The sequence below is a fragment of the Marmota flaviventris genome, chromosome 11, assembly GCF_047511675.1.
Source record: "Marmota flaviventris isolate mMarFla1 chromosome 11, mMarFla1.hap1, whole genome shotgun sequence".
Classification (NCBI taxonomy): Eukaryota; Metazoa; Chordata; class Mammalia; order Rodentia; family Sciuridae; genus Marmota; species Marmota flaviventris.
The window spans coordinates 8304444-8441149 of record NC_092508.1 but is presented as its reverse complement, the minus strand read 5'-3'; the positions used below and the strand labels follow the sequence as shown (position 1 = coordinate 8441149).

The 136706-nt window shown below is 42.6% G+C and overlaps 1 protein-coding gene across 1 annotated transcript; it reads left to right on the top strand.

Moving 5' to 3' along the window:
• The first annotated feature begins 36125 nt into the window (after nt 1-36125).
• On the top strand, nt 36126-113555 carry Cab39 (calcium binding protein 39). The gene is made up of 9 exons (XM_027941711.2): nt 36126-36512; nt 64597-64753; nt 88553-88717; nt 90838-90956; nt 96141-96309; nt 103785-103844; nt 107693-107758; nt 110292-110435; nt 110968-113555. Exons 2-9 carry the CDS (start codon nt 64640-64642, stop codon nt 111154-111156), a joined length of 1026 nt encoding a protein of 341 aa, XP_027797512.1. The 5' UTR covers nt 36126-36512; nt 64597-64639; the 3' UTR covers nt 111157-113555.
• The last annotated feature ends 23151 nt before the right edge of the window (nt 113556-136706 follow it).

Here is a 136706-nt window from a genome sequence, read left to right as displayed (position 1 = left end):
AAGAGAAAGCCAATGACGATCAAAGATAAAGGATCTGCCAGTGAAGTAAGCGTGTTTTTAAATATCTACCACTGACTTCCCCTCTTACCCCACAGGCGGAGCTGGGTCAGCATGGCCAGTGCTAGCTACAAAGGATCCCAGGAAGTGTTTTAACTGAGCACATTGTGACCCCACTTAAGCCACAGTCCCATGGGTGAGGAAGAAGGGAAGCTAGACGTTGGGCAGATGCCCAGCACACTGGTCTCCACAGAGCTCAAGGGCAGGAGGGTAGATGGTACCTCAGAGCCCTGGCCAGGTGGGCCCAGGATGCCCCACCAGCAGCGAGGGCCAGGGCTGGCAGGCGAGTCCAGAGCCCTGTCAGTCAGCTCTCCTGCACTGGATAACAGACCTGAGGAAAACCATCTTAAAAGGAGGCCATTTTTATTTGGCACACAGTTTCGGAAGCTTCGGTCCCTGGTCGGTCGGCCAGGCTGCTTTGGGCTGTGAAGGGACAGGAGAGGAGAGAGGAGGAGGGGCTGGGGTCCTAACGTGGCCTTCTGAGGCTGACCCCGCAAGCCCAGCTCCCTCCTCTGGGCCCCTCCTTCTAAAGATTCTGCCACCTCCCAGCAGCCCCAGAGGCCGGTGACCAAGCCCTCAACACGTGACCTTTGGTGACCTTTAGGATCCAAACCATAAAAGAGCTGAGAGGGCAGCACCTGGGGCTGTGGGGCGGAGCCTGCAGGGAGGGGCAGGCGGTGGCCGAGAACTTTCCCCTCTGCTCACTCACACCCTCTGCTCAGGGCTCGGGTGAGGCCCTGCCTCACCTCCTGGGGGCCCAAGTCAGGCAGGGTGTGGAGGGGTCAGGCAGGGTGTGGAGGGACAGGGGACGGGAGACAGCCCCACCACTGCTCCTGGAGGGTGCCCCTCACTCTTCCAAAGGAGGACATGCAGCTGGGGGGGCCGGGCTGTGTGCTTCCAGCTCCCGCTGCCCCTCTCCACCTGGGGTCCGCAGGGCAGGGCCATGGTGGGCACCTGGGTCCAGAGCCTGTGGGCCAAAGCCAGAAGCCCGCCCTCCCCTGTCACCACGGTGAGGAGGAGCCCAAGGGCGGGCCTGGCAGCGGGCACGGTGTACCCTGCTCCCCTGGAATCTTCCACTGGGTGTCTAACAGGCCTCTTGAATTTAACACATCCAAACCTAAACTCTTGAATCCCCAAATGGGAACCTTGTCCTCTCAGCCAGCAGGAGCTTCCTCCTGCCCCATGCTCAGGCCAAAACCCTAAGAGTCCCCCTCTTCCCAGCCAGCCCATCATCTTCCTCAGACAAACCTTCAGAGTCTGACTCCTCGTCCTGCTTCCACAATGGCCACCCTGGTCCAGGTGTTTCGCCTGGACATTGGAAGAGCGACCTAGCTGGTCTCCCTCCTTGTGTGCTCGGCCTCAACACAGCAGCCCGAAGAGGCCAGCTCCTTCCTGGCTGAAGGAGTGTCTCCCAATTTTTGTGATGGCTCACAGGACCCCATGTGACTCCTGTCCAACTCAGAACCCTTCTAGCCACCAGCGAAGGGAACTCCTGCCTCAGGACACGGGGCCAACTCCTCACCCTGCAGACCTTGGCTGGCATCTATCCGAGGCTTTCTCTTACCTCCCTGTGTCCATAGCAGTGGCTCTCCTCCCGGTCACACCCCAACACTGCTGGCTTTCCATTCCCCACAGTAGGTGTCATCACCAGACCCAAGGGTTCTGAGCTCCTGGGGGAAGGACAGGTCCACTTTGTTCCCCGTTAGACCCTCAGGACCTAGAACTCTGCCTCAAGGACCCACCCACATGTACCGAATAAATGACTGAATGAATGAACAAATGAAGCATGAGAAGGTCTCGTGACCCCGAGGAGCCCACAGGACGGGGCAGAGGAACCTCGGTCTTACTAATCCTTAGCACACAATGACATGCCACGTGCCCTCTTAGAACACCCTGGGAGGCCCAGAGACACCCAGAGTGGAAACTTCCAACGGATGCACTGCCTGAGAAGGGCCCCCAGGGGGTCTCCAGCTGAGCCCTGGGGCTGCGCTGGGGAGGGGTTGGCCTTGCTGAAACAGGCTGCTCCTGGAGCCCCAGGCCACGGGAGAGTCGCTCAGACTTCTCCTGGGAGCCTGGCAGCCCTGTGCATCCGTCTCAGCTGGGTAATGGGGTAAATAACACTTTGATCATCGCCGTGAACCCTGAACTCAGACTGGCCTAACGTCCACTCCTTTCCACCTTGCTGGGGCCCCTCTTCCTCCACCAGAACCATGGGGGCTTACAGGCCCTCAGCACCTGGAAGGGCCCCAAGCTCTTGTACATCAAGGTCCACCTAGTTCCTTTGCTGTCCAGGCTCACTGGGGGTGGTTCCTCAGTGTCCCTGGTAACTTAGGGGGTCTCTGACAGTCCAGGTGCCCTGCCTTGTACCTCCTCTGGGGTCTCTGCTCACCTCCAGGGTGCTGAGGGGCACTGGAGTCCTTGGAGCTCAGGGTCAAGGCACTGTCTCCCTGGGGTGGGGTCCATGTTTTCCAGACCCATCTCCACGCCTCTCCCAGGACTGTGGTTATCAACACCTGGCTCAAAGGAACTGAGGGCAGGTGAGAATGCAAATACTCCAGGCCAAGCCAGGGCGTGGGAGGGGCCCTGTTCTAGTTTCCTGAGGTGCCCTGACAAAGTACCACACGCTGGACTGTGTCGGAGTTCTGGAGGTGACACGTCAGAATCAAGGCATCTGCAGGACCTGCTGCCTCTGAGGGAGCTGGGCAGGACCCCGGCCTCCCTCCCAGCTTCTAGAGGTTGGCCGGCCACCTTTGCTCTTCCTTGGCTTCCAGTCCCTGTCGTCACTGTCACCAGCCTTCTCCCCGTGCTGTGTCTCTGCCCACAGTTCCCCTTTTTTCAAGGACAGAAGTTAAGTCAGGGCCCTCCCTATTCCAGGCTGACCTCATCTTAACTGATTACATCTGCAATGACCCTATTTCCAAATAAGGTCACCTTCTGAGATAGTGGGGACCAGAAGCTCAGCCCAGTAGTTTAGAAGAGGACACAGTGCAGCCCACAATAGAGCCCATGAGCCTGGACAGGGAGCCCAGCTGGGGGACAGCCCCGACCTGCTGCAGGCCACTGTGCCATGCAGGACTCTGGAGCCTGCCTGGGGTCTCCTGGAGAAGGGGCTCTCATGCCAACATGGGGAGGGTCTCAGGAAACAGGATGACTCGTCACTCCCAATGGAGCCCCCACTTCAAATGTTTTGAGAGAAGTCAGAAATTCTGACTTTGTGTGAAATCTCCCAATTTTAAAATGTGCAATGAATTCAACAAACTTAAAAATCCTGTATGGCCCCACCTGAATGTGTCTAGGCTGGGAACAGCCAGTCTGTCATCAACAGAAGATAGACCCAAGAGAGGTCATTCTGGGTTCCGCTCCATTCACAAGAACCGGGTAGACAAAGCATGGCGTTGTGTTGAAGTGGGCGAGGACACGCAGGGGTATTCACAGTTCAGTGAATTTTGCTGCCGTGCCTACGGGATGCCTTCCACGGGGCAGGGCGGAGGGTAGGACTCTGCAGATAGTGGCCGTGACAGCTCATTACAAGGCCCTGCTTCACTCACAGCTTTTCAGGTCGACTTCCTGGGCCCCTGCTGCAGACAGGGAGGCTTCATGGCCAGGGGTGACGTTGACAAATTGTCTTCTAGTTGGTGACCCAGGAGAAAGGACCCTGGATGGAGGATGATGAGAAGGCGGAGAGTACCAGGCAGGGTATTTGACTTAATCTGCTTTCTGCTGCTATAACAGAATACCTGAGACTCAGGTATTTATAGAAAGAAGAGGTTTATTTGGGTTCATGATTCTGGAGGATGGGGTGTCCAAAAACATGGCACTGGCGGCATCTGCTTGCTTTCTGGGGTAGGACTTGTGCTACTTCAGCTCATGGTGGAAAGCAGAAGAGCAAGTGGGCACACGTGGAAGAGGCAAGACGCCACAGCCTATGTATCCACCTGCACTAATCCCATCCCACCAGGGAGAGGGAGGAAGGCCTTCCTCCTCCTGATGAGCTGATCACCCCTTAAAGGCCCACAGCCTCTCAACACCCGAAGATTGGGGACCAACCCTGCACATGAGTTTGGGAGGGACAAACCGCGCAGCATTCTTGGAGAAAGAGCAAACTGTGATGTCCAGTATGGGGACAGACACTGAAGCCTGTACCTGGCCCCCTGACTGCCAGCACCACCGGCTGGGACAGCTCTCTTTCACCCCCCCCTCCAACTGCACAGTGTGCCTACCCCTGCTCCTTCCCCGCACAGACCAGCTCTGGCACTTTCTAAGCTAAGACTAGCTTCTTAGGCAACATTTTTTGAGAAGGGAGAGAACCGGGGATTGAACCAGGGGTGCTCTGCCCCCAAGCTGCATCTCTTGCCCTTTTTATTTTGTAATTTGAGACAAGTTGTCACCCAGTTGCTGAGGCTGTCCTCCAACTTTCGATCCTCCTACCCCAGCTTCCAGATCATAGGTGTCACCACCACACCCTGTTTCTCAGCAACCTGAAAGTCTCCAGGACAGCACCCACTCTGAGGTTTTGCTGCTGTGACTAACAAAGGGAATTTCCGGCAGGGTAGGAAAGGGGCTGGCCCAGGACAAGATGGGGGAAGACAGTCTTTCCCGTTGCTCCCCCCACCCTGCACCTGGAAGCGGCCTCTGCCCACCAGCTGGCCTTGCTCCCACTCTGCTGGGGCCTGCAGCCTCCCTCCCAGGAAGCCATGCCCTGCAGAGCTGAAGGGGAAAGAGGAAGCCCAAGAGGAGATGGTGTCCTGAAGATGGGTCCCGAAGGAGAGGGCAAGAGCAGGGGCTCCTGCTTCCCTCCGGCCAGGCACTGCAGGGCGGGGAAACCAGGTCCCTGCTGGGAGCTGCACCCGTCCTGGCCTGGCCCTGAGTGCCCTGTCCTGCCTGCCGTGACCTGGGCAGAGCACGTTCCTGCACACACGCGTGCTTTCTGAAACCCGAGGAGGCAAAAGGAGTGAGGGAGAGGCTCATGCAGCCCAGGCCAGCTGGTCGGGCTAATTTTAGGTTTTTCACAGCCTGTCCGAGGCTCTCTAATCTCCTTCATCCCGGAAAATGCACGTGGATCCACTCATCAGTGTCTTCACTCAGGGGGTCCCCTGCCTCGACCCCCCAAAACGTACCTCCCTCTGTTCAATTTGAATCTCTTTACCCTGCCCAGCCCAGCCCTCCCAGGAAACCTGCCCTGACCACCACCTCACAAACAGAGTTCTCCTTCCCCGGCCCAGGGGGCAACTGAGGTCAGAAGCCACAGAGAAGCCCTGTGTCCCCACCCCTGGCACAGTGCTAGGCCCAAAATAAGCACTAAGGGAGTATGGGTGGGATGAATGAATGGAGACGCACTGTATCACGGGCCCTGGGTGCTACGTGGAGGTGAAGTCTAAAGTTAGCAAATACTGTAAGGTCAAAAGAGCTCAGAGCTGAAGCCACCCTTGAAACGCCACCAGGAAGCAGCTCAGCAGAACTAACGCGGATTCTCTCAACAAGCCCAGGACAACCGTATTCCTCCACCAGACCTCCTGCCTCCCTGGACCCCCAGCCTGCAGAGAGGGACCTGGTCCGCTGTCCCATGCCCCCAGCCCTCTGTCCAAGGGACTGACAGGTGCTTGCCCTCAGAAACTCTCGAGGCTATTGCAAGAGACCCCCACGAGAACCCTCATCCAGAAGTCTTGAGTGTAAGAGGCCCTTCACCCCTCCGGCCTCCTCCAGGGCTGCCCCTCGGTTGCTCTGCCAGCTAGGACAGCGTGGAGTGCAACCTCCGAAGTCCAGAGAGCTGAGGATGAAGTCAGTGAGAGGTAGTGGGCACCCCAAAGCAGACAGCAGAAACTGGGGGCCCTTAGTGGGCAGCCGGAAGGCTCAGGTTCCCCTCAATGTGGAGGGGGAAGAGCATCAGGTCCAGGCATAGAGGGGAAGTGCCCTAAGCTGAGGCCAGAAAGACCAGCCAGGGTGGGCTGCCTCCTCCTCAGGCCCGTTTCCCCCCCCCCCCCCACCCCACAGCTCAATCAGTTTTCCCCACCTTTTTATTTAACATATAAAAATGGAAAGAAGAGAACGACACTCGCAATTGTATTCAGCAACGGTTAGTAGTTTGCTTTGTTTTCTATCTAGCTCCATGGATATCTTAAGAGTGAGCTGTAGAAATCATGACTTATCAACCCCAAATAGTTCAGCTGCAAATCCGAGAATCATCCATTCTCCTATATAACCCACAAAACCAAGTTTAATGGGTATCTAAATATTTTTTAAAAACTTGTAAGTAATGGGTTTTGTTTTTTTTTCTAAATAAAGAAGTTTTACATGACTAGAAAAATATATGGGAGGGTCAGGGATTGCAGAGGAAAACCATACCAAACCAAACCTAGATTTGTTCTGAAAAACTTCTAAATTGGGTTCTCATCACAGAAAAACAAGTGAGCTTTCAGCTCGGCCAGACATCTCCTGAGGGTGCATATTAACGGCGAATCTGCAAGTCGCACATTCACACTCTCCACAGTGATGCTTTGTATACCTGGGGCTATTCTATAAATGCAGGATTATCACACAGTAGGCACTTAATAAATCCAAATGCAAACTTTGCCTCTGGGGCAGTAGAAAGTCTGTCTACAAAGCCCGCCATCTGGGCCTGCTTGGGACTGCCTGGCTCAGCCTGGATCTGCCCTAACTCAGAATGACTGTAGCTACCCATAAGATAATCCCTCTGGGCCTATCAGGCCCCAGCTCTAGCTCCTCTGAGAAGATCTCCTTAGCCCATCCTCCTGGCTTTCCTTCTTTTATAAATCCCTCATTTATTTGGGGCCAGTGTATTAATCTATTTTCTGATGCTAAAATGAAATATCTGAGACTAGGTACTTTATAAGGAAAAGAGGTTTATTTAACTCACAGTTTTGAAGGTCTAAGAGCAGAGCAGCAGCTTCTGCCTGGCTACTATGAGGGCCTTCAGGCTACATCACAACATGGTGGAAGGCATCAAGGTGGGAGCACTTGCCAGAGGCCGAGAGTAATCAGAAGTCAGTGGCAAGAAATGAAGCAAGAGGGATTTGAGAGCCAGACTTACCCTTTTTGAGACAAGTCACTCTCACTGGAACTAACCAGGGTTCCATGGGAACTAACCAGGATTCTATGGGAACTAACCAGGATCCCATGGGAATCCAGGAGAACTACATTAACACCTTGCAACTTCCAGTGACCATCTCCCACCAGGCTCCACCTCTTGAAGATTCCACCATATCCCACATCATCATTGCCACACTGGGGACCCAGCTTTCCAGCATGTGACCCTTTGGAGGCCACACTAAGCCATTTCCAGACCAGAGTAGCCACTGTCATAACTTAGCTCCTGCGTTGTCCTCTGGGTCCCCCATAGGTGTCTCTCATTCTCCTAACCACAGAGCTCACAGCAGAATGAGATGCTTGGCTCCAGCCTGTTGAAGATCCAGATCTTCTCAGAATCCCCAACTTTCGCGTGCTGGGTACTAAGCTAAGCACTTTTCAAACACAATCTCACTCAATAATCACAGATCCCCAGGATGTGAGTACTCGTGTGACCCCTGACTCAGAAGAGGAAACTGAGGCTCAGAGAGATCCCCTGCAGTCACACAAGTAGGGAATAGCAGAGGCTTGAACTGGATGTCCAGAAGCCAAGACCCAGGTTTGAACCCTCTTGGGTGCCCCACGTGGTCTGTGGGGCAAAGGAGGCCTGTGCAGGTTCCCATGCCAACTGGGGTGGTGAGGGTCAGGGAGAAGATGATGAAGGTCCCTCTGCACCCATCGGGTGGTGTCAGCATTGCTAGGGTTCTGCTGTTCCCTCTACGACCTTTGTGTCCTCCTGCAGAGAGTCCCACAGAGCAAGGGATTCTATTTTCTCCTCTAGCCCTCTCCTTGGATTTCACCCAACAGGTGCCCCATAAATACTCAGTGAGCCCCAGCAGGTCTGAAGAAATGTAATTTATTTCTCCTTCGTCCGTCCCACTGTGCAAACACCCAGATGGCAGAGTCTGGGGATGCCACCATTTGCATCCGTTGACCTTTCTGCAGCCAACCCGGGAGCAACTGCGCTGACACTGACGGAGAGAGCCCTTGGCTGCTCAGGTGGTGGTATCCTGACATCCCCGCAGTGTCTCCTGGGGGGACATTTTTTCCACAGCAGGTGACAGAGTGAGATACCCCACATTCTTCCATAATATGTGGGACAGCTGCGTGGGTTACAGGGGAGGCCAGGAATGGCAAGGGAATGCTGGAACTTGAGACCGGGAAAGAAAGCGAAGGCTGCCCTCAACCCATCACTTCATCTGAACGTTCTCTACCCAGAAAATACAAAAGAAGGAAGCAAAAAGGGGATCTCGGTTCTTTTCCTCAAACAACCAAAGGAAAGTCTTTTTCCTTTTTGCAAGATCTTTGTGATTGTACATGAGGAACGGATGAGTAGAAAAGTGTGAAAAATACTAATGAGAAGTTGAACTTCCACCTTCATCTCTGCACCACGAGCCTGGGGAAATTTTAGGGATTTGTTACAGATGTTGAATTAAGGGGGACAAAACCCGGGTGCTATTCAGCTCCTCTGGAGGAATAAAGAGGCTTGCAGGCAGGTCATAGACTAGATCACTTTACCCAGCCCCCTAGGTCAGCCTCTCTCCGTCCCACGTTCAAACAAGAGCAGAGCTGGCCTCTCCAGCCCAGGAAACAGCAAGAAGCCAGGCAGAGAGAGCAGAGGGAAAGCAAGGCAGCCCGCGCAGGTCAGAGGGTGTGTGTGGCAGATAGGACCTAAACCAGAGCAAGGGGGCAGGGGACCCTCCTGCCCTCACCCCACCCTGCCCCACCCCTACTCCAGCCTCAGGGCAAGGCTGCCTAGAGACTTCTCTGCGTGCCTGGCTTGCAGCCCCTGTCACCACATCTAGGTTAAGAAGGACACTTCCCATGGCTGAGCTCAGGGGTGTGAGGTCCCCCACTGCACATTGTCAGGGCCACAGAGTGGATTCTGAGGGCCCAGTAGCAGCAGAGTTCAATGTCACCTCCCTTACCCTTACTCTGCTGGTCCTGGGGGAAAGGTGGCACTTTGGCAGAGGGACCTAGAAACCTCTGAAAACAAAAGCAACCTAGACCCTGGCCCTTCCAGCATCATAAGACCTTCGCTGAGGAACGGGGACTGTTCCAGGTGAGGACTGGTGGCAGGAGGGACTCTGGCGAAAGGTAGTGGTGGCACTCAAGGTCGAGGTTCAACACTGAGGCTCAGAATGCCTGTGGACGGACCCAGGTCCCCAGGGACTGGCCTTCAGGGACTGCAGCAGTCACACCTCAGGAAGGCAGGGCAGGCACCTCTGCAGACTGTGCCAACACAGAGCAGCCAGGGCACCCTCCCAACAGAGAACAAGCAGCCCTTCCCCACGCGGCTTCCTGTGGGGACACAGGAGCCAAGGCAGCCAAAGAAGCAGCTGAAGTTAAGTCTCCACCCACTCGTTGTCCCCTAGAATTTGCAATGCTGTTCCATCTACAGCGCTTGTCACGGGTCCTGTCCCTGATTGGCCTGCTGCTAACCAAGATCCTAAGCCTCTCTCCTATTCCAGAGTGAGTCCCCAAATGCCACCTAGGTTCTGCCATCCAGTGTGATTGACTGAAGAGTGGCTTGACTGTCCAGTGGAAGGAAGAGGACACTGTATACCATGGCCTCCCTCCATGGCTGAGTCCTACACTAAGCGCCCAAACAGGCCAGGGGCTGTGTCTGCCCAGTTACCGCTGCCCCTGCCCACTGAAACTGCACCACACCCTGAGGCCTTGCTGCGCTGGGGGCAGAAGCCAGGACCAGCAGGATGCTCCTTCTAAGCACCCACCTGGTGTGCTCTTTCCCCGGCCCACCTGGATTCACCTGGCTGATCCTCAGGGATGGGGCTGAAGACTCTGGCTTTAGGAAGCCATCTCTACCCTCCAACGAGGGCTGAACTTCTCCAGTGCCTTGTACAGACCTGGCTCCTTGTATTTCATTCTTTCATTCAACAAATACTTTAATGCCCACGATGCACCTGCCCACAGATGCAGCTGTGAACAAGAGAGACCAAGAAAAGAAAAAAAGCCCTATTTTTATGGAATTTACATCCTAAAGCGTGTAGGAGGGAGACCAATGATAAATGAAATAAAAGACTTGGAATTTCACACTCAAATGTCTGAGAAGACAAGCAAGGCAGCCAAGGGGGTGAGACCTGACGGATGATGGGGAGACCGTTTGGGGGTGTGCTCCTAGGGGACAGGTGTGCAACTGTGTCTCTCTTTGGGCCTCCAGACTTAACAAAGTGGCCTACAGAGCAGTCCTCATTACAGAGCTCCACTTGCCCTGTTAGAGTTCAGGAGTCCCTTGGGTGTCTGCACCCACCCTTCTCCAGAGCACCCAGCCTATCACCAAGGAGTGGGGGCCAAGAAAGCTAAACCAGAACTTCAACAGACTCCCACCACAACTGCCCAAGCAGCTCAGGCTTCTTAAAACTGACTCTGAGGGACAAGCCACTGTCATCCGTAGGGCCTTGAGTCCTGCAGAAGTCCACCGCAGACAAAGAGTCCATGCACAGAGTCCTGATCTCCAACAAGCACATGAATTGCACTGCAGCCTTGGTGACAGGTGTGCCAAAAGACATCTCAGCCCAGACAGTCACCTAGGAGCCACAGTCCACCCAAGAAGGCCAGTTCTGGGCTCGGGCAGGAGGGGTCAGCGTAGTGCTGCTTCCTGAAAGTGTTTTCAAGTTTCATTTTTTGATCATTATATTAGAGATAGGAATCATAGTTCAGTCAGGCAACTTAGTGTCCCAGAAGATCCCTCCCTTACACCCACTCCCCATCTGTCTGGGGTACACCCTGACCCAAGCTGGGCCAGCCACTTCTTCCTGGGCATGGAGTCCCAGGAGTGCAGTTGGATGGTGACAGGGAGTGGATGTCATCACCACTGCAGAACAAATCTCCCTGCCAGTCAAGGAGAGAGAGCAGCTGGTGCACAGAGGGGCTGCGATGCTGAGGCCCAGAGACAGAGACAGAGAGAGAGACCCATATACATAGACCCTCACCTAGAACAGTGCTGTCTCCTAGCACACACCAAAGCCACCAAATCCCCCAAAATGTTGCAAAGTAGACTTTATCCCACAAAATCCCCCCCCCCCCCCCCCCGTCAAAAAAAATGGTCCCTTCAGCTTATGCCTGAGAACACTCCATCTAAGGAGGCTCAGTCCAGGCCCTGTCAACTTTCACTTCCCTTTTTCTCATCCGTGCACAGAAACTTCCCCTGCCTTTTTCCTGCAGCCAAAAATAAAAGCCACCATGTTCCAAATGGATGCAGCCATAACTTTCCTTGCTGTAAAAGTTGCCACTTGAAATGTATCTCCCAGGGGGACCTCCTCAGGCCAAAATCACTCCGGGTCTCCTGTCTCTGTAAAATACTAGTATCTGCCCACAGCAGGTTGGTGACCTTTTGAATTGGTTACCTTCTGTTGTATAACAAATGTTTTGGTCAGCTTTTTGCAGCTGTGACAAAAAAAAAACTGACAAGAACCACATACGAGGAGGAAAAGCTTATTTGGGGTCATCGTTTCGGAGGGCTCAGTCCATAGGCAGCTGACTCCATGATTCTGGGCCTGAGGTAAGGCAGCACCTCATGGAGAAGGCATGGAGGAGAAGAGCAGCTCAGGACATGGCACTCAGGAAGCAGAGAGCTCTGTTCCCCAGGGACAAAATACATACCCCAAAGGCACGCCCCCAGTGTCCGGCCTGCTCCAAACACACCCTACCTGCCTTCAATTACCTGCCAGTTAATCCACATCCGTGGATTAATACACCAATCAGGTGTATTTCATGATCTTCTCTTTTCACCTCTGGATGTTCTTGCATCGTCTCCCACATGAACTTTTGTGGGACACCACATATTCAAACCATAACGACAAATCACCCCAAAATTTAGCAACTTGAAGCAACACACGGTTTTTATCTCACAATCTCTGTGGGTCAGAAGACCACACCGAGCTTAGCTGGTCTGTGGCTCCAGGGTCTTTCACAAGAACTGGAACCAAGGTGTCTGCTGGGGCTGAGAGTCATCTGAAGACAGCTGAAAAGGAGCCACACCCACGTCTGTCACACGGTTGTTGACCCGGCTGTTGGACCGAGGACCCCAGTTCTTTGTCACATAGCCCTCTAGCCCTTGCTTTATCAGAGTAAGCATGTGAGAAGAGCCAGAGAGAGAATGCAGATAAGCTGAAAGTCGCTCTTAACAACCATTTTCTTCTGCTATAACGACAAGTTCTGAGGAAACACATTATTTCCTCCCAGCAGATACACTAAGGCTACCATTTGTCCTGCAAATACAACCTCAAAGTAACCTAGAATCTAAATGGCAAGAGAAACAGTTTAGCCCATGATGTACCGAGCAAAGTATCAGTCCTTAGTCACAAGTGTTAGGGGGATTACAGCCGATGCATTGGCCTGAGAGGCAGCCATTCCACAGACACTTTTCCATTCCTACCGTGGGCCTGACATTGTTTTAAGTGCTGGGAATGCATGAGAAGGAGGAATTCAATCAACAAATATTTATTGAGCACCTATCATATAGAAAGAGCTGGAAGCTCTTGGTCAGTACATGAGTAGACAAAAATAGCCCAGTATCAACAGGGCTCACCCTAGACTGATAGCAACAGAAGTCATGCAGAGCTGAGTTGGTGCCTTGTAAAGGGCCTTCATGTTATCCCGCTTGAACCGCAGACGCAGACACTCCCAGTGTTATGATCACGGTATGCTATGATTTGATATGAGGTCAGGGGAGCCCCCAGGGCACAGCAAGTCAGAGATGCGTGGGCTTCATCCTTACTTCCTTCCACAAATGGTTCTCAGACCCGAGTGTCCCTAGAGTCTCTGCAGCTCTCGTGAAAACGCCGAGTGCTGGGCCTGGTCCCAGAGGCTTGGACCAGGGACACCTGCACTTTCAAAAGCACCCAGATGATTCTAAAAACACCTACAGAATCAAAACCACTTGGCCAACATTCATCTGTTTAGTTGAATAAAAAAAAAAATAGTGCAAAAGAAGGGGGTGGATGGGGATTTCAACATGGAGGAATGGAAACCCAGAAAGCCAGAAATCCCCAAATCTCTTAGATGATGGGGGCTCAATTTGGCTTAAACACCTTTATTAAATGCATCAGTTAGGATGCTTCTAGTTGTGAACAACAGAAAACTTTCCCCAAACTGGCTCCACACAAGCAGATGCATCCTGACTCCAAGAGTCTTCTGCTCCACCTACTGCACAAGGGACAGAGACGCCCACACATGGTTCCTATCCTCAAGGACGTCCAGAAGAGGGCACGTGGCTCGCCTGAGGACACCAGGCAGGGAAAGCTTCCTGGCAGAGGTGACGCCCTGTGGGAACCAAGCCTGAGTCAGGAGGAGGCGGAGAGGAAAGGAGCAGAGGCGGGTTCAGGCCGAGTGGGTCAGAACTCAGAGTCATGAGGCCCCAAAGCACATCCTGTGGATCTGGGGTGACTAGACAGGAGCAAGACGGAGACCGGAGGGAGAGAAGAGCAATGGGCTGAGCACAGAGGCCCATGGAGCAAGACCCTGGGCCTCCATCAAAATGTCTCGTAAGAACTTGCTGAAAGGTAGGAAGTGCCAGGTGAGAGGCTGTCTTGGAAGCCAAGGAAATAGAATGAGAGTGCGGCAGCCAAGTCGCACGCAACGGAGAGGCCCAAGAAGATAAGCTGTGAAATGTATCCAGTGGGCTTGATAATCTGGAAGTCACTGGAGACTTTGGAAAATAGTTACACTGGCCCAGAAGGGACAGACCAAGTGCCATGTGGTGGGGAGTGATTGACTGGTGAGGGATGGAATTACCCAGTGAAGATGGCTCTCTTAATAATGTCAGGGCAAAAGGAAAGGAAAGAGAGAGAATAAGAGGACTGTTCAGCATCAAAGGAAGGTGTTTCACGGGGGAGACCTGAGCGTGTATATAGATAAAGGTTAAGAGGGGACAGAGTCCAGAATAGCCTTCCAATTCCAAAAGAATACCACCCTCTTGCAGTCACCTCTTACGACAATAAGGGAGAATCAGAGCTTGGATCAGAAATGGGCTCTTTGTTGTCAGTAGTTCAGGAATGGAGCAGCTCTAGACGATGATGAGGTCCAACCTTTGGATGTGATATGGTTCTGAAGTGGAGCAAAGGTAAGGGTGCCTAGGATTGAGAAGCTCAAACAAATGTGAGCTGCAAGCAACAGAAATATGGCTACAGGGTTTGAAATGAGGTAAACATAAGAAGCCCAGAAGTAGACAGACACTGGTGATAATTCTATAGCTTTTTTGTCTTGTTTGGCTTGGTTGTTTTCTACCTTTTAAAAGTTTCTTCCTGCTATCCACGTCCTCATGGTTGAGAAATGGCTGCCGCTCTCTAGTCATCACATCTGCAGTCAAGGAAAAAAGAAGGAAGAGAGGTGATGCCAGCTGTTCAGGTCCCCCCGTAACAGAAAAGCAAAAGTCTTTCTAGGAAACACTCCTCCCCACCCCAGCAGAGTCCTCCTAGGACTCAAGAGAATCCACACACTTGGCCCTTCCTGGAAGCGAGAGAACCAGGAATACGTCTGCCATGGGAGAGGAAGTCCCCACCTGGAGCTGGGCACACTGCTGCATGGGGCCAAGTCAGAGTCCTCGTAGGAAGGCAGGAGTGGGCTGTGGGTATTTGTGAGGCAAAGGTGAGCTCTGCTGCAGTGCGTCCTCTGTGGGAATGAAATCTTGACCTGCCCCAGATGTTTGAGACTCGTGCTGGTGAGGGACAAGGACAACTGTTGGGCCCAGTTGAGGGCAGGGCTAGAAACAAGAGTAGAGTTGACCAGTCATGGTTCGTGGATCCAAAATATTAAAAAACATAAAAAATAAAGTTGTAGTGTCCATTGAACGTGTCCAGGGTTTTCTTCTTGCCAGTGTTCCTAACTATGCAGCGTGACGACTGTTTGCCCAGCACTGCCATTGTGGAGGGGCTATAAGTCATCTAGGGGTGATTTAAAGTGCAGGAGGATTGCAAAGGTTAGATGCAACACTACACCTTCTTCTTTCACGACTTGAGCATCCAATCCCCTCAGAGACCCAGGGATGACGGTGATGGGGAGGAAGTGCGGGTAGGGTCCTTGGATTCCAGGCCCTAGTTTGCTCTGTGCTCAGGGGGGAGCCCTGAGCAAATTTTGAGCAGGTGAGTGACAGGTAGAGCTGTGTGCAGGGGGTGGAAGGCGGCCTTGCTCCCACTGAAAGGACAGGTGGGGACCACAGCAGCAGTTTGAGTGGGGCAAAGGCTGCTCTGCCCTGGCACCCACTTAAAGTCCCTAGGAACTCCAGAAATGTGGACTGGGCTCCCCAGGCTGCTGTTACCCCGCTCCACTTGTCAGAGTAAAGCCTGGGCTCGTGGATCCCTAGGACAGGGGACTCAGGTCGGAGTGGCCTTCCACAGGTCCCAATGTCCCTCTGCCCGCAGGCCCCTTCCTATGCCCTATGGTCCTCACCAGGGTCCTCTGATTTGACGCTGGTCCCCTGCCCAGCTGTCCTCTGGCTCATCCACGGGGCGGGTTCTGCCTCCAATGCTGCATGAGGACTTCCCAGGCCTCCCGCTCCCTCCCCAGGGTCCTGGAGCTGGATAGGGCAACCGTGCTCCTCGGCTTGTTGCTGTGACCAAAATTCCTGATGAGAGCAATGCAGAGAAACAAGAGCAACGACTTAGAGGAGGAAGAGTTCACTCTGGCTCACTGTTCCAGAAGCTTGATCCGCGGTCAGTCGACTCCAGGGCTCTGGACCCAAGGGGAGGCCGCACATATGGCGGAAGGGGGTGGTGGAGAGCTGCTCACTCATGGCAACCAGGAGGCAGAGACAGAGGTGAAGTGGCCACAGGGAAGAGGCGCCCTTCCAGGGCACCCCCCCAGGTGTCCCCCTCCTCCAGCCACACCCACCGGCTGGTTCATTCAAACTAGGAAGGACTGACTGGGTTCCAGCTCTCAGAGTCCAGCCATCTCACCTCTGAATATTCCTGCATGAACCCAGGAGCTCTGGACACCTCATATCCAAACCATAACAGCAACAGAGGGACACACCAGGGCCACGGCACTGCCAAAGTGGTTGATGTACAGTTGCAAGAGGCTGAGGAAGGGGAGGGAAAAACTGGCTTCCCTTGTCAAACCTGGGTGACACTCCAGTAGCCTATGACAGCCCAGTAGGCAACGGTGGCATTCCACATGTGACCTCAATGTCAGATCAGTCAGACAGTAAGTGGAGAGCCCTTCCTGATGCACTCCTCCTGACTCTCTGCCCTTTGTCCATTCATGTCTTGCACCCTCTCACCACAGGGCCTTTGCTCATGCTGTCAGCTCACCTGGCATGCTTCTTCCCACTGTTCTCTAAATTAATTCCTCCTCTTCCTTTGAATCCTGGCTTGCATATCACTTCTCCACAGATGTCCTTCTTAGCTTTTTGCCTGTTTAGTTCATTTCCTGGTCTCTCTCATAAGAATTAATGACTGTTCATTAGTTAAGGTAGTTGTATGAATTATTGAGTCAAACCCCTAAGCTCTCAGTAGCAAGCACGTTGGAGGCTTATTTCTCCTTAAATCACATCTCAACATAGTTGTGAAGCCCCCCCACCCTTATCTTGCAGCAATGCCATCTGGAACACACATGGCCCCCAAGGTCACCAAAGCAGGCAGTAGAAGGTTGCAAGAGATGTGGGTTCTTAACACCTATCCTGGAGACACATCACACCACTCAATGTCCTTAGCCAGAGTTGATCACATGGTCCTGACCCAAAGTGTAAATGGGTGGGAAATGTGGGGGATACACAATGTTCAGGGAGGCCCTACCTGTCACGGAGCCTCTTACCACAGTTGTCATTTATTTATGGGTGTCATTGATGACATCCATGTCTCTCACCAGGCTCTGTATCTGAGGACAGGAACAGTGTGTGGTGGCTCACGGCTGCTCCTCGGGGCCCAGCATGTCACATGTCCAGCAAATATTCTTTAAATCACCAAATGGACAAATGGAGGAGACGGCAAGGGGCTCGCACCGGGACTTCACTTCCAGAGACACAAAGCATCACTTCAGAGGGGAACAGAGTTTCCAAGACTAAGGGGTGAGTCTGAGTGAGGGGTCGGTGGCAGCTAATTTTAACAGGGAGGAGCCAAGATCCAACAAGGAGAGGCAGGAGATTTTCCCAGAAGGACCAAGATCCCTAAATCAGCTTTCATTAAGCCACTGGCCAGGGCCAAGAAGTGGAGAAGCAAAGAAGTGACATGGAGACAGGAGGAAGGCTCCGCAGCCCCCCCACACCCACTGCTTCCCCCCTGACCAGACCATGCCAAACCCCTGCAGCCTCAGCAAAAGGGACGTCTCTATAATTAGGCTCCTCCGAGAGGGGAAGCAGTCCCAGGCTGCTGTGGCTCTGGTGGCAGCCTGGGTGATTCAAACTGAATGAGTTTTCCAGGACAGGTGGCTTGAAAAGACCCAGATGGTGGTGGGTGGGGTGGGGAGGCCTTGAGCCTCTGGCATGGCAGGGGAGGGGGCGAATCTCAAGGTGGTCTGCCCTGAGCTCTGTGGTTCTGGCCACCCTGCCCAGCTTCGGCGAGCCTCGGCTTCCTCATCTGTAAAGTCCTTCATCACAATTTTTCTTCACCTTTTTATATTGCTGAGACCAGCCTGCAGTTAGCCCTCCATGACCGCTTCCAGCACACGCAGTAGGGCTTTTCCTTTAAGGTGACATAAAGCAATGGAGAGTTTTGCAGCCCCAATTTGTTAGATCCCATGAAACAGTTCCCTTTTGTCTTCGGACCAGAAATAACAAAGGTGGAAGGGCTCTACAGGACCCACTCACAGAAGAGTCCCCAAAAAACAAATTGCTGTTTCAACCTTAGTACTTCAAGACATAAACGCGATCTTCAAGGTCATTATAAATTGGTTTCTACCCTCAGTGTCTGTGCAGCTGTCATTTCAGGCCTAGGAGGTGCCCTGGTAAGATTTGGACAAAGTATACTGAGTTGGCAGGTGGGGCTGGAATGAAGGCCAGAAGATGGAGGAGAGAGAGTGAGAAAGAGACAGATAGACAGACAGACAGAAGGGACAATTAAAGATGGAATGCGTATCATTGCCCCACTGGAGCCTTAACAGTGGTGATGAAATGTCAGAGATGTGGGTTCAGCGCCTGGGAAAAGGGGAAGTGGGCCCCGGGGAAGTAGTCCCGCCTCCTGGATGACTCAGCTAAGGGCAGGAACATCATCCAGAGGAAAAAATACTCCTTAGCCTCAAAAACCAGAGAATTGATAAACCATGAATGCTGATTTCTGTAAAGCTGAAGTCATAAATACAAATTTTTTTCTTTTTAATTGGAAAGATAGGGACTATTGTTCAGGGCAAAACACCCTATTGATTTTTAAAGGGAGATGCAGGAGGGCTGGAATAATGCCCAATATATCTTGGGGCTTAGAATGCGGCCCCTCCCTCCATGACTGCATCTCCCCAGCCGCCACCTTGAGTGATTGGCTCCATTTGGATTGTACCAGTGTTGTTAAAATTCTGATAGTATATGTACTTGGGCTTAACGTTGGAAAATTTCATTTGCCTTTTGAAATGCTTTTTATTAACAAATTTTTTTTTCATTACATTACTTGGTGGAGTGGGGTAATCTTTAAAGTAAAATCAAAGGCTGATCTATATTGATCGAGAGAAGTTCTGCAGGATGTTAAACGTTTATGGTTTTGCAGGGCCCAATTATAAGAATCAGGAAGGGCATTGAAAACATCAAGATAAATAAGCTTGTGCAGAAATTCTGGAAGTAGTGACTCAGGACACTCATTATTTTAGGGGAAGGGAAATATCAATGAATTACTTTAGGAGTAGAATTACCAATTGTTATGTTATCTTTGTGATAAAATAAATCAAATATGAAAATGATCAGTTTTGTTTATGATTCAGCATAAGATTGTGTACCTGTGGTCAATTCTGCTAAAACAAAGTATAAAGTTGTATGCCAGATTTATATTCAGAAAATACAGATGATATAAAAATCTAGGACTGATTTTTTTTAATCATAAGACAGCTTGGCAAACAGCCACATGTTTATAAATATTTTCTATGATGTAATCTGTCCTTTAATTCAATCAAGATGTCTTTAGAGATGACTTTTGTTAAGGCAGTCAGTGATGGAACTTAATTGGAAAGGCTGAGTTAGAAATGGAGTTGTTTTAATGTAATATTAACTAGAAACATTCCATGGTAATTAATTCCAGGATTAATTTGCTCGGTAATTTTTACCAGGGACATGCAATGATTATTGGTGAATTCATTGAGATCTTATGTTTTTGAGGTGCTTATTCAACTCATAATCTTGCCTTGCGATCTGGGGTGGTTCGTGGTGTGATCACGCTAAAATAGTCCTGGGCCAATGGACACCAGAGATGAATTTAGATATAGAAATAGACTACGAACACATTTAGTGAAGCTGTTACATTGTTGGTGCTTTATCCATCGTGAAAGTACTTTTTATCTCTTATTCTGTAACTTGTTTGCTAAATAGTCAGTCCCTACCCCTGGGCTGGTTCCAGAAAAGGCTGGAATTGTATTTCAGTGATCCTGGGGTGGCTAGTAGAATGTGCAGTGGATGTGGAATTGGTACGGCTGAGTGCACTGGGGTTTGCCCAAGCCGCACTGTCATTGTGACTGTACACGTGGGTCCTCAGCCTGGATAAAATCAAGTTCAGTTTGATGGATTTAATCTAGGCCATCTCCTGCACACTTTAGGTACCTTATGTACCATTATGTACCGTTCCTCAGACGCTGTGACAATACAAATAATATCTTCTGCATTGGTCCCAAAATAGCTGGATATATTGCAGCTCCTTCTCAGGGCCCTGCTAGCAAGCGAAGCCAGGTGCCAAGTTCATCAGCTGCATCCTCCCTGCAGCAGTCCAGGCGTGAGTCAGGGCATGCTGTGGCCCAGACCATGCCTGGACTAGAAAGAGCCTGTCTTCTGCACCATTCCAGGAGGGTCTGAACAATCCCTCTGGAAGCAGAGGGACTGAACCACAGTGGCTGGCAGCTTCCCCGGGCTCTCTTCCACTGCAGCAGAATCATGAGAAGGCTGGATTCCAGCCACAACTGCTGTGTGGGTGTGTGGGCCTGGTGCCTCCACCCCATTCTCTGCAGGACCCTGACCCTTGGGTCCTTCTTTTTCTTCTAGAACACGAGCCAGTGCTTGCAGATGTCACTTATCACCCTTTGTGGGGGGGAGTCTGGTGTGCCTGTAGTTGGGCTCGTCCTACCTGGAAGACTCAACTCATTTTTTTTCCCCAATAGGGAATAAATTTGGTGGAACATGCTGGTTAAAAAAGCTCTACCTCGTCTTGCCTTCCTGATGAGCCCTGATGGCGCTGCCTGGGGTGGGTCGGTGGGTGTCCTGTGTGAATGCTCCAGGCCACCTCTTGCTGCACCTTCCTCCCATGGATACACATTGTGCTCACTCATGCACACTTATTCATCTACATGCACCCCCTACACCAAACAACCCCCAACACACATTCTCACCATAGGCACAAACCATGCCAATGGGCAGACCTTCCCGCTGGGTAAACATCCAAGGCAACCACAGCTTCCCAGATGCTCCTCCCCAGACCTAAGAATGATGTTATTCACCAGGAATCAAAACCCTCCACCCTAACACCCAGAGCAGAAAGAACCTGGGCACTTGCAGATAACTGTGACCTTTGTCACAACAGATCACAGGATATCCGGTAAACCTCTGAACTCGGGGCCACACCATATGGACAGACACATAGCACAGCTGAGTGCCTGCTCTGAGGTGCCCCACTGTTGCCAAGAGCTCACCACAGGACTCCTCGACTGCTACCTGTAGCCTCAGCAGGGCACTGGGTTCCTAATGGCCCTCTGACTGGAAGTCTGGTGTCATCTTTACTTAGACACATGGTCGTAGAGTTACAGCCAGCACCATCCTAGGCAGGCATCCTCCATCCCGGCTCTACCAGCAGCACAGCTTGATGATGACACATTCCTTTTGAAGTTCAGGTCTTTCATCCAGGATAGTCTAGAAGAAATGTCTTCTGGGGAGTTAGCTGGTACTTGATCCTGCCCATCAGGGGCTGATGTCTTTGTAAAGAAAGAAAACTGGGAACTTCAGCTAAAGTAGAACTGCTTCGAATGGAGTGGAGGGGTCACTAAGACAAGAAAGGACATTTGGAAGGGGAACTAGGATCCAACTATGTAAATACTTGTAGCCATCATTTTTTCTCACCAGAGCCCAAACCTTGCCTTAGTTGCCCTAGTCAGGGCCATCACAGTAAACGACCGCTACTCATTCTGAACATTTTCAACCACAGAATTAACTTGAAGAATCCAGCTTATAAATAAAGCTGGACTTTCTGAAAGCAAATAGTTCAGGAATGGGCCTGTAGGCCAAGAAGACGACCTTTCAGATGTGCTGGGCCCAATTATTTGGTGATACCGAGGCCTGAACCATCCCACATGGATTCACAGGTGTGCCTCTCCAAGGTCCCCTGGGACAAAGGCAAAGCCATTCTTGATGGATGTCCAGACCCACCGTGATTCCTTGGGCTAGTCTTTATCACATGTGTTGGCCAGTGTCCCCTCCCCTAAATATCCGAATATAAAAATCCCCTAAATATTCAGAATATTGAGGTTGATGTGACCAGGTATCTTAAGTCAAGTGGCAAGCCCCACATCAAATCCTCTGGTTCCCGTAGGTATTCAAACACACACTTCTCCCTCACCACCTTGACAATGGACCTGTACCCCCAAATAAGCAAAAACTCCTAGGAACCAGGAATCTGATCTGCTTTGCCCTCATTCAAGCCCACCCTACCTCAGCTTCCCATAGCTGCCTGACTTGGAAGCCTCCCAATCATGTTTATGGCCACCGCGTTGCTAGTGGACTTTTGTTCTTCTGCCTGTTTTCCAAAGAATCCAGTTCGGTTCAAAGCAACTTCCAGCACATGAATGACATTCAAATGGGCTTTAAGGTGTGGAGAGATGAATTCAGTGGAACTCACAGCACAGGGCCTTGAGGGATGACCCCTGTAGCTTGAGACAACTCTAAGAGACAGAAGAACTTGGCCTTGGCCACTTAGAGTAAGCTCTTGACTTTTGATGATTGAAATTTTCAAACAACCAAGTTCTAGGCACTAGAGTTTAACCACTTGGCTAAACTCTTGTCATATGAGCCCAAACAAGAGGAGTCACTCTTGGTTACCCTAACTTGAGAAAGATCCTCCATTTTGAATATATATATATAGCTAACCTCTGTCAGAACCCAGCAGCATAAATGTCTATTAGTCACAGACTGTGCCTATGTTCAACAGCCCCTGGACAAGGTCCTACACCTATTCTGTAGAACTACCAAAGTTCAGGGAACAGAGGAAGCTAGTTCTGTCACCATAACCCCTCCATCACGTTCTCTGGAAGAAATTCAGGACACAAATACAAATTCTTCCAGGATCTTGACCCAAAAGAACCCAGATTTCATGTCTGAGGTTCAGGTGTGGCCCATGAAGATGCTGAAGGTTCCTTGGCCCATTTCTGATGCCAGATGCTTCTGAAAACCTGGAACCTCTCATGGCCATGGCCCCTTGGGATGCTGGTGTTCTGGGTGACCTCATCAAGACAATGCCCACCCTCTCATCAAGACAATGATAAATGGTAGTGGCACAGCCCCATCTCCAGCCACCACAGCCCTACTCATCAAGGTTGTGTTCCAACTCCACTGACTATCAGTTCACAGCCCAATTCTGGAGGCATAGTTCAAAGCCTAATTATGCCAACACATCTTTCTACCGTTCATTTTTGTTAAAATGATAAATGATCCAGATCCCAGAGGTATATTGCCATAGCTCTACACAGTGCTGATTTTTAGCCAGAACCCATTCTGTTCAGTAGGCTCCTGTGATGTCCAAGCTATTAAATATTTTTAATATCATCCCTGGTATCACAGACTAGGGTCAGCATGACCTTTTCCCCTACCTTGCCTCTAGCCAGTTTTCCTGCTTTGTCATTCTTTATATGACCTGGAACACATTTTACACAGTAAGTACAGATTCTCAAACACTGTGAAACACCTCCTATGGGCACTGTGCTAGATTTCAGACACCACAGAGAATACCCAAGGGCTCTAGGAATCCTCAGGGGTTTCCTGATAATCACTGACTCCTGCAAGCTGGCCCCAGACATGCTTATTTCACCAGGGGAAATGGATATCAGACACCTCAGTGGACAACTTGCTACGGATGCCTGGAGCCCTCAGACAACCAGAGAGATTATTACAAAGTTAGGTATAGGGGTGCACACCGTTAATCTCAGCTACTTGAGAGACTGAGGCAGGAGAACTGCAAGTCCAGCCTGGGCTACTTAGCAAGACCCTGTCTCAAAAATAAAAAATAAAGAACTGGGGGTATAGCTCAGTGGTACAGGGCTTGCTGTTTTAGGCAGGTTTGTCATAGAAGAACAATGTAGAAGAGGAAAATTTTGTTTCAAGCTCACAGTTTCTGAGGTCTCAGTCCATGGATGGCCAACTCCATTATTATGGGCCTACGGTGAAGCCGAACATCATGCAGGAAGGGCTTGGCAGAGGAAAGCAGCTCAGGACAGGGCAAGAAGGAAGCAGAGAGAGGACTCTGTTCACCAGGGGCACCCCAGTGACCCACCTTCTCCAGGCACACCCTACAGCCCCACAGTTCCCACCCGAGGGTTAATCCACTGATTAGGTTAGGTTACGACTCTCATAATCATTTCACCTCTGAAAATTTTTGTATTGTCTCACAGTTGAGCTTTTGGGTACACCACATATCTAAAACAACATGAGGCCCCAGGAACAGCAAAAAAAGAAAAGAAAGAAAGAAAGAAAAGAGAGAGAGAGAATTAATGAATTAATCCTATTAGAATGGCAATGTCATCTGAATCTCCTGGCTCTTCTCCTAACGTGCCCTTGTGAAATCAGGAAGGTCATTTTCTGATCCTTGTAAAGTTGCAGAGACTCCCATCACTTGGTGCCTTTGATGCTCCTGACTGGGCACATTATAGCCAGTGCAGCCTTTCCTTCCTGTGTCCACTCACCTGCCAGGAAGATGAATGAGACAGGGTCAGGTTAGTTAAGGACACGCACATCTTTTATTCTTGGGCCAGTCTTATCCTCTGGACATTCCATCTTGGAGACTCCCCACCTTTAGGGCTGCCTGCAAGCTCACTCTTGGCCTTCATACAGGTCACCAAGCCAGTTCCCCCAACCTGGGCAGCACCTACTCCAGTCCAGCTCTGCTTTGGCCTGCCTTATCCTCAATGCCTGTCCAGACTGGACCTCAGCTGCCTGGATATTTCTTCCCCCTTCTAATAAAGACATAACTGGGCATGTTTTACCACTATCTCAGCTCAAAAGCATCTCAGACTCCAGACAGAATGTGGGAGTTCATTTCCACAAAGGTACTGCTACCTGAGGTCCCTAGGGAAACCCCTTCTTTCCCTAGTTTCTCCCAAACTGCTGTGTTAAAAGGTGGTTGTCCACAGGGTTAAACCACAGGAGGTTTGAAAAGAGCCTGGGGGCACAGAAGGTTGTCAATCTAGCTGATTGCCATCAAAGGAGGGCTTCCCTAAACAAAATTCACCTGATAATTAAGGAGGTGATCTTATTCAGGCTAATGCAATAAGGAGAACATTCTTTGTGTATGTGTATGTGTGGGTGGAGGTAATAGGGGTTGAACCCTGAACCTCGTGCCTACTTGGCAAGTGCTCTACCACTCAGCTACACCTCAGCCTTTTTTCCTTTTTATTCTGAGACAGGGTCTTACTAAATTGCCTCGACTGGCCTCAAACTTGGGATCCTCCTGCCTCAGTATCCAGAGTAGCTGGGATTATAGATATATGTGCCACCATGCTCAGCTAACATTCTTTAATGAAGAACATCTCAAGGAAGGGGGTCTGGGGTTCCACAGAGGCAAGTTACAGAAGGGAGTCATCCCTGAGACCCGGGAGTCACGAAGAAGGGTGGAAGTGGGTCTCTTGCCAGAAACTGTGAGGGCAACATGGTCCTTTGTAGTCGGCTGCTCAGCGTCTCTTAGCCATTGCTGCTGAGGTCACACAGGGCTCAGATGAAGTTCAACACTGACAGTGCCAGCTTGTGTCATCCATCAGTGAACAACTACAAGGAACCATTACCTCCTTGGCGTGCTGAAGCAGGGCCTGAAAACAGTCTCTCCATGATTCTTGTTGGCATTGCTCCTATAAAACCAGTTGAACCCTCCACTGCAGGGGAATTTGTTTTAGGATCCTGAAGATCAGGCATCTTAAAAAGTGGATGCCTAAAATGGACAAATAATAATATAAAAGTTGTATTAAAGAGCCATTATTTGAGGGCTGGGGTTGTGGCTCAGAGGTAGAGCACTTGCCTAGCACGCGTGAGTCACTGGGTTTGATCCTTAGCATTACATAAAAATAAAACAAAGGTGTTGTGTCCACCTACAACTAAAATAAATAAGTAAATAAATGTTTTTTTAAAAAAGCAGAGTCAGAAATGACTGTTTTATTAAGAGAGAGAGAGAGAGAGAGAGAGAGAGAGAGAGAGAGAGCGCCAATACTTGACTTCTGAGAATTAGAAGTTCAGTAGATTCCACAAGGTCAGAGGAAGAAGAATTAGCACCACCACTGGAGTTTCCTGAAGCTGAGCTGTGGACTGGCCATAGCCTTGGCTCCCTCTCACCTAAGGGAATGCATGACCCAAGAATTTTGTTTGTTTGTTTCCTTTGGTGGTGCTGGGATTAAACCCAGGGATGGTGCATTCAAGGCCAGCACTCTGCCACTGAGCTACAACCCCAGCCCAATCTGAGTGTTTTTCTGGACTTCTTTAGTGATAAAGATAGAGGCTTGGGCAGGGAGAATTCCCATCTGTGAACAGTCAAGGTGCTGAGTTCCTTCAAGGTTCATGCCAATTCACAGGGCTTCAGTTCTGAGAGACAAGGCCACCTGAAAAGCAGCCTAGTCTCCTTCTAGGGATCTGGGCAGTCAGGTTTTCATTCTTGGTGATGCCAATTCAGGCCGGAGGAAGAAAAATGTGAAAAGTCAGTTTGGAAGGTTGCGAGGTATCAAAGAAACCTGGAGGAATTCGAAATTTGGTACAGATTGACAATCTGGGCAAGGCAACAGGATGCAGTCAGATTTAAAGGCAGGTGCCCAAACTGGTTTTTCCACAGGGAGTGGGGAAAGGAAGTCAATTAAATCTCATCAGACAAGACAGAGTTTGCACAGTCATCAGCGATCTGCAATATAAAAAGAAGTGCAAAAAATATGTCAAAGGCAAGGAACAGAGCTGGTGTCTGATGACCAGGAAGGATTGCTACATATTGAAACACGAAAATTTCTCCGGTTAGCCATTCCTCTTCTGAAAAAGATAGTCTGAAAGATTTTTCTTGGTCACAAAATGAGATTGGCCTCATTATACTCATCACTATTTCCACAGAAGCAGCAAGAATGGTAATTTACCTTACAGTCTCTCTTGAGTTTGCCTTGCAGGAAACTTCAACAAGGAATCTCAGATTGGACTTTTAGTCCAATTGAACTTTGTGTTCTCTTGAGGCTAGGAGGCCAAGCCAAGAAATTGACATCAAATTCACGTCTAGAACCTATATATTTGAGTAAAGTCTCTCTTCTTGAAGTTGCTCAAATATTCTAAAGTTCACTGGCTTAGCAGGAATTGACCTTCCCCCTTCACCCATAAGGTGGCAGCTCTGCAAGCCAGGTACCAAGTCAGTTTTCCCAAGGCAGTTATAAGCCCTGGCTTCGTAAAGTCAATGCTAGTTCCTTAGAAGTACGGGTTCATTTCTGATTATATAATCATCATTATCAAATATGATATTTCGGTTGAAATCCTGGGTACATAACCAATGTGTCCAATTATGCAGTTAGCAGGAAAGACAGATTCTCATTGAACCTATTATAGTTTGGATACAAGACATTCTCCAAAAGCTCCTGTGTTGAGGCAGAAATAGCCAAAGATGAACTGTGAGAGCTGTAACCTAGCCGGTCCCTCCTAGTTTGAATGGATTGACTGGTGGTAACCATTGGCAGGTGGGGCATGGTTGGAGGAGGTGGGGCATGAATGGAGTTCGTGGGTCACTGGGGGTGTGCCCTGGAAAGGTTTGCCTTTCCTGCAGCCCCCTTCTGCCCTCCCTCTCTCTGTTCCCACGAATGAAGCAGTGCTTCTCCACCATGTCCTTCCTCCATGATGTGCTGCCTCACTCACCTTGGGGCAGCCATCTATGGACTGAGGCTTCTGAAATAGTGAAGCCTCAATAAATACACTTTCCCTCTTCTAAGTTGTTTTTGAGTATTTTGTTCACAGTGATGCAAAGTTGACTAAAGCAGAAACTACACAAAAAATTGTATTGCGGTGCAATTAAAAATTATTCATCAAGAATTTCCAAATTTTGGAGGGGTCAAAAAGGGAGTAAAGGATATTCACAAATCACTGGTTACCTAAACATGGCATACCAGATTGTATGAGTTATAGATTTTGAAAAACCCCATCCGAAAAACAACACTAATATGCCAAATAAAACCTACCATCATGCCTTATGAGTTCATTCAATCTTAGGTAATAAATTCTTGTTCCACTGGGTCTGGGGTTAATTGCCTTTTGAATGCATCAGAGTTTCAATTAGAGTTCTAGAAATTCTGACTCAATCCATCAGTATGATTTCAAAGTTGTTTAATGGCATCAGAGCTTGATCCCCAAGGGCACCAAGCTTAGTTCCTTAGCACATGGCTCTGAGACAGTGTTCTTTGTTGAGGATGAAGCTCTGTGGTCTGAAGTTCATTTTGAGTGTTCAGAGAATTATCAGAGTAAAACAAACAAACAAGAAACTATCTGTAGATGACAAAATAAAATGGCTGTGGTTAACCTGTTAACCACAATTTTCCAATATGAAAGATCTTCTGGGAGTTCATTTCAAGAATAGCACAACTGACAAGGAAATCTGGTTGTGTATGTTCTGCACACTAAAATAATAGCCGATCTAAAAATGCTTTAGACAAAATACCTTTAAATATAATAAGTAATCCTTTTTTCCAAAGAAGAGTGGATATTATGTCTAATTTATAAAATGTACGAGCATAAACTTTATAGAGGAAAAAAACTTCAGTAATAATACTGACAAGATATACAATGAATATACTACATATTTTGTTAGGCTATACTAAGGATATATAACAAATATGAAATAAAGGGATCCTGAATATCTGGAATAGGTCCTAAGCTCTATATAGTAATAAGATCTCATGGGTAAGTAATGTGAATCCATAGTTGAAAACTTCTGACCTAGTAGATGCTAGATTCAAATAAAAATTGTGGCTGAGTTATCATTTTAAGAAATAGCCCAAATGATGATGGTCACACCTTGCTTGTCTAACATCAGGAAAAGCAGCTTCAAGAAACATGTCATGGACAATGAGGATGTTGACAAATCTCTGGAGATTTCTCATGCAGCATACAATCCCTGAAATATCTGCATTCAATAACATTTTACCATATACATTTAACCTGGGGAAAGCTAAGTATCGCTTCTGATTTGACGACTCTTTCCCTGCAATTCCTCTGTAGGAACATATCCAATAAACCTAATTATTTCTAGAACTTATCTTTTTGATTGTGTGTGCGCATGTGTGTGTGTGTAGGGCGGGGGGATACTAGCACTTGAACCCAGGGCACTCTACCACTGAATAACATCCCAAGCTCTTTCAACTTTTTTTTATTTGAGACAGGGTCTCACTAAGTTGCCCAGGCTGGTCTCAAACTTGTGATCCTTCTGCGTCAGCCTCCCGCCTGGTCACTGGGATTACAGGCATGCACCAACACATCCAGGTAGCACTTATCTTTTACAAAGTGAGAAAACAAATCCTTTTTAGTTTTTTCCTCTGGAAAATCTCAAACACAATTTTAGGCACAAAAGATATTACTTAAGATCAATTGGGGAAGGGAAAATATCAAACATTATCAGGCAACATGAACACCTAATTCAAGTAAGATCATAAATTATGGTGAAATAATACTTGACTACTTAAAGTGACAATAAAATATTTTCAAATAAACATAGGAGATACCAATAATGAATATTCTTGGTCTTCCTGAGAAAACTTTGTTCTCTTACATAATCAAGGATATTATAAAGTCAACATAAATCAGAGACGCTATTCTGATAAAACACAGAATCTTTGTTCTTTAGGCAAACTACGCAGAAAGAATAACCTTTCACAAACATATGCATTTCCTCTTACGGTTCTAACGAATCACCGTACCCTCAAAGGCTTAAAGCAGCACAATCATATTGTCTTAGTTCTGGGGATCAGAAGCCCAAGGTCAGCCCCTGTGGGCTAAATTCAAGTGTCACAAGGCTGGTTCCTTCCAGAGGTTCTAGGGGAGAACTCATGCCCTTGCCTTTTCGGGCCCCTAGAGGCTCCTTTCATTCCTGGCTGGTGGACCCCTCTCCACCTCAAATCTAGCACCGAAGTGGCTTCTGATCACTTTCCCTCTCCTTCCACTCTCAAGTCACTTTTTCGGACTCTCTGGCTTCTTCTCTGGCTTCTGGTCACTTTGAACCCACCAGATGATCCAGGATAATCTCCCCATTTTTAATTTAATTCCATTGGAAAAGTTTCCTTTACCACATAAGGTGACATAGTCACAGGTTCCAGGGATTAAAAAATGGACATCTTTGGAGGTTTCATTTTAACAGAGAGAAAACTAAATTTTAATTTTACATCAGAGTATTTGCGACTAAGTCTCTGTTTAAAATTTTTATCAATAAGTCCATCAACTCTTGCCAGTTTTGACCATAACAAAACTTCCCTTTCTAGACCCTTCTATGCTTTCTATATTCACCAGGTTGTGTCCATCAATTTCTTTCTCGTTCTGCAACCAGTCGTCTTATTCTAAGACAAAAATACTCTCTCTCCGTTTTCCTTTAACAAAGCACTTCCTAAAACTGCAGCTCCAGAAACTTCCCCTTCCTCTCACTCATCCACCCTCACCTAGGACCTCTGTTTTTTGCTTTCTTGGCTATTCCAATAAAAGAGGAACATCTCTTCCCACTCCTGCACTCCTGTGGAGTGTCCTTCCCTAGGGACCTCTGGGCATTTGTAATTCCTCCTCTCATTGCTCCTTCCTATTAGCATTTATTTGTGTGTGTGTGTGTGTGTGTGTGTGTGTGTGTGTGTGTTTAGTGTTTTTTTTTTCCTATTAGCATTTAAACAAGCGTATGCTCCCCCACTTTCCTGTTGGGAAAGTGCAACCCAGCCTCATTACTTCCATTTCCCACTCACGCCTTGAACTCACTGCCACCTGGCTGCATCTTCACGCATCACTCTAAGGTACAGCTCTCTCCTTCAAGGTCCTCAAGGTCCCCTGGGTACCACATCCAGTGGTTCTCTTCAGACTTTGTATTACTTGACCCTCTTTCAACAGTGGAAGGCTGATCATTCTTCCTATGGAGATGCGCCTGTGGAACACGGTGCTCTCTTGGTTTCCTCCCATCCTAGTGTCCATCTGAGGAAATAGCCCCTCCTGTCTAATCAGCTGCCCATATCAAAAGCCTTGTTGTCTTCCCAGGTTCCTCATTGTCCTTTACTATTTATATCTAAATACATTTACCTTCTAAAAGTTTCTGCCACCACCCCAGTTCCTGCCCCTGCTCCCCCTTGCCAGAATGAGAATAGCCTCCCTGGTCTCACTGCCTCTAGTCTGGCCCTCCTCTCTTCCCGAGGACACACCCCAGAGTCAAAGCCGTGTTCCTAACCCTGAGGCATCTTCCAAGAAGGACACTAGATGGCTTCAAGTTTCCACAGCCATCTACCCAACCCAGACCCACTGCATTGATGTCGAAGCCCAGTCTCTTCAACATGGATGGCACGGCTCTTCATGACTGGGCCTTCACTTCTCTCTGCAATCTTATCTGTTCTTAATTCCCCTCCTCAAACCCTAATCTCTATAATGAACTACTCACAAGCAGTTCCCTGAGTTCACCATGTTTTGGTGCTATTTATGTGACTTTCCTCCATCATTGTACCCTCTCTTCCACTGTCTTATTCCAGCTTCGCGCCTCACTCTTCAGTAAGTGCCTGTTCGCTGGACTACAAGTTCACCAAGAGTTGGGACCACATATTGTTCAAAGTCCCCTTCCCACTGAGCTCAGTAATTATTTGCTCTCAATAAGTATTTGTTGGATACACAAAGTTCTAATGCGATTTAGAGCAGGTTTGGTGAGTCTGAGGGTGTGGGCAGGTGGAAGGACGGGAAGAGGAGGTAAACAGGAGAGCTGGAGTTCAAGCTTCAAAGGCACAGCCCTTCTTGTGACTGCAGAGTCCAGGGTGGGGCTATCAAAGTGGCTGTTGAAGTGGAGTGGAAGTGGAGGTCACTGGGACAGAGACTACAAGGGAAATGCGATCCAATACATTGGATGGGTGGCCTTTGTGCTGCCCAGGCGAAGTCAGGCACCAGGTGGAATGGGAGGGAAACCATGAGTCAGGCTCCAAAGTCCTTCCACAGATGGTCTGATTAAGGCAGGGAGGTGCCTTCATCCTATGGTCAGCCCTGAAGGGCAGAGGAAAGGGAATTGGATGACGGAAAATTTACACAGGACCAACACTAACTCAAGCAGCACAATGAACCTGCCGAGGACCCTGATCTCTGTGGTCATGGTCAGGAGAACAAAAGGCCTCTGGGAGGGTTCAAAATGAAGAGACAGAAGAATTTTCCAGAAAGTGGTTGTGCCTACAAAGAAATATTTTAATGGAAACGGCTTTCCAGAGAGCCCCATAGAAGAGTGTAGAAGGTGTCTCTCCAGTGTAAGTTCCAGTGGCCAAGTGACATGGTTCCTTCCAGTTTGGTTTCAGAATTTGTTATAACCCTTCTCCAGAAATTTCTACCTGTCTTGCTGCTATGATTCTCAGCTATGGTGGGTTCATTCCAGTTAAGAGATTAATCTGGAATGTATTCTGATTCTTAAAAGCATAGGACTCAAAACCGTTCATATGAGGTGACCCACCTTCATGCAATCTTTTATTCTGTGGAAAATTGGTTCTTGACTTCTTTTTGTGGACTGTTAATATAATAAAGGCCTCTCTTAGAGACTACAGTTAAAAAGAACTCTTATCTTTAAAAAAAAAAAAAAAAACAAAACACTGTAGGATAAAGTCCTTTATGAACAAAGTTTCAAAATTAGATAGCACTTGCAATCTCCTTTGAGTCTCACAGGCCAGGGCTAAGTGCCAGGATCCTCCCTTCCCTCCTTCCTCATTGAGCAGAGAGGAGCTGCACTACTGCCAGCGGAATCTCTTTGATTTTTCTAATAGCTTCCAACATGCGTGAGGTAAATTTTGCTTGGTTGAATGCAATTTACTGCTAATATGCTGGTATTTTACTTATATTTTTTAGTTAGGTTTTTTTTTTTTTTTCTCTCGAACTAAGTTCACAAACAGGAGTAGTTTAGGTTTTGTGCATGTGTTGCATTTATTGAGGTTTTGGTAGCGTATCAAAAACACGATAGCCTGCTCCTCACTTCCATCCCCAGCTTATTAGAAATGCAGAATCCTGGGTCCCACCCTGGCCACTGGAACCAACACCTGCATTTCAACAAGATCCCTGGCAATGCACAGGCGCATTACAATTTGAAAGGCTGCCCTGGTCTTATCATTCCTGAAAACTGCCTCTTCCACAATCCCAGTCAAGCCACCTGCTCTCCACTCCACCATCTTCCCTCCAGTTCATCCCCTGCAGGGCTGATTCCAACAGTCCTGGGCTCACTGTTGCCCTCCATCCATCCTCCACTTTGGCACCACCTCTCTCTCCCCACTGCTCGCACCCCTCCTCACTCGCTCCTCCACAGGCTTGGGGTCAACAGTTCACCATATTACTATTTCATTTATGCTCTTTTATCTTCCTTCTTCCCACTCCCTCCATAAAATTATCCAGCAAAAATAATCCTGGTAGAATCCATTTTCCCACCTTCCTATGCCTATATCTTCCCAGCAAAATATGGCTGGTAAAAAAAAAAAAAAAAAAAAAAAATCATAGGATACCCCCACTGACTGTGCCTTCACACCTTCTCTCCCCTCAAACTTCCAACACCTGCTCTCCTTCCATGCTCTGAGCGATGATTCGGCTTCCTGTTTCACTGAGAAATCAGAAACCCTGAGAAGGGCCGGGCCTGTATGGTCCGGTACCTTATCTACCTAGCTCCCTGCCTTTGTGCCCACTTTCTGCCCTACCGCCTAGTCCTGTGAGTGAACACCTCCTTGCTCATGTCCAAGATGTCCAAGGCCAGACCCTCCACTGAGTTCTTCACCCTTCCCTTCTTTATCCCTCAGGGACAGCACTCCAGAACCCAGCATCTCCACCTCATCAGCATTTAAAGATGCTGTCATGGTCCCATCCTGAACAGAGCCAAAGGAAATCAAGAACAAAATGTGCTTTGTCTTCATATTCCCCTCCAGCTGCCACCTCATTTCTCTGCTAAGTAGAATCAAAATTTGATGAAGAATTTGTCTTGGCTCATGGTCTCTCTAGAACCCTCTCTTTCTAGAAATCGTTCTAGGTCTCAGTCTTTGTAGACACCTCTCCAATGAGGCTTTCCCACTCAGCTCTCCACTAAAACAGTTCTTAACGAAGTACTGGTTACCTCCATGGCACTGGGAACCGTGACCCATCACTAACACCAACCTTACTCAAACTATTAGCCTCACTTGCCCCCTCCCTAAAAAGTGTGCCCTCTTCTTCCAATAGATGGTCCTCTTGGGCCCCCCACTGCAACTCTGGCTCTTCCTCAGGATCCTTTGCTAGTTCCTTTTCATTATTTTACCCCTTGATGTCGGGGGTCTAGGTCAGTCTTTGACCTTGCCCTCTGTTAACACTAGTTTCCTAAACCATCTCATGGAGTCCTGAGGTTTAACTTACTCTGAGGACTCCCAAAATTACATCTCCAGCCTGGGCCTCTCCCCAGAACTCCAGACTTCTAGATCCAAATTCCTCCTTGTCCATCAGGTAACTTAATACGCCTCCAAACGAACCTTGTTTTCCTCCCTTCTGCTCTGCTGCAGTCTGGCTGGGCACAAATAACCGAGCAGCCACAAAGCCTTGTAGGTTCAAACAGCAACTCTTTATTCCCGAACTCCCACCGGCACCCTACACACACTTCCCTGGAATACACTCCCTCCACCAGGCTCCCCGCGCCAATTCTCCAGGAACCCCGCGGATCTCACCGGGAACTCCGAAGTAGCAGGCACCTGCGGCAGCAGGATCCACCCTAATCCCAGAGCAGGGTCACCTTTCAACCATTCCCTCTAGCAAAATGCCAGGCGTCATTCTGACTAAACTGTGGCTCTCAACACTGCTCCGTCTGTAGGGAAGTCTTCCCCATATCACCAAATTGTCTTACTTGAGAAAAATAAAAATAAGCAAAATCCTGGCAGGTCTCCCTCTGAAGTATGTCTAGAACCCACCACTTCTTCATTTCTTTACCTCACCACTGCTACCACTCTGGGCACTCTTCTAGGTGATGGGTCTGTGAGCTAAAGAGTCCGGCTTTTAAGAGAAACAGTAAACAAAGCCACACGGAGACTGTTGGGCAGTGTGAATTGCTAGGGAGAAAAGCAGCCCTGGGTGGGGAGGGAGACATCCCTGTCTTCCCTCTCCCTTTTTCCTTCTCTTTCCTCCTGGTCCTAGGAATCCAACGCTGGGCCTCCTGCCTGCCTGGCAGGTGCTCTACTCCTGAGCTATGCCCCCTCCCCCCTCCCCTCCCCCACCAGCTAGCCATCTAGATTATTTCAGTGTCCTCTAACTGGTGTCCCTGCTGAAACCCTCAGGCCTTTCAGTCTTGTCTTCACACCACAGTGACCCTTCTAAAATGTCATACCAAGTCCCTCCACATGGCTTCCTGTCTTCTGTAAATACCACAGTCCCCACTTGGCTCAACAGGCCCCACTCTCTCCCCCTCTCCTAACTTCCTGCCATCCCTTGGCTCAGCAGCACATCCCCTCCTCAGGCCCTGGGTCCTCCTGCTCCGCCTCTCCAAAGCTCAGGGGCCTTCAGGCCCTTGCTGTCTTTATGGAGCTAGCTCACAACTGCAGACCCTCCTCACCCAGGGCTGTTCCTCTCCAGCAATTCACACTGTTCAATGGTCTCCGTGTCGCTTTGTTTACTGTTTCTCTTAAAAGCCGGGACTCTAGCTCACAGACCCACCACGTAGAATAGTGCCCAGTACACATCAGGCACTCTGGTTACAAGTTAATCACTTTGATTACACTTTGATTACAAGTTAAAAATACAGAAACAAATACACACAAATCTTTTTTTTTTTTTTTAAACTACCAGACTCTGTCATCAGACTTTTGTAAAACAGTATCCTATTTATCGGCGTGAACCTATGGCAGGTACTACTGTTATCACACTTTTGTCTTTCTTTTCTTTGTTTTTTTTTTTTTTACCATGAGGAAACAGCCATTCCCAGCGGCTAAGGAGGCTGAGCCACGAGGATCACAAGTTCGAGGCCAGCCTCAGAAACTTAGCGAGATCCTAAAATATAAAAAGGGTTGAGATGTAGTTCAGTGGTAAAACATCCCTAGGTTCGTGGTGGAACTGGGTTTAAATCCAGGCTGAATCCTACATCCTACCACTTTCTATACTGTTAGGGATGCTAAAATGAAGTCATCCGTTTCTTACAAGCAAAAAAGAAGCTGTGCACTAAGTCGGCTCCAGGCCTTTCGCAGAATTGAAGCTTTAAGAGTCGAGGAAGTGCCGCTGAAGGTAGGCGTGTAATCCTCCAGGAAGAGTGCTAAGACACTGAGCAGGAGCTGGGCACCAGCCAGTAAGGGGCAGAAGGAAGAGGAACTCGCTCTGGGCTTCTGCTTTTCTCTGCACCCCCTCAACTCCAGTCTCGCGCGATGTGGGTGTTCTGAGTCCGCCCGATCGCCCGGGGGCGCCAGAGGCAGAAGGGGGCGTTGCGGCGCTACCCGACGTCGCGCCCTCGGCGGCTGCGCAGTGCGCACGTCAAAGCCGGGCTCTGGCCGGGAGCGGGGCGCGGGGCGCCGGGAGCGGCGCGGTCTGAGAGACTGAGCTTTCAGGAGCTGGGCGGAGGCGAAGGCAAAGGCGGCGTCGATCCCCTCAGCCGCAGCCGCATCCCGAGCGAGCGCAGCAGCGCGGCGGCCACCGCGAGAACCTCTGGGCCGCCGTCCGCCCGCGCAGTCGCCGCCGCCGCCGCGGGAGCCCGTCGCCGGGAGTAGCAGCGGGCGGAAGACAACGGAGGGGCCGAGCGCCCGAGCCGCGCCGCGGGGACCGAGCGAGCAGCGCGAGGCGGCGGCGGCGGCGGCCGAGGACGGGGACGGCGACGACGCGGAGGCGGAGAGGGAGCCACCCGGCCCGGCCGAGCCCCGTGAGTGACCCCCAGCCAGGCCCTTCTCGGCGCTGACGCCGGGCCCGGCCGCAGCCCCGGCCGCCTCCATTTTCTGGGGTGGCGGCAGCGGCAGGAGCGGCTGGGCCCGGCCCTTCTCGGAGCCTTCCCGCTGCCCTCGCCGGCGCAGGGCACCCGGAGCCTCGGCCGAGCTCCGGGAGCCGCGGGTCCGCTGCCGTCACCTCGGCCGTCCTCCTGCGGGCTGGCGGCGTGGGGCGACCGCGGCCAGTGTCGGGAGGGCAGGGAAGTGCGGACCGGGCCAACTGTCACTCCCACTGCGCCCGGCTCCTGCACCGCTGTCGGGCCCCGCGCAGGTTCCTGTTCCCGGGGGCAGATGGCATCTTTGTGGCCGTCATTTCGGGAAAATGTCTAACTGATTTCTGGTTAGGAATTGTGCGGTCGGCGCGTTCCTGAGTTCGGTTGAAGCCACCCGAGCGCTGGCTGCGAGCGGGCGCCGTAGTCGGTCCCAGCCGGAGGGACTCGGAGGTGAACCGGGTCCCGCGCCGCCTCCCCCGAGGAGCTTACGCTCTGGTGTGGGAGATAAGAGCAGTCCACAAATAACCACGATACCAGGAAGGAGGCGATAAGTCCTGTGAAAGGACCAGACACGGGGCTAGAAAGGTGCCCGGGGAAGACCGCACCGGCCGATCGCTTCCGCCTTAGCATAAATTAGGAGGGCTTCCTGGGCGAGGCGGCGCCCAACACGGTCCTGAAGGCCTGGGAGGGATTTGGAGGCGGTTGGGGAGGGTTGCCGAAGAGATGTATGTCCAGGGCCAGCAAAGCTAGAGGACAAAGGTACAAAGGCGTAGTTTTAGAAATCGTAGATAATTCGAGTTTGTTGTGTTGAGGTGGGGTGGGGTGGGGCGGGCTAAAGAGGTATTTTGGGGCCAGATCCTTGAATGCTGTGGAGTTGCTGTTAGAGCGACGTTCTAAGGGAAACTTAGAGCTCATTTCTCAGTGACTCATGAGCCCGGAAATGTAGGCTAGGGCATATTAAAGGCGCTCTTGTGAAAGAAAGGAGTGGAGGAGGCCCAGGCAGGAGTTGACATTCTGTCCATTGAATATAATGCAATTTGAGATCGATTTTTGACAGCTTCCCGGATGGATATTTAAGTAAATCCGCATCCAGGCCAAGCACAGTACCTCTTACAGAAAATGTTCACTAGATGTTAGTCTCTTAAGAGGTAAGGGAAAGATGTCTGTTAAAATAAGCTCATCTGCACAATAGGTGATTTTGTTGTCGAGTTCCCTAAAATGCATCAAAACTCCTTGCACTGTATAATAGGTGTCTACAGTGAGCTAAACCTGAATTGCTTCTTTAAGAGGGCATTTGTGAAAAGTCAGTGTTACCAATGTTGTGGGATTGAAAGTTAAACATAGACCTTTTTCTAGAAAGGTAAAAATTTCTGTTTTTAGTTATGAAAAAACTTTATAGGAGAGCCAGAGTGAATTTTTTTAGCTCTGTTTTGTGGGTGTTGGTTTTTTTTTTTTGGGGGGGGGGGTTAATTACTGGCAAATAATTAGCTGTCTTTGAAGTCTGCAATATAGAAGTAGCTTCTAGGTTTTGTAAGCACTTATTTGTGTGTGTGAAAAACAAATGCCAACTTTTTCAGTTTTAAAAATTTGCTTATCAAAGTAAAGCATGATCTTTGTAAAAAATTTGTGAAATGCAGAAATACTTAATTTTAAAAAAATCTTAATTTTACCACTTAAATCTGGCTACTGTTAACATTTTTGCTTATTTTCTTTCCAGTCTTTTTTTTTGTACAAAGGAATATATTGTGTATTTATGCACCTGTGTTTTATTAAATATTCCTTTGTCAGTAAATTCTTCATAAATATATTTTAAAGATTTTTTTTTCCCCAAAAAAACAAGGGAAGTGTTTTTAAATTTTCTTTTTCCTGACAATGTTCCATCATGAAATGCAGTGGTCATGCTATGTAACTGCTACTGTGAACTGAACTTTTTCTAAAGGCTTCTTGTTTGAAGTATGTTTATTAACATCTCTTTAAATTTTGGATCCTATTGCTTACTGAATAAACTTTATTTGGTGGGAGGCATGTGATTATGAATTATGGAAGAGATTGTGCAGGTCTTTGCCATATGAGCAGATGTACTTCTAGAAGGGTACTATGGAAAGATGACTCTCAAGGCTGGTACACTGTCTCCCATACACTGTGGTGCAGTGACTCTTTTCATCTCCACTTACCCCTCTGAAACAGTTTCTATAGGTTAACACTTTTTGATAATGACACCACAAAGACCGGACTAGATGCATTTTTTTCTATTGGCATTTCTTTAATAAAATGCCTATTTTATTAAAGAATTTGTTATGAAATGAATTTCTATAGTTACACAGCTTTTTTTTTTTTTTTTTTAAGGCCAGCTCACTTAGGTTCTTTAGCATTTTAGACTGCAGGTCCTTGTATTAAAACAGTTTTATTATATCTTTTTTTATAGCATTACTTTGGAGTATTTACTAAAGGTTATTCTTTCAATTAACTTTTGTGAGATTATAGATTTATGTAGTTACTTCCATACTTTCCCAAGAGCCTTTTTTCCAGATTGATCACTGACAATTAATTCACAACTTTCTATCTGCCATAACAAGGCATACACACTTCCAACTACACTTCTCCGTCACGAAAAAATAAAATCCAATCATAGGACAGAACTTCAATGTTAGGTAGTGTCTTTTGATACCTTTGTTGGTGTTTCTTTTTCAACTCTATTTTTAAAATCCATTTGCCTCTTTTCCATGGCTCATGTTAATTAGGAGTTTGATTTTAAGGCTGTCCTTGGGTGTTATACATAGAGGAATGTGATCACTTGATTAGTATGGGTAATGACAAAAATTTTGGTTGGTAAAACTTTGGTTTTTACAAACAAAAAGTGAAATGTATAAAATGTGATAAAATTGAAGGGAAGTAGACAAAATCTGTGAAACTCTGGGCTAAATTGCTTGTGACTTGCATTGTTATTTAATTATTGAGGAGTAAAGATCTTGAATCTGTATGAATGCAGATCAAGCCAAATAGCCTAAGAATTGCACAAGGATGTAGTCATCAGTCTCTTTTGACTTTGATCGAGAGAAGACTGGTAGTGGAATCTTCTTTAAAGAAGGGATTGGACTGTGTGAGCTTTCTTATTTTGTGTGTGCTTATGGAACTGGACCCCAGCCATTTACCTGTCTGGAATATGAGGGGAGAGGAAAAATGGGTGAATATTCTCTCCACTATCATTTGTAGAGTAGATTAGTTTGGGAATAAAATGATAGATGTTTTGCTTCTGTTTCTCAGGCCCTCCAAGGATTGTGAGAGGAATTATTGAGGTACTGGGTAGCAGAACAGAGGTTGCAAGTTAACAACTTGTCACCATCAGCATTTTAGTGTGTGTGTGTGTGTGTGTGTGTGTGTGTGTGTGCAGTTCTCCATTGTGCCATTTCTGTCTCTCAGAGCTTCATAGTCTGATTGTGCTTTTAACTTTTCTCTTGAAATGAAAGGGATGAGGGGAGGACAGAATTGTGGTTTATAGCAGCTGTGAAGTTAAGCTGGCAGAGAAAGGGAGAATGGCATGCAGAGAATTAGAAAAGGTCAGTCAGGTGTGAAGTGGCCCCAGAGAAGGGAGGTAAAGCTTGCCCTGGCCATTTATGTTGATCATGTCTGCCACATACCTATTTATATAATCCTGACTAGATTGTGACTGGCTTCAGATTTTGGTACAGAGATTCTACATGGTGTTTTAACTTGTAGTTTTATATTTTCTTGTTTTTGTGTATGTAAGCATTTTCAAATACATGTTACAAAGGCAGAAAGCCTAGTGTATGTCGTGGCAGTCTCCTTGGGAGCATTATCCATCAGATAAATTGTTGAGGACCAGGAAATAAGATAATGTTAAAACATCACAATACTTTGATGAATTTTGATGAAATGTTTGTTTGAGAAACAAAAAATAAATTTTGAGAAACAAAAAATAGCTTGATCTTAATTAAGTTGATACTTTATAATGTTTTCTAATGAACTATAGCTTGCTCTTTTACAGGTACTGTTAACATATTGGTCCCTATTCTCTCCCTCCACAGATTACACATCAGCTGTAATTAGGCACACAGAAGAAATAGCATGAACAGGTTTTTGTTCATATATCTATAAGGCCCACTCTTGGATTCATAGAATTTGGAGGTGCAGTATTAACTCTGGTGTTGAAACCATAGGTGCAGGCTGGTTCACTGGATTTGAACCCTCACCCCTCCTTCTGAGTTCTACAATGTTAGACAAATTCCTTAACATCTCTCTAATAATTTCCTTGGATGAGAAAAATAATAGACCACATCTAAAAGAGTTGTAAGAAGATTAAATGAGTTGCTACATCTAATGTACTTAGAGCAGGGTCTGGCATATATCAAATGCCCAGACATCTAAAGTTTTGTGATGCTAATAATGGACTGTTCCAGGTGGAAGAAACTTTAGTACCTCAGAAACTAACTGGAATGGTTCTTTCTTCAGGTGGGAATACTGAGACCCACTGTAAACAGAACAATGTTCAATTAATTTTGCAGAAGTTTTTACAAAGTGAAGTCACTTGCCACAGGACTGGATCTTGAGCCAGATCTACTTTTCATGCAGTTTGCATGAAGGAAATTTTTATTCTTTGTGCAATAATGTCTTCAAACGTTTCCATTCACATGTACAAAGATTGTATTCACAATATGTTAAATGCTCTTTGGCACATGATTTTTTTAATGGTTTAATACACTGATACTCATATTTGTGATGTAGTTGGCAAGTTTTAGGGGCAGCTGTATGAGGTTAAGAGTTGAAATGGACAAAGGATCAAGGAGATGAAAAAAAATCCTAGGTAAATTGTATTCTGCCCAGCATCATTACAGATGGGAAACCAAAGTGTGGGACCTTCCACAAATATTGTATCGTTGAGCTAGGATTGGAACTCAGATCTCCCTCATTTCAAAATGTGTGCTCCCTGCAATAGGGCGTGACTTTCTTATCTGAAATAGTTTTATTTTCCTTCATAGGGTCTTGGTTTCTTGCTGAGCATTTTTGATTTAGCATGAGGGTTATAAATAGACTCTATTGAGGATTTTAATAGGTTCCCAAACAGTACCCACACATTATAATCCTAAACGAGATGGTGTATTTTAAATGTTTTAGAGTCATAATTTGATTAGTGGTTTATAGTTTATTTAGACCATAAGGTAGTGTTTATTTTTCATGTTAGTCTTGTAGTGAGAATAGGAGGCCTATGTTATAGTGGGAAGGGCAGAAACCTGGGAATTAACCGGGCTGGGTCCTGACTCAATGACTAATCATGTTGTCACCCTAGACAAGTAATTCCACTTCTCTAGGCTTCAGTATTCCCATTATTATACAAAGGGGCCTAGGTTCAAAACCCCTCAAATCTTTCTTGCTCTTATTTTCCATGATCATGTGTGTGGGCTTAAGACCTGCCCTTTTCTCCTGTACTAGGTAATCTCTGGTTTTGCTGTGGTCTTGAAGTCTGTTTCTTTATGAGAACTTTATATCATGTGACCACGCTTTAACATTTTTTTTTCTCCCCGTTGGTCATATGCCTGGAGTTATTTCACAGCACTGAAGTTCTTTGCTTGGGGTAGATGTGAACAACATCAAAATGTATATTTTCCAGTTTTCTACCTTTGTACTTATGAAATATGGAGTTAAGAATTAAATGTTATATGGTTGTAAAGTGCAAATTTAGTCAGGTAATGATTAACAAATCCTCAAGCCTCACATGAGTTTCATTGTCACAATTGTATAGTGAAGTTGTATGAGCTGTTTGTTTTGGGAAAAGGAAAACATTAACTGTGGGAATGAGAGTGGAAAAGAAAGAACTAAATATGTACAATCAAATTGGAGATGTAAAGAGCAGTCCTAAGGCAGTATTCTTTGACTATAATAGCTATTTGGTGGTGGGGGCAGGGGTGCCCTGGATTGAACTTACGTGCATTTGACCACGGAGCCACATCCCCAGCCCTGTTTTGTATTTTATTTAGAGACAGGGTCTCGCTGAGTTGCTTAGCACCTCACTTTTTGCTGAGGCTGGCTTTGAACTCACAGTCCTTCTGTCTCATCCTCCCTAGCTGCTGGGATTGCAGGCGTTGCCACCATGCCTGGCTGTAGTTGCTATTGATCCTTTACCTTTGTAAAGGTGGAATGCTAGCTTAGATGTCAAGTCTTTGCTAGCCTAGGGTACTATAACCTATAAGAAATGAGGGTGATACTTAGTACCATGAGTATTCATAGCTTCTCAAATAACTATTAATTAGCTTGATCCACACACAGTTGGGTTTTTTTTGTTTGTTTGTTTTGCAGGTTATTATTCTAAGTGTCTGGCCTCAGGGAGTTCTTGGTCTGTCTAAACAACTCTTTCCTGCTTTGATGGCATAGTATGGACCAGTTAATTTACTTCTGGAGTCTCCCAACATGGAGACAGGAACTCAGGTCACTATCATGAGCCCGTATAAATCACCTTTTGGCTCCAGTTCTTTTACTTACATTTTTTCCCCTCTGTTCAGTCTTCATATGGGAGTTATAATGTTGTGTTTCAGGGTTTAATACATTGTTTCTGTAACTGTTAAGTGATATATCCATGTGATGGTATGATAAAACTTCTCTTTTAGTCAGCAGAGATGAATATTAAACAATCCAGTTTTGGTTTATTTATCTCTGCTCTATTTATGCTTTTTTTTGAAAATGATCTATGCACTATAATCGATAATGACTGATGCTTAGGATTCCCCCTTTCCCAGGTAAGTTCCATATAACACAGTGTTTTCCATTAATTGCTGGTAGAAGTAGTTCCAGGGTAAAATTTAGCTTGAGGAAACACTGGATTGAATACAGTTAATTACATTTTTATTTTGGTTTTTATCTTTGTCATTGAGATGAGTTCTTGCTGGGTTGCCCAGACTGACCTTGAATTCCTGAACTCAAGTAATCCTGCCTCAGGTTTCCAAGTAGCTAGGACTACAGGACTACCAATGCACACCACCATGTCCAGCTCAGATTATTTTGTATTTATGTGTGTGGGTTGTTACTAGAGTCTGGTTTGGGACCTCACACATGCAAGGTAAGCACTCGACCACTGAGCTACATCCCCAGCTCCAGTTTTATTTTTGATGTTTTTGTGTTACTGTGTTTCTGCAGAGCGTATCAGAATTTTTAATAGTATGCCTATGACTATTTGCAAAGGAAACAGTGCAGTGTTTCCCAGTTTGCCAAGTTTATTTAGTCAGGACACCCCTTTCACTAGGAAATACTCACAAACATCTTGAAGAGGGATTCTAGTCTAACAGATTTTGGAAAATGCTCCTATTTGTACTCTTAGTAGTATGACGTTCAAAGCATTTATTTTCTCATTGGTTGATGACTTTTATAAGAATTGGAATTCAAGTAAGGTTAGAATAATTTATTTTCAGTTAAGGAAAAGAGTAAACACTTTAGCTCAGTGGCTTTTCAAGTACATTTTTCTTTTTTTAAACTTCAACCCATAGTAAGAAGTTACATTTTTTTATCAGTGGGCCTAATACATTCACACATACTCTCAAAACTGATAGAAATTTCATGAAACAATTTTTAGGCCTTACTATGTCTATTTTATTTGATAATGTTTGTTATGAGCTCCTAAAAATAACTATGCAATTTGAGGAACAATGCGAATTTACAAACTCACAGGATGGTTCAATGAAAATATATCATAGAGACTGTTTTATAAGAGAAAAAAATCTAAAGCTCAATGTTGATAAGACAAGAAGAGACTTTGACCTTAAGGATTCTGGATTTAAATCCTAATTGTGCATTGCTGGGCAGGGTATTCAGTACTCATTTTTCCTTAGCTTTCTCCTCTGTACAGTAGAAAGTATAAAACAAACGTGCATAGTTTTGAGATTCAGCAAGAAAAGCTCTGCAGTGTGTCTGATGTGTTCTGTACACCTAGTACACATTAGCTTTTATGAAGATTAAAGCTCTCAAAATTTCTGCTGTACTGTAAGTATTTCCAAAAATATTTTTATGACTTTAAAAAGTTGCCGGCAAGTGAATCTGGACTTTTGATGTGTAGAGGGCTGTTAACAGTTTGATGTGATTATCAGCCATAAGTTTTAAAATAGCAAAAAGGGCCCACTTTAAGTTGTTTTGCCTCATAGTAACTGAACTTTATGCTGTATTATTACGTACGTTTTAAAATTATTCTTTTTAAACAATATCTTAAATTTAAAGTAAGCATGTAATTAAATATAAATATGTACATATTTATATCAGTGATTAATTTAGCATGTTTGTAGTTTTAATTCACTAAAAAGTGAGGTAAAAGTTGATATTTCCTGTTTTGTCTCCATTTCTACAGGTTTGGTTTTTTTGTTTTGTTTTGTAGTTTCCCATCCTTGATATTTTCTACTGTTACTGGGGGTTAATTTTGTGACCTGACATAGGAAAAGAGATATTTAGAGGAGAATAACAATGCTGAGGGGCAGTGCTTGTCTTAACCATAGCTGTTGCTTCATATATTTCTGTCATCTGCTGGGGTATTTGAGTTTACTAGGCCTGGATTAAAAGTTTCTTGGATTGTTTGTTTGTTTTATTACCTATTTGTATTCAGTAACTGAAGGGGCTGAAATTAGAGATTCTAATCAGTATCATTGGCATATGCCAATTGAGTATGAAAATAGCCTAAAGATTCTCTAGTAGTGCTAGCAGGAAAAATGAGGCAAAAAGAATAAAATAATTGCCAGCGTACACATATATTTCAGCTGCTGGTATGTTGCTTAAGGCCTCTATAGATATTTACCTCATTTAAGTCTATAAGAATTCTATTTGTTTCTTTGTATTTTCAGATACAAGTAACTGAGAAAAAGAAGCTAAGTAATTGGTCTGAAGTTATGCACAGGAAGAGGCCCTAGATTTGAAACCCTCATTGCAGAGCTTGAATTTGTAACTTACCCAACTTTGCTGTCTCTACCACAAGCTAGTGGAATGTAGAATCATCCTGGAACAGAAAATTTCTGGTACAAAAATGACTCAAGTCTCTGGTCCCAATATGTTATATCCCAGGATACTGAGAGGACTTTCATATCACTGAGTTATTATCAGTGATCTTTTAGGAGCTGAGAAGAAAAGGAGACTTACAGGAAGATTAGAGAAGTTAAGGTACTCTTTTTTTCAAACAAGGAAAAGATAGAATGCATAAATCATGGAGACTGAATTCAGTATTGATTTTTTTTTGAACAGTCCTTGGCTAAGTGTTGGTGTCCAGAAGTTCCCATCCATTTATTAGCTATTTTATTTCCTGATAGGATTCTGTTAATTGAGATTATCTAAAAAAAAAAAAAAAGTTAAATCATACAATTTAATTTGGAATATCTTCTAGAACTGAAAAGTTATTTTGATGTTTGTACAAGATCATTCTATTTACGTTCGTGTTGTCAGAATATAACTGGCTAATACACTTTTCCCAAGAGGTATGTGGCAGATTAGCCACAGATAGGGTGATCTGCATTCTTGTACACTATCTTCACAAGTAGGCGAGAAGGAACAAGGAACTGGTAACATCTTCCTGTATGTGCACACAGCAAAGTAAATATTTCCTAGTTTTATATTGTTAAAATCATTCTTCCCTGTTCTTTGAGATTATTCATAACCCATTTGTTTACACAAGAGCTGGTCTTGGTCTTATTCACATAGAATGAGTAATTGGATGCTGAAATGATGGAAAGTGGCTCTTCTTCCTCACAGAAGCCTTAGAGGGTTGGGAAATATTTTCCTTTTATTTAATAGAAGCTCCTCCACTCTTTAAGTTAAATGTAGTAGAAAGAAGACCAGAGAGGCATTTGTGTGCTTAGCCTGGGATATGTATGTAGACACCCATAAGTGTTTAAAAAGGTCAAGACTATCTTTACAGAGGTTTTTGTTATGTTTGTAGAGAAGAGGAAAGAAGAAATAAAGAGGGAAAAGGAACAAGACAAGATCTTATGATGGAGGTAGAACTGGTAGCTTTTCAGAATTGTCTTAAGAAGTAGAGCACATAGATAGATTGTTAATCATGGAATGCTTATCTCAAAGGTCACAGCCTCCAAACCAAAATGGGATCCCCCAACCCAGATAGTATAGATATTACATTCTCTTTTTTAAAACTGAAAATCTTAAAACTATCCTATGTATTCCAGATTCTGGAAAAACAACCCAAAATAACAAATTGGTGTTATGAAAATAGCAGTCTCCTGAACAGGGGAACTCAGTTTTACAGTTTCAAAATCAGTTTTACACACTTGGGTTTTAGGAGATACCTTCCACCTTATTTTTATTCAAAACTCATGTGCACACAAATACTGTGTGCACTCCTGATTTTCATTTAGTGTTTCACATGGTTGAGAGCACATGAAATGTCCCTTGCTCTCTAGGGTATGCATGAAAATGTAGTTACAAAATTTTCAAATAGAAGGTGCATAAGCCAGGGTAAAATTATAGCTCAAAAGATTTGGGGGAGGAGGAAGAACTCAAAGACACTGGGCTTTGGGAGAAATTTGATGTGCTAAATCAGTTTATTCTGATTCTTTAGCAGTGAGAGCAGGGTGAAATGAATCATGATAATAATGAAGTGTGTGCCTGTAGGGGAAATATCAACTAGTTGAAACCACCTGGCTATGATCAGCATGCTTAGCTGGAGATTGAAGAGTTATTTCATGACACAGCTGAATTCTTCCTTAAGATTGGTAAATTATAAGTGTTGACTGATTTGGAATATCAAATTGCTGGGAGAGACTTCTTTTCAGCATCCCTAACAAGAATTTATGTAAAGGTGACCCTGCTAGGCCCTGCTCTAAGTGGAGAATGCTTTGTCCTTATTAGATTGGGACATTAATATGAACATAATTGAAAAGTCGGCTTCTACTCAAGATAGTGACAGTGTAGTAAGGGTAAACAAATGTTATAATTTGCCAGGGAAAGTACACATTTATGTCTGTTGTCCTGAACATAATTATTCATTTTTCTCCCACATTGCGTAAGTTTGGAGGATATATTGTAATTTTATCATTTAGCAGTCCCAAAACTAGTTGTCATGACCCCCTTTGGCTCTTTTGTTATTGTTGTTGTTTGCTACTAATATACATGGCTGTCCATCAGGTCCTCAGGTGTCTTTCCCTAGGATAGCTTGATTTTGGAGCACTAATTCTAGAACCAGAGGGTTTATAGAGGACTCCTTCATTTTTCTCTGAGTGAGAGCTATGATGTTATAATACGTCAAACTTTAAAATGTTTCTGACTTCAGGTCAGAAACTTGAAAGATTCTCAATATAAACAAATTCTTCCTCTGACACATAAAAGCTTCTGATAACTACTGAAAGCAAAGTTGGGGAGTTCAGTTTTAAATGGTGGATGCTCTTGCCATGTAACACTTGAAAGGGCTGTTAAAGGAGGGTAATGTGCCAGTATTCATATACCTATATATTTATGTAATTTTTTTTTTTCGTAAGCCTTCCAAGTTCGTGAGCCCACATATCCAAGGGAAAGAATTTCACAAGATTATCTTGAGTTCAATTTATCATTGTTGGGGAGGGGGGCTGCATTTAATTTGCATTTCCTTATGTCATCTTGAACTGTATTCTCACTGAATAAACAGATGTTTTCACACTTTTATTGCTTCATGTTTTCCCTTTTTTTCTGTTCTTTAATGACATATTTTAGATATCCAGCCTCAAAAGTTAGGTATGCAGAATATGTGGAGTCAAAAACAGTGCCACTCTCCTTTTCCAATGGGCCAGTTTGGCTCTCTGAAGGTTAAGAGGAAAAATACCTGAGCCCTGCTCTTAGAGCTTCCCACTCCTCCAGAGTACTGAGGAGTAAGGCCTAGGAAATGGCCCTGTGTTAATTGGAATTCTTTGTTTCTTCCAACAAAGTGGGGACTTACTAAAATTGTATCTTAGGAAAGAATCAAAGACTCAAGGTTTGAGAAGAGGCAGAGATGAACCTGGATCCCAAAATGCCTGGAACCAGTAACAAATATCATTGCAGTGATCCATTTCTTACTGTATTTCTCTGCCCATTCACCCTGTCCTCTCTGTGCAGACCAGATTTCTCCACCTGTTAAGAAAACCTGGCCACCTACATTTCAGTGTGTTCTGTCATGGAACTGTAGTGTCTGGATAGAGACTGACCTAGGTTAAATGTCTAGCTCCTCTTTAGTTACTTTTCTGGAGCCAGCAGGGGATTAGCTCATAAAGACTGTAGCACCACCCACAGGAGCTATGTGAATGCTACATGATGGACCTGGAGTATTGGTGGAGGGGTATTGGTAAATATAGAGTGACCCCATGTTCTTTCTAGGAAAGTATTACTGAGGTTATCTTAACCTGTTATCCAGTTTGTTTAGGTGTCCAGGATAAAATTTTAATGGAATTCTTTGGTCATTTGCCCCAGGCCACATATTTGTTCCTACTCTTATTTTGTCCTTTATCTCAAATATTAGCCTCTGGTCACAGATATCCTTCGGGTCTCAGGGGCATTTTCAAAGGACTAGATCATGTGATCCTAAAGGCATTCTACTCATGCCTAAAAAGCCACTTCATTTATATTCATTCAACCCTCCACCCCAGAATATAGAAAGAAGGACTGAAATGTTGGCTATCCCAGGGTGGGACATTTTTCAGCATTATTGATCTTTTGGTTTAAACCACTGATATTTGTTGATTTTGGTACATTTGACATTATACACAACTGATTTTTCATTTACTGTGTGCTCTTTGCCTGTCCCTTTTCCTGTCATCCTCATCTCCATTTGTATTATTGCTTTCCTAAGTTTCCTTGGAGAGATGAGAATAGGCTGTGGAATAGTGGTTTGCAAGTTCAGCCCAGCCATTATTTTAATTTATTAATGGGATTTTTTTTTACCATAGTTGAGTAGAATATATTTTGCATACCTGGTAATAACATAATTTTCTATAAAGGGAGCATTTAAACCTTAATGTCTGTAATGCCTCATGTACAGTAATGGCTTGAACAATATGTTGAATAGACTTGGAAATAATTTTAATTTTTCTTATTTATCAGAAAGAGAATGATGGGAACTCAACAGGCATTGCACACTGCAGTAGAGATTCTTTGAGTGATGGAGAAACTTGGACAACCTTGGACATCTCAAAGTACAAAGAAGCCTAGACCACTGTTACGGATAGAAATCATTGGGCTCTTAAGAAAAATTATCAAAGTCCCCTTATTTTGCTGTGGACCATACATGTTGATTGCTTTAATGTGCTTTCCCTGGATGATGAAATTAGAGCCCCTCTACACCCAGACATGATGTCCCTTTAGCATTGTTACCAGTATCCACCTCAACAAGAAAATGGAAGAATTGACAACAGATCTTTCAGTATTTAACAAAATTATCATGGTGGAAAACTATACCCTCATGCTCAAATTAGATTTTTCTTTTTTCCCCCTTCTGTGGTTTGAATTTGATTTGTTTCCCCAAATGCCCATGGGTTGGAGGTGATGTTGAGCTGGTGAGACCTTTAAGAGTGGGGTGTTTGGGGCGCTCCTTAGGTCATTGAAAGCATGTCCCTTAACAAATTATGGTAGTTCTCATGAAAGGAGACCCTATCCATTTCTCTCTGGCTTCCAGTTTAAGATAAATCACTTGCTCCTGCACTTGTTCCTACCATTGCTATTTACCATAATGTGACACAGCCAAGGGGGCCTCATCAGGTCAGAGCTGATATAGCCATGCCCTTTGAGCCTCCAAAACTGAGCTAAAGAAACATTTTTTTCTTCATAGTTAGCTTGTCTCAAGTATTTTGTTATAGTGACAAAAAGCTAATACACTTAGCTACCATTTTAAGGAACCCTGGAGGAAATTAGGAATGTTTTTTCTTCTTTTACTCTACATCCCCCTTCTGTCTGTCCTCCTCCTCACCCCAAATACTTGGATAAGGATCAATAAATAAAATGATTCCTGGGCAGAGTTAGTATACAAACAAATGCATGTCTTTTACACTAGCTAGATGGAACCCATATATTTGGCTTTAAATTTGAGTAGCTAGAACAAAGAAGGAAACAAGATCAGTTCTGATACTGTTAGATTAAAAGTCAAAACTGACCACTTAAGAGAAGCATAATTCTTCCAGGCAGTGAGACTCTGGATCTTTTATTAATATGGGCTCCAAATCCTTAGTATACATCTCTCAAATCTCTATAGTATCTGTAAAAATGAAGTACCTGGGTTAAAGTTTAAGGTATCTTAACATAAAACATAAAAGATAGTATTGATCTGGAGTGTGGCCCTGTAGGCCAGTGAACTTTTTATTAAAATTGGTTATCTAGAGAGGACCAAGGTTATAATCTGGTCACTGCTCTGGCTTTAACAATTAGCTGAGCTGATGGCAGCACTAATAGCTACCTTTGAAAATCAAGGAGCTTAACCTGGACTTGATTTCAAATCTAGTTATGTGTGTTGACTTGGAGGCCAGGTCGTTGTTTTCCTCCGATAATAATGTCCATGACACAGGCATATTCAGTGGATGTTGTTTCGTGTCATAAAATGGTGGTTGTTAAATATTTGTTAAATCTGTGGTATAAAAGCCTAATATATAAAACTGATAGAAGTGAGGTATTTGGGCTGGAAAAGAAGTAAACCCTTCCCTGCTCCAGACCTTAGCTAGAACAAGATTTAAAAGCTGCTGTCAGAACGACTAATGCCATTTTAGTTTGGAAAAATTTCAGAGCCTGCATCACCAATTTCCCACTGTTATGGAACACGCTTACCCTATTCACCTCCTTCCCAGAAACCTAATTTTAATCAGTATAACTTCTGTTAAAACCATTGTGATTCTGACAAGTTGATGGTATGGTTAATAAATAACCCCAACATTTGAGAGAAACTTAAAAATCAAGAAGGTAGATTTTTTTGGTCTGTACAGGAATGATAATTTGTTTGGGTTGTTTGGTATTTGTAGATAACAGAGCTTTCACAAATATTGAGTCATCACAATCACTTATGGTTGATAGCATTCCTTGGCTAGAATTCACTAAAGATGAAATCCTGTGTTCAAAATTTGTAGAGGAAAATAAGTTTTAATGTAAATAAATTTATCCATTCTGTTTGGGGACCTCCCACTAGAATTTAACTTTTTATGCTCCCTTGGATATAAGATGCTTTTATTGTGCATTTTAGATACAGCTTTAAGATTTAAAAGCAAACTTTCCAGTTTGACTATATTATGATGTCAACACTTACCTACAAAGCACTACTCCATAAAGAGTGGAATGTTCTGTGAGCAATAAAAGAAGGCATGTGGTTATTCTGTAAACAGCACTTGGGCTTACAGTGAGTTTTTCACCTTTTGCCTTCCTTGTCACTTGATACTTTATTGCCTACCAGAGCTTGACAAAATTACAAAATAATTGTCATTTTCTTTCTTATCGTAGTTCAGATGGTTGCAGAAAGCTCTACAGTCAATTGTAATACATTTTCTGGCTCTTATCCAAAGTTTTCAGTCTCTGAGAGGCAGTACAGGAAGCATCTCCTCTGTTGATGTCTGTGACCTTCAGCACACAGTGTGTGTCTACACTCTGAACTTGCTACTCATCACTTTTTTCGTGCAGTCTGGTAAATGGGGTGTGTATTAGTGTTGCATAGATTTTAAGTGCTCTGTGTGTACCTGTATCCTCACTAGGCTTTGTGTCATTAAGTTCTCTTCTGTCCATGAGCTGAGTTTTGGTTGTATGATTGGGAATTTTTTTCCTCCAAAAGCTCAAACAAGAGCTTTTGTATTTAATTCTGGTACTCAGTTGACAACTGAGGTATGGTTACTTCCTCTGAAGTTAAGTGGGTTTTTGTTTTGTTTTTTTTTAGCCTCATTATTTCATTGAAAACTCTTTTCTCAACCTAGGATCGAGACTTCAGATGTCAGTTGGTGCATTGCTGTGGAGGGTGGGCAGCATATATGACTGGTTATGAGAACTCTCAAAGAAATTATCCCCGGTAGAATGTTCTACATAATTCTCTAAAGGGCCCATGTAATAGTGCATTCTGTGACTCTGGATACTAATGCTGGACAGTCTATGTACACTAAATACCATCATACAGCAGCCTTTGAGCAATTCAAAAAGAAAACAAACTTTCAGATCTCCAACTATGGTGATTTAGCTCTGGCTGGTTTTGTGACATGTTTGTGCTTTTGTGGGCATTTGGCCAGAACAGAAATAGTAATGCTTGGACCTTGAAGGAGAGTGATTTTTTTCCAGGATTATATCTGATCCTATAGAAGTAAGTTTAAGGTTATAAATTTTAAAAAGAATTTTTTTTTCTCAAAATACACTTCATTGGAATGACTAAAAGCAAAAAATAAAAATAGTTTTACCACTCTTTCTTGAATATAACTTTTTAGAATCATAGCATTTTTAATATACTTTAATTCTTTGACCCAAAAATAATTTTTGAAGGGCGTTATTTTTTTACCATATTTGAACCTTGTTTCAAAGTTTTCATTTGTTTACAATTCATGTTTTGAATTAAGCATCATTTTTAAGGAATTATCTTTTTTAAAGGGCAAGATTGGCTATTTGCCTTTCTTATTTACAAAAATGTGGGGAAGAACCATGATGTTTGCCCTTGATCATATGGACTATGTTTGCACAAGTCTGTGGCAAAACAGGTAATAAATTTAGCCAGAATTAAAATAGATTATAATTCTATCCTTGAAGATTGACTGTTTTAAAAATGTGGACATTAACCATTAAAATACAGTGCTAATTTGTCTAAAATAGTCGGAAGTTCACATTTTCTGAAACTAATTCTTAAAAAGTGGTAATGTAATTCTTAACTCTTTTGACTGTGAATGAATCATGAAGATAAAACAAAGATGGCAGATCTATATTGATAAAAGATCATAAAAACTAGTCAGTCATGGGTTAAAAATGATGGTGGAATGTGATGGACATTATTATCCAAAGTACATGTGTAAAGACACAAACTGGTATGAATATACTTTGTATACAACCAGAGATATGAAAAATTGTGCTCTATATGTGTAAGAAGAATTGTAATGCATTCTGTTGTCATGTATAAATAAAAAATTAATTAAAAAAACTAGTCAGTCATATAGTACAGACATTTCTAAATGTTTTGTGATATGTGGCTATAACTTCAAGTCTTTAATTGTGAAAAAAAATCTTTGTTTTATGACAATTTGAGAATTTTGACATTATGAATAAAATAGCTGTCATTAGTAAAAGAGCTACTAAGGTTTTTTTTTTTGGGGGGGGGGGGTAACTGGGGATTGAATTCAGGGGCATGTGACCACTGAGTCACATCCCCAGCCCTATTTTGTCTTTTATTTAGAGACAAGGTCTTACTCAGTTGCTTAGCACCTTGCTTTTTGCTAAGGCTAACTTTGAACTCGTGATCCTCCTGCCTCAGTCTCTTGAGCTACTGGGATTACAGGCATGTGCCACCGTGCCCCAGCTACCTAAGGTTGATTTTTAAACCTTTTACTAACTTCAGGTTTCATCCTATCAAAATTTCATCCTGTCAATTTTATAACCTATAATTCAATAGGTTATAAAATCAAATTAGTTGATTATGATCGTTATTTAAAGGGAGTGGAGAGAGTGGGAGACTAGGATGGAACAAAATAGGCTAGAATAAAGAATGTTAGTATAATTTTACCTAGTAAAGATAAGTGCTGTCTGACAATACTTGTTTTTTATTGAATGAGTGTATATCTTGAGGTCAAAGAAATCTGTAAGTCACCATTGGTAGTGATAATATAGTTAGGTGGCCTTGTGGCTGTTGAAATAATTGTACACAAAAGAAACTGATGACAGGCTTTAATTGGAAGGTTCTAGCACTCTGTCTTCCTTGATCTCTTTGTACTTTTTAAAAGAAATAATGTTTATATGGTTTTATATATATATATTTTTTAAAATCTTTATTTATTTTATGTGGTGCTGAGGATCGAACCCAGGGCCTCTCACGCGTGCTAGGCAAGCGCTCTACCGCTGAGCCACAATCCCAGCCCATCTATTTGTACTTTTTAAAGGGAGTAAAGGAAGAACTGTATGATTTGCTGACTAGATTTATGATTGACAGAAGTAAGGAAAGTTAATAATATACTAGTTAACAGAATTGAGAGCCAATAAAAATTTTTAAATGTTGTATACTGAATCAAAATCAGAAGAAATTTAACAGGAATAATTGTACAAGCATGTCCCAAAATGCAATAATAAACCATGAATGACAGTGTGGCTTCCCACAAAGCAAGTACCAGAGACCAAGATCAGTTAAATTGCTTACTGGAAAAGTTTTTAGCTTCGTAGTGTGACTGTTAAAAACTATTAATGGGCCAAACTTGGTGGCATACACCAATCCCTGCAGCTTGGGAGGCCAAGGCAGGAGGATCACACGTTCAAGGCCAGCCTTAACAAATTATCAAAACTCTAGTGAGATCCTGTCTCAAAACAAAAAATAAAAAGGACTGGGGATGTAGCTCAGAATAAATTGCCTCTGGGTTCAATTCCCAGTCCCCTCCCCCCAAAAATAAAGGAGGAGGAAGAAAAAAAATAGTGGAGGAAAAAAAAAAAACTATTGATGGAATTTAGGATCATATTTATGAAATAGATGGATAAGTAATGTTGGCTGGTCAGATCCCAATACTCCACATGGAATCTTTGGAATGTCACAATCTTTGAAAAGAACAGTGATATACTGTCACTGCCTAGAGAGTAAGTGAGGGGTTCCCTGAGTGAGTCAGCTCCCTCAAGGTTCATCATCTTCATCTGTAACAAAACCTGAGCTGGATAAACTTTGTAAGAATTTGGTTGCCAACACTGCTAAATGTCATGCAGATTGAATGTGACTATATGGTTCTTGCTCCCAGACACTTCACAGGCTAGTGTGCACTTGGTAATACATTTAGAAATGTATCTGATTTGACTGTTTAAAATGATTTTCTTTCTTTCTTCATGACACCTCTTTCAGTTTATCCCAGTCCTGGATGCCTTTATGCTTTGGATGTGAGGATATAGGCCTACCTCAAAATAGTCCTACCTAATACCCACCAAATGGCTGCTCAGGTTTAATGGTATATTTTGGCACCTTCTAATTCTAAGTATTTACCCTTGGCTTGGACTGGGATGAGGTCTAGGACTAAGAATTCTGTCACATAAATAGTTGGAATTCGTTTCTGAAAGGCATGTCTGTTTTTAAAATATTCTCAAATCATAGACCTATAATTTTGAAAAATACAAATTTAAGTAAGTTTATTTAACATCTTTCTTATTTAACATCTATTTAAATATAGTCATCACATATAAAGAAAATACTGTGCATCCCCAAAATAACTTGATTAGTTGTTGGTTAACCGGAGAAAACTCATGAATTATTGTGTCATAATGGATTTGATTAACTTTTTGCCTACAACTAAGCAGTATTTTAAATATTTTTTAATATTTTTTTGTAGTTGTAGTTGGACCCAATACCTTTATTTTTTATGTATTTTTAAGTGATGCTGAGGATCGAACCCAGGGCCCCGCACATGTGAGGTGAGCATTCTACCACTGAGCCATAACCCCAGCCCCCAGCTATGCGGTGTTTTAAAGAAAGCAACTACTCTTCAAACTGTAGTGAGGTTTGAAAAATGAGATTAAGCTAGAATGGCTTATTTCTGAAAAAGTTGTCATTCTTACACAGTTGGCTGTGCACACTGGCTTCAGCTTTTGGTGTGAGTTAAAAAATCACCTGAGTCACTCTTATATAGTCTTCCGTGGCTTCATTTTACTCTGGTATCTGGTATATAGAACTTGCACAGAACATTGGTCTTTGTGTAGCCAGAGTGGCCCTTTGTTTAGTCTTTCCTTATGAATACTTTTGTTCCAAAAATTATTTAAGACAGCTTGAAATATTTTTTGTACTTAATTATCATAACTTTAGAAATCCATAATGACTGCATTTACACTGAAATTATCACAGTAAAACTTGACAATAGAAGCATGATTCTTTCAGAAAGTATTTGAGGTTTAATGTGAAGTTCCTATTTGTAAAGTTAACACATAGCTTTTTTGGGGGGTGGGGAGTGCCAGGAATTGAACTCGGGGGCACTCAACCACTGAGCCACATCCCCAGCCCAATTTTTGTATTTCATTAGAGACAGGGTCTCACTGAGTTGTTTAGCGCCTCATTATTGCCGAGGCAGGCTTTGAACTTGCGATCCTCCTGTCTCAGCCTCCTGAGCTGCTGGGAGTATAAGCATGCACCACCGTGCCCAGCCAACACATACCTTTTTATGAGCACTGTTGCTTTTTAAAATTTGTTAAATGGGTCTTTCTCTAAAAATCAGGTATTACTGCAAAGACTTGTCCCACTGATAAGTAGGCAGATCCTACTTTCTAAGTAAAAAACATATCAAGGATTAACAAAATTCAACCACTTGTGGGAATACTACTAAAGATAGGTTAGTACTTTAGTTTATTTAGTACTTTAGTTTACAAAATTGGAGTTAACTGGTCCATGTGACTTTGTAATCAGAAAATGTTCAGTTCACAATGGTTTACTCTCACCTCTAAATTCTGAAAAGGTTAGAAATATTTTAACTCTTTGAAAATCTCTTAAAAATGTTCTGAAAAAATGTAGGCATACTGCTAATGAAATTTTATATTGGTTAAGATAGGATTTTCCTAAAGAATGAGTGTATGGAGAAACTGATATCCATTCAGATCTATGCAAATGCTCCAGAGGTTTGGTTGGGAACAAAAAGTAGTGTACAATATGGATTGCCTAGTTCTCTATGCAGTACAGAGGTGAGACAGATCCTCTTGAAAGATCTAAAGCAGAGATATGGGCCAAACTTAAAAAAAAAAAAAAAATGTGATGTTTTTTGAAAGGCAGAGGGCTTTTCCAGGAAGGTTATCTGTTCCTCTGCTTTTTGGAAGGATGATGCTGAAGTATATTAAAGCAAAATCCAGATCATTCATATTTCATAATTTGATGTGTCTGATGACATTTTTCATGTATCGGTTATACTCCATTGTAATACCTAACAAAACTAACAACAATTGCTCATACCCAGTGAATAATTTTTCTGGTTGCCAACATATCTTTTCTTCAGTTGGTTTATTCAGATTAGGGTCCAGAGAAGATCCGGGAATCTCTCTTACCTATGTAACAGTCTCCACTGCCTTCTTTTCCCCCTCTCATGTTGTTTGACTTGTTGGAGAACCCATTATTTTTCCTGTCACATGTACCATGTTCTGTGGGTTTGACTGCTTCGTTGTGGTGGTGTTTAACTTGTTGGTTTATTCATCTGTTTCCCATAAGTTGGTAGGTAGATCTGGAAGCTTGATTGGATTTTGATTTATATTTTGGGGGATAAAAAGGGTCAGATCTTTTTATAGGTGATGCTTTTATTCCTTGTTATGTGGTATCATGAGACACTGGGTCTGGTTGTCCTGCTTTTAGTCATAAGTCAGTGTGTTCTCTGTTATTAGTCCGTGCACTGTGAAATTGTCCATCTACTATTCAGCTGTAGTTAGTAGTTTTAATGCCATTGATTATTGTTGCTAGATCCATGATTTCATCAAGGATTGTATAACTTTATGGTTTTTCTTTCAATATGCATTAGCTATGAATCTTTAAGAACTTTCCTTTGTCATTCTTCAGTTACCCTGAGAAACAGGGTACAGAAAAAAGGTCGTCTAAAGTGTTCTATTCCTTCCTCTTATTTACCAATTTTTAGAGTGTTGAATTGTTGCTTTCACAACCTTCAGGGTGACCAATAAATATTTTAGAGTTTTTAATGGATTTTTATGGTTTACTAATATTGCTGTTAAATATATAATACTTTTTATATGCATATTGCTTAATTTGCATGACAGCACATTATAATCTTTTTCTTTTAATGCTTAAATTATACCATCAAAGGCCTATGGGTACTTTTTCAGTTTGGCTCCTCTCTTTTTTGCCATGATCTCATTAATATTTGCTTTCTGGAGTAAGGTGTCTGTCCCAGGCTCATCTTGCATATTTCCTACTCTTTTCATGGAGCTCTCATTCCTTTTAGTGGAAAATAATCTTGAATTAATTTTTTAAAATAATATTTGTATAATCAGAAAAAATGTTGGATGTATTTTGTAGATACTTACCCATAAGAAAAACATAAATATACAAGTCTCATTTTCATTACCCATTATTAACCTTTGATATTTTTTCTCTTAGCAAATACCTATGTACATAAAGATCACAGGTGGGACTGTAATATATATGCAACTTCATACATAAAGTGTTTTCATTTAAAAGAAATTGCAGACTTTTTATAACGGTAGAAATATTCAGAAGAATTCATTTTAAATTACTTTGCAGCGCTCAGCTATAGTTTCTGAAGATTCAGTTTTTCCTTTTTCTGCTATTTTACAGAACTGTTTAACCTTCTTTGAACATAAATCTTAGAGAAGCAATTATTAGGATACATTTGTAGAAGTGGGATTGAAGGTTTGAGAGAAGGACATTTTTAAGGCTATTGATGCATAATGAATGTATTCATTGTAATGTGAAAGGTACTGGATAACCTGATAAACACTGTATAAAAGTTAGTTAAAACCTGGTTTTAAGTCCCTGTTCTTCTATTAAATAGCTTTTTAATATTTAAATACATTACCATCATTTTGGCCTTTTTTATTCATCTACAGAGCAGAAATAATAGAACTTCTCTTAGGAATGAAGGGACAAAAGAATCCTACCTTGTTCTTTTGAAGATTAAATAGTCATTTATTATAAATATCCCTTTAAGTGTATGCCACACAGTTTTCAGTGAAGAAATGACATTGATAAAGTCCTTGTTTTCATGTGATTTAATAGAGAAGAGAGAAATTTATGTCAGGTTGTGGTAGTAAGTACTGGATGAAAATGAAGTAGGATAAGAAGATGAAAATGGGGAAGAGATGACATTAGAGAAACAATGGTCAAGGAAGGCCTTACTGACTGGGTGTCATTTCAGCAGAAGTGTGAATGAAAATGAGGGGAGAGCTGTGGTGATTTGGGCTAAGTGCTCCCTATGAACAATATGGGGAATATACTTAGACCTGGTCCAGAAATGTCAAAGCACAAAATATAGCCAAAACCTAGAATGAGGGAGATGAGAAAGGGAGGGATAGATCGTCAGGTTTGTTGTAGGTTTGGTCAGGAGTGAAGTAAGTCATTGGATGGGGTTCACAATTGGACAGAGAAGTTGGCAATGCTCACAAACTGTGAGAGATCTTACATTATTTAAATATTGCTGGTATTATTGCCATCACTATCATTTACTGCCTAGGCTATAAAATAATTTTCTGTATGGTTTCTTTTGTGTATCATTGACCCCTGAAAGTCTGGTTACAATCTGTTAATCACAAAACACATTCTAGTGCCATGTGTGTTCTTGAGCACTTGATTTTGGTTTTGACATGGTTGATTTAGACTTATGCATTTGGTAGCTTTTTAATTAACCAAAGATCCACCAGCTTCTTAAAGATGCCCTTGGTTTATTTTAATGGAGCTGAATCATCACATCTTATTTGCAGCTAAGAAGGGCAAACCTCCCATCCATCCAAAAGCTGACTCAGGACTTCTAAGTGCACACTTAAAAAGAAGGATAAGATCACTCATTGTAATGCTTTATATGGTGCTGTATAGTCTATATGATAAAAATCGTATCTACCCACTTTAATTTGGGAAATAATAGTAATCAGATTTTAGAAGATAGGGAAAAAACTATCCCGTACTCCTGTTTATTTAAATTTTACTGTATGTGGATGATGTGCTAAATACTTTAAACATGTGTAATTTAATTCTTAACACCACATTGTGAGGTAGATATTGTGTTTTGCATTTTCACATATGAGGTGAGAGGGCTTAGAAAAGTCTTAAATCAGTTAAGACCTTGAGAAGTCAAGATTTGAACCCAGGCTATCTTTAAAGCCATGTAATTAACTACTGTGCTTTCTATAATTGCACTACTGGATAGGTATTCTAGCACCTAACACAGTATCTGTACATATTCAGTAATTATATGAATTAAGTAACATTAACCTGAAAGCAAGATTAGGTTTTAGGGCTAATTTACAACTGCCTATTAGATTCCTTAATAGTTCCTGTATGCAAGTCTTATGGGAGGGAGGACTTTGTGTTTGTTTGCACTTTTTTGCTTTTGACCACCAAGTTTATGAGTCAAGCCTAACAAATATGTTCATGTAGAGTCTTATGAACTCAGCTGTCTAGGAATGTGTTATCATTCAACAGCTTTTCATTATTCTCTCTAAACATGTACACCCACATCCATACACAGCAGAATGTTGTCTTGAGAACAGGTACTCAGTGCTTTAACTTTATGGCATATAGTGAATGCACTGTTAGTATTTGAATAAATTAATGTATCATGGTGACTGGCTTATGGGCCATTTGACTACCCTCCAGTATTCATCAGTACACTGGTGAATAAGAATGTGGAAGCAGTCACATTGCCAAAGATGGGCAGTACCTAACAGTCCTAACTTTAATGGTGTGGACTTTCCCCAGTGGCTCTTCTGTATATTCTCCAGCACTTTCTTGAGGAGCTTTCTGCTAAACTTTCTGCTATTAGGAATATCAGTGGAATAGAATAGTGATTTGAAGTTTTCGTTCTTTGTAAACTAGAAGTCATCATATCTAGTGTCATCAAGTCTCCATGTTGGAGACGAGAGTAGATTTCCAGTGCAAAAAGCTACACATATAAAGGAAGAAATTAAAAGGACATTATGCTAATCCATTAATAATGGCTGTCTATAGGCTTTGCAGGTGATTTTCACTTTCTTCCTTATGTAATAATCCTTTAGTGTTTGAATCTTGCTGAACAAGCAGTGTAACTATTAAAAAAAAAAGCTGTAAGTTTAACTTACGGGTTTTGGATTCTAATCTAAGGGCAGAGAAAAATTATTGAAGAAGGGCCTCATTCAGTGGGTTCTTATTATTTCCTAAAATCCCTTCAGTTTCTTACTTAAGGAAATAAGGCTGAGGAAGAAGGATAAATGAGAAAGGCAGTCAGAAACAAAGACTGGTGCCTATGTGTTTATCAAGTTTCTAAGTCTCAAAGCACTCTGAACAATACTCCTGGCATGGTAGACCAGGCTTTTTGGAAGGCTTTGTCTCCACTGCATGGAGAAGGCAGTACTGATGAGAGTCCCTCTAGAGGAATGTGCCTTTGCTATATAATTTGAGCATCTTCTGAAGGTGATGTGTTGTTGTGTGCAAGAATTGCTACTATTTCTTGTGGGTATAGATAACAGTAAAAAGATTGAAGCAAGAATTAAAACATGAAGTCTATTTGGTTCCATATCTTCCTGTTCCTCTTTATTATCACTAAAACCAATTGGTAATTCATGAAATTGTTTAGTCACCTGTGTATTTTTTTTTAATTTGTTCTAATTAGTTATAAACCCTTGTATTTTAATAAGTGGAATTGAATAAAATAGAAAATGTCTGCATTTAGATTAATATAGTAACCTGAACATGTTTGTGGCTTGTTAAGTAAGTTTCAAGTACTAAGGATGGATTGTTTATCCATTTTCTGTAAGTTTAGGCTTTCTGTTTATCAGTGATAATATGTTTGTCAGTTAGCTGCTTTGGCCTTCTTTTATTATACTCATTGCAAATTTAGCAACACAAAATCAATACACAGTACTGGGCATGTTAATCTAACATGCTTAGGAACTTGTTTTCTCATTTTTTCCTCTCTTTTCCCCCACTGTATCAGCAGTGTAGTTGGACACAATACCTTTATTTTATTTATTTATTTTTATGTGGTGCTGAGGATCAAACCCAGCGCTGTGCACATGCTAGGTGAGCGCTCTACCGCTGAGCCACAACCCCAGCCCCCCCCCTCCTGCCCCTTTTTAATTATTATTTTGAGAAAGGGTCTTGCTGTGTTGCCCAAGCTGACCTCAAACTTGAGCTCTACCTGCCTCAGCCTCCCAAGTAGTTGGGATTACAGGTGGGTGCCACTATGCCTGGCAAGATCTTTTATTTCTTAAAGCATTACTTTTCTTACCTGCTGTTAGCAATGTTCTAGGCACATGAATTATCTGTCTACTTAGTAATCATCCCATGTGCGTATTCTTAAATTTGAAGTTTTTTCATATTTTAACTTTTAGTAGGACTTTTTAAAACTCCTTTACCCTGGAAAATCACCTCTTCCACCATTGAGACAGGGTTCTAAATACTTCCTGCAAAATATTCCAGTAAACAGTCCTACTCTCCACCAGCATTGACATATATAGACATCACTGCTGTGATTTGCACAATCACAAATAGGAAAGAAATATTTTCAGAGAATTTGAGTGTGAACTACTATATTTATGTAGAAGCAACCTGCATGCCCCCCTTCCCCGACATTTTTTTTAAAAATGATTTGGGAAAGAAAAATCTAGAATTTGTCTGCCATGTAGCCAGATAATCAGAGATAATTTAACAGCTATTGGGGAGTGATTCTCCTGTAGTCCATCCAGACTTCTTATAGAAAGATACTTAGAAATGGACTTAAGCTTATCATTGAATTTTAAGAAGACCCATGTTAGGCTATGTCTCTTTGGTTAATGAAGATGTGTTTTTAATTTGATCAAAAAAGGATTTATAAGCTGACAGAAGCTGAGATAGGTGATATTTTGGGACAGATTGATTAGAACACATCATATCAAAACCTTTGAGAAATAGCATACTTGTTTATGATTTAACTATAGTCTTAACATTAACATTCATTTACATGGTTTTCCCCTAAGTCTTTGTTCTTTATAAACAGATATGTATGTTATCGTGTCTTAAACTTGAGAGGGGGAAATATTCAATATTCAATAAAGTCATAGGGAGAGCTCAAAAGAAATGTGATGCTGTGTGACAGAGATACTGAGTTTACATGTAGGCGGGGACAGAGTAGGGTTGGAGGATTTAAGACCTATGTTTTCTTACATTGGTTCAAGGGTAGGAAGTATGGAGACACCTGGAGCAGTTAAATATAAAGTTGGAATTCACAGTTTGAAACTATGAAGTGATTCCGTAGTTTAACTTCTTTTTAGTTTATTTAATAAAAAATGAAATCGTAACTTCTAATATGTTCTCAAGTCAATTCCATTTTTTGTTTTGTTAACCTTTTTTCACGATGACTTCTTGGAGTAGTTGTATGTCCTCCTTTGGATAATGTAATATCCAAAATATTAAGAACTTTCATAAGTTCAATATTTCTAGGGTTTTATCAAGCGAGTTCTTTCACATCCATTCCTAAAGGGTATGTTAAAAGTGTCACATGAGAGCTTTGAAGATCTGTTGGGAGATTTGTCCAAGGTTCTTTCAGCTCTGAGACACTGCGATTGACTGAATAGAAGGGTAGCCATGTTGAGGAAGTATGCACATGTCCAGTGCAGCCCACTGGGGTGCTTGGGAGGAGCAACAAGGACTGGACAGGAGCATTGGGAGAGACCTAGATAAAAGACCTGTTTTGCTGGTGCCGTGTAACTAAAGCTTCCTCTGGCTTTTTGCCTCACTCATGACTTTAGAATAGAGAACTATTAATTGGAGGTATAATGTAGTGATTAAGGATACTGGTTAAGACAGACCTGAGTGCTTTTTTTAACCACTTAGTACCTTGAGCCAGATTCTCAACCTTGCTAAACTTGACCTGTAAATGATAATACTATAGCATTCTGTTAGATGATGAATTAAATGCTTAGCATTGAGTTTGACAGTAGATGTTGCCCTGTGAGTGATACCAGTAACTGTACCTACCTATATCAGTAGCATCGGCAGGTTCTTTCTTGGCTGGGTGGTTAGGAGAACCGAGGATTTGAAAAGAAAGAAAATTTTGAAAAGTACAATGTTCTATAATTCCAAGGCATCTCTGTTATCATTTTTTCCATATATTAGTGGGTCTCCCAATTTCTATTGATTATGAAAGTCATGACTTTCTTAAGCACTGATTTCCTCCCTATTTGGTAAGAATGTCTTCTGTTGACCCCATGTTTTCTCACCTGAGCTTTGTGCTTGTTGCAGGTCAAGCAGGCAGAGTGCGTCGGAGGCCTCTGTTGTTGCCGTCATGCCGTTCCCATTTGGGAAGTCTCACAAATCTCCAGCAGACATCGTGAAGAACCTGAAGGAGAGCATGGCTGTTCTGGAAAAGCAGGACATTTCTGACAAAAAAGCAGAGAAGGTATGGATATGGGTGATTTGGAGGTTTTTGTTTTTGTTTTTTTAATATATTTAGTTGTCAGTGCATCTTTATTTTATTTATTTATATGTGGTTCTGAGAATCGAACCCTGTGCCTCACACATGCTTGGTAAGCTCTCTACCCCTGATTCACCACTCCAGCCCCTGATTGGGGGTTTTTAAGATCTAGTCCTAATATGGCATTTGCTTGCTGCTGCTGCTGCTGCTGCTGCAACAAGTTTTCTGCTATGTATCTATCTCACAGACATTCTCACCTTTTTGTTTCTTCTTCTGTTGAAATTTCCAAGTTTATTTACAAAGTGTTTATTTCATTCTTGAAATGTTTTCTCTTATTCTTGAAAGCAGTGTTTCCACCAAAATCTTCCTGGGAAGATACTGCTTCTGGTTTTCTTTCCATGTTCTCAATGTCCATATTCTCCCTCTCTTCCATTCAACATAGCCCAAACCTGACTCCATCCCAGTCATGTCTTGCCACCTGATTCCTGAAACAGCATTTCCACTAAATATTGTATATTCTGTTTCATAAAGGTTTATGAATAGAATCTGAGTCGTATTTCTGCTTGAAGAAGAGCCTCATAATCTTTCTTTTGGATCTTAGTAGTTACCTTCTTACTGTCCTTCCTAAAATATGCTCTATGCTTTAAATGTTCAGTACAGATACACAAGACCCTTTATGATATGCTCTCTTCTGTAGGTGAATTTTAATTTCTTTCTCCCTTATTCGGTAGGCTCCAGCAACCTACACCAAGTCAGATAATTAAATGCACTGTTTTTAATGCCTTTGTCTTTCTGTGCTGCCTGAAATCATGTTCCCGCTTGCTGGATTTCCACCAAAGCCCCCACTTATCATTCAAAACTACCCTTACGATTTTTGTTGTTGTTGTTGTTGTTGTTGTTGTTGTACTGGGGATTGAACTCAGGGGCACTTGACCACTGAGCCACATCCCCAGCCCTATTTTGTATAGAGTTAGGATTTTACTAAGTTATTTAGCGCCTCACTTTTGCTGAGGCTGGCTTTGAACTGGTGATCCTCCTGCCTTCGCCTACTGAGTTGCTGGAATTACAGGCATGCACCACCATGCCCCGCCTTTTTTTTTTCTTTTCTCCCCTAGATTGCTTACCAGAATACTTCCTCTCTCCTATCTCAACCCTGCCCACTAAAACAAATCCCCACCATGTAGGCACCTCTCTAGGAAATGTCAGAAGTGCCACCATTTTCAGCCTAATTATGTTTGTGTTATATTTTTGTCTTCCTTACTTGAATGCAAACTCCTTGATCGATATGTCATTTCTGGACCACTTGTGTCCTCCACAGTACCTGATTCCCCTGAACTGGGTGCATGCTGTTATTTCTAATGCCCTTTGGACTGGGAAGCCAGACTAATTGAAATAGTTAAAATATATATATAGAGAAAGAGATTCTAAGAGAACTTCCGGGTAAGGTAAATGATATGAAACATAGAATTCAAGAACTCTTCCCATCTTATTGAAGATAATCAGTTAGGATATAAAAATATGAAAAGTCTAGTTCCAGAAACTAGAAACATTGTGTCCTGAGGAAAGTAGAGGAGACATTTGGCAGAATCACAGCAGTATCTCTACCTCAGGGTAAGAGTACATAACCTGGCTTTCCTTTCACTGCTGGACATCTACTGCAACACCCAGCAGTCCTAGTAGTCTACAGGTTTGCATGGGTAGAGGAAGCCACACCAGCAAGAAGCAGGGGTGATACCCATATGTGGTACCTGGGATCACAGCAGAGCTAAAGAGGCAGTGTGAGGGAGAGGAAACCCCCACAGAAGCAGACATGCTGCCTGTCTGCTGAAACTGCTAATTGTTGACAGGATATTGTGTGCATTCCATGAATTTAAAATGATTCATCATCTTTTGCAGTGCCTAAATGTGCTGTCCACTCTCTTAAATATATTCTGTTCACCAAACTAATAACTGCATGTGCTTGTTTTTATTTTTATGATGCTGGGGATTGAACCCAGGTCTCATTCATCCTGAGCAAGTACTGTACCACTAAACTACCCAGCTCTCATCAGACTATATTGAATACCTGTCTTGTGCTGGGTGTCATTTAAAGCACTGGGGATAATAGTCCTCAATACTGCTCTTTTAGAACTCTCCACTTGAAGAAAACCATAGAACCTAATTTAGAGGCATGGAAGAATACTTGATCTGTTAACAGATAGAAATATGGAAAATAGTTAAGATGCCATTTCTTTCCAAATTAATTTTTTAAGCTGAAAACAATTCCATTCAGATCACAGCAAGATATTTTGGAATTCAACCAATAGAAATTCACTCTATTTTGAATCAAAACATACTTCAAGATTTATTCTATTCACAGTCCCCACAATTGTGGTATACAAAATTCTATCTAGTTTTTCAAGCCAAAAAGGCATCCATGACTGCTTTCTCACTCCTCAAATTCATCTATGTTATGTGAAGAAGAAAATAAATAAAAATCCAGAATTTAATCACCTCTTCTCATTTTCGTTGTTACTACCCTTGCCTGAACTATCATTATCTCTTATTATATATCATTATCATATCTGTGTGGTCCTCTTAACTGGTCTCCCTTGCCTCTCTACAGCCACCATGGTTCTTTCAAAACAGAGTCAAATAATAATTTCCTTGGAATAAGAGTCAAAGTCCTTACTTACATGGGTCTAATGTACATTCTGCAGCCAAATCATGCCTAGGCCTATTTTTGTAAGGCTCATGAGCTAAGAAATGGGTTTTACATTTTTTAAAGGGTTGGTTTAAAAAGCAAAGAATTATGTGATAGAGACCTTATGTGGCCTACAAAGACTAAAATACTTACTCTCTGCCCATTTACAGAAAAACAAATGCTAACTCCTGGCCTAGATAATCAGGCCCATGACCTTAATGGTATCTTCTAAGTACTCTTCCACACATTGGCCATCTTTCCTTGTGTGCTTCAGTCACACTCTGGTCTGTAGGCCTTTGCATTTGGCTGTTCCCTTTGCGTCAAATGTTCTTTACCAGCTGTCTCCTTTACTTACTCCCTTTTTTCAAGTCTTTGCTCAAATGCCATTTTTTAACCAGCCCCCTATTGAAAATGCAGCCCTACCCTATTGCACTCTAATTCCCTTAGACCTTTTTCTCTTTTTCTGTGTAATATACTCAGTGATGTTTGCTTGCCCCTGTTAAAAATAAGCCTTCTAAAAGACATAGCTCAATAAATATTTGTATTGGTTGAAAGTGGAATAGAAAGCAGAGTAAACATGAACCACTGTCATATTATTCTCTTCTGAACTCTTTATGACTGCTAAAGACAAAAATTAAAGAACTTAATATTGTAAATGGCAAAAATTGGAGGAGGATAGGAAAATCATGTGAGTGACTGAATCAGGCTCCAAAGAATAGTTAATTATCTGGTGGTGGTGTATAATCTTAACTTATAAAATGTAATATGGATAAAAGTATGGCTCCTTGCTTAATCTTAGGAAAAAAAAAAACAACAACAAAGACTAAATGCCAGCAAAGAAAAATAGAATAGAAGTACACAATCACTGGAAATGCATGATAAATCTAAAAGAAGACCAAAAAAAGGGAAAAGATTAAATAACAGATGGGACATATAAGATGGTAGAGTCCAGTGTGTGCATAAATAATAACATTAAATATAAATTATCTAAACACTTGTTTAAAGACAGAGATCGTCTGGATGAAAAAAATCCCAACTATATGCTGCCTATAAGAAATACACAGGTAACACTACAAATAGATTAAAAAGATGGGAAAATGTACACTTAACTCTTGTCAAAAGAAAACTGACATGCCTCTGTTAAAAGCAGACAAAGAGATTTCAGAGCAAAGAAAATTTCTAAGGAAAAATAAGCCATTTCATGATAAAGTATAGGGATCATTTAATCCATGGATATAACAATCCTGAATGCTTACATTCCTAAAAATCAGAGCTTCAAAATAACCAAAAATAATAAAACTGAAAGAACTAACCAAATCCACAGTTATAATTAGAAATCTGGTACTTCACTTTCATTACTATAATAAATAAACAAAATCAGCAGGGATTTTCTTATAGACCAAAATGATGCTATCAACCAACTTGATCTGAATAAATTATACAACACTCCACTCAACAACAGCAGAACCAACCTACACATTCATTTGAAGTGCAGGTGGAACATTTACCAACATGGACCATATTTTGGGCCATAAAAATAAGTCTTAGTACATTTTGAAGGATGAAATTATATACAATATGCTCCATGCTGTTCTGGAATTAAATATCAGTAATATATCCTTGGAAATCCAAAATATTTAGAAATTAACTCATGGATCAAAGAGGTATTAGAAAGTGGTTTGAAGTTGGGCATGGTGACTGAGGCAGAAGGATGTGAGTTCAAAGCCAGCCTTAGCAATTTAGAGAGGCTCTGAGGAATTTAGTAAGACCCTGTCTCAGTGTAAAACATAAAAGGACTGGGGATGTGAATCAGTGGTTAAACATCCCTGGGCTCAATCCCCAGTACCCGCCCCCCCAAAAAAAAAAGTGGTTTGAATGGAATAAAAGTGAAAACAACAGAATTAGTGGAATGCTGCTAAACCATTACTTACAAAATTTATAACACTAAATGTTAGAAAGGAAGGACAGTCTGAGCCTCCACTTTAAGACGGTAGAAAAAGAAGAGTGAATTAAATATAAAATAAGCAAAAGGAAATAACTTTCAAAACTGAAATCAGCTATTTTTGGAGCAGAAAAAATGTAAGGATTCAAAAATCAATAAACTCTAGCTAAGATTGGTCAGGAAAGAAAAAAACAGAAGTTACTAATATATAGAAGGAGAAAGTTAACATCACTCCAGATTCTACAGATCTTGAAAGGGTAATAGTATTATAAACAATCTCATGCCATAAATTTGATAGCTTTAGAGGAAATGGACAAATTCCCTGAAAGCCACAAATTGCCCAGGCTCACTCAGGAAGAAGCAGATAACCTGAACCTATGTCAAAATAGTTGAAAATTTAACTGATAATGGTACAATCAAGAAAACTCTGGGCCTAGAGGATTTCACTGGAAATTGCCAAATGTTTAAGGACAAAATAATAGAATTGCTAACTTTTCCAAAAATTTAAGTAGAAAGAATTGCTCTTAACCCTTATCAGGTCAGCATTATTATCCAGATACCAAAACCAGACAAAGGTGTTATAAGAAAATTACAAATTAATATCACTCATGATGGTGGGTACAAAAAATACTAAATTTTAGCAAATCAAATCTAAATACCAAGTAAGGTTTATTTCTAGAATGCAAGGCTAGTTCAACATTCAAAATCAATATAATTCACTATTGTCAAACAGTATATCAGTAGATGAAAAGGGGAAAAAAGCATTCATTTCTGATTTAAAACAACAAAACAGGCAAGAAGAAATGAAAGTAAATTCCCCAGCCTGAGAAAGGGCATCTACAAAAACCCTACAGCTAACATAATAATAACGTGTTTAAAAAGGCTAGTTCATTCTCTCAAGATTGAGAGAGGGATATCCACTTTCACCATTTCTCTTTATCTTTGTATTTAGAGGTCTTTGCCTATGCAGACAAGTTATTGAAGGCTTGCAGATCAGAAAGAAATAAAACCTTTTATTCTTAGATGACATAATTATTAAAAAAAAAAAAAAAGCTGAAGGAAGGAATCTACAACTAATAGAATTAGTAAATGAGTTTAGTCAGGGTCATTGGTTACAATGTCATTACACAAATATCTCTTGTATTTCTGATTAGTAGCAGTGAACAATCTGAGATTGAAATTTTGAAATATTTAGAATAGCATCAAAAAATATGGGATACTTTGGGATAAATCTGACAAAGGAAGTGAAAGACTGAAAACTACAAAACATTGTTAAGAAAAATTAAAGAGCTAAATGAGTTTGGAAAATACCCATTATTTATGGGCACTGTTAAAAGAATGAAAAGGCATGCCAGCCACAGACCATGAAAAAATCCTTGCAATGTATATATCTGATGAAAGATTGCATTCAGAATATATAGAGAATTCTCAAAACGAACAATAAGAAAACAGTAAAAAGTGGCAAAAGATTTTTTTAAGTTTTTTTTAATTATTAGTTGTTCAAAACATTACATAGTTCTTGACGTATCATATTTCATACATTTGATTCAAGTGGATTATGAACTCCCATTTTTACACCATATACAGATTGCAGAATCACATTGGTTACACATCCACGTTTTTACATACTGCCATACTAGTGTCTGTTGTATTCTGCTGCCCTTCCTATCCTCTACTATCCCCTCTTCCCTCCCCTCCCATCTTCTCTTTCTACCCCATCTACTGTAATTCATTTCTCTCTCTTGTTTTTTTTTCCCTTTCCCCTCACTTCCTCTTATATGTAATTTTGTATAACAATGAGGGTTCTCCTTCCATTTCCATGCAATTTCCCTACTCTCTCCCTTTCCCTCCCACTTCTCGTCCCTGTTTAATGGTAATCTTCTTCTCATGCTCTTCCTCCCTTCTCTGTTCTTAGTTGCCCTCCTTATATCAAAGAAGACATTTGCCATTTGTTTTTTAGGGATTGGCTAGCTTCACTTAGCATAATCTGCTCTAATGCCATCCATTTTCCTGCAAATGCCATGATTTTTGTCATTTTTTAGTGCTGAGTAATACTCCATTGTGTATAAATGCCACATTTTTTATTTATCCATTCATCTATTGAAGGGCATCTAGGTTGGTTCCACAGTCTAGCTATTGTGAATTGTGCTGCTATGAACATCGATGTAGCTGTATCCCTATAGTACGCTCTTCTAAGGTCTTTGGGGAATAGTCCGAGAAGGGGAATAGCTGGGTCAAATGGTGGTTCCATTTCCGCTTTCCGAGGAATCTCCATACTGCTTTCCAAATTGGCCGCACCAATTTGCATTCCCACTAGCAATGTACAAGTGTACCCTTTTCCCCACATCCTCGCCAGCACTTGTTGTTGTTTGACTTCATAATGGCTGCCATTCTTTCTGGAGTGAGATGGTATCTTAGGGTGGTTTTAATTTGCATTTCTCTGACTGCTAGAGATGGTGAGCATTTTTTCGTGTACTTATTGATTGATTGTATGTCCTCCTCTGAGAAGTGTCTGTTCAGGTCCTTGGCCCATTTGTTGATTGGGTTATTTGTTTTCTTATTGTTTAACTTTTTGAGTTCTTTGTATACTCTGGATATTAGGGCTCTATCTGAAGTGTGAGGAGTAAAAATTTGTTCCCAGGATGTAGGCTCCCTATTTACCTCTCTTATTGTTTCTCTTGCTGAGAAAAAACTTTTTAGTTTGAGTAAGTCCCATTTGTTGATTCTTGTTTTTAACTCTTGTGCTATGGGTGTCCTATTAAGGAATTTGGAGCCCGACCCCACAATGTGTAGATTAGAGCCAACTTTTTCTTCTATCAGACTGCAGAGTCTCTGTTGTGATATCAAGCTCCTTGATCCATTTTGAGTTAACTTTTGTGCATGGTGAGAGAAAGGGATTCAGATTCATTTTGTTGCATATGGATTTCCAGTTTTCCCAGCACCATTTGTTGAAGATGCTATCCTTCCTCCATTGCATGCTTTTAGCACCTTTGTCAAATATAAGATAGTTGTAATTTTGTGCATTGGTCTCTGTGTCCTCTATTCTGTACTATTGGTCCACCCACCTGTTTTGGTACCAGTACCATGCTGTTTTTGTTACTTTACTATAAGAGTTGAATGTGCACTTCACCAAATAAAGTATACAGATGGCAGACAAATACTTGAAAAGATGTTAATCATTAAGAGAATGTAGAGTAAAACAATGATGAAATACAATTGCCTAGCTTAGAATGGTTAAAATTGAAAATACTGTACGAAATGTTAACAGTGTTGGATTTGCTGGCAAAAATATGAGATGGTACAAATACTTCGGAAAACAGGCAATTTCTTAAAAGGCTAAATTTAAATCTACCATAAGATCTAGCTGTTCAACTCTTAAGATAACTAGATGTGTAGGTCCATTGGAAAGCTGAGGCAGGAGGATCTCAAAATTTAAAAATAAAGGACTGGGGATGTAGCTCAGCAATAAAGAGCTAGTTCAATCCCGAGTACCAAAAAAAGAAAAGAAAAAGAAAGAAATATAGGTCCACACAAAGACTTGTCTGTAAACATTCATAGCAGCTTTATTTGTAGTAGCCCAAAACAGGAAATAGCCAGGTATGTGAATAAACTAGTTGGGATACACTCATATAATGATACACTACTCAGCAATAAAAAAGAATGAATTATTGCTGTACATAACAATATTAATGAATCTCAAAATAATTAGGTCAAGTGAAAGAAGCAAAAATTATAAACAGTACATTATATATGATTCTATTTGTATAAAACTCTAAAAAACAAAACTAATCCATAATTACAAAATGTAGGTCAGTGATTGCTTGGGGATTGGCTGGGACCTATGGAATAGAGTGGGTCATTGGAGGGGAAGGGACTATAAAGAGGCATAAGGGAATTTTTGGTGGTAGGCAGGTTCCACCATCTTGATAATTCAAAAATCAAGTATGCATTTCAAATATGTGCCCACTATAACCCAATAGATAATAAGATGGTCCATGTAACAGCTGGGACAGATGTGGCTTAGAAACCACAAATGACTGTCCTGAAAATAGATAATATAATAAAACATCCTGAAAAGGCTTTTGGAAGACTAGGTCACAATAATAAAAATGAACTATTTAAATTCTTTGTGTGGGCAGATGCTCACTCAGAGATGTTAAAAAAAAAAAAAAAAACAACTGTACTATATTGAGGGAGACATAATTAGACTGGCATGGAAATTCAAAACTCTGCCATAAGGAACAGTTGAATGAATCGGAGACTTCATGTGAAAAGAACAAGATTTGAGCAGAGGGACTTTGAAGGATGGAGAGAATCATTATAGCTCCTAGTAAAATATTGGAGGGAGGAACTATCTACTGTAAGGCAAGGGTTAGATCTGTTTCAGACCTGAGTGGAAGTATAACTGGGAATAAATTTTGTCTTGATATTGGGGAAAATAATAGGTGGAAGGAAGGTGGCTTCCTCAAAATCTGTATTGGCATAGACCACTTGGTTATATGAAAAATTCCATCTTTGCATCATTGGCACATCCTTACATTAATATAGCAACATCCTTTGCAAGATGCTTTGTAGTGAAATCTTCATCTTGTTTTGAGGTACCAGCTATAGAAAACTATTATTTCCTAGGTAACCCATTATAATAAAGGATGCCAAACCCATGGTAAAATTATGGCATTTTCCCGTTTGTTTGTTATGATCCTTGGACAAAATGTGAATATATTTGAATGTTTATTCCTTTATTTGTAATATACTATTATTTTTACATGGTACACAGTTATCATATTAAGAATTGTATGTGATGCAAATACTGGTACCTTAGTAACTTTGCCACAGCTTTTTGAAGAATTTGTACAAAACTAATTTCCTTATGCCTTTTTTCTAAAAAGGTTGATTTCACCATCCCTATTTTTAGGTAACTGGCAAATGGGGTTGGGATGGGACTTGGTCTTTCACTGCCAAGAGCCAAAAAATGTGTGGTATATGTAATGACTGTTTACACACTTTGCCCACTACATGCTATGTAAAGAAGGTATGGCTGCTTTGCTTAGCTAATACTTGGTTCCCTTCCTCACCATGAATGTGTGTGTTCACTGGGTTGAATAGCTATATTCACTCATTACACAAGAGGAATGGGTTTGCTGGCAAATATAAGAGGTGGGGAGGTAGTAGCCTTTTCATAGCATGGCCATTTAACAGTGACTCATGGTTACTAAACTTGCTTAGAGTAATCCTCGACACCACAAGTTTATTAATAGGTTTTTCTTAGTCCATGATCTTTCCTTAGAATACCCAGTATTTTAAGTAACACCTTAAGTAAAGAGCTGGGATTTTAAAAAGCATTTAGCACAGGAATTAATATCATAATGGACTTTTTCTCATAATCAAATATTTGGCCCCAAATATTTGTCATTTTACTGTAGACTTCATCTAACATCTTTGTCTTCATATGAACTTTGATATAAGACTCTCCTTTTTCATTGAGGTCATTTAATCCCTTTTTTGAGAATGAATTGTTATTTAAGGAAGTAAATATAGGTTGGTATATACTTAGAAGATTTTTATTTAAAATGATTTTTTTGTAAAGAGTGAGTTTAAAAAATCTCAAAAAAAAAAAAAAAAAAAATGTTAAACAAAAACACCAGAGCAGCACTGTTCAGTGTGGTTTTATAGGGATGGAGATAGAGTGGAATGGTGGGAGTTAAGTCTAGAGATATAAATTTTGGTAGATTGAAAAAGGTCTTATATCTGGGCACAGTGATGCATGCCTGTAATCCCAGCAAGTTGGGATTGCAAGTTTGAGGCTTCCTCAGCAATTTAGCAAGACCCTCAGCAACTCGGGGAGACCTGTCTCAAAAAAGCTGGGGGATTGTTGGGAATGTCGCTCAGTGAAAAAGCACCCCTGGGCTCAATCCCCAGTATCAAAAAATTGGGGGGAGGGACTTTTATATACAACATAAGGATATACTAAGGAAGCTCAAGAGGTCTTTTGTTATTTTGCTTTAAAAGTGCTTACTTTGATTCATAATAATTAAATTACTTCATAGTAAGTTGTAAAAATGCACACAGTGAGATCCCATGTGCCCTTCCGCTACTTTCCCCCAATGGTTACATCTCACATAACTATATTAAATATTAAAACCAGGAAATTGGCATTGGTGCAGTTTACAGGCCTTATTCAGAGCTCACCATCTTTACAACCTTTATGGGTGTAGTTCTGTGCAGTTTTATCACATGTGCAGCCATGTGATTATTCTGTAACCATCACTACATTTATAATATACATCTCCATCATCATAGCCCTCTCTTGCTACACTAGAATAGCCACATCCATTTCTCTCCCACCCCTAATTTCTACCAGCAGTCGATAATCTGTTCTGCTAATCTGTAAATTGTCATTTGAAGAATGTTATATAGATTCATACAATATGTAACCTTTTTTTTTTTTCCACTCACTCATCATTATTCCCATGAGATCCATGTCCGTGGTTTTATCAGTAGTTCATTGCTTTTGATTACTGAGTTTTTTCCATTCTGTGGATGTGTGCCATGCTGTGTTTAACCATTGGCCCGTGGAAGGACATCTGGGCTGTTTCCAGTTTCTAGCTAGTAAAACTGTTATACATATTTCAGTAGGTGAACATATGTTGTTATTCCTTTGGGCTAAATGCTCAAGAGTCCAGTTCCTGAGTCGTGTGGTAATCACATATTCGGTTTTATAAGAAACTGCCAAGATTTCTTCTAAAGATACTAGGCCTGAGCAATGTTTCAGAGTCAAAGATGAGGTGAGATTGAATGTGTGTTCAGTAAGATAGATATAATTGCAGAAGACACTGTGGTGGTAAGGGAATTCTGGTGACAAGGAAAAATTTGGGGTAAAGATAGGAAATGAAACCAGAGTTTCTGAGAGTTTACTGATTATCTACGCTCAACTTCAGGTTCACATACCCTTTACCACCCATCATCTTATACTCCCCAAATATTTTCCAGAGCCCAAGTAACCAAACAGCAGCCCCAGTTGCCCACTACCTGGTTTTCTAAATCAAGCCACATTGTCGCGCAGCCAGGTCCGTTCATCTGCATGTGGTCTTTGGATACTGTCCTGCTGAGCAGCAGAGTTGTGACAGAAACCGCACAAACCACGAAAAATTTGCCACCTACTTACCTAGAGAAACTTGATGCTTCTGAGGAGATAGATATAGCAGGAATTCTTATTTTGGTTAGAAATTGGGGCAAAGGGAAAGGAGAGCTTGTGTTTCCTGTGTGTACTTATTTTGCTTTTAAACTTGGTGTTCCACATATGTGCCGAGGGTGCTCAGGAGAAGCAGGCTAGCTGTGGCTTCAGGTGCTTTTTCTCCCTTCATCTACTTTTACTCTATTCTAATCTGAACATTGGGTGCCTACATAAGATGATTATTTTGAAAAATGGCAGTACCCAAGAGTAGAAAATAGGGCATCAGTGGCCCCCAAAAGATCTGAAATCTGCTAATTGAGGTGACTTCTGATGTTTCCATCAACACTTAAGATGCTGCCATTTGCACTGCATCACTTCACACTGAACGTGTTCAACTTGAAATTCATTTTCTCCTTCCCAGAACTGGGCTTTCTTCCTGACTACTCTAAGAAATGTATACTGGGCCCAAAACCTTAGGGGCATCAGATTATTTCTCCTTACTTAAGCTTCTGTTCTCCAAAGTCCTGTTCATCTTAAATCACTGGTGGAGGAGTGGGTCACAAGTTTACAATTTCTCCCTTGTTTTCTTTTCGTAAGCAATGTGTGTGTGGGAGAAATCTGTTGCCTTCATTAAGCCTAAGAGTTTTAATTCATTTCTATATTTATATTGTTTGTCTATACAAAGCAATAAGTTCTGATATATGCTTATTTTAAAAAATTAAGAAAATACCAGAGATTATGAAGAAAAATTGAAGTTAATTCATAATTCACAATTTTGAATTGATTGTCATTAACATGGGGAGGGGAGCATCCTTACAGATTCTTTTTCATAGTTCTAGTACTCTCCCCCTCTGGGGCAGATAAGATCAGGTAAGTTATGCTCTTCTGTAACCTGGTTTGTTTTTTAATTTTAACGTTAATATCTTTCATGTCAACATAGATCTCAGGGTTTTTTTTAATAACTAGCAAGGGGGAGGATGTGTAAAATCCCAGAGCCCTATTCTTGTATCCCAATAGACACAACCTTGCCTCTTCAATTGTGAGTAGTTACCTTGTCTCCTTTCTTTCTTGACATGAGGCCAGTTTGGGTCTACCAAGTAGCTGGTTCCAGAGGAGGGATGGTAAAGTACTTCAGGGATATGGTCTGGAAGCACTAATGGGTATCTTCTCTAGTGTCTAAAATTGCATTTTTACCTCACTACCTTGTATCTGCCTGTGCTGCAGTCTGGCTGGGCACAATTCAGGAGCCACTTGTCAAAAGAAACGAACTTTATTTTTAGAACACACACACCTACCACACAGCTCTTCAGGAAAACCCTCAGAGCCCAGCTGCCACCACCAGCTTCCCACAAGCTTCTCCACCTCCCCCACCCCTGGTGCTCTTGAGGCCAATTGGCTGGGTCGCGTGGGCGGAGCCAAAAATGTCCCCCAGTGAGCAGCTCCCTGGTCTGAAAGGGTGGGGAAACAGCCCAATGAGCATCACCGCAGAGGAGCCAATCAGTTGGCAGCTAGAAGTTTGCTGGGGCCCCTTTGGCTGTGGCTCTCAACATGCCTGGGCCCCAAATAGGATCACACTACCACATCTGGCTCACCTTTTTTTTTTTTTTTTTTTTTAATGGGAAAACAGGCAATGGAAAGTCTCACAGTCTCATGCTATTTGGGGAGGTTATGATGGGCTGCTTCTGAAAAACATGGTGGGAAAGAAGTTTAGTTCTGATACTGTTAATTGTAAAGTAAGCATTGGATGTGGATCCTGAGATACTGGTTAATGCTTAAGTTGATCCTGAAGATAGGTTAAGTTATTAGTTTTCCTAGTTTGGGATTAAACTGCTTAGACCCCAAGAGACTTAGGAACTATACTTCATAACTCAGAACTTTGATTCTAAGAAGCTCTGCTAAGCCTCAGACTCTCCTCTGCAGTTCTGGCCATCATGGGTGTCTCCAGACTCAATTCCCTGTAGCTGCTTTGTAGAGTGATGCAGGGTAAATCACTTCTCAAGAACCCTACTGACAAGTAAAGAACTTAAACAAATTTCTGTCCTCACCTAAAAAGGTGAGCAGATAAAAGACAAACCACATCTTTTTCCAGTCAAGTGAGTGGACTTGTCACAAGGGGTACTGTTCTTTCATATGTGTCTCTTCTTGACCATGTATTTATAAAATAGTTGGCTGCTGTTAATAAAGCAGCAGTCTGCCTGTGAAACTTAATATGAGTCTCCTTGGCCCATACAAGAGTAGCATCTGTGTCTCGGGACACCATGTCCAACTGACAGATACTTGCAGACAGTTCAGTCAGTTAACAAAATCATGAGGTCATTCCATGTGTAAATTGTCATTTTAGACATTGGAATGAGCATGGAGTGTTATAAAGAGTGTAAATCAGCCCTTTCCAGCTCTTGCCAGTGCTAGGAAATGGAAGGTCCGTAGGAGAAATTAAGAGTACTACAAGGTCAGCTGTCTCAGGCCTCGGAGGTGGCGGGCAGTATGAGGGGCATAGGCCAGGAATGGAGCAGAGGAGTGTGAGCATCAGGGCTTTCAGTTGGAACAGAGAGAGATGTCCAGGGCGAGAAAGTAAAGGTGGATGACAGTGAAGAACTGAAGGCCTATATTTGGAATTTGAGATCTTAAGAAATGGAAAATTTTTTAAATGGTTGCAAAAAGAATAGTCTTCATCCAGCTTCCCCAGATGTTAATAACCATAGTACAATGATCAAAATCAGGAAAGTAACATTGATGTAGTACTATTAAATTAATACACATTTTTCAAATTTTATCAGTTGTTTTACTAATTACCTTTTTCTGGACCAGCATCCGATACAGAATCACACATTACATTTAGTTGTTTTCCTTAATCTGCTTTAATCTGGAACAGTTCCTCAATCTTTACCTTTTTTGATCTGGACACTTGAAAATTTTGCAGATTTTTTCTTGGGTTTGGATAGCTATTTCCTCATGATTTGATGTTGGTTATACATTTTGGGTAGGAGTACCACAGAATGATGATGTACCTTCTTCAAGCCATCCTAGTAGGAGACACTTATCAATAGTCTCATTACTGGTGATGTTGACTTTGATCACTTGTTTGAGGTGGTATCTCCTCTATAAAGTTACTACCTTTATTTTTTTGTCATTAATAAGTATCTCAGGGGATTGGTTGTTTTTTCTGAAAGTTCTCTAAGTGATTCTAAGCGTGTTGCCTGGTTATGCCAGAGGATGGCAGAAATACATCAAGATAGAGCTAGGAAGATGAAGAGTGTTTTAATTAAAAAGTCTTATCATAGTAGAGAAGGAGCAAAGCTAGATGTTCAGTTATGAAGTAGAGAAAGAAATTCCTTTCCCTGGAGGAAAGTGGAATATGAACTTGTACATATTTTGAAATATGTACCAGTAGGAGTTACTGATTGGAAATCAAGCTAATTGAAAACAGTATTTCCAAGCTGAATTGAAGGCAGTTAAACAGCATGAATTATTAGTGAACTATACCATTTCCATCAGTTTTTCTACAAATCTTGGGGAGCTGGGGTAGAGAATCATGTGAAGCATGTCCCAGACTAAGAGAGCCAGAGACTGAGCTCATAGCATAGGCAGAACTGAAACTAGCAGAACAGATAAGATGGTCATTAAGGAGTCACTGGAGTATGCGACACTTGGTGATTTTAGCAGCTTGTAAAGGGCACAGTGTTTGGAGGTGTTCTGAGTGTGAATAGCTTACTCAGTAGGTGTGAGGAGATGGGGAAGTGCAGACAAGGAGGATGTGGTTAGAGAGGGAGAGAACATATTGATATCTGCGGACATGCCAAAGGTGGGGGACTGAGCATGATCACTAACAAACACTGATGAAGGGAACCAAGTCATATCTAAACAAGAACAACCAAATTTGTTCTGTGTTTGGCATCTTCAGTCAGCAAATGCTTGCTGAATTGCCTTTTCTTGTGTGATAATTCTTAAGCTTTTTGATCATCTTTTACTAATTGGTAATATTTGACATTTTTGTTGTTTTTTTGTTTAATCAGCTGATGATTGTGTAATGGGAAACAGAAACCACACAAATAGCTGAAATACACACACACACACACAATTACATATACATATAATTAAAATTTATTAAATATATATTATTAAATATATTAATATTATCTGTTGAACTGTGAACAAACATTTCACCAGAATTGCTAATAAATAATAAGGTTGATTAATTTTAGATTTTCTCTCACGTCATGTTGTTGATTAGCCTGTGTAGATGGTAACTGGCCATGGAAATGCCCAATTTTGGAAGTCTTATATTCCAAAATATGCTTATCTTTTTCTGGATAGTTGAACACTTTCTCTTAAATCCAATTCTAATCTTTAGATTTATATTTGTCATTGTGACACTGTTTTTCAAAAATAGTTGGTAGACCTACTTACGTATGTATGTAAACCTACATACGTAGTTATTTTTTAGAAATAAATCTTAAAAATTTGGGAGACTATCTTATGGGGATGATGTAAAAGGAGAAGTAGAAGAAATAAGAAAATAAACCAGTTAGTACCAGCATAATGAACATTTCGACTTATTTATCTATATATCTGTCTGTCCCCTTTATCATTTTGCTCTTTAAAAAGTAAAATGTGAGCCAGTACAGTAGTGGACACTTCTAGTCCCAGTGACCCAGGAGGATAAGGCAGAAAGAACATAAATTCAAGACCAGCCTCACAATTTAGTGAGACACCCTGTCTCAAAAAATAAATAAATAAAAAGAGCTGGGGGTATAGCACAGTGGAGGAGAGCCCTTGGGTTCAATCCCCAGTGCCAGGGGAAAATGTGAATTTTAAAACATTCAAACAAGTCTGAAGTAGAGCAAATAAAAAGTAAAAGTTTTCCTCCTTCACCCCCCGCCCCCAAAAGCTGGACTTCACTCAGTTTGTGTATTCTTTTTTTTTTTTTTTTTAGTTGTAGATGGACACAATGTCTTTATTTTATTTATTTTTATGTGGTGCTAAGGATCAAACCCCGTTCTTCACGCATACAAAGATACAAGGCAAGCGCTCCATCACTGAGCCACAAACCCAGCCCTGGTGTGTATTCTTCCAGAGTGTTTTCCGTGAGATATAAGGAGTTAGCTACAAATTGAGCACAAGGCAGATTACAACTAAATTTACCTTTGAGCTTACCACTTGCTCATACAGAAATTTTACATTGTGGGTGTGCTATGATTCAAGATTTCTAACACAGCAGGTATTTTTTCCAGCATTCAAACAGACTACTCTTTCTTCAGTTGAGAACGAGATGCAGGAGTTGGCTTTCATTAAGCTCAGCTTTAGAAGATGTCCACATCTTCCAAACCTAATAATCATTTCATCTCTATACTTTCTTGCATTATCTCACAAGCATTTGGGGGATACCTCATATCTAAACTGTAACAGCTCCCTTCCTCTGTACTACAGTTATTTTTTTCACATTTAAGGAGATTTGTTTCTTTGCCCATTCCTAGAAGAAAGTCTGTTCTTGTCTACTACTAGACAGAGTTTTGATTTCTAATGCTAATATTTTTTTTTCCTTTATCAATAGCTAAAAGATTAATGATTGTAATCTTGCTTTGCTTGTTCAGTGATCCAGCAGACCTGGGGAAGGTTAAGAAGTAGGGGTCTACCTTGGGTGAATTTCTTACCTACATGTTTTGTTTCTAGGAGTAAGCCAGCTATGCTGTCCCATATCCCCCTGACCCCCACCACCACTAGAATTAAGTGTTTTGCACAATGTCTGCTTGGTGTAACAATGTCTTTTGGGAGGTTCTGCTAAGTACTGTGCACTGTTCCCTTTCTTGGTGAGATATTGCTAGATCATCGTTCCTACTTTATAGTGTGATAGCACCATATTTCCATACACTTAGTTTTAATTTGGCTTTATATCAGGCATTCTGATGTTCAGCTATTCATTGAGCATGTGTAGAGCACCTGTAGGCATTGGGCTCTTAATGGAGCAGAAGGAAACAGCAATTTGAAATCATAATGAAAAGTAAAATTTCATACAATCATGAGAAACAATATGAAAAAAGATGGGGTAGTAGGAGAGTATATGATAGAATTTACCTAGAAAGACTTGTGAGGAAGTGACCATTGAGCTGAGCAGTGAAGGAAGAATGGGATTTGACCAGGAGGCAGGTGCAAAGAGCGTTTCAGGCATAGGAAACCACACATGCAAAGACTGAACAAAGTCCAGTGTAGCCAGAGCATTGGTGAATAGGTAGTCAGGGAGAAATTGTAGTACAGGGTTAGGTTAAGTGTAAGGCCAGACCTTGCAGGGCTTTATATTTTATAGGCCATGCTGAGAAAGCATTTGCTCCATCCTAAGAACAGCGGGTAGCCACTGGAACATTTTAAGCAGAGGAAAATGTCTAAATCATTTGTGCTATGAAAACTCTGATTTAGGTGGCAATTAGAAGCAGGGCATAGATGGAAAAATTGGGGGAGCACTGGTAATGATTTTGCTTTGGGAGCAAGATGAAGAAGGAAGAGTTGAGAGTGGCCCTTAAGTTTTTTGGCATGAAAAACAGCATCAGTAGTGGTTCTGTTAACCTGAAATAAAGGAACAAGGGGAGAGTACCAGGTACTGGGACAAGATCACGAGTTGTTTTGGATGCATTAGGTGTGAAGTACCATGAAACATCCAAGTAGAGAGTAGACTGCTGAATGTATGGGTAAGGCCTAGAGAAAAGAATTAGAGGTAGGAATCTGAGGCCTTTGCATTAGGGAGTTAATTAAAGCAGTAGGTATGGATGAGCTTACTTAAAATGAAACCACAGAATGAGAAAAGGAGAGCCAGTACCGTGCCTTGAGAAATGCTTACTATTAAAATGGCCTACCCAAGGAGGATGAGCCAAAAAGGAGCAACTAGAGAAATAGGAAGGAAAATTAGGGTGATGATAAGTCACAGAGGACAAGGGAGAAACTGTTTTAAAAGGAGGGTATGCTGTGGGAAACTCAGGCATAATGAAGAGGGAAAATTGCATATAGTAGCATATAAGTCACTGGTGACTCCCAGACCTGTAAAGTACTAGATATAGAAGCCATGTGGAGTTGGGCTGAGGAGTGAACAAGGAAAGAGGACTAAACTGTGACATATGTTTTGAGAGATTTAATTATGAGTGGGTGGGGACTAGGAGGAGGGTTATGGAGTCCAAGGAGAGCTTTTTTGATTTTGTAAACGGGAGTCTTGATCATGTTTATAAACTGATAGGGAAAAATCAGATAAAGGGAAAATTGGTGGTATGAGGAGATAAGAGGGTGGGTTCCTGAACAGTCAGGAAGGGGGCAGAATCTGAAAGCAGTTGAGCAGTAATGTAGGTAGGTGAATGAGTATAATTGTATTTAGCATTTCTTCCCCATCCGTAATGTAGGTGTCAGTGCCATCTTCTGAAAGGGAAGGGGGCTTTATATGTGAGTCCAGGTTGCCATTTAATTCGGAAGTGTAATAAATAGTTTTCTAATTATATCCTTACCTCTCTCCTCCCTATCTTATAAACAGCTTTATTGAAATATAATTCACATACCATAGTTTACCCATTTAAAGTTTATGATTCAGTGTCTTACCTATTAATTGTCAGATTTTTTCCTGTCAGAAAGAATTATGTGAAGAATAGAAATTAATGAAATTATTTTGAAAAAGCAGCATATGTGAGTAGATTATAAGAGAACATGTTACCAAATGATTTCCTCTTGACTCAGAAAATTCTATTTTAAGTTATTAAAAATATGCATATGGGGGCTGGGGATGTGGCTCAAGCGGTAGCACGCTCGCCTGGCACGCGTGCGGCCCGGGTTCGATCCTCAGCACCACATACAAAGAAAGATGTTGTGTCCGCCGAAAACTAAAAAAAATAAATAAATATTAAAATTCTCTCTCTCTAAAAAAAAAAATATGCATATGGGATGATGAACTTCTGTCAGAAATCTCTAAGGTGTTATAGAGAATATAGTAATCTCGGAGGTGTATAGAGAATATAGTAACAGTGGACTCTGCTTAAAATCAGTACTGAATAAGATTTCATAATGTGATTACTGAAGGATGATTTATAAGCATTTAGAAAAGAAAATTGCAGAAATCAGTATAGCCTTAGTGAAAAGGTCAACCAATGAACTTGATTTCAGTTTGTTACAGTCAGGAAGCATAGAAGAAATAGCATGTTTTCGTTTTATCAAAATATTTAACAAAAAGCTTTTTTTAAAAAAAAAAATTGCAGGTGAACAGCAGCATATCTTTGTTTTATTTATTTTTATGTGGTGCTAAGGATTGAACCTAGTGAGACAAGTGCTCTGACACTAAGCTACAGCCCCAGCCCTAACAATACTTTAGATATAATCAGAGATACGATAAATTATGGTATAATGGTATATTAAGAATTGTAATACAAAAAAATAAATAAATAAATTTTTAAAAGCTTTTTGAATATGATTTGGAAATAGGTACATATAGAGTGGCTGAGCAATCAAACCCAAAAATTATTAGAACATTACTGAAGAAAGCATGATGAGCCAGAGACATCATGGTGGGCTCCACTTGAGATTTTTCAGATGATAGAAAGGTGAGATGTCTTTCAGAATACAGAAATCCCCACAGTCTTGAGTGATTGGCTGATACTGGGATTAAATAGTGAGAAGATTTAAATCATTCATTGTGGGATCATTTGCTTCAGTTTAAGAACAACATTTGCAAAGGTCTGGCTTAAGCAGCAGTGCCTGTGAAAGCCAGAGAGGTTAGTTCACTCAGAGTTCTCTGATATAATTGCCAAAATTCTTAAAGATACTGGGCTGTGTTACCATTTGTGATGGGGAATTGGTGATCTGATGTCTTCTGTATCCTTCCATTTGAGCTAGAATTAGAATACTAGTTCTCCCTTTCTTAGAAGATGAGAGAAGGTTTTCTGGAGAAGATGACTATTTAGGAAAGACAGGCAGGCTCCCTTCAAATAGGAGCCTTTGTGTGGAAGAGAAATTAGAATACTGCCAGATTTGCAGGACAGACTCAGAGCCAGCAGACAGTGTGGTGAGACAATGTTTGTCTCCTTATAAAATTGTCTAATAGCTATCTAATTCTGAGATCTGCCAATGCTGCATTACTGGACACTGGAAATATTCAAGGTGAAGCAACACAATCATTTGGTGAGAAGTCCAGGACGTTGTAAAGGGAGTATCATGGGACTAGATGATTCTTTATGGACTGTTACATGCTGATGTTCTGTGAATTTAAGTTACTTCTCTTAAGGTATATTTCTGGTCATAAATGATTCATTTTGTTTATTTTTTGTTTGTTTGTTTGTTTGTACTGAGGATTGAACCCAGGGGCACTTTACCACGATCCACATCCCCAGCCCTTTTGTTTTTATTTTGAGGCTGAGGCTGGTCTTTAATTTACGCAATCCTCCTGCCTCAGCCTTCAGAGCTGCTGGGATTATAGGCATGCACCAATGTGCCTGGCTAAATGCTTCATTTTAAATAGATTTTTACAGCCATTGTGTATTTCATTTGTCTTATTTTACCCAAATCTCCTTTGTTGGTTTATTACCTATAACTTTTTTCAAGTGTTTTGTGTGGGGGGTTTTTAATAAGCTTTAGGGCTTATAACATACACTGCTAATTTATCGCAGTCTAGTCACAGAAACTGTTACACTGATTTAGTTATTATAAGACCCTTACAACACTATACTTTCATTCCTCCCTTTTAGCTATTATCACCATACATTCTTTTTTCTGCATGTGTCATAATCCCAGAATACATTGTTATTTTTTTGCTTTAAACAGCCAATTCTCTTTTGGAGACCTTGTTTTAAATAATATCTTGTTTTAAATAAAATCTTTTACATTTGCTCACATTACCAGTGTTCTTCCTTCTTTTGTGTATACCTAATACAAGTCTACTACTAATGAAGTCTTTCAGCTTCTATATGTATCAAAAGCTCTTATTTCATAGCCTTTGTTTTTGAAAGATATTTTTAATGAGTGTGAGATTCTAGGGTGGCATTTTGGTTGCATATATTTTTCAGCATTTGTTACAGTGTTCCTCCCCTATGTTTTGATTTTCATCATTTCTGTCAAGAAGTCTGTTATTCTTTGGTTCTTTATCCACAGTGTGTTTTGTTGTTGTTGTTGTTTTTGTTTTGCCTCTGAGACTTTTTTTTTTAATCACTGAATTAAAGCAATTTGATTGTTCTATTCCTCATTATAATATTCTTCTTGTTTCTTGCACTTGGGATTTTTCAGTATTTTAAGGGTATTATAGTTCTTATCAAATTCAGAAATTTTTATTTGCATTTTCCCACATATTTTGTCTGTCCTTCCCACTGCTTTGAGGACTGCAGCTACATATATATATTTAATTGCTTAAAGTCATCCCATAGCTCACAGATTTGATATCTCCCCCAGCCCTGTATTTCATTTTGGAGAGTTTTCACTGCTGTTTTTAACTTTTCTTCTGTAGTGTCTAATCTGCTTTAATCCCACCCATTGTAATTTTTATCTCAGACATTGTAGTTTCAATTCCTTGAGTGTTTTTATGTCTTCTATTCCTCTATTTAATGTACTCAATTTTTCTTAAACATATTGAATATAGTTGTAATAACTGCTTTAACATTCTTTTTTATTCTGCCATCTGTGTCATTTCCAGGGTTGTTTCTTTTAGTTGGACTCCTCATTGATTATGTTTTTCCAGTTATAATCCTCTCTAGGCTTGTTGTTAACTTTGCCGAGTGGGACCAGAGCAGAGGTTAGGGCTAATTTTGTGCAAATACTGAGGCAAAATCATCTTGAGCATTCTTCTTGATACCCTGTAACTATGAGGTTTTCTGTTCAGGCCAATGGGATCAAGAACTCTTTTCAACCTCAAGTGAGCTCTGTGGTTCTGTTCCCTGGCCATGGTGACTTACCTTATCAGCTCAGCTAAAGATGCCAGTAGGTTTCAGCAGACCTCTAATGCACTCTTTTCTGTGCCTGCTCTCCTTCCTGGTATTCTTCCCTGCAAACTCTAGTCTCCTTGGCCTCCTTCCCAGCTGGCCTCCTCAACTCACGGAGATGGCTTCCCATCCCTGTGCTATGGCCTGGCAGTAAGCCAGCGTAATTGTAAGGTGCTCTTTGCTTGTTTCCCTTCTCCAGGGATCACTGTCCCATGCTGCCTGAAGTCCAGTATTTAAAAAGCATTGTTTCAAGCCTGGTGCTCTGGAGGGTGAAACAGGAGGGTTGTGAGTTCAAAGTCAACCTCAGCAAAAGCCAGGTGCTAAGCAGCTCAGTGAGACTTTGTCTCCAAATAAAAATACAAAATAGGGCTGGGATGTGGCTCAGTGGTTGAGTGCCCCTGAATTCAGTCCCCAGGACACCACCCCCCCCCCCAATAAATAAATAAATGGCATTGTTTCGTATGTCTTATTTGCTAGTCTTCATTGTGGGAATAGACAAATCTGACCCTGTCCATGGCCAGAAGTAGAAGCTCATAAGTGACTTTTTATTTTCCTCTAACACCTTACCTTTGCGTTTAGTCTTTTTCAGCTTCATTTTTTGTCCTTTATTTTCCTCACATCTTTCCTCTCACAGGCCCTGTAGTTTTCTCTCTCCCTCATCCCTGTCTCATGCTGCTTCTATTCCCTACCACTCATTTTTAAGAGTTTTCTCAAACTCAGGGTCAGTTCAGGTGCCTCTTCTGATATTTCTTCAACTTGAGGAAAAACTAAACCTTTTCTTTTCTCTTTGTTCTGTTTCTACCATATATGAACTGGATTTTCATTGTTCAAGTATATATGTATTGACACATGCTGACCTTCCTGAGGAATGTGCATTTTGGTACCTGGATAACACCTGTACATAGTGTTCACCTCAGCTCCTAAGGGCAGGGATGGAGCTCACACTTAGGTCTGAGTGTCTTTGATACAGAGAGGAGGCATTTAACAAACAGCTGTGTTGCATTTTGGTAAAATGAATTGTTTTTCTCCTCTTCTTCAACTTCTCCCCCAAAATTAGGCCACAGAAGAAGTTTCCAAAAATCTGGTTGCCATGAAAGAAATTCTGTATGGCACAAATGAAAAAGAGCCTCAGACAGAAGCAGTGGCTCAACTTGCTCAAGAACTATATAATAGCGGGCTCCTTAGCACCCTGGTGGCTGATCTGCAGCTCATTGACTTTGAGGTAAGAAATCAGTTTCTTTTATTTTCAAAAGCAGTTCTTTTCCATATGTTCTCTACTTTGGAACATCTTAAGATCCCCACTGGGCTCTTGGCACAGGGGTTCCTGGCCTCTGTAAGCAAGCCCAGGCTGCCTGCCTCATTAGAAGAGCAAGGGCAGGAACCCAAGGGCATCTCAGGCCCAGACCAGGGTTTGCCCCTCTTTTCTACCACATTTTATATAGAGTTTCTTAGGTATTCCTTATTCTCTTTCATTCAGGTTGTTTTTTTCACAAAGAGCTACTCTTCAGAGCACCGTAGTGGATTATATAATCCACTCATCTTGGGCTCCCAATAAAAACAATCTAAAGAAAACCATAGAATGTTAGAATTTTAGAAGTAGATAGATTCTAAAGAACATCAATTGCCACAGAGATCATATTATGTGTTTTGTTTGCTTGACACTGCTTTTACATTTTTAGATTATTATGTTTAAATAGCAGATTTTATTCACAATTCTGAATTTCTGGCTTCTACTGGAAATTTGATTCTGGCAGTTTGGGGCCAGTAGTCCTGCTTGGCCCTTCAGCTGGAGCAGAGTAGCAACCCAGGGTATCCAAGTGTGGATTTACTTTGGATAGCACAACTTACTTTTCCATCTTAGGGCCTGCTTTACCTGTGCACATCACCTGCCTGGCCTTTGTAGGCACTTGAGATTATCACCAAAGCTTATGCAGCTGGATCATTTTGTGTTAAATATTTAATGAACTTAGCAGTGAGAATAATAGTCCTTGATACAGCCTGAAAGAACTATCTGAGAAACATATATGATAATGAATCTCTCTGTCATGGTCGCAGGCAGTTTCTTTTTTGACTCTATCATGAATGTGCTTTGTTTTCAGCCCCAGTGTCTATCAGCCTAAGTTATGACATGTCTCTGCAGGTACTTAAAAGATAGCTACATGTTACAAGGGGAAATGACCCAGATTAAATTTTGGAAAAAGGTGATGAGAGGGTGTAGTTCAGAGGTCACTTGAATAAAGGAAAATGAAAATTTATTTTTATCCTGTAGAACAGATAGAACTAAGACATTTTCATTTATATAGCTAATCTCATGTGCTTTTAATAGTGTATTGAATTCCAACAACAATTTTTAATTCCTCTACAAAGTTAGAGATATACTAGAACATATAGTTCTTCTCCTTTGCCTGCCTGCACTTATCTTATTCCCCAACCTGGGCATGAAATTGAATATTCATTTGGGATTTTAGAGACATTTATTTAAAAGAGGTGTGTGCCCTTGGGACCGGTTCACAGAGACTGCCATTACTGCATCTGAGCTAGTGTAGGCCCCAGGGTGATCTCTGTGTGTGCTTTAGGTAAGGAGCGGAAAAGCTAGCATTTCACTCTCCTGTTGCTTTGTTAGCCTTGTGACAAGTAGCTATTCAAAAGCATTTCTTGGGATCAGCTTTTCTATTTGTTAATTTCTGTGCAACTTTCTGATTGTAAAGTTCTCTGGGTAATAGTAAAGTCCTTCTATTTTGTACAGTGGTAAAATAAAGTTCTGGTCTCTGAACTACTGCATTATGTGATGCTTAATGCCTTCATTATTAATCTTTGTGAAATTTTATCAAAACAGAACTAGTTTAATAGGGGGATATGCCTACTTGCTACTAAAGCTGAACTTCTTACAAAATTCTTTGAATTTACTATGCTGGCAGAGTATAATTTCCCCTCCTTCCACCACTATAAAAAAAAAAAAGTATGTGTTGTTCACATACCAATATCCTGTTTGAAGCTGCTTGTTCCACTTGGGTGGGATTCAGATCCCTGTAGATTGTAAGCATACAGCAACATTTTGTTTTCTATATCTGAGTCGGCATGATTCTGAGAGTTAGAAATGGTTGAAATTACACGTGGAAGGTAGTGAGATTTCACTTTGTCAACACATTGTTCATGTTAAAAATAGAACACTATTAAAACTTAGAAATTGGAGTTATAAATAAAAAGATAAAAGACAATGTAATGCCTATGAATGTTTTAAAGTCAGATATTTGGTCATAACTATAAATATACAGTGGTTTTCTTTTAGTTTATTTGGGAGGGTATATGGGCATTTGATGTTTATAATTGTATTCCTAATAGGGCAAAAAAGACGTGGCTCAAATTTTCAACAATATTCTCAGAAGACAAATTGGTACAAGAACTCCTACTGTTGAATACATCTGCACCCAACAGAATATTTTGTTCATGTTATTGAAAGGGTATGTACAATGCAATAAAATTTATATTCTTAGTTGAAAATAAAAAGGAAAGATTGCCTTGGGAGAAAAAAGAAAACCAGGATGGTGAATATGGGGAACATTTTCTCTTTACTCAGCTTTTTGTCCCGTATATCTTGGACACATTTCCCTCCTTAAAATTCAACCTGTGAGCTAAATTGAATGTAAAAATACCCTGTAGATGGAGTTTAAAATTAGGCAAATTGTGAGCCTTTAAATTCACAAATTAAAGGTGACTAAAGGAAAGACATCCTTTGTTGTCTTATATCTGTTTTCTAAAATTTAAAAAGTTGAGTTGCATTGAAATACAAGCTAAGTCATGCATTTACAGATGTCTCGTTTGTACCTGGTCTGCACACTAGAAGGCCAGTAACACCACCTCGGGTGGAGCACAGAGCCACACAGATGCACTGTTTGGTTATCAGCATTCTTGTCATTGTGATTTGGTGCCCCTTGAGTTTCACCTCAGTGTTCACTCACTAATCCACTTAATTTGGTAATGCACAGTGCATCTTCTGGAATCACTACTGGACCAAACAGGCATTTATGATTGGGAAGTTTTTCACTTTAAAAAGCAAAGCAAAAAACCCTAAAAAAAGGAAAAAGAAATCTTCTCCCCCAGCACTGAGCCTCCCTGACTGGCAAGGTAACCTATCGCTCAGCACCAGAGCTATTTAACAGCCCTGGGCATGCTATGCCACTTTCTGTCCCAGCACTGGCAGTGTTCTGTTAAACTGGAGGGCAAGCACGTTGCTGGCCTGTCTGGTGGTGTGAATCAGCTTGCTCTCCTGCCCCTGGCTTTGCAGCTTGCCTCATTCTGATTCATATCTCTGTGGTTTAACACTTCCCTCAAGTTCAAGCTTGTTTAGATGAAGGGTGAGTCAGTGCCTGTGTTGCACGGCCAGCATTCTGTTTCCTCCTTTCTATTTCTAACCATCTCTGTTGCTTCTTCAAATGTTGTCATACAGAACTTTTGGCGTCTAATTTCTTGTTGTATTACCCCATGGTTGGCGTGTGAACACGTAGAAAGTAGCCTGGAATTTTGGTGCTCTTAGAGCAGCTTCCTGTTGGCTCTGTATATTTTTAAAGCCAGTATTTCCTTTTCCATAGAAACTAGTGGTTATTAAGATCTGTAAACTAATTATCTCTGCCTATGATTTCACTTTACAGTAGCCAGGGATAATGATATAACCATTGTTAGATATTGTATACAGTAAGACTTTGGAGATACAATTTAAAGTCTAACGTTCTTCACTGGGCTGACCTAAGCAGAATCCGCAGCCAGAGAGAAGCATAGAGAATGGGAGCAGAAGAGTGAGATAGCCTGCTCCCCAGCCCTCACCCTTGGTCATGGGCACTGTGCATACCACTGCAGGGAGAACACAGCAAAACCTCTCCCACCCACAGCCCTGCCTCAGCAGCCCCTTAATGTCCTGCCATTCTTACTTGCTCTAGTCTTTGCCTCCTTTCCTTACACATGAGTTCTGTGCATCCCTTGTACATAATACACAACAAAATAAAGTGTACAGAAATAGTTTAATGTAGTCACAATATTATTTAAAAACCTAATTTCAATTTTTTTTGATTGTTATAAAAAACGGCATATTACAGTTTCTTTTCAATTGAATTCTAAACAAGTCCACAAACTAAATTTGACTGATATGACTGTTAATCTATAATAGTTAATGAATATCCTCTTTTTTCCTTTCTTTCTTCTTCTTTTTTAAATATACTCATGTCATTTGTTTGTTGGTGCAACTGTGTAATTTGTTTGTAGATAAATCACATATTTTGGATTTTATTTCTGTGGTTCTGTTCAACATGTTTCACTGTCCCCTGTTCCTTTAAAATTGGTGGTTAGATGTAGGGGTTTAGATTTAGGGTTAGTTTCAGATTCCCTTCGAGTGGGCGTATGTTCATGAGTGGTGCCATGTATGTTCTATTAGGTGGCTCTGGTTATTCCACTTCAGGTGATGTTTAGATTGACCTCTGGGTACAGTCTATAATCTGTCCATTGTAAAGTACTCCATTGGCCTTATACCTGAAGGTTTTAATGTCCATTGAGAGTCCTTATCTAGATTAAAAATGGCCACTTCCTCTTTCATTATTTCTTCTCTATATAGCTATGCTTCTTCTAAAGGACAGCCTCTCCGGGGCTGGGGTTGTGGCTCAGTGGTAGAGCACTTGCCTGACATATGTGAGGCACTGGGTTTGATCCTCAGCACCCTATAAAAACAAAGAAAGAAGGTATTGTGTTCATCTACAACCAAAAAAAAAAAAAAAAAACAGCCTCTTCTAACCATAACTTAGTTATTACAAAATATTGTCTTTAAGGGAAAGGTTTGTGTCATTATTTTAGTATAATTAGCTGGTGTCTCTAGCCGCTTTTTACGTGAGCATTGAGTTTATTGTTTAAACATTGTTATTAACTCAGTTTTTTGTTTTGTTTTTTAAAAATATTGGAGTCATTATTTTTTTCCGGTCAAGTTGTCCCCTCTTCAGCCATTGGGAGCTTTTTCAGATTGGTTCCTATGTCCTTTTGGCAAGGCTCCCATTAGTCTGATAGCTTCCTTGCTTTCTGGCACAAGATGACCACCTTACTCATTTTGAATGGATCCTGCCACATCTGGAAACAACTGTTTAAGGAGGCCCTTGAATTGCCTTTTAAAGATTTTGGGGTTTGGTTAGACTACTTACATACAATGCGATTGTCTTCTTGGGCTGTAAGTACTTTGGTGTTGGCTATTTCAAGGTGTTATGCTGCTAATATTAGTGTGCACTTGAGGTCTTATTGCTTGTGTTGGACTGAATTTGGAGGCAATTATTTTTTTATAGGACATTTAAAAGTTATTTTACTCTCCAGCCTGGTGCTAACAGGTTGTATAGCATAACTGTTTGCCTTATACTCATTAGTTTATGATTTAATCAGGTAGACAAGCTTGACAGACTTCTTATCAAAACCCACCCAACTTATTTTACCAAACTGTCTTACCCTGTCCTTCTAGTCTTCTACTTATTGAAGATAAGCAGAGATGGGGTTGGGGGTCTAATTCAGTGTCAAAAGCACTTCCTAGCTTGTGTGATGTGAGGTCCTGGGTTTTGGTCCCCAGCACCACAAAAAAAAAAAAAAAAAAAAGAGGCAAAAATGAATTGTGCGATCAGCCATTTTTGTGAGAGGCAGGGTTGATAAAAGAAATAGGACTTAAGATTGGAATTCCAGATGGCTTAGAATTTGCATAGGCAGAAAAAATAGAGAGACAGCATCCTAATGGTGTATTGCTGGGAACAAAGGTTCAGGGACAGAAGTGAATACCATGTGATTGGCAGCAATGAAGAATAAGCAATAAGCAGTAAAATCTGAGTGTTTTATGGCGGAATCAGAAGATGGCATTTTATCAGAGTAATAGATTGAGGGGAAGACTAGACATTGAGTCCAGAAATTTGTCTTTATTTGATTGACAAGAAATAATTTTAAGTTCCTATACTGGAAATGCTGTGGATTAGCTTGTGGGTTGGGTAGATTGTTTATGACGAGCTTGAACAATGCTGGTTGGGAGGCCTTTGCAGTTATTCTGGCAGCATGAGTTAATGCACTAGTGGGAAGAGATACGAGAAAATGAAACTAACATGCCTCAAAGAAATGTCGAAAAGGCCTGGCAATACTGAAGCTGGGAAGATTTGAAGTGAAGAAGGGAAGGTTTAAAACTGTGCTATGCAGTACCATAGCTACCAATCACATGTAATGCTTAATTTTCAATTATTTTAAATAACATTTAAAATACAGTCCCTCAGTCACACTGACCTAATTTCAAATGTTTATTAGCCACATGTCCTAGCAGCTACCATTATGGACAAAACAGAGACCATTTCCAACATCACAGAAATTTTTGTTAGGCCTGATTTAGACCTGGCTATCAAAACAGAAACAATGTCAAATTACAGAAATGAGGCAGGATTGTTGTTGGGTTATTTGGTGGAGGAAGACAAGATGGTATTTTAGACATGTTGAGTTTATGGTAGATTTCTAACTGAAGTAACAGAAAATGCGTAACTTGAGGTTTGGGACTAGACTTGAGCAGGGGAAATTTAGTAGTGGTAAGAACCTTGAGATGGTATAGGTTTTGGGCCAAAGGCACAAAATAGGAACAAAGGATAGAAAGGGAGAACTGAGAGAATTTCTTCTTTTATCCTTCTTCTTTTTTTAATAGAGCAATGAAAATATTGGCACTGTCAAAACACTTAAGTTAGAAGGATCTTTTGTTATAAGTAAGGATTGCTTGTTTTAGCCAAGAGGAAGCCTTTGCTGGCCAATTAGTTATTTCACAGGAGTGTTGGGAAATGGAATTTGACTGCAAGAAACTACAGGAGCATGTGAGTGGGAAAGAAATGAAGCCAATGCATACAGCTTGAAAGGAAGTAAAAGAAAAGAGAACAACGTGTCTGAGCAGGTGGCCGAGTCCAGGCAGAGGGCTTGGTGCACATGGGAAGAAAAGGCCCCTGCTTGGCTGAGAGGTTTTTCTTTCTATGTCAGAGATGGAAAAGGTGAGAGACCTGAACTGAGATAAAGGGAGGCTGTGTGTGCAGAGCTGGTGAGGCGGCACCAGTTTGAGCGTCCACTGCTGGTGTCCCTAGCTCTCCATGCAATCCTTAGGACTAAACTCTCAACTTCTCAGTGTTTCCATGTAGCCCAGAGACTTTACTGTTTTGAGTGTTAAAACCTCAAAGTATAAATGCTGTATATTTGATAGACCTTATTAGATACTATGAATTTCTGAATTTGGAAAAATGTTTTGTATTGTTTTTGATCCAACCATTGGTGGTGCTTCAAGGTGTTAAAAGCACCACAGGTAAAAAGCTAAGCCCAAATGGAATGACTGGTATGACCTTAATACTGACTTCCAGCTTGTTAAAACCTTTGAACAGTGGACTTCCATTCACACAGTCATTCTTGTGGCTGATGCTTTTTGGCTGAAGGCAAGCCAGTGCAGGTGGGCTCTACAGGAAGCTCCCAAGCCCAGGCTTTCCTCAGAGAAATACCTTTTGTAACCAGTGGTCACTTGATTAGGACACATGTCTGAAACTTCCTGTTCTAAAAATTTGAAGTAGTCATTCTAAAAGTTTTGAGAGAGCAATCATGTTCGGCTTTTTATTTGTTTATTTTTACAGGTATGAATCTCCAGAAATAGCTCTGAATTGTGGAATAATGTTAAGAGAATGCATCAGACACGAGCCACTTGCAAAAATCATTTTGTGGTCGGAACAATTTTACGATTTCTTCAGATATGTTGAAATGTCAACATTTGACATAGCTTCAGATGCATTTGCCACATTCAAGGTAACAAAAACTAGAATTCTAAGTACACTTGCAATTCAGATCAAAAAGTGTGCTTTTTTTTCCCCCCTAAATTTTCTCTGCCCTCCTAGTCTACACACTGCTGCCCTCTAGTGGGAAGAGAGAAGATGAATTTTATATGTGTTGGTAGGATTTTAAGTATTTGTAATAAAAGTCACAGCTTATAAAAGGTGGAAAAGTTAGATTGTAAAGTCTGTAAAGAAGGCAGAAGTTCTATATGGTCAAAATTGTACTTTCTTGTTAAATTATCCATTAAATATGAAATACAAATATACAGTTGGCCTAACAACCAGGTCTTCTGTGTTGGGACATTCTATAGCAGTTTCTTTGGTTAAGCAACAGATGAAGTCATTGGCTTCTTTTCAGGGGCCATGTTGATTTGGAATGTACATGTCATTAAATACTAGAACCACATTCAGGACAGAGATAGCCACATTGTTGTCATACCTGTGTCTTCACACCAGAGCACATCTATTAAATGCAGGGAGAGGACAGACTCACTTGCACTATTCCAGCTATTGCTTCCTCCCTCCCCTCATCCACTTTATCTCCCTTGTTGTGGATTTGTATGAATTAAATACACACATGATACCACATGCAGATTTTTATTTGAGTTGCAAGGTTCTGTACTATTTAATTTATATAAATAAAGCAGCAATCTTGTATTTTCCCCAGTGAAAGCTTTATATATTATAATTCCCTTCTATAAAATGTTTGATCTTATATGTAAATGTTTAGAACTATTTCATATACTTACACATAGACGACCATGCTCAGAAACCATGGACTCTATTACAGTAGAAATGTCCTCTTATCTTGTTAAGTTTCAGTTTTATGATTATAAAGAGCCCGTGACATAATGAGCACACACCTTGGGCTTTAGATAAAATTTGTATCTGACAGTGAATGAACACCCTTAGGATAGGACAGAGTCCAGGGGACTGGTCATTAGGGTTTCACTGAATGAGTATAAGGTCATGGTGTAAAAGGTGCTCGGGGTTTATTTCCCAAAACCTTTAAAGAGGATATCAGAAGCTTTAGGTAATACTTCAGATACTTAAATGTCAATGTACAAAGCAAAACAAATTGAGTTTGAGATTATAACATAGAGTGGTCACTATGATGTCTTAGGTGTCACCGCAGTGGTGGGATAGGACTCATGATTAGAATGCATCGACGGAAGGGAATGCCCCATTCAGGAGCAGCAACCCGGCCTGAAGGGAGGTGTGTAGTAGCACCTTGTGTCAAGGAGAGAGTCCCCTGTGTGGAAGGACAGCCAGGATCCCGAGAGTGGCAGCACTCTGGGCGCGTGAGGGTGAGGGAAGCGGATTGAGGAGCAGCAGTGGTGTGGGAGAATGCAGCCAGACCCCTGACCACGTGGAGGACATACTCCTGGCACAGATGACCAAATTGGCTCAGAGGTGAGAGAGATGCGCTGGCTACATGCCAAAAATGTGATATCTGACAGTCTTGATGGGCCTTGCTGATGATTTCATTTCAGTTAGAGTTGCTTCTTTGAGTGAATTCTCTCCAAGGAGAAAATGGTGGTGATAGAATCACCATGGGTAATATAGTCCTGTCAGGTCTTGGTGGCCACAAAGGGAAAGACTGTACAGAGCCTGGCAAGTGGCCTTGAAGAAAGGGAACTTCTATAAACAACTTAGGGTTCCAGGGGTTAGCTCTAGAAGAGAGGGTTGAGAAGCTGGCCTGGCTTCTGTATCTCAGGTGCTCCCAGTTATACAAGAAAGAGAGCCCACTTGAGTCCTGATCAGATGCCTCTCCAAGAATAGTGCCACAGGGCCCCTAGCCGAGACAGAGTGTGAAAGACACAGACCTAACACTTAATCTCATGGGGCTAAATGGCAAACAGACCGAAGCTTCCTTACACACCTCCCTGAAAGAAACTGCGGTCAGGACAGAGAGAACAACCAGACCAACAGGGACAGTCTGGCATCTTCACACCACAGGTGCTGACAAGGAGGGCAGAAGAAGGACCCTGTCCCCTTTGCTGATGGCCCTTTGCAGGGCACAGTTTTCTAACAAAAAAAAAAAGAATGGATCTGTGTTCCCTGTTCTCCTTTGAGAATGTACAACAGTCCCCCCACACACACACAAAAAAAATGTACCCCTACACACATCAATTTTTGAACAAATGCAGCTTGTCCAAAACCCTAGGGTTAGAGCCTATGGAACAGGTGCTAAGTCTTAAAAGGAAATAAAAATATCTCTTCTAAATACGTCCAAGAGTCATAGCTTGAATGAATGGATACTGAAATAGTAAGCCAGATGGTGAAATATTTGTTAGTGATTTTTGTTTTGTTTTTGAGGAATTAAGGAGATGGGGAGGAGAATTAGAAGGCCAACAAATATATTTCCAATTTTCCAGAATAAAAGAAGGTAGATTCCCCAGAGAGGCTGGTGGAGCTTGGAGCTTGATGTTTTACCTCTGTAAGGTTCTAGAAAGTATTTCTAAAGAGATGATTTCTGAGCATTTTGGAAAGGAAACCGTGTGCCCACAGCTACCATGGATTCGCTAAGAGTAAGTTCAGCCATACTAATCTCATAGATGCCAGCAGGTCAGGGGGGTTAAGGACGTGGCTGCCTGTTTCAAACCAGCTCTGCTGCTGATTTAACCTGCATCTCTCCATCTATTAAAATGTAGGTGATAATACAAGTATATAAGGGGTTTTGTACCTCTATGCGGTCTTTGCACAGTAAACGTCACTGTTAGATGATTCCTTCATTACAATGAGGATGTGCTAGATTCTGAAACATCTACACATCTCTTCTCATGGAAACAGTAAACAAAGATGAACTAGATGGAGTTTTATCATAGTGATTCACAACTAAACAAAGCCATATCCATACATTGTTGTCAACTGGATGCATTTTGTAGCCAATCTCCACTGGGCTTTATCCCACCTGGCCTAGCTGAACGTTTTTATCATTTATTAATGACCAAAGGGTGACAAGGCATACTTATCTAATGTGTAGGTCCTAGCCAAGAAGGGAAAAAGAGAGATTAACAGTAGATCCTAAAATTCAAGATCCAAAGGGGACAGAACAGAACAAACTAAATGCAGATATGAGATCTCCCACTTGAGTACCTCATTATACAAAGAATGGGATAGGGGAATAAGGTGTAAATAATAATAAATAATAAATTGTTTAATAAATTAAATAATTACTAAGTATAATAATTACTATGATACAATTAATGATACTCAAAAGAACCTTATGAAGTAGATACTGTTATCATCACCTTCATATGTGATGAAAAGCCTAGACATATTGAATGAAGTCAGACAGTAAGTGGGAAAACCATATTTGAACCCAAGCCAACTGACCTGACTCAAAGCCCACTCTGAGTAAATAAAATTCTGAAGATTCCACTAAAATTAAGCGGTATGTTGAATACAGTCTCCAAAGCTCCATGTGATCACAAGTATGTAACCTAAGGAATCAGTGTTCTCCCTCAGTTATGAGCTCCTCAGGTGGTGACATGTAAATGTGCTCCATTCCAGGTGCTCCACTTTAGGAGGCACTTAAACAATAGATAACTTCCAGGAGACAGTAGGTTGTGCTCAGAACCCATGATTGAAGGAGAGTTTAAAGGACTGGGCATATTTAACCTGAAGAAAAGAAGACTTGGTCAGACTTTGCCATGAGATACTACTTGTATTCAAAGTGGGAACCTCCGAAAAATGGATTGCAGCCATTCTGCTAGCCTTAGCAGTGTTTGGAAATAACTTGGAGATAGTTATAAATCAAAAAGAAGTTTTTGACTCTAGCACAGAAAGAACTTATTAATTATAAGAGCCCAGAGATAAACCACATGAGTGAAAGAATTGAGTTCCTTGTCCCTGGACATAGTTGAGCATCGTATGGGAAATGGGGACAAAAGACTTGCTAAGATGCTGTGAAAATAAGCCCCACCCCCCAGGTAGCAGTATTTTTTCAGGGATATCTGTCACCTGCTGTTTGGTGCCCAAATTCAAACTTTTAAGAAGGTTTCTAATTCAACCCATCCTAAAAATTGGCTGCTCAGTTTCCTGGACCTGGGACATGATCCCTGGCCTTTCTTCAAGTTATACCAGTGCTTTGGATGTACTGAAATTCAGATAGGTCATAAATCCTTCTTTCCCCCGCTCTGCTGGTATGGCATCACATGTAACTTACAAACTTGGTGAGTCGCTGACCACATGCCCTTTTTGCCCTTTTTCTTCTTCTTCTTCCTCTTCCTCCTCCTCTTCTTCCTCCTCCTCTTCCTCCTCTTCTTCTTCTTCTTCCTCCTCTCTCCCTCTCTCCCTTTCTCCACAGTTCTGAGGACTAACCCAGGGTGGCACACACTCTAAGCAAGTACTCTGCCACAGAGCTGCATCCCCAGTCCATTTATTTATTTATTTGAGACATGAATCTACTAAGTTGCCCAGGCTGGGCCTCAAACTTAGGAGCCTCTGCCTCAACCTCCCATGTAGCTGAATTACACGTGTTTGCCACTGTGCTCAGCTTCATTTTCTTTTCTGTTGGTTTCTGTTCCTCCCTGACTCATTATTTGAGCTCTCCAGAGCTTTTAATGATAGTCACTAAGTTAAGGTTTCTTCTTACCTCTCAGTAGATGGAGGTAACTCCCAAAGCCCTGTCTCCTTTCCTAGCCTCTAGTATTAGCCTTTTTCTCTGGTGCTGGCTTTATTGTTGTTGTTGTTTTAAATATTTTTTTAGTTGTAGATGGACACAATACCTTTATGTGTTTATTCATTTTTTATGTGGTGCTAGGATCGAACCCAGGGCCTCACATATGCTAGGTAAATGCTCTACCACTGAACCACAAGCCCAGCCCCTGGTGCTGGCTCTTAACAGTTGCTCCTTTTCTTCAAAAATTCTCATCCATTCCAGGCCCTTAGAATGTCCTCCTTGACAAAGGACTTTTATTCTATTATGCACAGGGCCCAAACTTTAGCAATCTCACAACTTCTTTAATCCTTTCTACCCTGCAGCCATTGAGATCTGCTTCCCACATTGACCACAATATCCTGATTTCCCAGAGAAGAATAAATAGATGGGAGATGTTAGAAGTCCCTCTTTTTAGGTGTGGCTCAGTTGAGAGCCTCCTGCCCCTGCTTGAGTATATCCTTTAGAGGAAATAACTCACTCAAACCTTCAGTAAAATTGTGGTGCCCAACATGGTTACACCTAGAGATCTTTGCCTAGTAGAACATTGGTAGATGCTTTCCCCTACCCATCCCTAAGGCCTTAAACTCAGTTAAGAGCCAGCATCTCTTAAGTCCCCTCTCCCCTCACATTCTATTGTATCAGATTGTGGCAGAATAGTGAACAATGGCTCTGTGGGCTGTACTTCCTCATATTGGCCTCCGGAGTGATTCAGCCACAAAACCTTAGAAGTGACAGTCTTGTAGACCCTAACACATCCCTTAATTCACCCTCAGTTCACCTATTCATTTGTTCCTTCCCCAAGCCCCTGATTGCCTGCCCTGTGCCAGCTTCAGTGCTGGGGCTTGGCAGAAATCCATACACACAAATGCTGCCCTTGTGGCACCTACTCAAGGAGGCCAGCCATAAACAAAGCACAATGACAGGCTGAAGGGTGGTGAGTGCTCCTTAGCAGGCATGGACTTGGTGCTTTCTCTGTTGATATCCTCACATTCCTTCTCTTTGCCTCTGACCCTATGGGCCAGTGCACTGAGATGGTGGAGACTCTCCTACCACTTTCATCTTTGTTTCCATTAGGGGACACTTTGCAGCACTCTGCCAGGTCACAGTCCTCCACATGTAACCATGTTAAGCAGCAGATTTCTACTGATGATTTCAGGAAAGTGGCTATTCCTCCTGAAGAGTACTAAAAATAAACTCCAGATTTCTTAATTTTGCCTCTGTAATTCTCAGAAAAAAAAATTGGGCAACCCTGTTAAGATCAGGAAATAACAGTACTGATGACCTTGCCTAGAAGTTTGAACAACTAAGTCTTTGGGATGGGGTTAAAAGCCTTCTGAAAAGCACACTTTTGAAGATTGTTTAATGTGATGTTTTTCTAAACATGTTTCCTGGTTTTCTTGGTTCATTTATTGATTTACTAAATATTAAGCTCTTCCTAGTATGGAGCACTACATAAGTACTGGTGACTCAAAGGTTAGTAAAAACAGACATGACCCTTTGTCTATGTTTGTGTACAGGAGAGACTGTTTTCAAATAATCCCATAAGCAGATATAAAGTTACAGTTGTGACCAGTGCTTTCATGCGGTGACCAGTCAGGAATGGTTTCTGAAGAAGGGATGCCCAGTTAAGAGCTGAGGCTGGGTGGTAGGTAACTAGGCACAGGGAAGGCCTGTATGAAGGAAGACCTTTGGGGAAGGATGGTAACAGGAGTAGGTGACAAAAGAGCTTCCTGCAGAATCCCTGAGAGCTGACATCTCTACAAGAAAAGTCAAGCTGTGGCTCTTCCCACATGCTTGACCATAGAACACTGCTTAGAGCATTTCTCAGGACCAAGTACCACATCAGCAAGTTTTAGGAAATGCTAGCCCTGGGCAGCCTTCAGCTGTAAACAGGAAAGAAAACAAGTTAAGGAAAGTTGAATCAGAGAAAGGGGGTTGCTGGCACTGACTTCTCTAGTAGGTGGCACTGAAGGAACTTGACTCCTTGGTTCATCAAACATTGCCTGGGCATTCCTACTATCACATGTTCCCTTCTCTTTCCCACCTGGGGAGACCAAGGCTAGTCATGGCCAGCTCACAGGTCCCTGAGACAAAGGGTCTTATTTTATTGTCTAAAGCCTAGCACCTAGAATTTTTCCTAGCTCAGGATTATTTCTGACTGAATGATCTATGAGTGTTGCCTTTCTAGGGTGAGGCATGAGCTTTTTTTCATAGTAATACCAAATAGAACTACAGTTCAAACTAATTATTAATTCCACATTTTTTGTGATATTCTGCTTAGTTAGAAACTAATGTTTATAATATGATGGGGCTTTTAAAAAACATTCTACCTCTGAAAAAAGACCGCATTAGATTTGAAACTGTGGTTGAATTTAGGAAGAAGATAATAGAACCTTCTGATATGTCTAAAATAAAAGAAATTTCCTCTTTCTCCATTAGGAACACTAAGCAGCACAGCACTGTTTGACATTCTACAACTGTTAACTTGTATTTCACTTCTTTACTCCCTTTGTTATTTAGTATATTTGTTCATTGCCTTTTATGGGTTTTTTCCTTCTAAGAATTATAGATCTGTCATAGCATAATCATTAAAATTGCGATTTCATATTATTGATGATTTTATTCCCTGTTGAATAGAATCACTGTTTTCAGTACAATTCATGAACAGTAATACATAATAAGTTTTTATCAGATAAAATGGCATGGAATGTTTTAGGATTCTCTTTTCTGAAAGAAATTTAATGGAGAACAATTGTAAAAATATATATATTTTCTTTTTCTAGGATTTACTTACAAGACATAAATTGCTCAGTGCAGAATTTTTGGAACAGCATTATGATAGAGTAAGTATGTGAAATATTATTTTAAAAAAATTGAAACTTCTGTTAACAGCAGTGAAAGATTTAAATTGCATTTTGCCCCAGAACATTGATTTTGCATGCATAGTATATTTAATTGGTGCTATGCTCATTTCTCTACTGAAACAGTGTAGAGTGTTACTATACTAGGTCAGAATCAGAACCTAATCCTTTTGGTTGACACACTGCCCTTTGCATCTTTTCTTAGTTTAGAAAAGGAAAATAGCATTTTGCTGCTGAATGAAAGTACAGTTAAGTTAAAAGGAGAATTATTATCTGACTTTTAACTTTTCCTTCCTCTTCCATCAGTTGCTGTATATACATAGAGAGAAAGGGAGGCAGCAGCTGGTAGGATGAGAGCAGCGCTGGCCTAGGGGGCAGGACCCTGCTCTGCTCCTGCTTCACTGCTAACTACTTTGTGGCCATGGCCAAGGCACTTACTGCTTGGGGACTTAGAAGTCCTCCCTTATTTGTAAAATGAGGACATTGGACTAGCCCATCGGTAAGGTCCCTTCCAGCTCTGAGTCAATGTCAGGAGTCCCTGGTAATGGTGACCCCACCCACCCCCAAGAATTGTAAATGCTCTGGGTGCTTTGTTGACTTGATTCCCTGTGACCCACACAGCCACCCCAGGACCACAGTGCTGCTTGTTCCCTTTCACTATACCAGTTCTGCTTCCTCTGAGCACTTCCCTCCATACCCCCAGCACTTTCTTACATCATAGTAGTTTAACTCCATGTTGTTTGTCTAAGATCTAATAGTTACTCTTAGAGAAATCAGAATATCAACAATTCACTTAAAATTCATATCTATCCCACAAGATTTGGCTTAGGCTTAATTATTCCACTAGTCTTGTGAATCTTTGAACTCATAGGTATTATTAACACTTTATTGTTCCTTTTGCTGGTCAACTACATAATAAGATTCTTGGAAGCAAATTCTATGCTTCCTCAGTCTTTGTCTTCTCATTTTCCCCTACGACTCCCAGTAGCTCAAAACACCATGCTAAGTACATACTAAATCCTTCATAGACAGCCTCACACATGGCTTAAATACTGCCAATTCTTTACTTTTATTTCTGCCCATGGGTATTTGACATGGGTATGGTTTTTTTGGTATGTGGTTGACTTAAATTGGCAGCACTGTGATTTTCATCAGGGCCTTTTCCAGCAGTTGGAAACATGGGCTTTCGTATCAGACTGCCCTAGGTCTGCCTTCAAGTGCCAGACCTGTGAGTGTGCTGATAGAACCTTAGGCAGTTGCCTTCATTTGCCTCAGGATCTTCGGCCCAAAAGACGTCCCTGTCTACTGGGGCGTGTGGGCATTAGACAAGGGTACATACTGGAAGCACATAGTTTTTGGATGCTAAAGCCCCTGAGATAATGCTAAAACACAGTAAACATTTAGTAAATGTTAGCAGCTTTATAATTGCCACATGGTCTCAAATTTTATTTTATTTTTGGTAGCAGGGATTGAACCTAGGGGCATTTTACCACTGAGCCGCATCTGCAGCATTTTTTACTCTAGCTGAGTTACTGAGGCTGGCCTCGAATTTATGATCCTCCTGCCTCAGTCTCCAGAGTTGTTGGGATTATAGGTGTGTACTTCCATACCTGGGTCTCAAACATCTTTTAACGTGCCAGAATATCTTAATTTAAATCCTACCAAAGATACAGACTAGCTAATTTCCAGGAAATTTACTATGAGCAGTAAAATCATTTTCTACATGTTATTAGTGAATGGCATCATTTAACATGATTTTATGTATGTGAGGAAACTAACAGAAATGTGTCCAGGGTAGTAAGATCTGAGGGAGAAAAAAGGTAGGAGATTTACGTAAGCTAAATAGGCCAGAGGTGAGTTTGTTACAGAAAAATTCATGCTCTTAAATTCTAAACCCTTTGGCTCTGAGTTTTCTAATAACCAAAGCATCATAATATTTATAAAGTAAACTATGTGCTGGTTGCTCAGAAGAAATGTATCCTTTCCAAGCACTGGAATCTGAAACAGACTTCTTCCACTCAACTTCTTAAAGGGGAGTCAGATCGCAGTGTCACACAGTGGGTAACAGTCATTGCAGGCCACGCTGCAGCATATACAGTACTCAGCTAAAGTGCAGTTCCCTGAAAGCAAGTATTTGAGGGGGTCCACAGGTGGGTGGGGGCAAGTGCCTAGATTTGTTACCTGTCCTCTGGCTGTCCTGATCCCAGAGAAAATCGGACCTATCTGGAGGAAAGCATGGACTACAAACATACTCCTCAAGTTGTTCCCCGTGAAAGTGATTTCTTACAACCAAGCTTATCCATATACATGCAGCAGAAAATCTTAACTTGAATTTTCTGTCAAGAACTTAAGGTGTATGTATTTTTTGTTACTGATTAAAGGTGGACCTAGCTCTTTTAATCATTGCAACAGTTATTTGAAAAGAGCAGTTTTAACTTACTTGCATATAAATTAGGGGACTGCCTCAAAGCTAGCCCCAAGCCAGGAGTGCCAGAGAGTTAAATATTTGAGGTTTCATGGGCCCTGTGGCCTCTATCCACTCTCCTTTCTGTGATACCAGAAAAAGTACCATAAATAATTCATTAGTACAAAAATGAATTTATTTGTAATAAGCAAATGAGCATAGTAGCTAAGTTTCAGCAAATTCTGCAATGGGCTGGATTCAGCTTGTGGGCCTTAATTTGCCAACCCCCTCTCTAAACCCCAGATGAATGGCTAATGAGAACTCTTCCTTGGGCAAAGCACAGATGGACCAGTGACAAAGCAAGCATTATGTAGCAGCCACCACACCCAGTGAAAAGTCTCAGGAAAGCTCAAATACCCAACAGAGTCATACTGACTCTTGAAACTGGCAATATTTTAAACCTATCCGGAGTAAAAAAAGAAAAAAGAAAAAGAAAAGCAGAATGCATATATAGCCTTAAAGCTACCTGACCTTCTAAAAATACTAAATGTTTCAAGGACAGCCTTGGCCCCTTTGTTCGTCCTCTCCATTTTCTACTTCCCTGCTTTAGGGAAGTGACTCACAGCCCTTGCCATTCTAGTAACACTTCTTGTTAGTGCTGCCACTTTGATGATCTTGTGGCCTCTTGTCAGCTCTTAGATTTGTAGCATCCTGTCTTCTCCAGGTCCGCCCTCAAGCTATGCCCTTATTTTTTTTTTTTTAATTTTTATTTTTTTTTTAGTTTTCGGCGGACACAACAGCTTTGTTTGTATGTGGTACTGAGGATCGAACCCGGGCCGCACGCATGCCAGAAGAGCGTGCTACCACTTGAGCCACATCCCCAGCCCACATGCCCTTATTTTTTTATCCCCCAGGAATATGTTTCAAAATGAAATCTCTCCCCTCTTTCAGGCTTGAGCCTGACTCTCGCTTCTCTGTTTAGCACAGTACTGGGTTTCTTCTCATTTACCGTCTTAATTATTTTCTGGCCTTGCTTGATACATAAAACATGTAATTTCTCTTTGTTGTGCTTTAGGTATATTGAGTTCTCATTTTTTTTAAAAAGGGTTTTCTGGACTAATACCAAGAAATGACCACTGACTTAATCATGGGAAAACTGTGGGGCGGAGGGAGCATTGTTTTGTGCTCATGGTATTTGGGGTCGCCCAGAGGACTTGACTGAGCAGTGTCTGGGCCTGGCTGGAGCCTTGCAGGAGCCCTCTTCACACAGGTGATAAGCAGGCTTCAGAGGAAGGTGTGAAACCAGTGGCAGCACAAGAGCTTGGGCAACCACTGGCCTGTGTGGTGTCAAGAGTTTGCCCTCGAGCTTTATGTTTTCTGCCAGTCTTTTTCTTAAATAACCCTAATATGTGTTCTTGTCTCGTAGTTTTTCAGTGAATATGAGAAGCTACTTCATTCAGAAAATTATGTGACCAAGAGACAGTCACTGAAGGTATGACAGACTCATGACTTCGTGTCACTTGTTTCTCTTTTCTGTTTTCGAAGTTTGGATTTGGGGAAAGGGAGACATGTCTGGTGTGGGTTGTAGACTTCATGGGGACATACATTAGTCCACGGTCAGGATTTTTGCAGAAAGTAACAGAACGTGGCAGCGGTCCCTGAGATATACCTGCCTGCGCCCTCGTCAGCTAGAGACACCAAAAGGGAATGGACAAATTTTCAGAGGGCTTTGTCTCCTAGCAATGCAGTATTTAGGTTTTGAACCATATCTTTAAAACTTAGAATCATGCCAACTAGGTGAAGGATTATAGATTCCCTGTGCCCTGAGCAGCTGCCCACAAGGCTGTGAGGGGAGGGGACAGTGGTGCAAGCTTGCCACAACTTTGATCAACACAGAATATGGGAAATTCTAGTTGAAACTAACTAAAAACTGTTAAATTTAAGATTTAAACTCTAGGGCTAAGATATAGCTCAGTGGCAAAGCATCTGCCTTGCATTTGCAAAGTCCTGGGTTTGACCCCCAGTTCCAAAAAAAAAAAAAAAAAAACACAAAAAAAGAACTCCACCAATAATAATAAGAAGAAGATAAATAAGATTTAAACTCTAGAACAAAGGTTGGCAAAACTACAGTCCAGGGGTTGGGGTTGTGGCTTAGCCGTAGAGCGTTCGCCTAGTACATGTGAGGCACTGGGTTCAATCCTCAGCACCACATAAAAATAAACAAATAAAAAGCTACAGTCCATGGGCCAAATCTAGCCATAGCCAACTGCCTAGTTTTGTAAACAAAGTTTTATAGGAACACATGTGTTCATTTGTTTACATATTGTTAAGGCTGTTTCAGGCTACAACAGAGTTTTAAAATACTTGCCCCAGAGACCATATGATATGGCCTGCAAAGGTTAAAATATTAGTGTCTTGCCCTTTACAGAAAAAGTTTGCTGGCCCCTGTTCTAGAAAATTCTTAGGGCAGTTAATAAATGCATAACTACCACCATCATTCTGTCAGTAAATGGTCCTGGTGGGAAGTATAGATAGAATCACAAAGGATTAAGGGGGGAAATTTGTAACTATTTACATGTTTTGCCAGGTTCATTTTAAATTAGACTCTACCTGCAGTTCCTCCCCCTCTGAGGTATCTGAATTCATATTCATCAAGACCCTGTTCCTTCTGCCCCTTCCAGCCATAGGGAGATCTCCCTTAAAGACCTTATTTTTCTGTAGAAAGACACTAATACTTTGTGTCCTTTGATAAGAATAGTCTGCCATGCAGATTTCCAATGGAGTCCTTTCCACCTGATGAGCAGCATCCTTCTTTTTTCTTAAGGCCATAACTCTGTAGTCAGGGATTAATAACAGCCCCATCTTGGAAATGTGTCAGTACTAAAATAGTCCAGGCACACCTAGTGCTTTCTGTCAGTTGCCATGGTGGGGGCCTAACCTCCTAGCCATCCTCTCAGCCTGAGGTTGGGGATCTTCAACCTATCCTAGTCCCCACCTCCATGATCATCTGGTAGTCTACTGACTGATAAGAACAACTTCTTCAGGGGGTTGTGGGGAATTTTGGCAGTTGGTGGAGGCACTTCCCCTCTCTGAATGTTAGCTTGGAGAGGTTCCTTCTCTGTGATCCTAGAAGAGCCAGCACATTCTGCTCTCTCCCGTGGTTACACAGTTGCACAGCTCAAAGGAGTCAGAGGCCAGACAGTGTGACCTGGACACCAGCTTCCAGGCCTGGTTCCTCTTCATTGGAGAAGGGGAGATGTATTGGCAAATCAATAACCTTTGAACAAATTTTGGGTTCTTGGACTTCTTGAATAAGAAGAAAGCCTTTAAAATATTTCTACCACCCCAAATTACTAACATGAAAAGGAAGCTTGAGACTGGCATTTGTTTTATGGGTTTTTCTGTTTTGGGTTTTGTAGGTATTTTTGTTGCTGATTTTCATTTTCTGTTTTTGCAGTACTGTAAGGAGACTGGCATTTGTAAGCCTTTATTGATGGATATGAATGAAGCAACTCATTCATTCTCACAGTTTATTTTAGTCATAGGCCAGATTGAAGACATCATGAACACATGCAACAGTTTTGAGACCAGTGGTACTTTTTTGAGGGGTCGGGGGTACCAGGGATTGAACTCAGGGGCACTCTACCACTGAGCCACATCCCCAGCCCTTATTTTGTATTAAGAGACAGGGTCTCACTGAGTTGCTTAGCACCCTGCTTCTGCTGAGGCTAGCTTTGAACTCGCAATTCTCCTGTCTTAGCCTCCCAAGCTGCTGGGATTATAGGCATGCGCCACTGCGCCAGGCCCAGTGGTACTTTAAAGATGAAGTTTAATTGGTACTATCTTTTTTGCAGCCACGTTGGTATTTATTTATTCCTATATTTTGCCAGCAAATTTATATTTCTTGTGCAAGACTTCACATTTTTTTATTTAGTAATGGTGATTACAGAATGAGTTATTTTTAAAACTTCGGGTTTGGTTTAAAACTCAATAATTTAAGAATAATTGTTTTAACATCTTCTCAGCTTCTCGGTGAACTACTGTTAGATCGACACAACTTCACAATTATGACAAAATACATCAGTAAACCTGAGAACCTCAAGTTAATGATGAACCTTCTACGAGACAAAAGTCGTAACATCCAGTTTGAGGCCTTTCATGTTTTCAAGGTAGAGTAAATAATATTTTTCTCCAGAATTGTTTATCTCTTTCCATTTACAAATTACTGAAGGTATTGTTAACTTCATTTTGGTAATAATATAATTCAATTTTCATATTTGTGTGGTACAAATTTAAACAGAAAGACCTAAAGTTGTTTTGGGGAACAAGAAAGTATATTTATAAAAGAGTATTATTATCTTTGGCATAGTAGATTATTCATTGCAGAGTAAAAGCATTTCTTAATGCTTTTCATGAAGGTTTTGACTTAAAATCTATCTAACCTCCTAGGCCCAGAAATGATATCTGCTCATTTTATTCTAATATCAGTCTGTATTTAGTACTAACCACTGTGTTTCAGGATAGGCAGAATGAGTTTGGCAATGCTATTTGTGCTATAACATGTAATTATTATTTTTCCCCATGTTATGAAAAATAAGCTCCTCTAAAGCAAAAACTATTCCCCTGGCTTCATTGCTTGCCCCAGGAGCACACCCAGACCCGTGTTCTTTCTCTGACTGACATGGGCTTCTCTCTCTGCAGGTGTTTGTGGCCAATCCTAACAAGACACAGCCCATCCTGGACATCCTTCTCAAGAACCAGACCAAACTTATCGAGTTCCTCAGCAAGTTTCAAAATGACAGGACCGAGGACGAGCAGTTCAACGATGAGAAGACCTATTTAGTTAAACAGATCAGGGATTTGAAGAGACCAGCTCAGCAAGAAGCCTAATTTCCAATAAACATCTAAAATATTAAATCCAAATTCAGCATTTGCTGTTAGCTATTCAGCATCAGGCACTCTTATCGATTCATGAGGAACATTACTGCTAATCTGCTGTTAAGTGAACGGTTTTTCATTTTACCTTTTTGTTTTTCAGTCCAGGTTGGAGAACGTAGCTGCTGCTGCTTGCACACTAGAGCGCACGTGGGCTTTTTCTTGATCTTTGTGTCATTTCAGAATTCAAAGACTGCGTTTGCTTGTAGGAGTTCTGAGCGTGGCTGAGTTTGTGGAGGCAAACGTATGGATGAGAGTGGTGTAGGGGAGAGGCCCTGATAGCACCCAGGCACACCCGTGTGTTTCCATTCCTCTTTGGGAAAGATCTGAGCGCAGTGTGGCGTGTGCACACATGGCATCCTTGCATCAGACTGTACACCTGCCTTCGCTGAAGAAAGAGCGTGCATGCAGAGCTTTGTTGGAAATCAGGGGAACTATATCCAAGATGTGAGCTTTTGGGGCGGATTAAGTTGACGTGCGAATAAATTGATACTGAAACTTAGCAACTTCTTAAAAAGTATGAAGCTTCATAAGGTCATAAGGAAAATGTATATAGGCTTTTCACAGCTTTGTAGAACTTTTTTGACATTTGATTTTCTTGAAACTTGTAAACCTGGATATGTTGAAGGGTATTTGTTAATTTTACTTTTTGAAGATATTTTAAAACAGTAGAGCTAGCAACAACAACAACACCTTGCATTTCATTTCAACACTGCTTACAGGTTTCTTTTGTATATAATTCTTAGAATGCTCATTTCTTTTAAATGGTTTAATTTGTACAGCAGAGGAATGTTATTGTAGTAGTATGTAACTATTACTTAATACTGAGTTTTTTGCAAAAAAAAAAAAATGAATGCTCATATGTAATTGAAATACTTCAGATCACATGAAAATGCTGATTTAACATTTAAGGATCACAGCATTAAAAGAAAAAAGTAAACCAATCCTTTGTATTCAGTTACCTAATGGGGTGCCATGATTTGCGGAACCACAAACCTGGAACTCAGTCCGCTACACTTTCCTGCATAATATTGGCCTTATTCATTAAAATGAGTCATAAGTTTGCCAGATATATGAATGATACAGATTATGCTAAATAAATGCTGATTCTTTGTGGGGGGCCTCTGTAGAGCACCCTTTCTTTCTTAGAGTAAGTAATCCAGTACAATAGTTGTGAAACTGAATAATTAAAACTTTGGCTTCTCTTAGGAAAAGAAAAGTTCCTAGCCATAGGTGTCCTACGGGGAAATTTATTTTTTTTAATGTCCTGTTCCTTAATGCTGCAAATTATCAGTATTTATAAAGTAACTGATTTTGCACCACTTTTTGTTACTGTGACCACAGCAGAACAATGTCTCCTAGACTCTGTGTAAAGTTATTAGAATGGTATCTGTTCATTTTAGTGATACGAAGATCACAACTAACAACTTATGAATCAGAGTTTGCCAGTTTGAATTCAGCATGGCTGTAGCTGATTAAGAAATTTATTATATGATTATTCTTTGCTAGCCTCTTACTAATTGAATTATTTATCAGCCAGTAAAATGAGCCTTCCAATTGATGTTTCAGCAGATTTTAAGATCTCCTCCAAAGGACACCAATTTGAAAAACCACTCCAGAAAATAGATCAGTTTTATTCTGTTTAATTTAAATGGCAGTCTGTGGTAATTGGTTTTCCTGAGGCTGCTTTTACAAGAATCTGTGTGAAATAACTCATGTTCTCTACCAGAAGGAAGTAGGGAAAGCGTTCTGACCTCCTCAAAACAAAACCCCTGCCATGGAGGAGGCAGGCCCAGCCGCAGAAGAGCATTCTGGTTCTTGTGGTCAAGTGGCGCGTGTCAGCAGCCAGTGTGAATGCAGTCACCACACCAAGTGGAAGAAGCGTCTCCTTGCCAAGCTAGTTCTTAGAAGTCCAAACACAGAACAGCTTCCACTTGGGCAGGTCCGTGATTGTCACTCTAGAGCCTTTCATGTGGAGGACGGGGTGCAGTGTGTCAAAATTTTTGTATGTTACTAATGCATTGGATGCTGGAGGTAGTTCAGACTTTCTGGTTTTTGTTTTTAAACAAAACATTGTAAAAATGTTCAAAGTTGAAAAGTTGCATTGAAGTTTCAATCATTTAATATATTACCAAATTATTATACTGGAAGTGGTTTGTTTTTGTGTTACAAAGGTTTAATTTTACTTAAGCAGTTACTTAATGTGATTTTTAACCCAATAAGAAAAAGTGGAGATGTATACAGTTGTTAATGCCATGAAAGCATTTCCTTCCTCCTGAGGAAAAGTGAATTTCTTATCAGAATATCTGGCTGGCCCTGTAATTTAAATTAAAATAAAAATTTTGGAGAAACAACTTTGTCCCTCTTCGTACTATCTTTTGGACAGCTGCACTCGTGTCTTTGTAAACAGCCCCATCAGGACACAGGCACAAATTGTGTCACAAGCTGGAGAGCAAACAGTGAACACTCCTTTCTTTCTCTGTTCAAGATTTTATATACCAAAAGGGCGGTTTCTACTTCCCTGTCACATGCCTGCTATAGCACGCTGCTCGCTGTCGCCATCCTAGTGCCACAGCTGAGTGTCATGATGCCATTTTTCAGACCATAACATTGGGGAAGTGATCCTCTCTGGCTCTAAACCCTTTTCTTTGTAATACTCCCAAGATAGACCAGCCGCTTGGTAGGGTGTTCACAAGTTGCTGGAGGGAGGTGACAACCGGCAAAGAACTGGGAGCAAGGTACTCAGCTGAACCCCGGCATGGACTTCCAGGAAGCCACTAACCTTGGGCACACCCTGCCCTCTACTTTTAACCCTGATATTTAACAGGAAATGAGACCTCCATGCTCTGGCAGAAGGGCAAGGGATGTTCCCTTATCCAAAGCCCCTCATCTGAATAACAGCTCCTTCCTGCTATCGTTTCTGCCAGGCAGTTTTTATCTACTTATATGTTGTGACTCCACATTGACCACTGCACCAGGGAGTTACAACCTGTGTCTGCTGCTTCTGAAGGTGACCACCCTCACAGCTAGAGTTGCACTGCAGTTCAGATCTCACTTCCTCCCAGTCACGAATTGGAATACCATCCTCCTCTGCAACTAAACCCCAAACCTCCAGCCCCAGGTTGCTCAGGGGCTATAGGATTCTTAACCTGCCATCCTAACACACCAGGACTAAACAAGATCACCAGGGCTGCAGTGCACCACACCAGGTTCATTCTGGAAGGAATCTGGAGCCACTCCCTGGCCATGAGAAATCCCGCAGGAGAATGTGCCAGAGAGATCCTCAAGCACTGCCTGGACCCTGTCTTCTCTGCTCCTGAACTTGCAGCATGTTGCATGTTCTTCCCAACCTTGCTATGTTCCTACCACATCTTCCAGAGCCTGATGTCCACTCAGGGCATCTGGTTCCAGCAGGCCAGGACAAGATAAGATGCTCCTACGTGGTGTTCTTGAGGCCCTTCTGCCTGCCAAAAAATAGACCTTGCCCAAAGACCTTAGGAGCAGTCTTGAGTACGTCCCGTTTGAGCTTCACCTCAAGTGACCATCAGCATCTGCTCACTAACATTTCACTTCCAGTCAACCTGCCTGCCTCCACCAAGCAGCTGAGGAAGTCTTGGGACTGTGAGCCTTGACCCTTCAGGGAGCCCGTCTCCCAGCATTGACCCCGACTGGTGGTTGCACAGGCCGCATCTCTTCAGTGCACGGTGTTTTCGCCTGCATGCACCATGGTGACCTCTGAGGCCTTGCCAGTGTCTGGTTCCTCATGCAGCCATCCTCACTGGGTCTGAAGGTTGAGCACACGTTGCACCTGAGGGCATGTCCCGTGGGAAGAAAATCCAAGGATGGTGATCAGCAGGTTTCTGTGCAAGAGATGGACGCCTCTGGGATCCATTAAGTAGTCTTTCTGCAATTTGTTAATTTCTTTTTTTTTTATTCTTTTTTTTTTTTTTTAGTTGTTGATGGACCTTTATTTTATTCATTTATTTATATGCAGTGCTGAGAATCAAACCCAGCACCTCACACGCTGGGCAAGTGCTCTACCACTCAGCCCCAGCCCCAGCCCATTAATTTCTTTTCTAGGTAGCACTTCCGTAAGACAGACTCCGGTGATTTCTAGGGAAGATGCCTAATTTTCAACATTTTCCACAAGGTCAAAAGGTTTTACAGCTGTTGCAGCTCAGCAGAACCCCTGTTCCTGGGTAATAAATTGTTACCACTTTAATCTTGGTCCATGGAACTGACACAGGCTGGCTTTAGTTGGCTGGGCCTTGTGTTTGGTTGAGAGGCCATAGTGAGCAGCGGCCTCAGGAGGAGCAGGCCAGCCTCCCCAGGCTGCACCCTAGTGGTTTCCTCTCCACGTGGGCTGGGACTGAAGGCATGTGGTCCCCTGAATTGCCCAGTCCCTGGGAACAAAGGTACCCTTCCCAGAAACACTGCTTACAGATGTTCACCACAGGCCACTAGGCCTTTCTTACGAGGTCCTCCCTGCGTGGAGAAACAGGTGGGCAGAGTCAGGCCCCCACCCCCAACTCGAGTGGCTCCTCCCATATGTGGTGGAATCTGTGTGGCCCTGGGCTTCCCAGTTACCCAGGCAGGCAGGTCAGGTGCCAACCTCCATCACCCAAGCATGCCAACAGGGCCGGCAGTGCCTACGCTGTCCTTTGTGGCCCACTGCCGAGTGTGAACTCCTGTACCCACCTGGGTGCCTCCCCTGGAGCCACAGGCAGAAGCAGTCCTCAGCCAACAGTGACAACAGTGGCTGCTGGGCAAGGACAGGTGCTCACCTCCTGGTCTGAAGCAGGACTGAGCCCCAATGCCCACCTCCTTGGCCAGCAGCTCCATGGAGGGCTTCCATGGGTTCTGAGCTCTCCCTGGCTCACACCCTGCTCTGGACCAGTGTTTCCTGGGATCAAGGCCCCAGGATATGCTTGTTCCTTCTGCTGAGTCGGAGGTGTGGATGGCCCACCTGAGGTCAGCCCTGTGGGGGCCCTTCCTCCTGGGAGAGGAAGTCAGTGTGGCCAAATGGGGTTGCCAGACCTCCTGAAGCCTCCTCCTGGTCCCTCTTGGTGCGAAACTTAGGACTGTGACCACCGTGGATACATGAAAGCCTGCCCCCAGATAGTGAGTGGCAGGGCTCATCAGGCTGCCCTGCTGCCCAGGGAGCTTCCATCATCTTTCAAAACCAGCTGTGGGGTGGGGGATGTGCCCACAGCTCTTTGTTCATCGTCAGCCAACATGCCAGCGAAACTGAGGGATTCTCATCTGCCCCTTCCAAAAGGGACTTTATTGAAAGGTATGGAGTCCTAGAAAACCATGGTGCAGTTGGGCCGCAGGGCCCTGGGTCTCTGTGGAGTCAGCCTCTCCATGGTGTCCCTGCTGCTAGGACAGCCCACAGGTCCCCCGGCTTCTGCGGTCGTTCTCTGAGAAGCCCACTGGGTGGCAGTGGAGCCCCGTGTTTAGAAGCAGCTGGGCCTTCTAGGGCCAACCCAGTGTGACAAAGAAGGACAGAGGTGTCACTCACATACCAGGCTGCCCTGAGCTTCCTGGGGACTGTTTTCATCCACAAGGAGGGAGTGGCCAAGGGGATAGAAAGAGGGATGTGAGACACAATGTGAAGGGTAAAATTTAGGTGATGGGTATACAACTGTTTGATTTGTTAAATTTTATGTTTTAGAAGAATTTTCGATTTCCAGGTGGGAAAAAATGCATATGTAGTAGAGTCCCCCAAAGACACCACACCCAGCTTTCCCCATAACACCTTAGTCACCCGCCATCACTGCAGTTCCTTACAGAGTCTCCCCCTCCCCCGGAGGTCTGCCTGCTGTTTTCCCAGGGGTTAGAATGAGGTGGTGAGGGAGGACACATCCTGTTACCCCAGCCTGTCGAGGGCACCTGTACCAACAGGACTTCCCTGCTGACAATGACTATGACCCAGGGAGGTTCTCCAGGTGTCTCCACTCTCAGGTTGCTCTTCATTTTTGCCCTCTGTCAACTCTGCCTTCTTAGGAAGGAAGTCACCACTCTGCATTCTTAGGAAGGAAGTCACCGTGCCCAGCCCACACCTGAGGAGCAAGGGGCCAGGAGGATGGAATTCCTACATCCTTTCTGTCTCTGTTGGACTTTTGTCCCTTCTCCCCATTATATGGCTTCTCCCTATAACATTCTTTCCATTTCTGTGTGCTCACAACGAAGTGGTGGAAATTAAAAAGTGATAAACGGCCAGGGAGCAGGACGAGCAGCCAGAACAGGATGCAGGATATGATGAAAAAGACCAGGTAGGACGCAGCATCCACCTCCCAACCAGCAACCGCAGCACAAAACAGCCCGATGGAGGCCACCCACCAGGGACCCCAAGCTCAGGGCGCCAGGGTCCCCTGGTGTCTTAAGCCAGCAATGTGGGGATCATCCTTGATTCCTCGCCTGGCCTCTTGCCGACAGTGGACGTGTCCTGCCATAAAGCGTGTAGTTTCAAAAGTTGCAAGTCGAACATCCTCCAAACTATCAGACAAGCCCCCTAAACGGGTAGGAAAGATCTTTTCCCTTCTTAGGAAACAAACTTGGAGGTTCCATCTTATGATGAAGCAGCTTTATAGCTGCTGAGTGACAGCTAGCTCTGGCTAACCTTGCCCATTTAATCTGGGAAACCCACCCATGCCTTCTACAGCAGCCACGAAAGCAGATCCCTGTTCCTTCAAGTTCTCCAACAATTTCTCATTAGCACTTTCTGAGCGATTATTAGGTGCTTCATAAGGGATAACCTACTCAATCCTCATAACCCTCAGACGGAGAGGTCCTCTATTATCCTGATTGTACAGAGAGGTTAAGTCACTCAGCTAAGGCCAAACAGTAACGGGAAGCAAAGAAGTGGTCATGGCAGGCAGCATCTCTAATCCAGCATGCTGTACCTTTCCCCCAAGTGCCCGCCTTCCTTCAGAATTGTCAAAAGCAGGTAATCAAAGTCCAACAGGTAATCAAAGTGAACAGAGGGGCCTTGGCCCGAGGCAACGATGAGGACAGGGCTCTCCTGCTATGCAGTTCCCCGGCTCCCCCGGGGATCCGGAGGTGCCATGTGCATTCAGTGCCTGAGCAGGCGCCCCGACTCGGCCTCCCTAGCGCTCTCACACAGCCCGTGTTGCTGGCCGAGCCCCGCACCTGCAGGAGTGGTAGCAGGAGACCTGCGGCCATGGGGGCTAAGAATGACCAGGTTGCCCAGCTCCTTGGGTGGGCGGCAGACACAGCTGCAAGCCCAGGACAGGCGGTACAGGTGAGTAAGGAGAGCAGCCCAGGTGAAGCTGGCTTCTCCAGGAAGAGGGCCAGTCGAGGCCTGGGCATCACTAGGTGCCAGGACTCCATTTGCTGAGTCCACCAAGATGACCATAGCCACCGGAGGGGCCACAGCCCAGCCTCCAGGTGAGGCAGGCCTGGACCTAGCACCCAGGGCTGGGAGTCTGAACTGGGCAGCATTTGGCCCAAACTTCACCTATGGTGTCATGGTTCATCTGTATGTCACCCGCCCCCAAGGCCCTACGAGCGTCTCAGGGTCAGAAATCAGAGTCACCCGCCTTTCCACCCTCAGCCTTACTCCAGCTGAGCCCGAGCCCGTCCCAGCAGTGCTGACACACCTGCACTGTGTAGGGCCACAGTCCTTGCTTCAGGACTGCCCCGGGGAGAGCTGCGGAGTGCACGGTGGTGGTGTGGGGTCTGGCTGGCATGGCTTTCCTGGCTCGCATGGAGCAGTGGCCTCTGCCTCCCTTACTCAGGTAGGGACAGGACATGGTTCTCTGAGGTTTGGTGGCAATTCCCGAAGGCCTGCATCTGCCTCTGAGTATTGGTCTGTTGGGGTGCAGGGCACAGAGGAACGATGGCTGAGGTCCCCCATGAACCGCAGAATGCATTTCTGCAGGAGCTAGCTGAGGGTGGCTTCTCAGAGAAGGATGGAGACAACCCAGGTGTGCTCCTATCAAAGCGTCAACCTGTGGTACCCGTGCCGGAGGTGAGTCTGGGCTGCCCGAGTGTCTCTCCAGGAGGAGATAAGCATGGGCGGAGGCTCTCCCTGCTGTGTCCACCCACAGAAGAGGACCTGCTGGGGGTAAACACGGGACCAGGAGGCCACAGCCAGACTCTGAACCAGAGGATAAGGATCCCAGCTCTTGATGCCCCTGGGCAGGCTCAGGCCCCAGCACCCAATCTGGGAATGTTTGTCAAGTGAAAAGAACACAAAGCCACTGCCAGAGGCCCTGCCCACACACCTAAGTACAACCCCTAAGGAAAGGGGCTCTGTTGGGAGGGGCCAAGAGGTCCAGGTAAGCAGGACACCCTGGGACCCCACGGATGGTTCCTCCCTGACTCAAACGGGAGCATTAGAGAGGCCAATGTGACAAGTCCTTCTGGCCTCATGTAAGTTGGGGGACTTTGGCCGGGACCTGCAGTAGTGAAGGACGAGGTTTTAAGAACTGTCTCACTGAAAGGATGATTTGATTTAAGTAAGACTGTGTTTGGGGCTGGGGTTGTGGCTCAGGTTCCTTAGTTATTTTAAAGTGCTTTTGTAAAGTATTAGCATTGACATGGAACTTTTTATGAAAATTTATAGCTTCTTCTAGTGTAGAGAAAATATGTATGTCATGTGTAGTTTTATCTGCTAAATCATTGCCCAAACTAAGGGCTCCAGGCAATCCTGTATGTGCCCTGATATGTCCTATAAAGAATGGATCTTTTCTGTCCCAGATTAGACTTTGTATAGTGGAAAGCAAAGAGAAAACAGTAGAAGAAGGGGAAATCCTACCAGCACCTTCAAGAGATACTATAGCATTAACTACATACTGACTATCAGAAAATAAATTAAATACAGAATCTTTAAACATCACAAAAGCTTGTAAAACTGCATTAAGCTCTACCTTTTGAGCTGATTGTTTGGGTACTAAAAATGTAAAAGTTTGATCAGGGGTAACTACTGCTGCTGTACCATTATTTGACCCATCAGTGAATATATTTGGAGCATTCATGATCGGTGTTTTTCTTGTCATTTTTGGAAAAATTACAGGATGCAATGACCAAAAAGACAATAAAGGATTAGATGGTAAGTGGTTATCAAATGAAACATTAGATTTGCACATGATTATTGCCCAAGTATTTAACTCATTAGCTAACTCATCAATTTGATTCATAGTATATGGAGTAATAATTTTATTGGGAGAAATTCCAAACACTCCCTTTGCTGCTTTTATTCCTTTGAGTATTAATTGTCCTACAGCCTCAGGATACCTAGTAAGAATAGTGTTAGGAGAATAAGATAAATGTATCCATAATAATGGACCTTCTTGCCAAAATACTCCTGTAGGAATATTTTTTGTTGGTAGTACAATAAATAATAAAGGCAAACTTATATCAATTCTATCCAAATGCATATTTTCCATATATGTTTCAATGATTTTTAATGCCTTTCTTGCTTCAGGCGTTAACATTCGGGGTGAATTTGGATCTGATGGACCTTTTAGGATATCAAATAAAGGTCCCAACTCTCCTGTTGGTATACCTAAATAAGGCCTTATCCAATTTATGTCTCCTAATAACTTTTGAAAGTCATTAAGTGATTTGAGTTGATCTACTTGTATTTGAATTTTTGGTGGACGGACCATGGTTGAGGATAATAGAACTCCTAAATAATTAATTGGAAAATTTAATTGTACTTTATCTATTGCTATCTCTAGATTATAATTTTTTAATAAGTTTGTAAGTGTGGCATAACATTCTAGCAATGTGTTTTTATCTTTGTGTGCTAATAATACATCATCCATATAGTGAAATATTCGTAGTTCAGGATTTTGATTTCTAAGTGGCTGGATTACTTTGTTAACATAAATTTGACACATAGTTGGGCTGTTAGCCATCCCTTGAGGGAGTACTTTCCATTCATATCTCTGATCAGGACCTTCATGATTCAGTGCAGGGATAGTAAATGCAAAACGTGGACTATCCTCAGGATGAATTGGAATTGAAAAAAAACAATCTTTAATATCTATAACTAAAACATACCAGGTTTTTGGCAAAGCAGACAACTGAGGAATCCCTGATTGAGCAGGTCCCATAATAACCATCTCATTATTAATGGCTCTTAAATCTTGCAATAATCTCCACTTACCAGATTTCTTTTTGATGACAAAAATGGGAGTATTATGGGGAGACACAGAAGGTTGTATATGTCCTTCTGCTAATTGTTGTTTGACCAGGTCATGGGCTGCTTGTATCTTTTCTTTAGTCAGGGACCACTGAGGAACCCATACTGGTCTTTCTGATTTCCAAGTAATTTTGATTGTCTCAGTGGCCCTTTCTGAAAATCCAACCCATGTCTGTCTGTTCCTTGATCTATTTGTATTGGTGCTGATAATGCCAAGGTCGCGGGTTCGTTCCCCGTACGGGCCACCAAATGCCGCAGTCTGGCTGGGCACAATCAGGAGCCACTTGTCAAAAGAAACTAACTTTATTTTTAGAACCACACACGCCAAACAAAACAGCCTCTCAGGAAAAACCCTCAGAGCCTCAACTGCCACCACCGGCTTTCCACAAGCCTCTCTCTCCCACACAAGCTTCTCTCCACCTCCCACAATCCTCCTGCTCTTGAGGCCGATTGGCTGGGTCACGTGGGCGGAGCCAAAAAAGTCCCCCAATGAGCAGCTCCGTGGTCTGAAAGGGCAGGGAAACAGCCCAATGAGCATCACCGCAGAGGAGCCAATCAGCTAGATGTTGCTGGGGCCGCTGTGAGCCAATCATCAGCCGGCAGCTGGTTGCTGGCAGCTGGAAGTTTGCTGGGGCCCCTTCGGCTGTGGCTCTCAACATCTCCCCCTCTCTGTTTAAACAACAAGCATGTGGCTTAGGGACCGTGCCTACCTTAGGTTGTCCAATAGTACATATGGTCCTTAGGTTGGTACCATTGCAATTGGATCTTACCTGTCACTGACTACCGGTCCAGTATACAGCCACACCTGTGGAGAGGTCTTTGTACCAGCGGGGGGGTGAGGTTCTTTGCCTCACCTCTGTTGGCCCCCAAATTTTAGCTGGACGATCATGACAAGCAGAAGGGAGGAAGATACACCAAGCCAATTGACGGCTCCTTTTGGAAAAATTGTACCACCAATGACATCATCAGCAAAAATACCCCAACACTACCACAAGTCGCTGCACCAACAAATAGTTCACAATGCATACAGGTGAGCTCACAATGTGTCCAGGCAAGTTCTGCAAGCAGTTCAGTGATGGCTATTGTAGAAGCTGTAGATTGGTTTTATCTTTGACTTCACCAGCACTGGGATGAAGATAGGAATTCTGGCAATAATGGCTAAAGAAAAAATTATGTAACATTACAGAAGGCACTAAAAGAAAACAATTTTTTAACAATTTACATTATCTTTAAGAGAATTATTAAATATAATGAAAAGGAAAGGTGAAAGTAAACAAACAGATCTGTTAACCTTCTTTTTTGTTTACATATTAAAACAATCCTCAACAGTTGTTTACCCAATTTAAATTAAACCATATAAATCACGTGAAAAAAAAATATTTGGATCCATTTTATCATGAGCGCTCATCATATATGATATATGGACATACGTACATTCAAACATATAACACAAAACACAAGTGTGCACACATAATAGAATACATACAACACATAACATTATAGTAAAGGCCTTATAACTTTTTACAGGTGAAATCTCCATTGCAATGTTTAAAAACTCTATAGTCAAAAAATAGAACTGATCAGCAAAACATTAACCTAGGTCTGTATGAGCTCAAAAAACAAAATAGAACTTCATGATATGGCAAAGGGCAATAATAAAATAGATATTGAAAAAAGCATCCTGGTTCTGTTGCAGATGTAAGAATAGCCAAACTGGAGTTTTGGATATCAGTTGTTATGGATTTGAGCCAAATCATCTTCTTTTTGGTCTGTAGAAATCGCTTTAGTTAATCTTTCTGGAATCCAAATTGGCTGCTGTTCTCCCTGTGGAAACACATAAACAGACCCCCGCCCGACTCCAGACAATCACTGGGTCAGGACCTTGGTTAATCTCTCTGGAATCCAAATCGGCTGCTGTTCTCCCTGTGGAAACACACAAACAGACCCTCGACTCCAGACAATTACTGGGTCAGGACCTTTCCATTGTCCTGTTAGAATATCCTTCCAAGGTACCTTGGGCTTATGCACATTTTTTGGACACATATGCCTTTCCGCAGCACTAAGTCCTGATGAATCCAAATTTAAAAAGTTTAGAGTAAAAAGGGTTATTTTAAGTTTATCTTTGGGGAATATATACCCCTTCCCAATTCCTTCTTTTTGCTTTAATAAGTACATTTTAATAATTTGATGAGCTCTTTCAACTATGCCTTGTCCCTGTGGATTGTATGGGATTCCTGTTATATGAGTAATGCCAAATGTTGAGCAAAATTGTTTAAAAGAGGTAGAAGAATAACCAGGGGCATTATCTGTTTTTAACTGTTTTGGAACACCCACAGTGGCAAAATTTTGTAAGCAATGAGCTATAACATCTTTAGTTTTTTCTCCGGCATGAAGGGAGCCCATCAAAAATCCAGAAGAAGTATCAACTGTAACATGCAAATATTTTAATTTTCCAAATTCTGGCAAGTGTGTGACGTCCATCTGCCAAATATGGTTAGGTATCAATCCTCTAGGATTGACTCCAAGATTAACTTGTGGTAAAAAAGTCCCCCAATGAGCAGCTCCGTGGTCTGAAAGGGCAGGGAAACAGCCCAATGAGCATCACCGCAGAGGAGCCAATCAGCTAGATGTTGCTGGGGCCGCTGTGAGAGTGCTTGCCTAGCATGTGTGAGACACTGAGTTCGATTCTCAGCACCACATATAAATAAATAAAGTCAGGCTGGGATTGTGACTCAGCGGTAGAGCGCTCACCTAGCACAGGCGGGACCCGGGTTGGATCCTCAGCACCACATTTAAAAAAATAAATAAATAAAGGCATTGTGTTGTGTCCATCTACATCTAAAAAAAAAATAAATATTAAAATAAATAAATAAAGTCTATTGACAACTAAAAAAAAAAAAATGTAATAAAAATAATCAGCCTGGGCCACAGTGCCTTGTCCCCTCCATCACAGCCACCAGGACACTAGCAAGGATGCATGTCAGCTGATTTGACCTCACACCTCCCTGAGGAGGTCAGGATGGGCAGGCAGCGGGGCAGTGGAGTGGACAGCTGACCGACAGTTAGAACACCCAGGGGAAGCTCCGGCCGGCCCTCGGCCCCAGCAGGAAGCAGAGGCGTCACTCCTGTGGCAACAAGAAGCAAGCAACAAAATAAAAATAATGTTTCTGTGAAGTTAGCAAAACATTGTGGACACAAGGCGCCCGGATGAACTGGATCTCTCCAGAGGAATTCCGGAGAGGTGCTGCTGGCCCAGGGAAACCAGCCAGGCCTGGGAGACGGCGGGTTCAGGGGACAGACTGGAGCCTGGCAGGGCCCCAAGCACATGAACAGATCACCTGGCCCAGAAACAGCCTCAGCCTGGCTTTGCCAAAAATCAATAGGGCAAAGGAGAGGCAGAGGGAAAGTGCAGAGTCCTGATCATTCTTGAGGGGACCGGATCCTGGGGTCCTGCCAGAGTATACCCAAAGGTGACCCCACAATAGCTAAAACAGAAGCCAATCGGCTCTGGGTTCAATTGAGATCCAAAGGTCACAGCTCAGGATCAGGGCTGATCATGAGAGCGCGGCCCGGGCAAAGGCCATCCAGCCGCAGGAGGGCTCTGGGGACTTCGCACCCCACACCCCCTGCAGGAGCCGTCACGGTCACCCACTGGCCCCATGGGTAGCAATCGTGTGGGTCCTCACGCCCAAGACACCCAGCAGCCCAAGGAAGATGGGTGCATTGAGTCACTCGAGGCTGTCCAAGGCAGGGGAACAAGGGACCCATGGGAAGAGCCAGGTGGGAACACACTGGTTCCGCCCTGCAGCATCGTGGGATGACAAAACCCAGCCACCCAGCATCCTGCACCCAGCAAAACTGTCCTTCCAAGTGAAGACGAAATTTCAGATCAATCAAGACTGGAGACCTGGGTACTGACAGAACTGCCTCCAAAGAAATACTCAGCGAAATGGTTCAGGGCGAAAGAAAGAACATGGGAGATCGGGTGGAATCCAGGGACAAGGCGTCCAGAAACAGTCAAGGTGTCCACTCACGTTACAGACAGGTTATTGTTATTATTCTTACGTCTTCTCTTAACTTCCAAAAGGCCTATGTTTGCGTAAAGCTCTAGCACTGGGAGTTATGGTGATACGCAGACTTCACTATGACACTAACTGCTCCAAAGGAGGAGGGGTGGAATTGACTTGTGTTGAAGCAAAATTTCTAAATTTTACCAGAATTGAGTTAGCATCAGTTTGCAGTAAAACGTGATAAATAAAGATACATATTGTAATGCCTAAAGCAACCAACCACTAAGGGGAAAAAACTCAAAATGGTTAACAAGAGACTTAAAATGGCATACTAAAAATATGTATTTAAGGCAGACGGCAGTGGCAATGAGAAAGGGGGAAGGAGAGGAGATAAAACAGGACACAAATCACTATAGAATAGTGATTTTAATATGAATAAATATAAATCCAAACATAATTACAATGACATTAACTGTGAATAGTCTAAACACCCCAGGCAAAAGGCAGATGCCACTAGGCACGTGGTCCATACCTGTAATCCCAGCAACTCCTGAGGCTGGGCAGGAGGATCGCAAGTTCAAGGACATCCTCAGCAACCTATCAAGTATGAGCAGTAGAGCACTCACCTAGCACGTGGGAAGTGCTGGGTTTGATCTCAGCACCACATAAAAATAAAATAAATAAAATGAAGGCACTGTGTCCAACTACACCTAAAAATTAAATCTTAAAAAAAAAAAGAATGAAATACAATAAAAAAAGCTGAGGATGCTCAGTGGTTAAGCACACCTGGGTTCAATCCCCACTACCAAAAAATTTGTTTAAACTGTTATAGTTAAAGCTTCGTCCCAGGGTTTCATAAACTGACTTCCAGACCACTCACGTATAATCGAATCAAGCCTTTATTGAAGCACACCGGTGGCGGCTGACCAGAACATAAAGCTGTTCCCCTGATCAGCCCCAAACAATTGCAAGGGCGCCCCTTATAAGCCTGAAAACCGCAAAAGGGATGTTCGGGGGTCCAGCCAATGCAAGCCAGCCAGGTTACAGAAGCGGGACAGTGCAGTCAAGTGGAAGGAGGCCTAACCAATCACAGTTAGCCCAGTCACCCCAGCTACAGAAACAGAGCCCCGTTACCCTAGTTACAGAAACAATACCCCATTAGGTAGTTCCGTGTTCTTAAAGGTTTCTATAGCAAAAGGAAAAGAACATCTTGCCCCAGTCATGACCCTTCTACTTGGCCTGGTTGTTTTACAGGATGGAGTCACATTTGCTTCCACTATCACAAAACAAAGGCAGATATCATCCAACAGGCCAAAAAGCCAGATCAAGCCATATTCTATTCACAAGATACATACTTTAGATTCAAAGACACAAATGAGGGGCCAGGGGGTGTGCAGAGTGCTTGCCTGGTATGCATGAGGCTTGGATAGGAGAAAGAAAACCAGGCAAAGAATGAAACATAAACATACCATGTGACAAGCAATTCCATTCCAAGGAATCTTCTAAGAAAAACGAATACATGGGCCACAAAATGTCAGGTACCTGAGTGTCCATAGCACCATTGTTCATAATTCCAAAACCTTAAAGCAGTCCAAATGTCCAATAACTAATGAACATATGAACAAAATATGATTCATCCAGGCATTGGGATACTATGCTGCAATTAAAGGGAAAGATCTACCGATACCTGCTACACTTGCATATGAACATATGAACCTGAGAAACTTTATGCTACCTGAAGGAATCCAGACACAAAAGACTGTATATCTTATGTTTCCACCTGCACCAACTGTCTTACACTAAATGAGACTGAAAGCAGATCTGCGATGCTTTAATGCTGAGGAAGGAAGCACGGATTAGCTGTACATGGCCTTGAGAAGGAACATTTCAGGGTGACTAAAAGGTTGTAACACTGGCTCTGAGATGGTTACTTGATTCTAAAAATTTACTAAAAAACACTGGATTGAAAATCATAATATATTTAATCCCCTCAAAATGGTATCTGACTGAATCATTTGCTTCTATCCCCCCATCTTAAAGTTTGAAAACACTTCAGTATAAAAAGGAAGTTTATACTTTTTTCTATTGACTAAAATATAATCTATTGAGAAATAAAGTAATGATTGCTGGTGCATGTTTCAACATGGTGACAAAATAGCATTGTGATATGGAAATCAAGAAGAAGACGTTCATGTCTACAATACTGAACAATTTCAAAGTGAGGGTACAATAAAGACATTTCTGGATAAAGGGCAGCTGAGAGAATTTGGAGCCCAGACTCACCATTAAAGAGCTGCCTCAGAGCACTCAGGAACCGAGGAGAAAGATCCAGAAGGAAACAGGAAGGAACAGGGCGCCAGGAGTACAGATGTACTGGTAAATAGAAAAGGCAGTTTTATCTCTTTTCCTAATTTCTTTAGCAGGCAGTTGACCATGTAAAGCAAAAATAATAAAATGTCGTGTTGTTTATAACATACACAGAAGCAAAATAAACAACAGAGCAAAGACGAGAAATGAGTAATTGTACTATTGTAAGGTTCTTGTCTTACACAGGCATGGTTTAATATCAATCTAGTGTGGACTGTGATACATTAAAGACACATGGTTTGCTACATCCCCAAAGCAACCATTAAAACACACACACACACACACACACACAGACAGCATGCATAGTCAAAAAAGCAACAGAGGAAATAAAATAGTAGGCCACAACAAACCCAAATACCTGATTAATCCAAAAGAGGACCAAAGAACAGAGAGGATAAATAGAAACGGGCAGCTGAGGATGGACTTTCCCATAGCCACATTTATGCTAGTGGACCCTGGGTAAACACCCCACTTAAAAAACAAGACCCAATACACACTGTCAACAGCCAGACTTTATAAGATAAATCCACGTTAAAAGTGAGAGGATTTAAAAACACACACACAAGCCCAAATTACGCAAGAAGGCTGGACTACCTGTGTCAGCATTAGTAAAGCCAAAGGCAGCACCAAAGTAGAATCTCATGTGGTCCTTGGTCCTGTCGGCCCCTGTCCTAAAATACGGGGCTCGACAGGCCTAAGGGACTCCTTAGGGCCTGGTAGGGTCTGCAATAGCTGTGCCGCACTGACCTAGAGACACAGTGCCAGGCCGAGGCACAACGCAGGGGCCTTCGCCAGCGTTCCCGAGGACTGTTGGGCCGGTCGGTGGTGCTGAAGGCGTAGAGTTTCCTTAAGAGACTACGTCAAGCAAGTTGAGACAACCTGGCCACTGGAATTTCTGCACTTCTATGAAAAAAGAAATCAAATTTTTAGAAACTTGGTCTCATGGAAAATGACTAATAAGCCCTCAAACCAACTTTAATGGACCACAGAGTGAGTTATTAGAGGCTGGGGGTGTAGCTCAGGGGGTAGCTCAGGGTTAGTGTCTGCTTAGCGTGTGCAAGGCCCTGGCTTCAACCCCCTGCGCGCACACACATTATTGGAAATATAAAAGCAGAAGGCCATTAACAAAGAGCTGAAATCACCAAACTCTTTATCTGGGCTTAAAATAGAGGCTTTTAGGAGAGGACAAAAAGAGAAACCTACGCATTGGAACAGGTCAAGCTGGTGGTTGGCTTTACAAAACAGTGTTCAGAAGGTGCATGAAAATACATCCTCCATCCACAGCCCGCAGCCCAGATGGCCTTCAGGGTGCATCAGAAGGAGGAAGAACACCTTTAAACAGGACTAAAGGATTCTGCAGGTGAAACCCAGGACCTCCAGGGTCCCATAAAGCAGCTTTCCTGAGAAGCCAGCCGAGGGGAACAGAGTGTGAACACACCAACTCCGTGAAACGTCAGAAAGCCCCCACAGCCTCCGGGGAGCGCTCACACTCCCCTGGGTGGGAGGCTGGAACGGAAGGTGACCCACCCCATGCAAAAATGGGTGCTTCCTGGGCCAGGGTTTGGGGGGGGTTGAGAAAACACACAACTCAGAGTCCTGTTCAGCACGTAAAAGAAACAAAATCAGCTGAAGGAGGTGCAATAATCGAAGCCCCCCCCAGAAAGTCTACAGACCTCGAAGGCTTCACCAAGGTCAGAAGAGCCCAGAAAGGGAGTAGGGGCTGGGGTGGGCGAACAGCTCCCCCAGGAACTTCAGGACCTTCTGAATTACAAGAGAAAGAAACGGACGTTCCCCAAATCTTCAGTCTAGAGAGGATTTGCCCTTTACCAACAGAGGAGATCATTTCCAGAGCAGATGGCGGAGACCAGCCAGGAGGGACACTCGGGAAGAACACGCCAACAGTCTGTCAGGAAAATCAAAAGCACCATGGGCTGTCACTGAAGCTCGCCTGTTTCCCGAGAGAGGAAAACACTCGGGAGAATGGGCTGAGAGCTCTTTGGCTGCAAGAAACCTCGATAATTTAAGAAGAGTTACGCAGCAGAGGAAAAATTCTTGAGAAAGAATTGAATGTTTTGAGGAGTATCTTTGCATCCCTGATGTTCCAAAGGGGCATTTGGCAGAGGCCACGAGAACCACCAGGCAGGGTTGACAGATGACGCTCGGGTCGCCCAGTCTTACACTTAGAATTATGTGCTGTGTATCCGAAATTCAAACTGAACTAGGCATTGTGGGGGGGTGCCTGTGTAAAGCGTGTGTGCGAATGTGTGTGCGAGTGTGTGTGTGTTAAATCTAGCAATCCTGTCACCAGATGCCCGAATCCCTGAGGAAGGAAGAACATCAGGTTGTAATAGTGGAGGCATCTGAGACCTGGTGCCTGGTGTGGACAAGATGCCCCGCACCAGGGTGGGGAAGGACCCCTCCAGCCCACCAGCCCCATCGGCAGCAGCAGCTCTCTCCAGAGCAGGCCAGAGCTTGTCCTGTCTGCCAGATGCTCAGGTTGCCACCCGCAGGCCCAGGCTGGGTTCCCATGCCTTCCTCCTACCAGAGGTCAGGGGCTACCTAGGGCTCCCCCAGTGCTGGAAAGTGAGGACGAACAAGCTCCTCGAGAATTCTCCGCCAAGGCACTTCCTCTGCTGCCAGCACCAAGCACCACGGACAGGATCTGAAAGCCATGTGTCACCTTCTGAGCTGACCCCGCCTTCCATAATATTGTTCCAGAATCATAACAATACGGTTTCTCTCTCCAATACTTTCTTTTAGCTTAGTTGCTGTTGTTACTAAGGAACTATGATGCAAGCTAGGGTTGTCATTCAAAAGCTGTTTCATAATGATGACTATTTAAATGTGGATCTTATAATCGCTTCCATCTCGTTCTACTTGCAGGTAGCCCATTTTTATCCTTGTTAATGCGTCCGTTAAAACAGTTCAGAAACACAAGAATAATTTTTGTATTTCTTCCAAAGTATTTTTTTAAATTTCCTTTTTCTTATTCTTTCTTTCTTTCTTTCTTTTTTTTTTTTTTTTGCTATCTGAGATAGATGATAATACAAATGGAATAGAATTCTTAGGATTGTGTTTAGTAAGCGTCCATCTTATAAATGTGAATCTTATTAGTAAGTTGTTGCCATCTTATCTGATTTCTAGATACTATAAATGTAATGTTTTTGTTATTGTTAACACATTTCCTCTATTGATCCAAAAATCTCAGCAAGTTTTTGTCTTTCATATCAAGCAATTTGCAATGTTCTCTTGCTTAATTTCAGTGCCATGATTAAGTGATTATGCGATTGTTCAGATGAAAGCTCAGCAGAACAATAATTCTTAGGATAATGTTTTATAAATGTAGCTTATTTTTAAATGAAATGAAGAAGGACATTGTTTCCTTTTTATCTATTTCTAGAAAGTATAGGGTAATAATTCTGTTGTTGTTCTGAAAGAGTTTCCTGTGGCCAATGCCAGAAGAGTTTGAGCAATCCAAGTAAGTGGTCCAAAGAATAAAATAAATATTCATGTACCCACGCTGGCACAAATAAAGGGTTAAATAAACAAATAAATGGGGACAGACAAATCTTCCACGCAGAATTCCAAATAATCCCTGTAAATAGCCTGTCCTCCAGGAGGCGGGGCACTCCCTAAGCAGGGGCTGTGCACAGTGGCTTCCTCCCAAAGAACATGGCACGGAACAAAGAGTGATTTCACAGGGGAGGGAGCTCCACAGACCACCTTGACTGGGTGTCAGGAATAACATCAACAGGGATGTCACGCTGATGACATGTGTCCCTTATGTGTTAGGATAAAAATGGCACTTTACCTCTGTGGTCTTTGTCCCTATAACCCCAGTCTAGTCATGGAAGAACATCAGACAAACCTCAAAGCACGGAGAGTCTACAAAGTATCTTACCACCATCCAGGTCGTCAGAACCAGGAAAGGCTGATCAACTCTCAGAGCCCAGGGAGCCCAGGGATTCATGACCACCAAATGGACTGGGATATCCGGGATGAGATCTTGGAACAGAAAAAGCACACTAAGCAAAAACTAAGAAAATCTGATTACAGCATGAACTTTAGTTAATAAAGATATCAAACTAGGCACAGTGATGCATGCCTGTAATCCCAGCGGCTCTGAAGGCTGAGACAGGAGGATTGTGAGTTCAAAGCCAACCTCAGCAATTTAGCAAGGGCCTAAGCAACTTAGTGAGACCTAGTCTCTAAATAAAATACAAAAAAGTGCTGGGGATGTGGCTCAGTAGTCAAGTGCCTCTGAATTCAATCCCCAGTACCAAAAAAATAAAAATAATGATATCAATATTGATCCATTAATGGTAATAAAAGTACTTACCAACATAAAACTAATAATAGTGGAAAATGGGTATGGATATATGGGAACTCTCTGTATCATATTTGCAATTTTCCTGTAAATATAAAACTTCTCTAAAAAATACTGTTAAAAAAAAAGTTAGTGAGAATATAGGAGATTTCAACATTACCAACCAACTTGCCCTGACATTTGTAGAGAAGAAGAAGGAGGAGGAGGAAGAGGAGGAGGGGATGGAAGAGGGAGGAGCATTACTACAGATCTTAGAGATATAACATAGATAAGGAAATAACAGGACAGTTCTGTGAAAACAAATTTGACAACCCAGATAAAATAGATAAATCCTTAAAATACACAATTTACAAAAATAGAAATAAGATGAAACAGATAACTGAAATAGCCTTCTCTGCAAATAAAAACTACGTTTGTAACTATAAGACCTCCTCACAAAGAAAATCCCAGATCCAAATGGCTTCAGTGGTGAATTAAAAATTAAAAGAAGAAATAATACCAAGTTTACATATTTTGTGGCTTAATTATTGGGAAACAGGACAAAGGGTCTCATTACAGATATTTTAAAATGAGCATTAGTTATAAAGACATTTGGTACACGAATGTAAGATAATTATAAAAGAATAAAGAGTTTTCAAGTTTTTTGTTGTTTTTGTTTTGTTTTGTCTTATTTTGTTTCTTTCAGCCCAGGGCCTCATGCCTGCTAGACTAATTCTCTACCACTGAGCTCCATCCCAGACCTCAAGTTTTCTCTGAAGACTGGTTACTAAAAAAGACTGTTCCTAATTTTAAATCATCTCTGCCCAACTTGGCACTTCTCCTTGGTTCTTATTCTCCTCCGTTACCCTTTTCCCACAGCCTTCCCGCCTCGTTCTCTGTAGCTAGCAGGTAAGAGCTCTAGGTTACGGGGCTAGGTAGCCTAGATACAAACTCTGGCTCTTGCATCTACTAAATGTGTGACCTTGAGCAAGTGCCTTCACCCTTTTGTACCTTGGTTTTCTTGTCTGTAAGACCCAAATAAAAGTGGTATCTTTGCAAACCAGTTTGTGCAAATGAAGAGAAATATGCATGCCAAACACTTTGAAGTGTGCTATAGTAAGCACTGAAAACTCCTCTCTCCTGATAGCTGTACTGAATGACTTCTTGAATTACACATTGTAACAACTTGGGCCTAGGAAGACAAGGAGGAAGAAGCTCTGCTCCTTGGGGGTCTCTCTGCAGAAAGGAAGAAGGATGAGAAAACAAGTGCCCGCCTGTGTCTCACGTGGGCCTCCCTCTGCGTGTATCTGTGTCCTAATCTCTTCTTATAAGGACACCAGTTGCGGTAGATTGGAACTTACTCTGATGACTTTACTTTAACTTAATTACCTTATTATTTTATTATACTGTAATTCCAAATACAGCCACATTCTGAATTACTGGGGATTAAGAGTTCGACAGGTGAACTGTGGAATGGGTCCACAGGACAGTTACTCATTCCTAGACGTGCCCTTTTGTACTGATAAGAATAATGGGGAGGCCCCACAGGTGGGGGATGTCCTTAAGCACTGCTCTCCCCTCCATTCCAATACTCCACCGATTTCTTTTCTTCAAAGCACTGGACACTGCTGAAAACAACCACTGTTATTTACGTATTTATTCCTGACTCCTTTCACAATAACATAAATGCAAGGGAGGAGGGGGGCCCTCTTATGTCTGAATCCCCACAGCCTTGTCCTTGAGATGCCCTCAACCAATAGGGGTTGAATGAATGAATAAAGGGTGGATTTGGCTTTAAAGGTGACTTTTTTCACGTCCATCTTCCAAATTGTCTTTGCTTTCTTTTTTGAAACTAAAATATTTAGAATCGTTAGCCTTCCTTCACCGGAGGTGACTCAAACGTCTAGCTGGGAAGGAAATCCAAGGGAGGTGAGGTCAAAACCGGTGGCCAGGAGCCGAGACCCAAAGGCTTCCAGAGGCTGGACCAGGGCAGTGCTGCTGCCGGCCACCTCCTCAAAGTTCATGGTTCTGGAACGGGCCTCCTCTGGCCAGGTACCGGCACTGCAGGAAGAGGAACCGGCCTTAGATGGTGTCCAGTGAAGGCTGGCCTCAGTAATAGTAACTTCAAATAGAGAATTCCAGAATCAGTTTATGACCTACATAAACAAAGGCGCAAAGCTCAACTGAGGGCATAAAGCTTAAAGCAAACAGACAAACCACATTCTTTGGCTGGGAAGATTTTGAAAATGTGGATTCTCCCCAAATTAAATCAAACCCAATTAAAATCCCAATAAGTTTTTACCATCAAATAGCAAAACCATCTACAACTTGTCTTGACAAGACAATGCATTTTTACAATTGTCAAGAACGTTTTTAAAAATTAAATGTAATGGTGACCAATAATTTACATTTGAAGAAGTGTGTGTGTGTGTGTGTGTGTGTGTAGCGCTGGAAGAATATATCAGTGACTACAGAAGTTTTAAAAAGACAGAAACTGTAGGAAGAAATCATAATGGAAATAAAATCATAATGTAAATATTCACATATCAAAAAAACCCAAGTATGCAATAAAGAAGCAGATGTCAAAATGAAAAAATCTCAGTGACTCCTGACGACCGAGCTAATATTCTTAACATATACAGGGGCCTTTTCTGCTTTTTATGAATGTAGCACACAAACAGAAAAGCTCGGGACAGGGCAGGCTCTTCAGAGGCAATGCACATGCAAGACAACAAACGCTGAGAGCCAGGAGAAGTGCCAGGCACAATACGGTCCCTTCTGCCCCCCAACAGGCACGTGCTAAAGAGAAGTGGTGGCCCAGCACCTGCCGGGTCCCCTCCCGGCCAGTTCTGTGGCGCCCAGCGGTGGCCGGGGCTCGCTCCCGGCACCAGGCGCTGCCGACGCTGGGGGAAGCCACCTTTGTCCTGGGGCCACGCACCCGGGCCGCAGCGGGGACGGAGAAGGGCGGTCACACCCCGTGAGCAACGGAGAGAAGTCACAGCGGTGGGACAGAGGGAGGCAGGGACACCCAGAGGCCGGGGCTGGCGGACACGATGAGGGGACACCTGGGCGGACACCTGGGGGAGCACCACGAGACCTGGCGGGGACGTTCCTGCAGCGGTGCGGAGGCCCCGCAGGCGCCGGGCGTCGCGTGCCGGGAAGGCGAGGTGAGGACGGGAGGCCCCGGAGGCGAGGCCCGGCCGGGCTCCGGTCACCGGGGCTGGAATGGGGGGGCGGAAGGTTTCCGCCCGGCGAGGCCCCCTCGGATTCGCGACTTCACGTGCGCCCTCTGGCGGCCGCAGGAACAGAGGCGGTCGGGGTCCTAAGACGACCCAGGTGAGCCGCTCCAGGTGACAGAGGGAGGGACCACGGCTGCAGACGCGGGCGGCTCGGACAGGTTTGGGAGGCGGCCCCCGGGGACATGCAGAGGGATGTGAGATGAAGAGGGGACCAGGAGCACCTCAAGGTTTGTCCTCAGCGGTGGGACTGCCCTGGCTGAAGGGGGACGGTCAGGAGAGGACAAGAGGAAGGAGGGTGTGAAGAGCCACAGCGTTGCTGAAGGGCCATCAGCTACTTCGCGAGGTGCAGGCTGTGAGCGACAGGCGCCTTGACCCCTGCTCTGGGCGTGGAGTTTAGAGGGTCAGCCCGGGGCCAGCCAGGTCCTACAGCCCAGCTCCTTGCAGGAAAGGGTTTTGAAGCCAGATTTAAAATTAGGTAGTCAGTGTAGTTAGGTAAATCGGGTCTAATATCCAGTGAAATCTAAAACGGAGGCCATGCTGAGAATGAATTCAGGAAACAGCCCCCAACAGATTTGGAGATAGCCCATCCCAAAGAAATGTTAATGAACAGCAAACTTGACTTGGAAGTGCCCAGATTACTTCTTTGGCCCACCTGTGTCCCACCTACATTCCATCACCAAAAACTATAAAAAGGGGAACACATTCGCCCTTCAACGGCTTCCACCTCTTGGGTCCCCTTCTTCCTGGGGGGGGGGGGGAGTCTTTTCTGCTGTCCTTTAATAAACTTCTCATTTCCACTCTGACCTTGCCTCGGCCTGTGCTTCTCTGGTGTTATTCTTCAACATTGGGGAAGCAAGGACTCGCCACCGGTCAACAGCGGTAACAGTTTTGCACCAGCTTTACACTGCCCAGTCACTGCCCCACTGATGTTCCCCGCCCTCGCCCCATGAGGGAAGTGCTCCAGGCCCAGTCTCCAGTTCCCCACGGGCTCCACACCTCAGTGGTGTGTGGCTTCCGGCGGGCAGTGTACACCCAGGACCTGCGTGTAATGGAATCTTCATTTCCATCTTGCTCCTTCTTGGTCATTGAAGGAGTGTCCTCATTCTCAAGTTCCTCAATTAAAACACAGGCCGGGGCGGCTGGGGTTGTGGCTCAGTGGTAGAGACTTACCTCGCACATGAAGCACTGGGTTCCATCCTCAGCACCATGTAAAAATAAAGAAAGATGTTGTGTCCATCTACAAAAAAATTTTTGGAAAAACCCTAAGAATTCTCCAATCCAATAAAAAGCCTTGCATCAAAAGGTAGAAGCCTATACACCCATTAGAATATAATCAGTGTCTGCTGACATGGAAAGATGTTCAGACATTTTAAGGGAAAAGGCAGCTCAAGAAACAACATGGTCCCCCT

Bases quoted from the DNA above. Each gene is read 5' to 3' on its own strand.
- Cab39 (XM_027941711.2), top strand. From the start codon at position 64,640: ATGCCGTTCCCATTTGGGAAGTCTCACAAATCTCCAGCAGACATCGTG. The intron at 64,754-88,552 runs GTATGGATATGG...CCCCAAAATTAG, and splicing joins CTGACAAAAAAGCAGAGAAG to GCCACAGAAGAAGTTTCCAA. The intron at 110,436-110,967 runs GTAGAGTAAATA...CTCTCTCTGCAG, and splicing joins AGGCCTTTCATGTTTTCAAG to GTGTTTGTGGCCAATCCTAA.